General features: G+C 40.3%; 1 protein-coding gene across 1 annotated transcript; it reads left to right on the top strand.

The window, feature by feature from the left end:
- The first annotated feature begins 72,155 nt into the window (after positions 1–72,155).
- On the top strand, positions 72,156–143,674 carry rims4 (regulating synaptic membrane exocytosis 4). The gene is made up of 6 exons (XM_041783522.1): positions 72,156–72,303; positions 115,103–115,247; positions 128,954–129,066; positions 131,692–131,793; positions 136,927–137,066; positions 142,491–143,674. The coding sequence occupies exons 1-6, from the start codon at positions 72,207–72,209 to the stop codon at positions 142,707–142,709; spliced, it is 816 nt and encodes a 271-aa protein (XP_041639456.1). The 5' UTR covers positions 72,156–72,206; the 3' UTR covers positions 142,710–143,674.
- The last annotated feature ends 505 nt before the right edge of the window (positions 143,675–144,179 follow it).

Genomic DNA, 144,179 nt, shown 5'->3' with positions numbered 1-144,179 from the left:
ACGGACCAACAGACTTTCCACGACGAACCTACATGATATCGTCGTCAACTACGTGGTTTGCGTGTCTCTGTAGTTTACATTGATTTGTCATTTGGCTGGCAGGAGTCTGACATCAACACATTGAGTAACGCGAGTCTTGAATGTTGTAAACAATGAAGGAAATCGTCATTCCTACCATTATATTGTTGATTTTCTACTACCAAAAGCAACAACTTGAAGAGCTGTACATAAAGCTGGTCCGAGTTCATCTTATGAGTTTTAACATTAGACGACAACTTCATCGTTGTCGATGGGAAAGGAGAAGAAAGTATGCAATCCTGCGAGCCATTGCAGCACCGACTCGGGAGAGAAGGTATGTGTTCTAAAACTCTTAAAAAGGTGAGCTTTCAATAGTGAGGTATAACTTTATCTACAATTTTATGAAATTTTCCGTGCTTGGACAATCCCCATTCAACATAATAATGGACACTTCTACTCCTCGCGTGACGTAAAGCAGCTACAGCCCACCCTGTCCAGGCTGCTGGTTAATTTCGGTACCATGACATTGTTGTGGGCTCTTCCGCAGCTCATTTTGTTTTGGTGATGGATTTCATTTTTCCGGTAGTTATGTTGTAATTTCCTGTCATTGATACGAAGGTCCGAACTTTTCAAAATAATGCTTTCACACTAGGCATGAACCAGACTGTGGTTCCGTTTGGTCCGGACCGAGACCACCTCTTTGGTCGGACCAAGGTAAGGGTTTGATCCGGACCATGGTCCAGGGGAGGTTTCACACCTATCATTTTGGTTTGGACCAAACAGAAAAGTCCGAAATTCTGGACCAAACAACGTTGGTGTGAAAGCCCCCTCAAAGTAACGACTAAAATGTGAGGAATTTTTATGAGGTTCAGCTTTTTATTCCATCCACTGAAACTAGGCTAAAACTAAACAACGTAGAAATGACTAAAATGTGACTAAAACTAAACTATATTTCATTTAAAGACTAAAATTAAGACTAAAATTAAAAATAGCTGCCAAAATTAACACTGACTGGCAGTGGTTCTCAACTGGTCTAACATCAGGACCTACCAATATCTCCTTAACGACAATTCGCAACCTGAATTTCTTACATTTTGCAATCATAACCAGAGGTTTTTAAATACAAATGTGGCATTTTGACTTGAATTGGACCAAAATATATCATGGAGAAAGGGGATGGAGACATATCCTTCAAAATAAGAGCCCGTCATGGATTTTTCTCCACGTATTTTCTATCAGACCCACTCTTGGGTCCCGACCCACCAGTTGAGAACCAGTGTCTGGAGGGACCACACACTCACAGAAATATTTAGGCCTATTCTTAGGATTTATGTATTTCAATTGCATATAAAATTTTCATCCATTTGAATAATTTAGATTTAACATAAACAGACCAGTAAACTCTATGTGCTGCATATTTGTCACTCAAATGTAAATGAAACAATTAAGAATAAGATTTATGTAATAATAATACCAATAAACCCAATGTGTTTTAATTAAATAATGACAGATTTATGTACTCATTATTGATAAATCCAATTTGTTTCAAATACTTAAGAACGAGTGTATGTATTCAATATGCAGTACATAAAGTTTATTGGCTTGTTTATGTTAAATCTAAGTAAGTGAAAATTTTATACGTAACTGAAATACATAAATCTTAAGAATAGGCCTAAATAATAATAACAGTAATAATAATATCTTGAATTTATATAGCGCCTTTCAAGAAACCCAAGAATATTTCTGAGTGCCCCATAGTAATTCACACCACTATTCTAAGAGCTGAGTTTTTTCCTGAGAAAACAGCTGCTGTGCAACCCCAGGGCAAAAAAAAGGCTAGAAAAGTAAGTGGTACTAATGAATAAAAACAGCAGGAAGGCATTTTGCTTAATTTAATGAATTGGCAGCAGGTCAGTCATATGACTGGGTATAAAAAAACATTTTATAGTGTCAGAGTATCACAGAAGTAAAGATGGGCAGCAATCTGCAAAAAAATGGCATAAAAATTTTGAAACAATTTCAGAAAAATGTTCCTCAATGTAAAAAAGTTAAGACTTTGAATATCACACCATCTACAGTCCATAAAATCATCAGAAGATTCAGAGAATCTGGAAAAGTCTCTGTGAGCAATAAGGGGCCCTCAAGGCCTCAGGAATAGGCATGATTCTGTACTGGAAGTCACTGCATGGGTTCAGGAACACTTCCAGAAATCATTGTCTGTCAACACAGACGGCCGTGCCATCCACAAATGACAGTTAAAGCTGGATCATGGAGAGAAGAAGCCATATGCGAACAGGATCCAGAAATGCTGCCATATTCTCTGGACCAAAGCTCATTTAAAATGGACTGAGGCAACATGGAAAACTGTTCTGTGGTCAGAGGAATCAAGATTTAAAATTTTTTTTTGGAAACCGCAGACGCTGTTTCCTGCAGACTAAAGAGGAGAGGGACCATCCAGCTTGTTCTCCTGGCTCAGTTCTTAAGCCTGCATTTCTGATGGTATGGGGTTGCATTAGTGCCTATGACGTGGACAGCTTACACATCTGGAAAGGAACTATCAATGCTGAAAAGTAGAGAGGTTTTAGAGCAACATCTGCCCCCATCCAGACAACGTCTCTGTCATAGACGGCCTTGACTATTTCAGCAAGACGATACTAAACTACATACCACATCCATCACAACATCATGGCTTCACTGGAGAAGAGTCCGGGTCCTGAACTGGTCTGCCTGCAGTCCAGACCTCTCACCAATAGAAAATATTCGGCGCATCAGAAAAGGAAAAAGTCCAGCAAAGAAGATTCAGAACTAATGAGCAGCTAGAATCCTACATTGGACAAGAATGGGACAACATTCCTCAGAAGGTTTACAGACTGTTGTTAAAAGAAGAGGGGATGCTACACAATAATAAACATTTAACTCAAAAATGAGCCAATATTTTTAATGAAATGTTCTACTGGGCATAAATTATTGGTTTGAAAATCATTGGATTCTGAGCCCTAACTTTTTTGGTATAGAGGTTGTAGTTTCTGGTATCTAAAGCATAATCTCTAGTCTCATGGATGAGTCCCCACTGTCCTCATTTACTGATGCCACTGTTGCAGTAAATTATGAGACACACCAGAAGCAGCAGGGAAGGGAAAAGAGAGAAGAGGAGAGAAAAAGGAGGTGAAATCTGATGAGGAGAGGTGGAGGGGTGACTGCATGTGTTTGCTTTAGAGGGTTAAATAAAATAAGGAGAGCTGCAGAAACATCTGGATCAGAGTCCAGCCTCCTTCCTCTCTTTATTTCAACCCTAAAAACCTAAAATATCACAGTAGGCTGCAGTGTCACAGCAGGGGGCGCTGCAGTGCTGGTGTGTGTATGCAGGAGTGTAAACTGTGTCTCATTGTCTCAGTGTTTGAGGTGAAACCTGCTGTTGTTTGCAGCTGTAATCTCCCCCTGCAGAGGAAATGATTTATGTCTCAATATGCCTCTGCACCATGTGAGCGCCTCCTGCTGTCACATCCAAATTTAGCGTGTGAATTTGTCTCCCTGGATCCGTGGATTCAAGTCACGCCACCGCAACTGTGTGAGAGAGAGCGTGTAAGTGTGTGATGTGGAGTCTTCTCCGTCTGCGCATGCGCGTGCAAGTCATGCCTTCTCCTCGGCATGCGTGTGTGTCTGCCGAGTGTGACCTGCCTCGCTGTCACGCAATCTCTACGTGTGTGAGAAAGAGAGAGAAGGAGGGAGAGAGACCTTAATACAAGCTGATGAGTTTAGTCGCCAGGGAGTCTGGCCGTCTGCCAGAGAGAGAGGAGGAGTGAGGGATGGAGGAGTGATGGAAAGATAGTGAGAGAGACAATAAGAGAGGAGGAGAAACAAAGGAATAACCAGAAATGTGGTGACGTCAGATAAAGGTTTATACCAGATCATCTTGAGCTGCTGACAGACTGACAAAATGAATCCCTGCTCTGCTTCTTCGCCTCTCATCCCTTTCAACAAAAGGTACACAGCTTAGTGAGGTTTAAGAGAGTTAAAGCAAATTTACCCCTGTCCAAATTACTCGCACTTCTAAAGACATCGCTCTGATGATTCACACAAGGATGGAGGAACTTTGAAGAAAAATGAGCTTTTAATTCAAAGGAGCCGGAACAGATTTCTCTTCTTTCTGACAGCAGATTTTCAACATAAAACCACTACAATATAAATGATGTTTTCAGTGTTTTCACATGTTTACAGCAACCACATTCCAACTTATTTAGAGTGTTCAGAAAAAAGCTTTGGACTTCACCTTACAGGGTCTTAACTGTGTACGCTCCTTTTTTTCAGAGCCTGTGGTTCCTCAGAATTAAAATTCTCCTTAGCCATTCCGCAAAATCTATACTACCTAACCTTTAATACATGAACCAAGCTTACCTTTACCTGACACACCAGGTGGATTTGTTTCACATATTCATCTGGAAAACTTTCGATACACATCGTTTGGGAAAGGGCATAGCCTTGAAACAAACTCGGAGGGTGATTGGATGAATGTTCTGTCTGTCACATCTTAAGGGCCAAACAGAGCAACAAAACGTGACGTTGTCGCCACTACCGAAGAGTAAACTCCATAGAGAGCTGCAAAACAGGAACCGTGGCGTCTGTAGACATGTCAGTACACGACTTTTGTCATTTTTGAAAAGAAAATAACTCACTGCTGTTCTTTGTTCTTCTTTTAACAAAGAAATGTTGTCAAGTTCTGATAAAACTGCCTCTTTAGCAGCATCCAGGCTAGTGTCTTTTGCCATAATTGCACCGGCCTTTTGTTGCTGCTTGCTTACATCACAACTCTGCCGTGCCTGAAAGTACTGCCCCTCGTCGCTGATTGGTCCTGTCACTTTCTAACAGGGCCCAAACGGTTCGAATGGGAGCTTTGCAAGATGAATTCGCCAGTGAAAAACACTGAAACGGGCGTATCCATCTGCTTTGCAAGGTCAAGTTAACCTTGGGTCCCATGCAAAGTGCTGTATAAATTAAAGCCATTATTATTGTTTTTTTTGGGGGGGGGGATTGTCCCGATCAGCATTATTGGTCTCTGATCTCGATCTGATTTTTTAATATTGAATATCTACCGATACCAAGTCCTGATCCAATACTCATAATGACCTAGATTAGGGTTTCAGTTGTTTTTGTTTACCAAAAAAATGGGGTAAACAGAATAAATATCACTTTAATAATCGGTGAAAAAATGAAGTTACATATTCACTCAGTGCAGTGTTTAAATTAAATCAATCAAAAATCCACTTTAAGTGTTTTTTTTTTTGTTTTTTTGGGGGGCAGTCTTGTTCTCCCATCTCTTTAGGACAAAATAGTTGAAAAATAATCATTCTGTGACAAAACATTTTCACAATATTTTAATTTTCACAAAAAAAGTCCTTGAGCTGGAATTTTTACTCTCTTATGAGTCACTCAGACTCTCTTCTGCAGTTTCAACATCTGTGCACATGCGCCATTCAGCAACGCATGATGTGATGACGGAGCAGCCTGCCATTGGTTGTCAAAGCCCAGTTGCAATGCATTCTGGGATACAAACAGACAATATGGCGACAGGCTAACCAGCTAACTGAATGAACAATTGAAAAATTGATTATAATTGAGTAAAAATTCATTTAATATTGGAGTTACTGGTGTGGATTTTATCTTTACAGACCCTGAAAGCCAGCCAAGTTTCAGGCTCACTAGAAAATGTTCTATAAGAGCTACAAAGGCGTGGATAGCATCATTGGAATGGCACAATAGAGGGCTTTTAGAGGAAAAAACAAATAAGTGCCTACAATTTGTGGTTCAAAAGTAATTTAGCTTTAAATGACACGTGTCTTTTCTTGTTGTATACAACAATGCTGTCCTCAGAGGGTTAAGTTTTACTGTAAAAAAAACTGTTAAAAAAAGTTAATGTGGATAAATGTACTCACTAGAATAAAGTTATTTAGCTTTATTTCTTTTAGTGTAACTGAAACAATGTGATTGTATATTATTTAGAATAACAAAAAGCCTTCTCTTACAGCATTGCTTCCTGATGTTTCCGTGGTATGTCCTGAGCTCCTGTCAAAGATTAATCACTTCCCTCCTTTCACTGCTTTTCTGCTGTGTGATCTGGCCACATTCATCTTAAATTACCCATCAGCCACCACTAGTTTAAAGTCGTTTAAATCACCTTTTTGATGCTCAGTTTGAACTTCAGCACATCGTTTCAGGCATGCCTAAATGCATTAGTTGCTGCCCTTTGATTGGCCGATGTGATATTTGTTTTAATTAGTTCAACAGGTGTACCTAATGAATTGGTCAGTGCATGGAACAGGATCTTCGTGTGCTTTAGAGGTGATACTTTAACTGTAAGTAGAATAAAAGGTCACATGATGACATGATTCCAGTCGAGTGTCCAGCTGTACGGACTGACAGAGCAGGAGGAGTTTGGTCTCTGCGGTCGTCGATCAATCTGACAACAGCTTTAATCAATACGTTATGAAGTCCTATAACTGAGACAGAGCTGAGGGGCCGCTGGCAGGAGACACAAACACGGAAAATCAATCAGTTTATAAACACAAACACGGTCTGAAGGTGAGAGACGTTTGGAGGAGAACAGAAACAAGGACGAGAGGGAGGACTGGGGGGACTAGGGACAAAATATCACATGGAAGATCCAAACATAAAGACAGTAGGATTTTAATGTGTAAAAGAGGAGGAGAGAAAGGAAAACAAAGACTGCACTAATGAAAGGTCAAATGCAGCTTCTTCATTAGTGTTTTATCTAATTAGGAAAGCGTGATTTTCCTCTCTGCGTTTGAACATATGTGTGAGCATGTTAGGTAATGATCCCGGCCTCTGTGCTGCAGATTGGATCTCTCTAACGCCTGTCGGTAGAACCCCAGGAGAGAGCAGGTTCAATCCCTCATCGCCGTCTTTTGTCAGCACCATCAGTCACTCTGAGAGCGAGAGAGAGATTTATGTAGGTGTGATTTCATGTCCACATTTTATGCATGTGCTTTTCTGAGGGTTCTCATGATTCCAACACGGTGCTAGAAAATTCAGCCAAGGTTACGACAAAAACAATCTGCTGAAACATTTTCACTTTCACCCACACTTAATCTTCATGCAGGTGGACTGGAGCCTATCCCAGCATTCATTGAACAAGAGTAGAGGTATACCCGGGACAGGTCACCAGCCTATCACAGGGCTGACCAAACAAGCAGTCACGCTCACAGTCACACCTATGGGCAATTTAGTGTCACAAATTAACCAAACGATTATGTTTTTGGACTTTGGGAGTAAACCCTGGGAAAACCCATGCATGCACAGGGAGAACAAGCAAACCTTGTCCTGTCCAATCAGGATTCTCTCTATCCATTTTCTTCTGCTCATCCACGGCCAGCATGGTGGCAGCAGGCTAAACAAGTTGACCCAAGCTCAGCCTAACATTTGAATCATGAACAAACTGTATTTATAGCTCTGAATTGAATTGCTTGCAGTGAATAAAACTGATAAAACAGCGAGGTACAGTCATTGGAGGCGTTTTTGCACAGCAGGAGTCTGTACTGATGCAGGATTTGTCCTCTAAGCAGCCCGCCTCTTTTTTATTTCCCCTGTATGCTTCCTCAGATTAACAAGAACGCTACAGTTATTTATGGATAAATGAGAAACAGGGGATTATTGCTATTCCTGTCGGGTTTTAGATGCTTCTGTGATGAGTCAAAGTGTTTTTATTGAGTGTACTCCTGTGTGCACAATAAACCCTCTCTTGTTCCCTTTGTAAGCCCACTGTTAAAAACACTCTGTGTATCGATACACGTGTTTACACATGCATTTAAACACTTTATGTTGTGTGGGTGTTTGGACTGAATGCATGTGTTAAATGAGTAGAACAATAGGAGCTTAATTTTCCTGCAGTTTGCGTCATTAATGAAGCTTTTCTTTGTGGCGGCTGAGTCAAACGAGCAGCAGGTTCTGTTTATTTTGGGAGCGTCTGTGTGCAGAAATAGAACAGGATATTAAAGAAAACACAGGAGGATGACTGCGGTAGAGGAATGTGTGTGTCTGAGGATGTGTTTCATCTCCAAATAACATGGAAATAATGACACAGTCATATCAGTAAACACATAAATCCACGTGCTGCAGAACATTTTTCTGCAGACCAGTTTACCCGCCGTGTTTGTGCATCCACTCACCTTGAAACTACAAAGACGTTTTACTCTGAGGCTGCAGGACGAAGTCTTCTAACAGAGTTTGGGACATTTTATCAGAACATGACGCCTCTCTGATAACATTTGGAGACATTAAAGAGAGCTGTGCATGTGGAAAAAGGGATTAAATCATTTTTAACATCGATGTAAGGTGGTGCTTCAAACAGCAATGAAGATTTACCACATAGACACCAGACTTCACATCATCTGCAGAGTTCCTCTTCTGGATTAATATGGCATGGAAATCTCTGATAATTTTTCATTGTAATGCATCACAAATCAACCATGTCTGAAATTTGGGAAGTAAAAATTCAAATAACCGACCACGTTTCAGCACACACAGAGTCCCTGATTATATAATCATGTCAGAATCAGCAGCTTGATAATTGGAGGTGGTAAATTTGTTTCGTTTTGGCTGTCTGTGCAGCTTTCTCCATGGCTTTTCAGCCAAAAAGAATATCCACTTATACTACAACCTGAATTCCAAAAAAGCTGGTACACTGTGTAAGATGTAAATTAAAAAAAAAAAAAAAAAAAAAGCAGAATGCAATGGTTCGTAAATCTCAGAAACCTATATGTATTCACAAAAGAAGCTAAAAGCAATTTTAGAAAAATGTTCCTCAATGTAAAATTGTGAAGGCTTTGCATATCCCTCCATCTACAGTCCATAATATTATCAAAAAATTCAGAGAATCTGGAGAAATCTCTGTGATTAAGGGACAAAGCTGAAGGTCAAAATTGGATGCTCATGATCTTAGGGCCCTCAAGGGCCACTGTCTTGAAAACAGGCATGATTCTGTACTGGAAATCACTGCATGGGCTCAAGAACACTTCCAGAAATCATCATTTGTCAACACAGATGACCGTGCCATCCACAAATGACAGTTAAACCTGGATCATGGAGTGAGAACGCCATATGTGAACAGGATCCAGAAACGCCATCTCCTCTGGACCAAAGCTCATTTAAAATGGACTGAGGCAACAAAGAAAACTGTTCTGTGGTCACTTGAATCCAAATTTGAATATTTCTGTGGACAAAAGAGGAGAAGGACCATCCAGCTTGTTATCCTGGCTCAGTTCTAAAGCCTGCATCTCTGATGGTATGGGGTTGCATTAGTGGCTATGGCGTGGGCAGCTTACAGATCTGGAAAGACACTATCAATGCCGACAAGTAGATGGAAAATTTAGAACAACACGTGCTCCCATCCAGACAACATCTCTTTCAGGGAAGGCCTTGACTATTTCATCAAGACAATGCTAAACCACACCACATCCATCATAACATCAAGATTTCACAGGAGAACAGTCCGGGTCCTGAGCTGGTCTGCCTGCAGTCCAGACCAATAGAAAATATTTGGAGCATTGGGAAAAGAAGACCCAGGACTGTTGAGCAGCTAGACTCCTACATCAGACAAGAATGGGACAATATTCCTCTTCAACAACCAGTTCTGAGGTTAACCCTTGTGCCCTCCTCAAATTTACTTTTGAGCAAGTCTGAAATTGTTAAAGAGGTTTATGAAAAAAAAAAGTAGAAAAAATACTGATGTATGGTGATTTAATGGTAGTTTTTTTTTTAACATGCACATTTTTGCCTCGAAGGTGTCCAGAGGGTGCTCTATTAATTTCATGGAAAATAATTCACTTTTTGTATTTTTTGTAGTAAAATAAAATTTTTCAAATAATCAAACTGGCATTAAAGGGTTAAAATCTTGAAAGTTATTGAATGTTTAGTAGTTTTGAGCAGATCTGAAAAATGGCCAACGATGCCTGAGGAGGGCACAAGGGTTAAGGGGGCGCTGACTTTTCCACATAGGGCCAGGTGGATTTGGACAGCTTTTTTACCGTAATGCATTAGATCATCATTTAAAAACCTACTTTTTTATTACCTCTGCCAAGGAGGTTATGTGATTGGGTGGGTTTGTACGTTTGTTCTTTGTTAGCAACATAACTCAAAAAGTTGTGGACGGATTTTGATGAAATTTTCAGGAAATGTCAGAAATGGCATAAGGAAGAACTGATTAGATTTTGGGACTGATCTGGATCACCATCTGGATCCAGGAATTTTTTCAAGGATTCTTTACTATTGGGAGATAGGGCTAATGGCGGAGGTCTGTGCTGTTACCACTTTACACCAGGAGATGGTGGACATGAGTAACTTCAATCTCAGCAGTTTTTGGGTGTGTTTCTATTCAAAGTTTTGGGGTGTATAGAGTTTGAAAGAGGCACACCCGGTTGAGGAGACGAGTCGGAGCGTAACAGAGAGAAAGACAGTGAATTGTAGCGAGAATGCTCACAATGCTGGGAGGAATAGAGGAATTTTCACCCTCTGCCATGACTTCCAGTCATCCGGTGAGACCATGGGTGAGACTGTCAGTTCATCTGGTGGCACCAGCAGGATATGCTTCCACCATATCAGTCTACCTGTAGCAAAGCCAATACTTTGCCTCACTGTGTTCCCACCCCACTGGGGAGAGCGTAATGGGCGAATGCAGTGGTGGGGGGCACATGGAGACTGATCCAGGATTTGTTTGAAAGATTGTTCACTATTGGAAGATAGGGCTAATGGTGGAGGTCTGTGCTCTCTGAGTGCTTTTCTAGTTTACTAATGTAATGTTTGTCGAGTATTGAAATGTGTTTAACAATTAATAAAGATTTAATTGTTAAAAATATACAAAAATACAAGAAATCAGGAGGAGGTAAAAACATTTTTACAACACTGTAAGTTATTTAAGCAACAAATTAAAGTCATTTATGATCAAATACTGAAATAAGTTGCATAAGAAGAGAAAAACAGCACAGCATCCATATATTCCAGACCAGAAAGGAGCAGCAAAGCTGCACAGAACATTAAAAAAAAAAAATTAAACCACCCCACATTACTGAGATGTCAGTTTAGACTGGATTACTATTATCAGCGGAGCTCTGTGTGCTGAAATAGGGTCAGTTATTTGCTCTAGAGTTTTAACCTGACAAACATGAGCAAAAAGCACAGGATTAACAACACAAGTCCTCTGTAATTACTACAACTCATCCGAGGTCCGCAGGTGATACTAATCCCAACAGAGTAGGGCTTTAAAGGGCATTTAAGTATTCTGGGATGGACCATTTTTAGGTCAGAATACACAGAGGCTGCTGGGCAAAAACAGGGTTTGGCATCAGTGACTCCTCCAGTCTTTGAGTCTTTTTCAGCAAAGAAAGAACGCTGGGAAGCTTCAACTGTTTATATGTATTTACTGAATATGTAAAAATCAGAGCAGTTTGCCTTTAGCTTGCAGTGACAACCAGAATATGATACAACAAGGGTGAAAATTAAATGTTTTGGCCTCGAGTGCCCCCATAATAGACTCAAAGACTTAAAGAGAGGTTTGATAACTAGACAAAAGAAGTAAAATAAGAATTTAAGGATTAAATGTGGTCGTGTTGTTTAATTGTTCTTGTTGACGGTGTATAATCCCTCACAGCGTCTCTGATGGAAGAAAAAAGAAACTAATAATCGCTCCTGTTGCGCTCACGTCTCCCCGAGGAGAGCCACAGCTCCGTCGGTGGGGCCTTTTTAATCTCAGAACGGAGCCAGCAGCCTTCTGGGAAATCTGCGAGGATGAGAGACGGCAGGATACAGAGCCGACGTCCCGCTGAGTCAGCAGATAACGAAATGAAGGAGCGAGAGGAGGAGAGGGACAATCATCAGACGATGGTGCATGCTTCACTGTTGTATTTCATGGCTGGGCAGCTGCAGACAATGTTTAATGTTAGCAACCAGAAAGGCTTTTAATCTGCTGTTTTTACAATCAGAAGAAAAGACAAATCATCAGTGAGCACAGAAGTCCTACACAGACAAACATCCATGCATTTTTACTCATTTTCTTCTGATAATTATCTCATCAGCTACTTATGGTATTCCTTTGTCACTATACTTATTTCTGGAGGACTTTAAAAAAGCAATTCAGCTCTGTTTCACAGGAAAACAGTGTACATTAGATGGATTTAATTCCTTTTGCCATTAGGGGACATTGGTTCAAGCATAGACCCTAAAACCGGGGCAGATATTGGCAATAATATCACTGAAATTCAATGGAAATGGTTGACTTGGGAACTGGTCCAATAGGCTTTTTTTGTATTCACGATGCACTTCTTTGCTTTAATTCATAGAGTAGGTGCAGGTAGAACATGCAACAAAGCAGGTCGTTTGCAGTATTGTTACCATTAAGCCACGCCCCCTCACCAAAATCATATTAATCAGGCTTTTCCCCTGGGCTTACAGAAGTTTCAGGCCCTTATGATAATGTTAAGAACCTTAAAAATCAACTTAATTAAAAGTTGCTGCCGTGGGACTAGCAGTCAAACAATGAGAAGATGGCTAGTTGTGATGTGGGCTCTCCATCTCTGATGTTTACTTCTTGTTTTGGATTGAAGACTCTGTTCAATAAATATTTCCACAGTGGCGTGCACAGACTTTTTCAAGGGCAGGGGCGAAAAGAAAGAAAAGGGCACATACAGCTCGTTCTCGCCACTGAAGAGGACACTAAGTTTCGCGTGTTTTCCAGGGCACTTTAGACATGTTTATGTGTTATACAAATGGCACATTATACAGCCTCAAAACAGACTAACTAGACAGACTACTTAAGTTTGTTTGTAGTTAGGATCAGCATCCACAAGAACTGTGTAGATTCAACGTTGGACTGTGAAGAACACGCAGACATAAATAAATAAATAAATCCCTAGGGGGTCTGGGGGTCTTCCCCAAGAACATTTTCAATAGTGCATTTTAACACCGTATTAGCACCAGATAATCCAAACTGGTTCTGTGAGATATAGTTCTGGCTCAATGTAGATCAAAAAATGGCCCAACATAAAAGTCATTGCAACAGTAATGTTTCATAGTATTTCTTGGTCCTAATGGCCAATGAGGAGGGTACTTTAACATGCCTTTTTGGCACCCAAGTGGGCAGTTTATCGTGTTTTAACCAGCCAAGGGGGCAGTTTAGTGTGGTATTTCCAACCAAGAGGGCAGTTTAGTGTGTTTTGCCAACCAGGAGGGCACTGTAGCACACACTTTGGCTCCAAAGAGGGCACTTTTGCATGTGTTTTGGCTCTTCAGGGCACTTTCGCATGTGTTTTGGCTCCCAAGAGGGCACCACCCTCCCGCCCCTCTCCTGTGTACACCACTGTATTATTTCCACGTGTGTTTCGTAGATTATTTCTTGGTTGTAACAATGCTTTTAGGCAATAAATTTTATACTGTTGTAAAGCCTCTTTATTCTCCTTTTAAATGGAGCCACATTTGAAAGGATCATGCATTTGTGGGATGGGCAGCAGAGCTGAGTATGAGGGTTGCACCCCTGAAAAACTTGCCAGATCTTCTCTGTCTATGCCAAGCCACTTATTCTGCTGTTGCTATTGTCTTGTTTTGAGCTTCTGGTACCCCCAGGTGTTCACAATCAGTTGTCTGATTGGAACTACATTGTCTGCACCTGTGAGCATGGGCCTGCTCCAAACTGAAGGCCAAGCTCTCAGAGTCAGGCTGCGAAGTGAAAAGGCTGTCTTCAATAGATTTTCAGATAAGGTTTGCAGGACGATATGGCAGACGGCTCTCTGCCCAGACAACCAGGAGCAGATTGCACGCAGCCAACACATCCACAGCACAACAAGGATTGTGTAGCAACCTTACTGCCCCCCCAGTCGGTACCCTTGGCGATGCTTACTTGCCACATCCACCCCTTTCTCTGCCCCAAAGGTGTAGACGTTATTCTTTCAACAGGTTATTTGTCCATGCCCTGGGTAGTGTGCAGAGACATCTAGAGCACGATCAGGGTTGTGTCAATCCTCCCAACACCTGCTGGTGCCCTCAGGTGGACTAACTTCCTGTCATTACACGCCTTACTTCAGCCTTAATTTTTGGTGCAAATATGCCATACAGTTCCACATAGTACTGTATATACAGAATTTCAAAGAAGCTTTCCTCTCGCCCTCCCTGGATGGTCCTTTGTCTCCTTCAAGCTGTGGTCCTCTACGATGGGCCTGGGAGCCTGATGGTTCTGTGCAGTATCTTAGCTGTTCCTTGCAGGTTGTTCTTCTGGACAGAGAACTCTGATGTTCATGGAATCTGCTGGAGCCACTCTCCCAGGCTGGGGAGTTACAGCTCTGAGCACTTCGACCACCACTGGTATCACATTGTCTTCTCTCCCCACATCTTCTCTAGCTGTTCTTTCAGCCCTCAAGCTTCTTGTGTTCCTTCTTCCTCATACTGTTGTCTCTTGGTTGGTTGGTTGGTTGGTTGGTCGGTTGGTTAGCCATCACCTGTTTGTCAGGTTGGGTCTGGATGTCCCATCTGACCTGTGCTCAGGTGTTGTGGACCTCCTTTAGGTGTGTGTTTTGTTTTGATTCAGAGACTTTCAGTCCATTATCATCTCTACCTGAGGATTTACATATCGTAGCATCAAAGCACTTTGAATTGCTCGGTGTATGAATGAATTAGATGTACGAGTCATATCTCACTTGTGAAGTTTGTTGATGATTGAAATAAGCATGTCAAAGTTAGTAATGACTTTCATTTTTGGCACATTGCCAAAAATCCTCCAACTTTGACCCCCAGTCACAGCTACACCCTTAGATACAAAGTCAAGGTTTTCATAGATTTTAATCATCAACAAGTCTAGAATGAGTGGAAAGAATCAAGAGTCAATCACATAAAACCCAAACAACAAGTTTGTTTAAATGTGGACACTGTCAATCAGCAAATATAACCAAAGTTTGACAAAGACCTAAATAGCTGACTTCCTGCACACTTTTCACAACAATGATAAGAGACTATTTTGTAGGGATGGACATGACACATACACTACATTGTCAAAAGTATTCACTCACCCATCCAAATAATCGAAATCAGGTGTTCCAATGACCTCAACCTGATAGAACACCTTTGGGATGAATTAGAGCGGAGACTGAGAGCCAGGCCTTCTCGTCCAACATCAGTGTGTGACTTCACAAATGTGCTTCTGGGGGAATGGTCAAAAATCCCCATAAACACACTCCTAAACCTTGTGGAAAGCCTTCCTAGAAGAGTTGAAGCTGTTACAGCTGCAAAGGGTGGACCAATGTCATATTAAACCCTATGGATTAAGAATGGGATGCCACTGAAGTTCCTATGCGAGTCAAGGCAGGTGAGCGAATACTTTTGGCAATATGGTGTATGCGGACTCATTTTCATGCATTATATTGAAGGGCTATATTTTAGGGGAAGCTGTGGAGCTAATTTGTGACGCATATGCATGAAAGCTCAATTAAACAAAATTTCCTCCACCCCTGATTTTTGTGCAAATTCTGGGAATTTCAGCACATATTACAACCCCCAAATAAGCAAACCTTTCCATATAATGAGGAAAAATTCTTTACATCCTCTTGGGGCTCATGCATTTTTTTCATATTCTCCTACATTTGTACAGTACAATGAAATATACGGACCACAATAATTAGGTCAAAGTTGGTTCATAGCAACACTCAGGTATGTAGGCAGAAGTAAAAGTTTGTGAAGTATGAATTCTCAGATGTAGAAGACAGAGAGAGAGACTCAAAGTGAGGAAGAGGTGATAATTGTGAGTCTGAGCTCTAGTTTCTGTTTCTATATCAGCTCCTGTCTGAGGCCGCGCCCCACTTTTTCTCTAAACTAGGCTGAAACACCGTAAAAAGGCAGTGATGATACACTTCAGACAGAGCTGACGAGTCCTCCAGGTAACTCAGGAAAGTCTGGTAAAGACTAACAGATGCAAACACATGATTGTACTTATATAAATGAAGACTCCTGGACCTGATGATTCATTCAGTCTAATTTCTAGCCAAGTACCCAATTCAAGCACTTCACATGATACAGAGCTTGAGGATGAAGATTACTGATGAACCTGCTAAAGTTTAGCTTTACATCTTACTTGTTGGTTTTGATTTGTAGTCACCTTTACAGAGGATCATCCTTTTTTAATGTTTTTGGCAGCAGCTCCCTGTCAGGACAGCTCCCAACAGCAGGCAGAGATTTAGTGGGACAAACGGGCTCATCCAATATTAGAAACATCTCAAACTATTAAAGCAGCACATTCATGGACTGCTGCTTTAGTTTGTTTATAGCACACACTTGACAAAGAATTTAGTCTTGTTGCTGGAGAGTTTGCTCCATCTTACCAACACAAAACTCCAAACACTCCAAACAAAGAACTAAAAATAATAACAAAGGCAACTTTTCCCACAAGTAGCCCAGTCCACCTGTGGACAAACACGATGCCAATGTGAACAATGTAACACACCACTATTAACCTGACACGCCAGATGGATTCGTTTCACACATCCATCTGAAAAACCTCCCATAGACAGCGTTTGGGAAAGGGCAGAGCCTTTGAAAAAAACTCAGATTGTGACTGGATGAACGTTCTGTCTGTCACATCTTTACCGGCCAATCAGAGCAACAAAACACGTATTGTAGCCGCTATTGAGGTGCGCGTTTGCAGCTACCAAGGAATAACACGAACCACGGCAACCGTATACATGTAAGTACTCGACTTTGTCATTTTTTAAAAGAAAACAACTCACTGCTGTTTTTTGTTCTCCTTTTAACAAAGAAATGTCATCAAGTTCTGATAAAACTGGCCCTTTAGCAGCATCCACGCTAAGCTCTTCCGCCATAATTGCACCGGCCTCTTGTTGCTGCTTGCATACGTCACAACTCTGTCACGCCTGAGAGTACTGCCCCTCGTCGCTGATTGGTCCTGTCACTTTCTAACCAGGCCCAAATGGTTCATCCTTGCAAGATGGATTCGCCAGTGAGAAACAAGGAAATGGGTAAATCCATCTGCTTTGCAAGGTTACACCACTATGGAATGTACTATATAACGCAGAAAAATGCAACCCAATACAAGACACTGAATAAATCACAACACAATATCAACAAACATAATTCAGTAACACATTGTTACAAAGTAGAAATATGGTTTTATTGTTTGTTTATAGTATTTTTTGCATGCTTTTATACTTGGTTTGTATACAGATCTTTATTTTATCGTGATTGTGGTTTTATCTGATGGGATTTCTGACTTAATCTAGTCTAGTATTCCATCAGCTGAGGATCGGTACTGACCGCAGTTAACATGATAAAGATGCTAATTGTTTTAAAAGCACTTTCAGCTGAAATAAAGCTGTTTACTGCTTGTTCCCTACTGATTTCTGTCACTCATCCTTTCTATACCTTTGCAGCAGGACCAGCAGACTCACACTGCATGTGACTTCACATTCATAGCCTTTACAGCCAACCCACCAAGTGAGGCTATGGGTGTCTGTGGAAATACAAACTATTTTGGGGTTAAGCGTACCGAAACATACCAAACCATACTGAATTAAACCGGACCCCCCAATGGAAACATGGCATTTGTAACATGATGCACGATGTGGCCATGCATGACATAGCGATGCATGACGTAGCGATGCATGACATAGCCATGCACGACATAGCCATGCACGACATAGCCATGCAAGGTGTAGGGATGCATGACATAGCCATGCATGACATAGCCATGCACGTCGTAGCCATGCACAACTTAGCCATGCAAGACGTAGAGATGAATGACGTAGCGATGCACAACGTGAGGCACAACATGACACTTCACAACATGACGATTCACAACATTACCATGCACAACACTACATTACACAACCTGACGATGCACAATGTAACAATGCACAATGCAACAATTTAAAATGTAGCAATGCATAACGAAGCGATGCACAACGTAACAATGCACAACATAACCATGTAAAATGTAGTCATGAACAGCATGACAATGTACAATGTGACAATGCACAGCAAAGCAATGCTGAATGTAGCCATTTAGAATGTAGCCATGCACAATGTAGCGATGCACAATCTAGAAATGCAGAAGGTAGCGATGCACAAGGTAGTGATGAAACGTAGGGATGCACAACATGACAATGCACACGGTGAAACAGCACAATATAAGGATGCACAAAGTCACAAAGTACAACTTAATGATGCCCAACGTAATGTGGCAAAATGAAATAAGACTCAATGCAACTCAGTGCAACTTAAAAATCCAATCTTTTGGCCTATTAATTTGTTCAGTCACTTTTCTTCTCCATTCTCTCCTGCAGACACACACTTAAAGTCTTTTCAACCTAAAATGGTCTGATCCAAACAGTCTGGAGGACTTCCAGTGAAAACATTAAGAACAATATAAAATATGAAGATCTAAATGTGGTCGAGATAATGCAGGCACCATTTCACACAAATATTCCCAGCAGCCAATATTTCCAGTCCAAGTGTAGACATAAAGAGGGGACGATTAAATCAAGTCCGACATTCTCAATCAGATCTCACAAATCACGCAGAAATAACAAACGTAACCGCAGGCGGTGACACACCACAGCAGAGTCTCAGCAATGAGAAGAATGCATCCTCCAACATCTGCAACATCTAACCTTTACGGAGAAAATGTCACACCAACAAATGACAATGGCCTGCGAGCTATTTATGGTGCTGAGCCGAGCCACCTGCATTGTTTCAGAACCACAGGGACGCTGCTTATCAGAGGAGGAGGTATTTATGTATTCACTGAGAAACACTCACATTACAGAGATGAGCAGACAATAGATGTTCTAATGACGGGGTTAAATAAGGTTCTCATCTGGCCATAAAGGCATGATTATAGACAGCAGGTCCTGATATTTAAACAGCTTTTAATAATCTACAAAGATTGTATGAGGACAAAGTAGACACAAGAAGTCACCTCACTAACAGAGGAGAAAGGGAGACTGAAAATTAATGTTTATGGTCTTCTCTGGATCAGTTTTTTGGTTTGACTTAGCATTTCTAATTCAACCCAACAAATACAATGAAGATCAGTCTAATTTTAAGTTTTAGTAATTCTAGACCCAACCTCCTGAGACCGGAGCTTGTGTTTGGAATGTAATTTTATTTTCTTCCACTTATTTGGGATCAGTAGGGCCTGATAAGTTTAATAGCTAAGCCTTGTCTTCAGACAGGAAGTAGTTTTGACTCAAAAATCACGTCTGCTGAAGGTCCTGTTTCTGCAGAAAACACAGAACTGGAGAGGTGATTAAGCAGATGTTTGGCCATGTGTTGGTCAGTTGTTGGGGGTCTTCAAGTCAGTAACAGGGAGTCACATTTTCTTGTTTTTTTGATGATGGGCAAGTATAAAAAAAAATTCCCGCTAAAAGTTCTGAATTTTCTTTGAAATTGTCCTTTCTAAAACCAACAGAAATTCCCTCTATTAAAAACTATTTTTTCTGTGAAAATTTGTAAAGATATTTTAAAATATCCCATAAAAGGTACATAAGAATTTCTTCAAATATTCCCCAGAATCGTCAGTGAAATGTTACCATAAAGCCTAAACATGTCATAACAACTCCCCAAAACCTCCAGGTAAATACCTGAAAATCTTCCAACAAAGTCCCGAAAATTTAAAAGTAAATTCCCCCTAAATTTGTTTCAATCCCTAAGAATTTACAAAAAAAAATCTCCAAAACTTGAGCTTGGTCCGCATTGCCGGTAGTAAGTCAGACTCGTTCCTGGTACGGGTTGGACTCTGCCAGGGCTACCCTTTATCACCGGTTCTGTTCATAACTTTTATGGACAGAATTTCTAGGCGCAGCCAGGGTGTTGAGGGTGTCCGGTTTGGCGGCCACAGAATTAGGTCTCTGCTTTTTGCAGATGATGTGGGTTTGTTGGCTTCATCAGGCCGCGACCTACAGCTCTCACTGGAATGGTTCGCAACCAAGTGTGAAGCGGATGAGATGAAATCAGCACCTCCAAATCTGAGGCTATGGTCCACAGTCAGAAAAGGGTGGAATGCCCTCTCCACGTTGGGAATGAGATCCTGCCCCAAGTGGAGGAGTTCAAGTATCTCGGGGTCTTGTTCACGAGTGAGGGAAGAATGGAACAGGAAAATGACAGGCGCATCAGTGCAGTGTCGGCAGTGATGCAGTCTCTGCATCGGTCTGTTGTGGTGAAGAGAGAGCTGAGTCGAAAGGTGAAGCTCTCGATTTACTGGTCAATCTATGTTCCTACCCTCACCTATGGTCAAGAACTGTGGGTAGCGACCGAAAGAACAAGATTGTGGATTCGTGGATACAGGCAGCTAAAATGAGTTTCCTCCGCAGGGTGTCTGGGCTCTTCCTTAGAGATAGGGTGACAATCTCGGCCACCTGGGAGAGACTCGGAGTAGAGCCGCTGCTTCTCCGCGTTGAGAGGACCCAGATGAGGTGGCTTGGGCATCTTGGGAATTTAGCCTGTTAAGATGTTTTTGATTGAAAACAGCTTTGATTTCAGTAAATATGACCTCCGAATGCTGCAAATTCAATGAACGACCATTTTCAGTTCTTTACAACCTATAAAATCTTTTAAACTCTGTTTTGCATAATCATGTGGAACAGTGCATTTTGAGGTTTTTATTTTTTAAAAATAACGGTTATCATTATGAAATTTGTTCAAAAACATTTGAATTATGCCTTTAATGGCTGATGACTAGACAAATAATCTGACTGTCATTTGCATTTATATTTAGGAAAATAAGAGAAAAATGTCATTTGCGTAATAATGTGGAAAGCGATGTACATCACAGTGGCTGCAGGGAGACACTGATGGTTTAGCTAAAGTTGGCTGAGAAGGACAATAAAGCATGCAATTAATGCAATTAAACAGATAATGTTCCAAATACTGACTTTAAACCTGTATCTGATGGATTCAACCTGGCAGCCCTGTCATTATGAATTACTAAAACAACTGTCAATCAAATAAGAGCAAGATCATCTACTCCTAGAGTGTTTTTGGTTGTTTCCATAATTGAAAATACCCACAAAAATTTTAAAAATGAGCTCTGGATCATCATCATTTAAGTAAGCACTAAAACATATTCCAAATGTTTACACAGCGTCTGAGACTCTTCAGTATTCAGCAGCAGTCAGGCATTATTGCATAACAGCAGAGCCGCTCTGTTTATTGAGTCTGCCATGAAAATGCTGCAGTGTGTGTGAGATTTAAACCTGCCATTTGAAGCTGAACACACCTCGAGATGGCATCCAAAGAGGTAAATGTCGAGTGGTGATACACAACATCAAACACAGCCTCGCCGTGGTTGGGATGTGGAAATGTTTTTTTAATCTGTCTCCCATTTATGTTTTTGGAAAGTCTTCAAGATAAGGTGTTTGAACTTGCCTAAAGTGTGATGTGTGTTTTTATGAGTTCCTGTTTTACTTTGGTGATTTTGGAAACTACAGAACTTTTTTCCCATATTATTTCCCTGAAGTCTTAAGTCTTTTTTGTTGAAATTGTTGTGGTTTAGCCATAAAAGGCATTAAGTTTTAAATCAAAGCTCGATCAAGTGTCTAAAAGACTTTCAGCATTTGACGTCACAGTCTATCCTGCTCAGCCCTGCACTGTCGACAGCTAAAGGTGCTCATTACTCACTAAATACATAATAATGTCCACAAACTCCACATTGCTGTCCCTATCTTGCAGAAACATGTGCAGATGGCATGCAGATGGAAAGTATGACGTGACAAGAGTGACACAGCATCTGTCTTTGCCGACTTTACATTCTGAACCTTCCCCTTCACTCCACTCTGTTCAAATACTTTGGTGATTTCATCATCTGGGAAAAAGAAGACTTAAAAAAACTATCACATCAATCCATCCAATCGCTGCTGAGGTATTTGAGTCTGGACCAGAGTGTTGGACCAGCTGGCACCTCCATCCCAAGAGCTGAGCACTGGCATCACTAAACTCAGACAGGAGGTATTAATCCTCAAATCAAAGAAGAAACAAAGCTGGACTGGATTTTTGCAACAACTGGCAATCTGGCAGGAAATCAGTGTTTATGAGCAGGTACAAAAAGGAAGCTGCTGATCTGGGAGGCCAATGAATGTATGGTAGAAACCACGGACTATCTAGAAAAATCAACAACCAATCTACACCTTTTGTTGCACAGAAATCAAGCCAAAACAATGCAACGTTATTAGTTTGGGAGGTCATAAAGGAAGTAAAACTACATCTATCCCCAGGCGTTTACCAGTAGGTAAAATATAGTGGGGCATTTGTGTGGGACATCTGTGCTAACATTTCTTTAACAAGATAAAGGGTAAACTGGTCTTGAGATATCACAATGACAAAAAGGGATGTGCACGCAGCTTCATGTCCTTGACATTTGACCTTTGACCTTACATTGTTAGCAGACACTTTTGTCCAAAGCAACACACATCTCAGGCCCCATTTACACATTTTCCAGTGATATTGCAAACGTTTTGTGGCATTGTGGCTGTCCATCTACACGGCTACGGTGTTTTGGTGCCTGAAAACGGAACTTTTTGGAAACAGGCTCCAGAGTGGAAGTTTTTCAAAACGCCCCCGACTCCGTCTCCATTTAAACAGGGAAACCGGCACTTTCTGAAAACGGACATGCACACTGTGGCTGCAGTAAATATCCATGCGTGAGAAGGCTTATAACACATGCGCGGATGAAAAGCCCAAAACAAAACAAAGATGGCCAACACCAGTGTACAGTTTGGGCTCCTCACTCTTTTGAATTTAACTGTACTTTTCCAGCAAAGTGTTGATTTACTTCACCATCACTTGGATCATTGGAGACATTTCGTACCTCCACCAGATTCTGACTCAACCCATACGCCATCAAAGGGCAGCCTGAGGGCGATATTAGACATTGCAAAATCACAACGCCATCTACTGGCCTGGTATACATACTACATCATTTTGGTGTTTCTCGTGTGAACGGAGATCGTTTTAAAAACTTGGCCGTCTGAACGTGGAACTTTTTGGAAACGAAAACGGAAAAGGAAGCAAAACGTTGTCATGTAAACAGGGCCTCAGACAGCTTTTCCTGGCATTAAGGACCTCACCCAGGGGCCCACACTAGATAATCACTATGCTCTGCCCTTAAATCAAAGCTAGTATTATTGCAAATTAAAGATAATCTCTAAACACTTTCTTGAGATATTACATTCACAGGAGAAGAATGAATGAGGCCTTTCAAATGTATTTATAGCTATACCTGTGATATTAAGAGATGAAATTTGACCAGAGTTTGAAGTATATCCATGAAAGCATTATCAAGATATCAGGGTCACTAGCAAGGTATGAATGTGGGTTACAATAAGCTCTACCTTTAACCTATGACCTTCAAAAAATCAGTTCATTTGTGAGTCAGAGAGGCCACTCTAATTCATCCCAAAGGTGTGTTGAGGTCAGGACTTTATGCAGGCCAGTCAAGTTCATCCACACCAAACTCTCTCATCCATGTCTTTATGGACCTTGCTTTGTGCACTGGTGCACAGTCATGTTGGAACAGGAAGGGGCCATCCCCAAACTGTTCCCACAAAGTTGGGAGCATGGAATTGTCCAAAATCCGCCAAACTTTACACTTGGCACAGTGCAGTCAGACAAGTACTGTTCTCTTGGCAACCGCCAAACCCAGACTCGTCCATCAGATTGCCAGATGGAGATGCGCAATTTGCCACTCCAGAGAACGCATCTCCACTGCTCTAGAGTCCAGTAGCGGCGTGCTTTACACCACTGCATCCGACGCTTTGCATTGCACTTGGTGATATATAGCTTGGATGCAGCTGCTCGGCCATGGAAACCCATTCCATGAAGCTCTTTACGCACTGTTCTTGAGCTAATCTGAGGGCCACATGAAGTTTGGAGGTCTGTAGCGATTGACTCTGACACAAGCAAAGGATAAACATGAGACCCAAAAAGTCTTGACACATGACCTGTAATATATATCTAGCTTATCCTTAAGTTGGAGTGGACTTAAGTAAGAATGAGCGCTAGGACTTTTGAGCTAACATCACCAAAATCAATCCAGATAATCCTTAAACTGAAGAATACATTTGGGTAAAATTTCAAGAGGGCTTAAGGCTTACTTGATATAGTTCATTCACAATCAAGGGATGAACTTGAGGCCAAATAAACTTAAAATTTGCATTTTAACAGCAAAAAATCAGTCAGTTCATCCTTGAATCAGAGTAGACATAGTTTCAAAGTTAAAAGAGAATTCTTGAAATATTGCCCTCATAAGAAAGGGGTGAACATGAGACGCAATGACTTTTACTCCAAAATTGAATACATTAATTCATGACTCAAGAGTGGACATTTTTGTGAAGGTTGTAGAAAATCCCTCATAATGTCTTTAAGATATGTTCACAAGCTAATGATGAACTTAAGACCCATAGACCTTAACTGTAAGCTGACAACCTCAAAATTCTAATAAGCACATCCTTAAATCTGAGTGGATGTCAGTGCAGAGTGTAAAGAAGAAGCCAAAAACATTCTTGTGATATTAAGAGATGAACATGAGGCCCAATGACCTTGATCTTTGTATTTTAAAGGTTTCATGAAAATCCCTCCAAGCATTCTTAAGATATCACCTCCACACTAATGGCCTGGAAGGACGACCCGAAACCCCCTGGCACAGAGGCGTTACGACAGCAAAATAAACCAGCCCCCAAAAGTGAAGAAAAGTCACGTCAAAGGCACAGCCGGGACACTCCGTCACTGAAATGTTCAGGTGTCCTCAGCTCACCCTTTTGTTGCTCACCTCCACTTCCTGTATTGCTCATAAAATAATAACCACAGTGTGTTTGTGAGTCTGTGTAAGCTCCCAGGGATCATCAGTCATCTGCTGCCCGACCTGCACACTTCATACCTCGTCCAGCCTTAGCCTCAGCTCTCCTGTGTCACTATGTTTGTGGTTGGAAATACACAGAGCTGGATCCAATGCTAGATTTACGGTGGCTTTGGGGCATTTGATCACAGTAATGCTTCTCACACACAGAAATGTTCTAGATCTCTGTGTGCCTTATGCCCTCTGTTTATTATTTGTTATTTGTCCACTTAACCTTTATACTTTCACTCCATGGCGCCTCTATTCATAAGAAAGGATGGAAAAGCTCTCTAGTACGTTTATTCTGGCCAAAGCTCTGAAAGAGAAAGGTGAAGCCAATGAAATGTCTCTAACTGCATACCGTCTAATAAACAAAACAATGGTGTTTTCTAGCTGAATTATCCTCTTAGGAAGCTTTTTCTTTTTATGTTCTCGAGTTTCAAATGTTCAAATCTGAAGATCTACCTCCCCTGACTCCCTCAACTTCATGAACTTCAGGTCATTTTATTCCTCCTCATCCAAATCCAGACTGGCCTGAACTACTCCATCTGACATGTCCTTCAACAAACTGTGTCCCTGCACTCCCAGCTGACCTCACTATAACCCTCTACATCCCATTTCTACTGGACCATGTACGTCCTGAACATAGTTACAACTTCAGCTTTTAGAATTTCTTAGATAATTGTCCAGAATGTCCATTAAAGTTTTAGAAATTTGCTTGAAATGTTGGGAGAATTTTCAAGAATTTTTATGGAAATCAAGGGGCCATGTTTGCATCTTTTGGAGAGATTCTTTTTTGAAGTTTTGGGGGAAATTTGCTTGGAAAACAGTTTTCTGGGAATTGAGAATGGCCGTAACCTGACAAGCCAGATGGATTTGTTTCACACAGCCATCTGGTAAAGCTTCAATAGAAAATGTTTGAGAAAAGGCAGAGGCTTTGAAAAATCCTCAGAGTATGACTGGGTTAAGGTTCTGTCTGTCCAATCTCTACAGGCCAATCAGAGCAACAAAGCACGTGACGTAGCCACTAGCAAGCTGCGCGTGCGCAGCTACTGAGGAATAACACGAAACATGGCGACTACAGACATGTACTCGACTTTTTTCATTTTTGAAATAAAAACAACTCAATGTTGTTCTTTGTTCTTCTTTAACAAAGAAATGTCGTCAAGTTCTGATAAAACTTGCACTTTAGCAGGATCCACGCTAATTTCTTCCTCCACAACTGCACCAGCTCTTGCTGCTGCTTGTTTACGTCCCGACTCCACCGCGTCTGAAAGTACTGGCCCTCGTCACTTTAAGTCCTGCCACTTTCTAACCAGACCTAAATGGTTCAGATTGGAGCTTTGCAAGATGGATTCGCCAGTGAAAAACAAGGAAACAGGTGTGTCCATTTGCTTTGCAAGGTTAGAATGTTTGGGGGAATATGGGAATTTGCCAAGTTTGAATGTTGGAGGGAATTGTGAAGTTTTCATTCCCATTTCATTTTCATGGAAATTTGGGAAAATTATTTGTAACTTTTGGCAATTTGAATTGAATTTTGGGGGGAATTGCTTGGAAAGTTTTAGGGCAGGGGTCATCAACTAGATTTTACAAGGGCCAGCTTATGTCTATGCAGACCTGGGGCTGGACCATAAAATAGAATTTTAAAAAAAAGGAAAAAACATCTACATAAACTATAATTGTGTAAATAGTTTTATTTCCTTTGAAATGCATCATATTATTAGCCTTTAGCAGAGAACTTAGAGATATTTAAGCCACATATTTCTGTGGTTGCCATGAGGATTTGATGTGAATATGCTGGGTCCTGATTGGTGAAAAACACATGAAGGGGTTAATTCTGTGAAAAGTACACTCTCAACAGGGATGAACAATCTGTGAAAATCATTGTGATATTTTTTCCCAATATTGCACTTGTGATATAAAAAATATTTTAGGTTCCTCATCGTTACTACGGTGTTTTACTGCGAGGTACACAAAGACACCGTGTTAGTGAGAGTCCACGTGTTTGTGTGGTCTGGTCTAAGAGGAACAGTTGGGCAGCATCTGTGTCCTTGACTCTATGATATGTTCCTCTGCTCCTACAGGACCCACTGTCCCGGTGTACCTGCAGAACAGAACATAGACTCATTAAGAGGACAAGAGGGCACACACCAACCGCTAATACACACTAACACACACACACACAGTGATGGTGGGCTGAAGGGGTTTAGTTCATACAGGCATTACACTTCTGTTAAAATGAAGATTGTCCGTTGTCTGTAGGTTTTTTTTTTTTACAACTCTTATGGATATTTTTTATTTTTCTAATATGTCTGGACAGTTAACAGCTATAAATTTAAATGAAGTGGCAATGCAAAAATGGCTGCCAGAATTTTAGTCTGCAGGTAGCCATTTAAATTCGGTCCCAAAACTTCAATATCTGCACAACTTTTAAACCAGAAAACTAAGAAATGGGGGGAAAAAGCTGGAAGTATAAACCAAATACTCCTGCAGCTGGGTCCACAGTGACAGTTTGGTTGATTGTTTGTCACAAACAAATTGTACCTGAGTAGTGAAAACAGGTGCTAAAGACAGACAGAGATCAGGACTAAAGGTGGACAGAGATCTGGACTGAAAGAGGCTTGAGACTGATGGAGACCCAAGCTGGAAAGTGCAAGAGATGGGCAGAGATCTGGGACTTATGTGGATAAAGACCGAACTGAAAGGTGTTAAAAGTGGAAAGAGACCTGGGCCTAAAGAAAGACAGAGACCTGGAGTGGGAGGCCTCATAGCCAGACAAAGACATGGACCTGAAAGCAGACAGAAACCTGGGCTGATACAAAAGATGAACAGAGACCGAGGCCAAGAGGCTGAGAGAGACCAGGACTGAAAAGTGCCAAAGGTGGAATGAGACCTGGATCTAAAGGCAGACAAAACCCCGGGCCTAAATGTTTAAGGAGACCTGGCCCTGAAGACAGACAGAACCCTGGTCCTAAAGGTGTAAAGGGACCTGGCCCTGAAGATAGACAGTAAACTGGACTGAGAGGCGCTAAAAGAGGGAAGAGACCCTGGCTGAAAGAATAGAGACCCAGACTAGAGGTGGACAGACACCTGGATTGGGAGACATTACAGCCAGACAAAGACCAGGACCCAAAGGCAGACAGAAACCTGGGCTGAAAGGTACAAAAGATGGGCGGAGACCCAGGCCAAGAGGCTAAGAGAGACCAGGATTGAGAAGTGCTAAAGGTGGAATGAGACCTGGATCTAAAGGCAGACAGAGTCCCAGGCTGAGTGGTGCTACGGGTAGAAAGATACCAGGGCTCAGAGCTGCTAAAGGCAGACAGAAACCTGGACCAGGAGGCAGTCGAGGCTGATGAAAGACCCCAACAAAATGGTTTCTGAGGTAGACAGACCCAGACCAGGGCTGTCAAGTCAATGAGATGCAGAGAAGTGCTTGGGGCAGACAGACACCTGGACTGAGAGGCTGTTATGGCAGAAAGAGAGCCGGACCAAGAGGCAGGGGGCCTAAAGGGGAACTGAGGCACTAATGCTGGAGTTACATGGGCCAAGAGGGGCTAGAAGCAACAGGATCTGGCTAACGGTTGACAAAGAATTAGTCCAAGGGCTGACAGAGACTTAAGGGACCAAGGTTAAGTGGGACAAAGCCATAGATGAGGAGTCATGTGAAGCTGGTCAAGGTTCTGGACAGAGGCCGACATTGGAGGTTACATATTATGCAAAATCCCTTTATTAGGCTTTCTTAACAAAAATATGTGCCCCTGGCCTGTCCACAATCCCCCAAGAATCAGAAAAATCCATCCCCTTCCCCACTCTCTTTCTCCACCTGTCTGAAAATATGTGCTGAAACAAGCCATTCTCAGATTTTCCCCTCATGATGTCATGTTAGCCCCACCCCCAGGTTAGGTTGGCCCTCCCCACTTGGAAAAAAGTTCGGACCCCCCTCCCTATCCTCCTCTCAGATGTCAGCTAAGAGGAGGATCAGGAGAGCCACATCCATTTCCTGAGAGGGGTGGAGTCAGACAGCTCGTTAACATTTAAAACCACAGACACAGAAACAGCTCGTTCTGAGCAGGGCTAAAACAGAGGGGGTTGACACAGACAAAACTCCAATACTGGAGTGTTTTTTCAGCAACAAACTTCACAGGCATGTTTTGGGGACCTCTAAGATCAATATAAACTTGTCTTAAAGGGGTCAAATATGTGACCTTTAATGCAGTCAAGCACATACAAAGACAGTCAGAGCTTAACCACATTACATTTAAAATCACATTAGATGACTGCATGTCCTAATTAAAAGAAATAAATCTATATAAAGTAAATATGTTTACCATGTTTAATATGAACTGTGAAGAGAAGAGACCAGTATTATCTAACAGCTCTCCATCAGGTAACATGAGATGTAGAGTCATTTCTCTACTGTCATGCTTGCTGCTGTACTCTTGGCTCTCTGGGATGAATCTGCAGCTCTGATGGAGTCTGTCGGGGTTTAACGCCTGCCAAAATAAAAAAAAAGGCTTCTGGCACAAACAAACAAAGCAAACAAACAGTGCTCCATCTGTGCCTGCGTCTCTACCTTCTCCCTCCTGGCTGAAACAGAAACCATGGTCTCTCTGTGTCCCTTTAAATCCCTCTCTCACGTTAACCGGCTCGGCTGTACATTGATGGCGTCTCTCTGATGTCATATACTCGGTGTGTGGGCTGTGACAGGCAGCTATTTTTGTGACATGGCATTCATGTGTTTCATTTCTTTTCCCCTGTGACAACAGAATGACCTTAGAGTTAAAAAAAAATCTCCAGAGGGACATTTTTCAAGTCTGACCTGACTTCCAAAAAAGCCTCAGGGTTGTTTCCTCACACCACCAAATATACCAACCTTTCAAGGATACGGCAGTTCCATTGTTCAGGAGGTCAAGGACTCGCGAATTATCTAGACAAGAGAATAAAAACATATTTGCTTTATTATTCGTAGAAATATTTAAGTGTGAGCAACATGTAGCTGCTGACCTATGACGTCTATGTTTGAATGTTAGTAAAAATTCTAGAGTGATCATTTTCATTAGTACAGATGTTATCTAACAACACGTACTGTATGTTGTATGATGAGAGCAGCATTCTTAATAATGCACTTTCCCTGTATATGGGGGAGACCAGAGAATGGCTGCCTGTATATGTGTGCCCCATGTGCAGACAGTAGCTGGGTTTCCATTACAGTTTTTCGAAAAATAAAAGCAAATTTCTTTTTGATTAAGTACAATTGCACTTTGAATGCATTTCCTTTTTTTTTTTTTTTTATTAAAGATTTTTCGGGGCTTCTTCGTGCCTTTATCAGAGAGAGAGGACAGTGGATAGAGTTGGAAATGGGGAAGAAAGCGGGGAGACACATGCAGGAAATAGTGCCACAGGCCAGTTTCGAACCCGGGTCACCTGCGCACATGGTGCATGTCTTAACCACTTGACTACCGGCACGCCTCAAATGTGTTTCCATTGAAGGGAGTTTTGGGCATAGGCTTTGCAATTCTCCTAAAATCTCATCTCATGTAAATCCGCTGCAGGGAAGCTTGACGCTCAAAACCTGTTGCGTGCTGGTACGGTTTTGGTTACATCTACGGTGGTTGCCTTGATAATTTTGAACAAAAGACGAAGGCAACGGATGATAGTTCAGAGGTAAAGTTCGTATGTATGGCAAAAGCCACTTATAAGGGTTTAAGTATGATGTTAAGAAAAGTCTTATCTCTCCTTCTGTCTACACGTATCGTGCCATTTTGTCTCGGAGTGACTGGTCATGTGACACCGTACGTCACGTCCCGTGACTTGTAAATGCGGAAAAAGTGTTTCCATTGCACTTTTGCGATATATTTCTATATCCAAACGCCTGAAAAACCTCTTCATGAAAACGTAAAAACTTTATAGCGATATTTTCGTTTTTTTTTTTAATTCAGGTGTTTCCATTACCAGTTTTTTTATTGCGCTTTTTCGATTTTGCGCATTTCCAAGTGTAATGGAAACTAGGGCTTTGCAATTAATCACAAATTAGATTAAGTGGCAGTATGACCTGCTGCAATTTTCAAATCGCAGAAGGCGTAATATTTCTTTAACCTGAAATTTGTGTCAAAATACCAGTTTAGAACTTTTCCTGCAGCATACATGTTATGCATTACATATCATGAAATTATTCTTGTGCCATATTTTTAGAATAGTGTACAAAAAAAATCCTACTTTCTTAATTTTTATATGTTTTTCTTATTAAATATGAGAATTATATAGAAATACCATTCCCTTTAATGTAAAAGTTCATATCAAATTTACAAAATGAGTAAAAAAATCATCACAATTAGATATTTTTTTTAAAAATTGTTCTGCCCTACTTTAATATTTTGTTGGTTATAGTGTAGAATGAATTATTGCTTGTTTTTGTTGTAAAATGCATGAGATGAGAAACTAAAGAAATAATCGCATATTACATCGCAATCGCAATACTGGTTAAAAAAAAAACGCAATTAGATTATTTTCCCAAATCATTCGGCCCTAATGGAAACCCAGCCTCTGTTACCCTCAGGTGGGTGGCCTGGGTTCAGATCCAGCCTGTGGCTGTCCTTCCCCACTCTCTCCCCAGTTTCCAACTCTTTGAATCTGTGGTTGTGAAGGCAAAACATACAGTCCACCAGCTGCTCTTCTTTCCAGCCCCCACCAATAATCATGAGTTTGTTAGTGACTAAAAGCATGAGATGCAGATACAAGGGCGTGAGATCAGATTCCTTAGGAGGGCATCTGGGCTCAGAAAGGGAGCTCAGAGTAGAGCTACTGCTCCCTAAAGACCCTGGAAAGTGAAATCCAAATTTGTGTCTTAACACTCTAGATATGTTGGAATATGGCTGCTGTAAACATGGGAAAACACTGAGATCTACACATGACTAAATTTTGGATTTACAACATTTGAAAGTTTTTCACGTCTTTCCTGCCTCAGTTTAATTTGGGCGGGACCAATATGTGGGCTGGTGATGTCATTGACCCACAGTAGGAATGACCCCACCCCCCTAAAACTACATAATAAAATCACAGAGCAGTTCATCTTAGTCCAGTCTGTTGTTAGCTGATGTCAGTGCCTTTATTGAAAGTTAACAGTCAGTTAAATGCTGTTTTTCAGTTCACTGTGAGGTAAATTTGCCAAATCTATCAGCCACAGTGGCCTAGGGATCGTTTAAAGCTCAATAACAGAGATTTGAGACAGAAAATGGACTTTGTCTCTTCTCTGGCAGAGCCACGCAGCTGTGCTCTCATCATAATTGTAAGGTCAAGGGGCAGGATAATGGTGTGACAGCTTTACTTCATTCAGATTGTAGCAATTTTTTTATTTCTTATTTTCTCCTCAATGGGCGTGGCTTCAGCTCATCCAACAGACACGCCCACACCACCCTGGAGCAGATTTTACTGCCTTTGTGATTTTGAAGCTGAATTTTATAATCTTCGAGTTGCTTTATTTGACTGAAATTTGACCCAGGGGTTCATGACACAGTGACCTATCATACAACAAACCTAAATACAGATTTATTTTCACTTTACAGGGTCTTTAACATCAAAAGAGTAAGTTGTGGTGGTTCAGGCATCTGAACAGGATGTCTCTTTATGATCCTCTTTGGAGGTCTTCCTGGCATGTCTGACTGGAAGGAGACCTCAAGGCAGATCCAGAACCAGTTGGAGAGATTAGATCCTTTTTCTTGCCTTGGAACCAAGTGGCAACCTCCAGTCCTGAAAAATGAAGCCAATGCAGAAGTATAAAGTGTCCAGTTGAGGCTGGCGGCAGGGACACCAGAAATCCTGTACAAAACACACGTTAAAAAGCCATTTTTTACCCTAATAAACTGGTTTACAGCCTGGTTCAAAAAAATGAAACATATCTAATTAGCTAATGTCTCCATGTGCCCTTAATGTACGGGGGAGTGAAGTTTTTTTGTACCATAACCGTTTCAGTAATATTTAGGAAAAACCTAACTGTGCACCAATTGCTGCGTCTCTTTTGATTGACAGGCAGACGCTACCTACAGAAGGCTGGCTTTAGTGCTAGCTTAGCTGACAGGAAGTTGAGCTCAGTGGGCGGGTTGTTCCAAAGTTTGGTTGAGACAGTGATTTAAATATGGAAGCTACCACGGATTGGCGTAAAAAGCTGTTTGAGTCTGCCTATTGTAAGCAGACAGTTGACGTCACACTGGCTTTGTCCAATTCTTTCTACAGTCTATGGTTGGTGCATGTCAAGATCCCCCACAGGGGAGAGTGACGTCAGGGTTGACTTGCCTAGCCTGCACAGGCTGGCCTCGGATAAGTGGAAGAAGATGGAAGGAAGAAGGATTTCACAAAAGGAAACAGATTTAGGCATTTGTTGAAAGCCTCCTAATAGCTCTAAAAATGTTTCTTTAAATCTGATGAAACGCTCACAAAGACCATAAAAACACACTTTAAGCCCTCTCCACTACTCCATACGTCAAAGTGTGATTTTCCTTCACAGAAACAATAGCTGAGATTTAGAGTAGTGCAGTACAAATGGTCACTACAGCTCTCATTGAATTTGTAGCTTCAATCAGCATGATTTACTAAAAGAGAAGTTTATTAAGCTGTCAGCTACAGAGGGGAAGGAGTGTTCATAGTTAGAGCTCAGCTCTGTTACAGCACAATACTCAGGCAGGACGTTATAGAAACATCACCTTTTTTTTGACTCAGACCTGAAATATTAACGTTTTTGATCTTCTTTTCTGTTTTCTTTCATTTTTATGATAAACATGCCTCTGCCAGTGATAGAGGATAGTAGATCCTTCATGTCAGAGCAGAGCAGACGTGTTTGAGATGGTTTGTTATTACAGATGTTTAAGTGTGCATCTGATACACACAGACGATAAAACAACAGGATCTAATGTCTGTGACTTGAAGGTTATGACTTGAGACTTGCTTGTGACTTGCACATGAGTGACTTACTCCCACCTCTGCTGTGAAATATAAATGATTTAAGTACATTCAATCTATATTGAGTTATTTTTCCAATTTTCTCATGAAAAACCTGAAAGCATTTTAAGTCATTACAACAAATTGTAAAAATCCTCATCTTCAGATTGCATACAGGACCACATATTTTATAATACACTATATACTTTTTATTTATATACTATACATACAATTTGAATAAATTTTTGTTAATAAATTAATTCTGTTGAATTTCATATTAACTTAAAATTGCGTAGTTGTTTATATACAGTGCTTAACAAATTTATTAGACCACCACCCAAAGTGAGGTTTATGCCACAGCTGCCCTAAATTAACAGCATTGGTAATTACCAAAATCACATGTTTCTGCAATGGTTAATACACCAATATGTAGAAGCTCTTTAACCCAAATGATATTTTTAATGCTAAAATATTATTATTATTGTTATCCATGAATTTTCACATTTACTGATTTATAAAAAAAAAAAGGAAAAATAGTAAAGCACATTATTATTTCTTGATTAATACATCAAATTATAGTTATTTACTTGCATTCCTGAAGAGAAAAATGAGTTTTAGTGGTTGAATGTTATGCTTGATTCATTTCTGACTTCTCAGAGAAGCCCAGTGAGCCGGCTCAAATTTGGGTATAAAAAGGTGAACTCAGTTTGAAATTCCTCATTCCTGTTCAAAAAGGTAAAACGTGGAGAGCTGACTGAAAATGAAAGAGTCCGCATTAAAGCACTTCATGATGCTGGATGGTCTCTGAGACAAATATGACAGGTGGTCTAATAAATTTGTTAAGCACTGTATATAAAAATATCGCAATATATCGATATCAGCACCCTGTATCAGGATACGTATCGTATCGCCAGATTCTTGCCAGCACCCCTAGTCTTTGTAACCTGACACGCCAGATGGATTTGTTGCACACATCCATGTGGGAAAGCTTTAATAGGAAATGTTTGAGAAAAGGCAGAAGCTTTGAAAAAAACTCGGAGTATGATTGGATGAATGTTCTGTCTGTTACATCTCTACGGGCCAATCAGAGCAACAAAGCACATGACATAGCCACTAGCAAGCTGCTCGTGCGCAGTTACTGAGGAATAACGTGAAGCATGGTGACTATAGACATGTAAGTACTCAACTTTTGTAATTTTTGACAAGAAAACAACTCACTGCTGTTCTTTGTTCTTCTTTTAATAAAGAAATGTCATCAAGTTCTGATAAAACTGGCGCTTTAGCAGCATCCGCGTGAATCTCTCCCTCCACAACTGCTCCGGCCTCTTGATGCTGCTTGTTTACGTCACGACTCTGCTGCGCCTGAAAGTACTGCCCCTTGTCACTGATTGGTCCTGTCACTTTCTAACTGGGCCCAAACCGTTCAGATGGGAGCTTTGCAAGATAGATTTGCCAGTGAATAACAAGGGAGCGGGTGTATCCATCTGCTTTGCAAGGTTATAGTCTTTGCCCTGTCGAAGAAAACTGGAGTACCTGGAAAGAAACATGCACATGGAGATCATTCAAACTCCACACAGGAAGGTGCTCTGAGCCAACGACCTTCCTGCTGCCTGCTCTACTCCCTGCATCACCATGCATCCCCTGATCTCAGAGATTAATGAATTAAATCATAATATATTTAAAGAGTGAGTCACCTGCCTGAGAGGTAAGCAGATGGTTAGCTTCCTGTGTTGTGCCTCGTCATCGTGGAGCAGCATATTTGATTTCTCTAAATCTGTTTTTTGTTTTGATTTTCACCGTCTGCCTCCGGCTCTCCACATTTTCACACTCAAACTGATGCTCCTGAAGAGTAACAGTTTGTTTTGATGATTTTCCTCCAGCTTTCTATCGCCGCAGTGAAACGCTTCACTTCCACATGCAGTCCTGGTGTTTTCTCTTCTTTCACATCCCTCTCTTCCTCTTCCTTTCTTTCCTGCTAAAGACTCAGTCGCCGAGCTGCGAAATCGTTATTTACATGCACAGTGACACACACTAAAGCATGCACACACACACTCAGAGTGAGTGATAAAGAAGCTGAAAAGCTGGAATTAGGAATTGAACCTGCAGCCTCCTGGGACTCTCCAACATGTGATTGGGATTCAGTCTGCAGCAGTTGGCCCATTGACTAACATGCTCTGCTACAACCACACACAACCAAACAACATACTCACACAGACTCTTATTGATTATGTACATCCTGAGTTTCTGGGTCAGAGTTAAGGAGAGAAATAATGACTATGGTCCTTATGCAAAGATGTAAACATTCTAATATGATGAATTCAAACAGATGTGACCTTTTCTTGATAATTTGACAATAATCTCTGGAATAAATGACCTTCTCTGCAGATTTGCTCTCCAATCAACTCAGTTACAATCATCTGCCTCCACTTATCTGACTTCTCTATCTGTAATAGAGAAACCTGATCTCAGTAATCAGGAGTAAAGGATTAAAGAAACATGATTTCCCCTGAGAGACTCTTCCTAAAAATGCCAATATTTTTAATCCCGTCACAAAAGTTTAGAGCAGCGTTACTCAGCCCTGCTCAACCAAAGAGTCAAATTGTTGAAAAATGTCTTTATAAGATCCACAAAGTAAGTGGTGTAGAGTGGCAAAAACTGAGTAAAGTGGCAATAAAAATAAGTTAAATGGGGCAAAAAAGCATCAAACAGCAGCAAAAAGGGGCAAAGTTGGCATAAAATGGCAAAAGGTGGGTGAAAAGTGGAATACGAGGAGAAAAAGTGGCAAAAAAGTTTGAGAAGTTACCAAAAAATGAGTTACAGGTGGCAAAACAGGCCAAAGAACAGCAAAAACATTGCAAATAGAAATTAGGGCAAAAGTGACTACATGGGCAAACAATTTGGGAAAATCGTTAAAAAACAGAAAAGAGTGGCAAGAAAGCTGAAAACAGTGACATTTAACGGCAAAATGTAACTTAAATGGGCAAATAAATGGCAAAAGAAAAAAATGCAAAATGGCAAAAAGCAGGATAAAAGAGGCAAAAAACTGGTGGCAAAAATTGGATAGATTAGGAAAAATGGGCAGAAAGTGGGCTTAAAGCAGTAAAAATGGATTAAAAGTGGCAAAAAAATAGAAAAAAATGGCAAAAAATTGCAAATAGGGACAATGGAAATATACAGACACAAAAATAAAGACTGAAAATTAAAGCCAACTGTATTAATGTGGGGAGTCAAACTGATTAATTTGACTTGCAATGGATAATTTTTGAGATCACAGTTTCCCTTTAAAAAAGTTTTCTGGGGAATAATATTTCAAATTAAGTCATAAAAGAGCCACAAATCATCACAAAAGAGCCACATGTGGCTCTAGAGCTCCGTGTTGAATATCACTGGTTTAGAGTGTTTTTTTTAAATGGTTTGCAAGAGACTTTTCAATTAGTGCTCTTTCCTCTCTTCTGTTCTTTGGTTTCTAATGTTAGCATTTGTGGATAGGTTGATTTTGTTGAGTGTACATGCAAATGAACCACACCAGGGCACTGCGCAGCTTGGCAAGGTGATCTAGGAAGCGACTGTTTGGATGAGATGTGAATGCAACCGCGCCCAGACACGGGACTGTAATGGGAAATTGTGCCTTAACCTTGTAAGCTTGCATTTACCCAACCTAAACATCTGCCTTATCTTGAAAGTAATGAAAACAATGTCTGACCAGGTTTTCCCCCTTTGGGGAAGTTTTAGGGGCAATCAAGTGTGGTAAAAGAAAAAAAGAAAAAGGACCTTTATCTGAGGGAGGGGTTAAGCATGGAGATACGTGTTTGCCCAGGAGGGGTTAAGTCCGGGAACAGGATTTTAACAACATATTTTAACTTGAATTGTAGATATGCAAGTGAGTGTTGTAAATTGGAATATAAAAGAGCACTGGACGAAAGGTTCGGGGCACATTCTGCCATGGCCACTCTGTGGTCATGGTTGGTGCGTCCACCTGCAGGTGTCAAAATAAATCCAGAAAGTTTTCTCCTGCTGATAGTTGTTGATGTCTGATTTTCCTGTCTTTTTAGAAATTCCCACCACAAGGAAAGAGTGTCGTATCACCTATGACATCATCGTAAAAACTAAACTTCTTCTCATGGTGCAGCAGTTCGTTCACATTTTTCCTCTTTTGCAGGCTGGATGGAGGTCCTGATGTGGCCCCTGGGCCTCCAGATGATGATCAGTGCTGTAGACTCTTCTGTCTCCTCCATCGGCTGCACATCAGTGCTCAGCTGATGGAGACAGGACTGAAGCTTCTGTGTTGAGGTTAAAAAGATAGTTGTAATCCCCTCCAAGACGCAAATATATATGACAAAGGGAAATTGAAATATCATTCTGAGAAGGCTCTCCTTTGTCCAGCTGCACTTGTAAGCAGGAAGCGCTGTGTTTATGAGAAAACACATGAGAAATTAAAGGCATTAGTTATCCCCAGTGGATATCTATGTTATAACAAGACTAAGCTAGCAAAGCATTTTCATGTTTCTATGTCCCATTAATGATAAAGGTGTATGATAAAGATGATGACAGCAAAACCACATGAAAAAACAGTGAATATTCAGTACTGTTCTTATTATATTTGTTGTGGAGTAAATCACATAGCAGAGTTTTTGTGTTTCCTGTACAGAGATTGTTTCCGTTACATTGCTGTCTGCACGTGGAACTATCAGAAGACTCTAAGCCAGCTGTTTACTTGTAAAAGTAAAAAAGATGTGGGTCTGAATTAGAAGCCTGTGACTGTTAATCTGATCAGATATTGACAAACTGAGGGTAAGGGACAAAGTTTTGTTTTTACACATAGAGTGGCCTCATAAAGGGACGGTGGATGGAGAGAGATGCTGAATTAGGAAATTACAACCAGTGCATCTAAGGAGGCACTGAACAGTGTCTCTGTTTATCTGCAGATAGCTGTGGGTAGATAGCAAGGGGAAACCAGTTTTAATGCTCCTTAATGGTGATTGTGTACAGATAAAACTGTAAGCATGGGTGCTGTCAAACAGCCGACCATGGGTGGTCCTTATAGGGCTGATCAACCCTAACAGGAGCTCTGTCATCACTTTAAACATTCTAATGTTTTAAAACTTCTCCTCATACAGCAGAATGTCCTCATGGTGGTAATTAAAGGAATACTCCAGCTATTTTTAGACACACCAGGTTACTGTATTACAGTGATCATCAAGAGGACCAGGGCCACATCAGGCCCCCAATGACTTCCCATCCAGCCCTTGGAGGGTTAAAAAATTCAGAAAATTTGTAAGGGAAAAATAAGGCATGCTATTGTGAAATTTTTTCTTAGAGGTCAAATAAAACCTTCAACCTAACTATTTATCAAACAAGAAGCACACTAGTATTTTTGTGATTCCGCATGGTAAATGCATAACTTATTGGTCTTATCTTGATAAAAGCTGTAATTTTTCACAGCAATTTTCCTCATAAGGCCCTTTGAGAGTGAAATTATCTTCCTGAGAATCTTCACAGAGGATCTGTTTCTTGCATGTGTTTTTGGCAAAAATATCTCAATCGCCCCCTTGTGGCTGCCTGCAGTATAGGTGATAGGGAAGGATCTCAGTGTTAGAGGCTTTAAAGTTCATTCATTTTGATTTTGTTTTTTTTTTTGCAAAATTTGTTAACTAGACCAAAATATTGATTTTATTTTAGTCCGGCCCCCACGGCGTCCATCTAGAAAAAGCTTTTGATGGATTTATTTTCTTGTTAAACATGCGTCTAACGAAATACACTATATTGCCAAAAGTATTCTCTCGCCCATCCAAATAATTGAAATCAGGTGTTCCAATCACTTCCATGGCCACAGGTGTATAAAATCAAGCACCTAGGCATGCAGACTGTTTCTACTAACATTTGTGAAAGAATGGGTCACTCTCAGGAGCTCAGTGAATTCCAGCGTGGTATTGTGATAGGATGCTACCTGTGCAACAAGTCCAGTGGTGAAATTACCTCGCTCCTAAATATTCCACAGTCAACTGTCAGTGGTATTATAACAAAGTGGAAGTGATTGGGAACGACAGCAACTCAGCCACCAAGTGGTAGGCCATGTAAAATGACAGAGCGGGGTCAGCGGATGCTGAGGTGCATAGTGCGCAGAGGTCACCACCTTTCTGCAGAGTCAATCACTACAGACCTCCAAACTTCATGTGGCCTTCAGATTAGCTCAAGAACAGTGCGTAGAGAGCTTCATGGAATGGGTTTACATGGTCGAGCAGCTGCATTCAAGCCATTCATCACCAAGTGCAATGCAAAGCGTCGGATGCAGTGGTGTAAAGCACGCCGCCACTGGACTCAAGAGCAGTGGAGACGCGTTCTCTGGAGTGACGAATCACGCTTCTCCATCTGGCAATCTGATTTTGTTTGGCGGTTGCCAGGAGAACAGTACTTGTCTGACTGCATTGTGCCAAGTGTAAAGTTTGGTGGAGGGGGGATTATGGTGTGGGATTGTTTTTCAGGAGCTGGGCCTGGTCCCTTAGTTCCAGTGAAAGGAACTCTGAATGCTTCAGCATACCAAGAGATTTTGGACAATTCCATGATCCCAATTTTGTGGGATGTAGATGAACTTGACTGGTCTGCACAGTGTCCTGACCTCAACCCCATAGAACACCTTTGGGATGAATTAGAGTGGAGACTGAGAGCCAGGTCTTCTCGTCCAACATCAGTGTGTGACCTTACAAATGTGCTTCTGGAGGAATGGTCAAAAATTCCCATAAACACACTCCTAAACCTTGTGGAAAGCCTTGCCAGAAGAGTTGAAGCTGTTATAGCTGCAAAAGGTGGACCGACATCAAATTAAACCCTATGGATTAAGAATGGGATGTGAGTCAAGGCAGGTGAGCAAATACTTTGGCAATATAGTGTAGATGTATTTTATCTTTCAATATTCTTGGTACAATCAATCATTTAGCCTAAATGACATAGTAATGTTTTAAAAAATAAGATATCTAAAGCAGCATATTGATGTTACAACACTTTATTTTTCCTTTCATACCAACAGGTCAATATAATAATCATACATTCCTCCAATCTTCGTTTTTCCAGGGAGTATCTGGATGAGGGAGGGCTGATTTATTAAGACTTAAATTGCACTTTTTACAGTGAGGAGAGATTAAACACATTCCTCTTCATTATAGTTAGAGATAAGAAGAAATGAAGGTGAAAGGAAAGGATGAAAAATGGAGGAAAGGTTGAGGATGAAAGGATAAAGGGAAAACAGGTTAGAAAAGAGGAGGCTAGACGTCTGCAATGGAAGGATGAGAAATGAAGACACAGAGACACGAGGGAGCGAGCGTCTCAGCCTCAAAGACAAATCAATGTCACCTCTATATCTGCTCATCCACCGGGACACAGACACGGGCGCTCGCAGACAAACAGCTGCACTCATCACGTGCTGCAGAGTGCCTCACCTCCCACTGCTCCACACTGCAGCGCACAGAAACACACAGAGTTTATCAATCACTCCGTCACTTTCTCACTCCTCTCTGTTTATCAGATGTCGTTCTCTCTGTATTTGTGATCAGGATTATATAATCGTGCTCATGTGGCGATGTTCCTGCCCGCTGTGTGCCCTCCTTTATGTCTGTACGAAACCATAGGTGTGTCAGAGAGCTGGCGAATAACCAGTAGAGCTCATAGGAAGGATGAGTCTATTTTAAGCAGGTGTGTTGGGGTAAAAACAGGGGCAACGAGAGGATGAGATACAGCCGTTATGATGAAGCTAACTCTCTAAGAACAGACTGAATTTCTAAGGATGCTGGTTGTGTTTGGAGAGGTTGATCTGAAAAGAAGGGCAATTTTTTTTAGCCTGCAATATGTGTGCATTTGCAGCAATTATGCAATCAACTCAGCAATTTTTCAAATTCATTTCAGACTAAGAAATTGTTTATTTTAGGTCAGTTCAGGTTTCAGGTCAGGCTGACATGTTTGTTTTTCTCATAAGGCCAGCCGCACACTACAGGATTTTAAGCCACATTTTAGCTAAGATTTGACTTCCCCGATGATCGTGGGGACGTATACCTACAGCCTGTTGTGGAAAGCAGCAGGATGGTATCGACAGACATCCGTGTTTTGTTTTTTTTCTGAAGTCATGTGATCACGGGAGGTCGTAGGCAGGTCGGCAGGTGTGTGGTCTCCAGTGATCTGACAGTCTGGCTGAGTCATCTAGTGTGTGTATTCAGAGGATTAAAAATGAAAAATCTTCGGAAATTGTCCTGAAGTCTGTGGTCTCTCACGCTTTTAAAATCGTATCAGATTAAAAAATCGTCTAGTGTGTGGTCAGCCTAAGTCGTGTTTGAACACGAGATCTTGACTTTCTAGAATTTCTATTGGGAAATCATTACTACCAGAGATGCAATAGTATTTGTATTTGTCCCAAATTATCACAGTTTAGAAATCATGGTTCGCTGCCTGCAGTCGTTCATTGAAGAAGTCTGATGCTACTAAACAACAAACAACAAAAATTTACATGCAACAGCAACTAGGAGGTAGACATAGAGGAACTACAAGACACGACAGACACCTGTGTGTTGTCACACCTGTGTCTCATTGACACACTTGTGTCACATTGGCACACCTGTATCTTGTCGTCACACCTGTGTCTCGTTGTCACACCTGTCTCATTGTCACACCTGTGTCTGATCACTCCCAGTATATTTAATACGGAAGTGAATTAGGGCCTTTTCTGGTGGAGAAAGTAATTTTGTGCAAGTCGAGAATAAAGTCGAAATTTTGAGAATAAAGTTGAAGTTTCAAGAATAAAGTGGAAGTTTCGAGAATAAAGCTGAAACATAATTTTGAGATTAAAGTTGAATGACGAGAGAAAAGTCGAAACTTTTTTTTACTAACGGCAGATTGAAGATGCTGTGTGTTTATGTGGCAAAGAGAGAATCTCTTTGTTGTTATATCCAATAATGAGGTATAATTTCATTGATATGAGGCATAAGGCAAATTGTAGAGACAGGCACGATTCCCTGTTATTGACTTAAATACTCGTACATTAACAGGAGAGACAGAACAGCTCTCGTCTTCCTCTCCATCTGATCACCTGTAGAGATGCACAGGTGTCAGACTCAACCTCGGTAACGGGAGAAGGGAGATTCATCAGTCATTTATTGATCACTGTTTGTTGTGTTGGGAAGCAATGTAAACAAATCTACTGACATATCTGAAGGGAAGCATGGAGGCGCAGCATGAAAGCAGCAATGAAAACATATGAGGATTTTTATTTCTAAATCCCAAAAATATAATGTACATCGTGTACATGGCATTTTGCAGGTAACATTTTCTTAAAGACTCTGTAAAGTGAAAATAAATTTGTATTTAGGTTTGTTGTGTGACAGGTCACTGTGTTATGGACCCCCAGGTCAAATTTCAGTCAACTACAACATCTCTACATTTATGAATGTAAGCTTCAAAATCATGAAAAATGAGGAAGTAAAATCTGCTCAGGATGGTGTGGGCGTGTATGTTGAATTTGCTGAAGCCACGCCCACTCAGGAGAAATATGATCCTCTCAAATGAAAAAGATGCCATAATCTGAATTCAGGAAAGCACTCATGCCATTAGCCTTCCTCTTGACCTTTTGTTGACCTCAGAAGAAGAGACAAAGTCCATTCTCTGGTTCAAATCTCTGTTATGATGCTTTAAATGATCCATAGACCACTGTGGCTGATTTGACAAATTTACCTCACAATGAACAAAAAAAACAGCATTTAACTGACTGTTAACTTTCAATAAAGGCAGTGACATCAGCTAACAACAGACTGGACTGAGATGAACTGCTCTGTGATTTTATGACTGAGTGTTAGAGGGTGGAGTCATTCCCCACTGTAGACTCGTGACATCATGAACCTACAAATTTGCCCCGCCCACATGAAACTTTTTGTATTTGAAAACTTTTTATTTTGCTTTTTTCTGTTGTTTTAATTTATAAATCCTGGATTTTATTTGCATGCTGCTTTTTGTTTTGCATCGTTTTGTTTTTACCTTTTTAGTTTAATGTTCAGTCCATTACGGATCCTAGCAACTATGAGGAGTAGTTTGAAACAACACAAGATGGATAAAACTGGGCATAAGAGAAACCTAGAAATATGCATATGTTGCATATTGTCTCCTTGTTTCCTGTTGAACTGAACGTGTACAATCCCTAAACCATCACCTCTCATGGTGAATCAATGGTGTACATGTTTGATTGATTATAATGTTAAAAATCAGCTCACACTGTCACTGGTTCTAAAATCAATTAGATTTGCCGTCATCTCATGTGCAGCCAGCCTAAAGGAACTATTGATCATTTAAAGTGAAATGATTGATACTGAGCTTTCTAGTGTAATGGAGATGAGGTTTGATCTTTGACTTATTGTTCCTGTGTAGATAGATATGCTCTAAATGAGGCTGTACCATAGCTGCTGCACTCAGAGTCCAGGCTTACCTGGTGATCCATCATGTCTCTGTTATATAACTCCTTTATCTGTCGCCTCCCCACGTCTGCACACGAACACGCAGCATGTGGTCACAGAGAGAGGAGCGTAAACACAGAAGATCTCAGTGTGTCTTCAGAACACTCACACAGACACTGTGGAGGTCTCTACCTCTGGCTGCTCGGCCGTCTGTCTCCTCCTGGATGGACCCCAGAGACGCAGGGAGACTGACACCATGACGTCAGCCTGTGTCTGTGTGGGTTATGGACTGTTTACATGAGAAGCAAAGCATGATCTGGAGAATGCTCAGCTGTCTGCTAGTCTTAAAATATCAAGACTTTGTGCCTTCTTCTGTGGAAGTAAGAAAGCATTTTATGACACTGTAGCTTTGTTTACGTCATACTTTTAAAAGAAATAAAGACAGGAAGCATCATCAGCAGAAATTATTCACTGCAAGTCACATCACTCATGCCTGCAATCCTCAGCTTGAACCAACCAATCAAAGTGGTTTCTCAGTCTCAAGATCTAATTCTGACCTGCATTTTAAAAATGCAGTAGAAACTGAGCTCATGGATACGAGAGATGTGAATCTTTTAATATCTTACAGTTCAATTTGATTCTGGCATCAGGGTTCAAAATCTGTTTTCCATTCAAACTAAATCTTGATTCACAAGACAATCGGCACATCTTCACCTACTTCTGGTACTTACTTCCTGTTTGCATTGAGGATTCTGTTCAATAAAATCTACTCTCCATAAGGTATTCCCTAAAGTAAAGTAGCATTTAGATTTCATGGATAAGTTTAACAGAATGAGGGAGAAAGGCATAGTAATCTTATTGACCTATACCTGTAAAGCATTCTAGGATTTCTCGCAGCAGGAAGGAGACTTTTAACAGCTTTTCTCCCTCATAATTCATCCATGAAAATGCTAATTACCAGTGATGCCTATATTAGATTTTTGCTGATATCAAAAAAGCTGATATTTACATATTAATTTTTGCAGGTACTGATATATAAATGCATGTTTGACCTATAACTCTAAAAAAAACAGTAAAGGAAATGGAATGAGGTTGAACAATGAAAACGTCTTCAGCTGACCTAGGCCTGTTGGTCAAGCTTAAAAGTTCACAAACGTATTCATACATATGATGGATATTTTCATATAAAGTTTACTGCAGGTACACAGTAAATTTACCTGAGTACATTTTACTCAAATTGAATAAAATTCAATATAAAATTAAAATGTTCTCCAATTATTATAGAACAATTTCTTCTCCATATAGAATTGGGTAACACTTATGTAGAGCTTTATCTTACTCTAAATAGATTGATGTTCCTCTTTATATAGAGCTACATTTTACTCTTACAGGGGACATGTTATGCAAAAAACACTTTTTAGGCTTTTCTAACAAAATAATGTGCCCCTGGGCTGTCCAGAATCATTTCAAGTACCAGAAACACACTGGTACTGTCTGCTGAAACAAGCCATTCCCAGATTTTCCCCCCACAATGTCATGTGGGGAGTTAACCCCGCCCCCAGGTTTGATTGGCCCTCCCTGCTTGGAAGAAAGTTTCACCCTCCTCACCTGGCAGTTGAGAGGAGGATCAAGAGGGCCACATCCATTTCCTGAGAGGGTGTGGTTGGGGGCGGAGTCAGACAGCTCAGTAGCATTTAAAGCCACAGATGCAGAAACAGCTCGTTCTGAGCAGGGCTGAAACAGAGGGGGTTTTAGACATGCAAAAATCCAACACTGAATTATTTTTTTCAGCAACAAACTTTACAGGCATGTTTTGGGGACCCTTGAGACCAATATATACTTGTCATAAAAGGGTAAAATATGTACCCTTTAATAGATAATTCTGCTACCTTTCTACCTAGAAATGGAGGAACAACAAAAGATGAGTCTATATGACTATATATATCAGGATTAGAAATAGTGTCATAATAATAAAGAACCAATTGGATAAATATATGACAAAAAAAAAAAACAGGAGTAGAGCACGAGATGAGGCAGTGAGGTTAAACAAGTTTATTTGATGACAATAGTACAAATTATGAAATCCTGGCTGTGGTTAGCAGAATCACTCACAGAGAGATGGGGATACTGTAAAAAATGGATAAATGGAGTTAGACAAGGCAACAAAACAGACCAAAAAATTATGAGATTTAAAGGTTAAAGAGGAGCCAGATTACCTGATAAAAAGCTGTAGTACTCAGGTGTCTGAAAGTCCATCACCAGGTGAGGAGATCCTGATTGTCAGTGATTATCTGCAGCTGGGACAGCTAACGAGCTGCAGCCGTGACGTCCATAAGTGATGGAAGCTGAGTTAAAATTTAAGTGGGTACGGTTAAAGTTTTACCCCAGCAGAATTTCATCTGTGTTTTTACTCCAACTCTGGCAGTGGCTGGTAATAAATACACAAAAAAAGAGTAAATTTGACTATTTTTGAGTAATTTTTTTACTCAGGAAAAATGATCCCCCAGATTTTCCTGTGTACCACACCCTTTAAGCAAATATCTGCTGATAATTTGGTGCATCCTTAATAAATGCACCTGATGGATTGCAGAGTCTGCGCTCAGGCTCAGGCCCCATCTCTCCAGGTATCCTTCCAGCTGACCCCTCCACATTGTGTGCAGCCACCCTGGATGACTAGTCCAACCCACTAGGTACTGGGATCCAGTATGTAGTGAGCTGCATCAGGCCCAAAGAAAGTGCAGCAGGTGCCCGTAAAAGAGCAGCTGGCACTCCTGTATCTAGCAGCTGAATCTTCCCATCACCGCCCTACCAAGCATGTCAACATGCCCATGGCCCAGATCTGGGCATCACCAAATGACACTCCTCAGTTTGCTACTCTGTTACCCGCCCCATCACCCAGTCCATACAGGTCCTGAACAGTGTAGGAGCTAAGACACACCCCTGCCTCACCCCAGAATCCACTGGGAAGAGTCTCAATTCAAAACTAGAACAGCACTCGGATAGCACAGACCTCCACCATTAGCCCTATCTCCCAATAGTACAGAATCCTTTAAAAAATTCCTGGATCCAGACGGTGATCCGGATCACTCCCAAAACCTAATCAGTTCTTCCTTATGCCATTTCTGACATTTCCTGAAAATTTCATCAAAATCTGTCCATAACTTTTTGAGTTATGTTGCTAAAAAACTAACTAACAAACTAACAAACCCACCTGATCACATAACCTCCTTGGTGGAGGTAATGAGAAGAATTTATTAGAGGTGGTCCATCACAAGTAAAAAGCAATAACATAAATGATAGAGCAACAGAATGACATCTTCCAGTAGAAGTTCATGTCTCTATATATAATAGAGCAACAATTCTACATATTGATGCTTTAATTATTGAGTATTTAAAGAGCACAGATTTTGAGTGCAGCATGGTTTCCTTTAGAAATAATACAACTTTAACATTTCTTGGTACAGGTATATTTATTGTCCCCCTGCTTCCATCAACAATCATACAAAGTAAAAAATCTGAGACACTGAATTTGTGGAAATGCTAATAATAAACTACAGGATGGGAAAATGTGAGTGATGGAATGAAGATGCTGACAGTTCAACAGTCTCAGTCTGCGGGGTGGAGCTGATGGAGGATCAGGTGCTGAGGTACCGTCTGTCACACGACAGCAGGTGGAGCGGTGTGAGGTGATTCAGGTCGATGATGATCCTGTTGGCTCTTTTCCTCTTCTTCTGTGTGTCATACAGAGTCCAAGCCTCTTATTAATGCCCATAATACATACTTAGTCTTCATTAAGTCCCACATAAATACAAAACAAGGGGAGAAATACTCTCTGTCTCTTATTTTATTATGACAAATAAAGTGTTAAAGCACTGTGTGTGGTAGAAAGGGCACAATGTTATGTGGTGAAGTACAACCAGGCCTGAGCCTTATACTGTACATGTCATCACATCATAACATGACACATGCATGGCTTTGTTTTAAAGAGGAATGGTCTCAGTGAGCACAACAGGGAACAAAAGGGAGAACATGACCATGACTTTTTCTGATGGATGTTGCTTCTCTAACCCCTAAATTCCACATACTCTGGCCTGTGCTGAATTCTGGACACACAGGCTGTGTCTGAATCCATTCACTCACTCCCTACTCCCTATCCACTATATAGTGAGCAGCATATAGTGGACCCAACTGCAAAACGCAAAAATGATTTCAGACACTACTCCGGGCGTGGGCGATGACATCACCGTCATCTCACAATTATAACATTTAGCAACAACGGCTTGTAGATTTCCACGACAACGGCTGAGGATCGAAATTAACAGTAGAATTTCACTGAAAACTGGCACTAAACTTAACAGATTTTCACAAAAAATAAAAAAACTACAAGATAAAAATAAGTTTTGTAACATTAGTGGAAAAATAGTATGCATTGTTGTGTGTGTATAGCACTTATTGATTGATTTGATTCCTTAGCATTTTCTTGCAGATTAAATACTTTGGTTAAACCCAACCAAACATAAAAGCCTAAAAATTGTTTTGATACGTGTTCCTGTGCTCCTCTCGTTCGCCCATCATGTTTGAGAGCAGCAACCGCGATGCATGATGGTAAATATTGCTGGGCTGGAGACCATCGGCTGTTCACTACGTTTCACAATGCATTGTGGGATAGAATGAGTGCACCATATAATGCTCACCATGTGGTGCACTATATAATGAATAGGGAGTGATTTCTGACACAGCCACAGTGTTTTGCTCTGACTGATAATGCGCACCAGTGTCCACTGGAAGCATTCTTGTACCTAAGCAGCTGGAGACTCAAGATCACAGGATTGCTTTAATTTAACTAATTTCAGTTTTATTCCATGACTTTTCTTCTACCATGGATGAGTACATTAAGATCTTTAAAGGTTTATTTTTTCCTTAAAGTGGGTTGTAGTCAACAGGATTTTTGCACACTGTTCTTAATGTTTGTATCAATATTTTCTATGTGGATTGATGCAGATTGGCAGTAGCCTTATAGACTTATCTCTAGCAGGATGGCGCATCTGGCACACGCTAGAGGCATACAGGAGTGTGTGGCGTGAAATTGCAAAGATGGAACAGAAAATGAGAAATGCTGCAAAATTGCTGCACAGCAGGAGTATCTGGAAAATCCTGGAATTCTCGGTTATCTAAATTAATGATTTTGCTGCTTTTTATGACTGGGTTTTACACTAACCCTTGTGCGAGTACAGGGGCACTGTTTGATTTTACGTGAAACAATTCTCAGTATTACCGGTCGAATTTGGTCTCAATAACAGTAAAGAATTCAGTACCCATCCCTACCAGGAGTCCACAGGTAATACTAGTCCACGGTGTCAATCTCAAGGGCCCGGGGGCCAAATCCAGCCAGTGGAACGATTATATCCACAAGATCATATCATATTTGTATTATTACTGGCCCACCAGTATGAGGTCTGCTGATTTACTCCAGTATATAAATGTAAACTTCAACTTGATTATTTAAGATATCCTTGTTAAGCCCAAAAAAATCTGAAAAAGTAAATTGTAGGAAAGATTTCATACAAAGCCAAGAATGTGGGGGAAGAAATTAATTTGTGTTTTATTTCATATTTTCAATTTTGCATCTCAAGATTACGACTCAAACTTATGATTTTGACTTTTCATTTCATGCTTTGACCTTTTCAACTCATAATTTGACCTTATGTGTCATTCCCAATTTAAAATTTTAAGTCATATTTTTAACTTTTCAACTCCTTACTTTGGCTTTTTAATCCCAAATTTTGACTTTTAAAAATATTATATCAATTTTTTTCTCATATTTTGAAATTTTAAATGATTAATTTTTACTTTTTATATCATATTTTGACCTTTTACGCTCCTGATTTTGAATTTAACTTATATTTTTAACTATTTAAGTCATCATTTTGAATTCTAGCTAATATTCTGACATTTTCAACTCCTAATTTTTGGCTTTTTAATCCCATATTTTGAAAGGTCAGACTCACAATTTAAAATTTCAAGTCATATTTTGACTCTTAAACTCATGATTTCAAAATTTATCTCATATTTTGACCTTTCAAACTTATGATTTCAACTTTCTCCCCATATATTTGCTCTTTGAAAACATTTTTTTTCTGTTTTCAATATCGTATTCTGATCTTTTAAACTAATGAATTGGAATTTTCATCTCAGATTTGAGCCTTTAAACTTATTATTTTAACTTTTTTGAATTTCCAAATGATTCATTATCAGTGCTGGGTTTATTTTTTTCATATTGTATTACCGGTGAAAATGAGGTTGACAGTTATGGTTAAATGTTGACCCTGTTAGGCTGTCAGGTTACACCTGAATCCCAAATCTGGCCCCTGCTGTTATTGAGTTTGACACCTGTACTAGTCCATTGGGAATTTTTGTTTATCGTTGAGCGAAGTCTGAAAACACTAAATCTGATGGTTTTTTAAGGATCTGCTCTCCTTGTGCTGTTATAACTACGTGTGTGATTGTAATAATACTCGCCTTTACCTTCATCTATCGATGTCCACCCATGGACACAGAAGCACATGGCTGAGAAACACAATAGGTAAGTGTGGTGAAAAAGGCTGTTTAGAACTGGTTTACACAGGGTCAAAACTCTCCTCTGGTGCTTGATCCGTGTTATATGTTGACATGTTAATTCAGACCACAGGAGACTGTGTTTAAAGATGGAAATGGTTATGTTATGTTCTCTTTGATGAATGATGACGTTCTCATTCCCTCTATCGTCACATTGTGTATTATCGCTCTCAGACACCTTAGATCACAGAAGAGCACAAATTTAATATATGCCATAATCCATCTGAACCCTGACCTGCACAGAGATCACCAGGGCTCAAGCAGGTCACATCAACGCTGATCGCCTGTTTGGCTTTCTGCCCGCCTAAACGGAGGTGTTGCCAAGGCAACTGCAAGCAACGTCAGGACCGGCTGACACTGATGTGAGATGACAAGACCACCCATAGAGGAGAGGAGAGAGCGAATGGAAGAGGACAGAGAATAATTAATGGACAGACGGGGGACATAAAGAGGTTTGTGAATGTGGAGTGTTTAAGGAGACAAAAACAGAATGAAATGACATAATATGACAGAGAAGAGATGGAGGATAACTGGGAGCTTTTATTTTGAAATCACTCTGACTCTAAGCTCACACACACAGAGCCATGTAGTCCGCTGAGATTATGCAATTGAATTTGTGTTTTCCATCATAATCCCGACTCACTGGGTATTAACATTCAAACTTTCAGATGTGGAGCAGAGCAGGTTTAGAGAACATTCATGTTTGTTTCCTGTTTTTGATTCCTTTATTTACCTATAAAAACTTTCAAGGTATCCTTTTTTTTTTTTTTTTTCTTTTTTTTTTTTTGTCCTGCTTTGTTGGTGCCAAAAAAGACGACACTAATATTTTAGTTCTTTGGCGGGCCTCAGGGTTTGTGGTTTGGTTATTTTTTTATATTATATCATGTTAATTTGAATAAGAGAAAAGCATGAAGCAAGTTAAACATTGCCACATAATAAAGGATTTACCTGGGCTAGTTTGCATCCATAAATTTGCAGCAGAGTGCAGAAGTGTTAAAGGGATACTACAACATTTTGGCAAATTCGCCCATTGCCATAATTCCTATAGTTTTAGTAATAGGTTCGTTACCTTCAAATGTCGGTGCAAGTTATTTTTAGATCGCCGTTGCCGAGTTCAGACCTGCCGTGCCAACTCAATTCAAGCAGACAGTATTCCGGCTTTCCCTCATCAAACTCATCAAATACACAATCCAACAACTCCAAAACACTCTCTTGGACAAGTTGTGACCTGCACATTCACCAGGCTATGACAAGGACAACGCGCAAGGATTGTGGGAAATGTAGGATTTCACGGAAATTTCACAGGAAACTGCTACGCAGCAGTGCGCTCGACTATGGAAGCTCTGATGACTGCGGACATTCCACGCGGAGTCCGCTCCGCTCACAGTACGCTCGAGTATGTCCAGGCCTTTTGGGTTAAGGGGAGAGTTGAGATTCAGCCATTATCTCACCTTCAGAGGTAGTGAGAGCATCTCCCTGTGTGTTTTTTGTTCAAGGCCATAATCCAGCCATCGTGGCTACGTTCACACTGCCGTTAAAAGTGACTTAAATCTGATTTTTTTTTCTGACAGTGTTAACAGCGCAAGTCTCATCTAATCTGACCTTGTCAAATCACATTCAGGCCACTTTGTTATGTGGTTCTGAATCAGGTATGTGTAAAATCTTTTGGAAGTTGACTGCAGTGTGAACAGGCAAACAAAAAAATCAGATCTGAGAAAAGATCAGAATTGAGCATGAAGGCCTGCAGTGTGAACATAGCCTTTGCTTCTCTTTTACACCGGTCTGGAGATTTTTGTGTTTCATATGAGGATAGTTTTCTCAGTCTTCCTAACAGCCATGTCAGACTGGCAGTGTGGGATGCAGCACAGCTGGGACATGGCTAAGATGTACATTTTCATTTTGTTTACATGTTACTGAGTCAGAGCTTTAAGACCGCCTGTGTGAACCGGCGTCTTACACTCCTAATATTCATGACTCAAGTGTTGAGAATTTAGAAAACCCACATCTCTCTTATCTTTTCTCCAAACCACAAATGATGAATGGAGTAACATGTTTACCTATTGCTGTAACAAATATTCAGGTGCACATCAGTAGAATATGTTTGTAATCTGTTGCTTGATGACCCTCATGAAGGCTATGAACTGAAACGTTTAATGAAGTTGTTCTCTAAACTTCTATTTTTGATGCTGTTTGCACACGAGTACAATATGTGACAACAAAGATAAATAAAATGCAAGTACACTTCTAGTTTGTGCTTTTCTAAGTAAAAGCCTGGTTTAGAATTTTTTTGGAGAAACTCCCTTCATTTGTGGAAAATGCTTTTATTTAAAATATTTCCTGGCACAGTTCCACTATGCACTGATCAAGTCACTTGCATGTAGGTTTGCTGAGGAAAAATATATTAAAAACAAGGTCTTTGACTGCAGGGAGACGCCGCCAACACGCTGCACCATTGCACCTATGAAAGCCGTGCCAGAACGGACACACATGGAGACTGCAAGCAACAAAACACACTGTCAGTCTGAAACGGACAGACGAGTTGATGTTTCTAATCAGCTGCATGGCAGCAGTGGTTAATCCATCTTTTTTCTATACTGCTTATCACATTTGGGGTCATGGGGGGCTGAAGCCTATCCCAGCTGCCATCAGGCAGAGACAAACAACCAGGCACACTCACACCTACAGCCAATTGAGTCACCAATTAACCTAACAAGTATGTTTTTGGTCTGTGGAAAGAAGCCAGAGTGCCAGTGGGAGCCCATGCATGCACAGGGAGAACATGCAAACTGAGATTTGAACCAGAAACCTTCTTGCTGTGAGGAATCTGAACTGCTGTGCAGCCAGCAGTGGTTTATTTCCCCCTTTTCTTAGTATTAGTATTATTAGCTCATTGAGTGCCACTGACGTATATATACATCATTTGAAAACCAAAGCTTCTATATATATATATATATATATATATATATATATATATATATATATACGTCAAAGTGTTTTGTCGGCGGTTGGCACAAGGGGGCGCTCTCACGCTCCCTGTGAGTAATTTTGGAGCTTCTGGGATACATAATCGGATGTCTTTGGTCAGAACACGGAAGAGACGGTAGATCAGAGCCACAGAGATCAGAGGTGGAGACCCTGGGGTCAAAGAGCAGAGTGATCGGAGGTAATCTAAGCTAAGCATTCTAAAATAGACACTGGAAGAAACTTTAAACTTTTGCCTGAGAAATCGTTTACTCACTGAAACCAACCCTGAACTTCACTACAGCGAATCCAGGGATCAGCGCGGCCATTCATCTGCCTTGGCTGGCCAAGAGACTAAAGAATTCCGCAAAGTCTTCCCTGTACGTCAGAGGAAAAAGGCAGCCGCTCGCCAGCTGGATGCATACAGCGACGTCACTTCAGAGACGGACTTTTCTGACTTTTCTGATTGGCTGCCGAGTGAGCGAAGCGGATCTTGTTCTCCGTCCCAGAGTGATGGAGGTAAGTTAACGTTAGGAACCCACTGATTATTCAGCCAAATTTATCGATTGAAACCATCACTCATGCTCCTGTGCTTTCAGAAGCAGACTTGAGAGAAGAGCAAGCCCCATGCAGTTCTACAGCACCGTCTGTTGGCAGAAAAAGAGGTAAGAACAAAAAAATCTATATTAGCTTTCTAGAAAAAAAGTGGTCTTTTTGGTGAAACTAGCCTCTATTCAACCACAGATAAATCAAGAATGGAACAAGGTGCAAACAAACGGTCTTTTACATGATGAATTAGAGAGTTTCTTCTTTCATTTGAGCTATTTGGTGTTTTCAGGGTCATTGTACAAAATATCCTGTGGGTCTTGAAAGATGACCCAAAATGGCCAAAAATGCTGGCACAAGCCACTTTCCATTTTAAAAAAGGGCTGGCACTCAATGAGTTAAGAATGGGAGTGTATTAGTGTTGGCTTGGCTCTAACACCACTGAGGTTCGCAATTCCTTCACACTTTCCACACTTTCTAACAGCATGTTTTGAGCAGAGTGGAGCCTCTAGCCTGGGCCAGGAGCAGGGCATGTGCTTTGGAATTGCAAAGAATGACCTGAAAAGAAGGGGTCTGGAGGGGTTTCATGGGCAAATTACGGTGCAGACAGAATATGTGGAATTTGAGGGTTGGAGATAGGGTGAGAAGCTTAGAGTAGAGCAGCTGCTGTTTTGCATAAAAATTGAGTCAGTTAAGGTGATCCAGGCTTCTTTTAAGATACCGCTTGGTCGCCTACCTTTGGGAGTCTTTGGGCACTTCAGGGATAGAGAGGAGACCTCGAGCATACCCAGAACTCACTGGAGGGATTGTTTATCCCCTCTGACCTGGGAACACCTCAGAATCCCCTAGGAGAAGTTAGAACATGTCACTGGGGAGAGAGATGTTGGATTTCCAGCCTGCTGCACAGCAACATGAACTCAGATAAGCAGAAGTGGATGGATGGATAGATAACTTGAAATGCCTGACCCTAGATTTGCCTTTAAATTAACATAATGATAATACAACACAATGCAACAGGAAGTTTTTCCAGATTTCTTGCTTTGTAAATTGCTCATGTCAGACTATGTCATCACAGTTCTTTACATGTCTCGTTTAGGCAGATACTGCTTGATTGGGACAATTCTATTGGCTGTGTGGAAACATGTTTCCCATTTATGTTCATGGAGAGCAATGCAAGATAGGAAGACTTATTATGCATCCAAAAAGACCAGATTTATATTCTTTTCTGGTTTCTGTTTCTCAGCGAATGCATGACACAAAACTGCAGCTATGTTTGTTGTGGTGGCAAACAAAGCAATTCAATATCAATTGGACTTTGTGATAGAATGGAATAGACTGTTTTCGACACAGAATTGAATGAAACATTTGGTCAGACGTGCAGGAAAATGATCAACAAATCAAACTGAGGCAACAAACAGAGAAATAGAAACAAAGATGAGCATGATGGAGGGAGCGAAGGTTGACAGACGAGATCAAACTGAAAGGAAAAACAGAAGAAGCTATGACAGGTAGATGAATAAAAAAGCACACAAATAGACAGGCCGCTGACAAGAGCAGGAAAACAAACAGAAATGTAGAAAGCAAAACAGGCCGGCAGAGGAGCAGATGGAGGGAAAAGGCAGAGAGGCAGTGACACGAAAAAGGCGGAGACAGAGACCAAGGCGGGTAGTCGTAGTAAAAGGTCACTGCGTCTGTGATAAGGTGTGCTTGGACAGCGTGCTCACAGCGAGCGGCCGGCCGGGTGCTTGTCAACACGATAGCGGTGCACTTCACTGACCATGGTGCACTCAGCAGGGCACATGGGGACCGAGGCATCGCCCTGTAAAGAGGCTTTTAAAACATCACCAGGTAGCAGATGGAGAGGAACACAAACAGGAGGAGAAGCTTCAGATCAGACCATGTGATGAAGACGAGTTAAAAAGTTAGTCTGCAAGTACAAGAGAAGAAGATAGCGTCTGCAAAGAATGATCAAGTATTTAATTACAATAACACATTTATATGGTTTACATTGTTCTTTAATACTGTGTTGTGAAAGGTATTCTTCTGATAATTCTGCAATTTTGTCAAACTTAAATAATTAAGTCTTTTATGATGATTTCATGGATAAAAGCAATTACTTGCCTTCCCTATGTGATTAACTGCAAAGAAGGGTTTGTGATAACTGGAAATGACTTTTTCACATCACTGTTGAGAAATTTTGTCCCTCTCTTCTTTGCAGAATTGTTTTAATCCAGCCACTTTGGACGTGGGGAGGCTCACCACTCTTCCAAGTTTTCTCCATTTGTGGATAATGGCTCTCACTGTGTTTTTTTCTTTAAGTGTCCCAAAGCCTTGTGTAACTTAGGTTATATTCTGCGGTTGAAAACAAAATAATTACAGATTTACGGATGTTCCCTAAATGCAACTTAGATTTACGAGCGTCCTTGAAAGCACCACCCGCAGAAACGTGAGGAGAGTGAAACTTTACTGCAAGATGATTACAGAGCCTGAATTCAGGATAAAAACTGCAGCTAGACTTTGAAAACCATTTTGATAAGTTCATGCTTCATTTAGAGGTTATAGTCACTCAAGTGGAGCTGGCAGTAAAGCTGGTTACCTTGTGGGAGGCTGTCAGTGGCAGAAATTCGCGGGTGTTTTCTCACGTTCGCTTTAGCAGCTAACTCACGTTTCCAGGTGAGTTAGCTGCTAAAGCTAGCTTATGTGTTTGTATATTTCAAAGTCAGACATGTTATGCTGTGTTTTATTTCATTTTAAAGGGTAAAAAGTTAAAAACCAGCTGGGGAATTGTGTTAAAATTGAGTGTTGAATATGTTCATGTTTTATGATGCGGCATGATATCATGCGGCTATGTGCTAAGCTAATCTCTATGCAATTTTCTTTCCCAGTAGCTGCGGTTAAAGCTGATAGGGGTGTATTAAAAATGTAATTTAATATGTTAATGTGTGTAATATTTGAGTTTTTCTGTGTAAAAAACTAATATAAAGGAGTTGCTTCATATATTCATATATCTTCATATATCATATATTCATATTGCTTCATATATCTGACTCATTGAGTCAGAGTAAAATATAAGGACTTTTGAACTGTGAAATAATTACTCTGCACTCTTGTGTGCAGGCTATTTTCTTTTTTTTTGTCTTTTTTTTTTTTTTAGGGACAACTCAGTCACCGTCTGGTGTAGCTAGGAGGTGCAGTTGTCTCATCTGGATGCTGATCTTTGGATACTGTGCCGTTCCGAGAGGCGGTAGGTTGCACATCACATGCAAACTTATTGAGGGGCTCCCCATAGACCAATCCGGAGAAACACCGGAAGTTGCCATTAGCCGCCATTACTGTGGTGGACTCTTGCCATGCATTCTAATGAAAGTTGACTTGTAAAGTGAACGTTTCTGATTTTGCCATGACTTTAAATTCAACTTGATTTTACTCAACAGGTTAGAGGACATGGTACACAACATATGGATTTCACAGCTGATTTAAAAATCGTCACAAACTTAAGATATGTACGTAATGTGCACCTATTTGATAAACTATGTTTTTGCTAGTACATGTTTACATACAGTTTTATATTATTACGCTAACTAATTTGAATATAATGTCATTAAGTCTCGTTCACGTACGCTGGGTTTATGTTAGATGACATTGTTTTTCGGACGTTATGAAACGTAACTGCTGAGCAAATAAAGATATGATCATCCAATCTGTCCAGCTGGGAAATGAGCCAGTTGCAAAATAAATGGCTAATAATTACATATTTCATATTTTATTTCCTAAAGAAGCATTAGTTAAGGGTTGAATTATTCTAATACAAACTAGAAGTCATTTTTCTATGACCTGCATTTTGTGTGAGAGGTAGGCTACTCCTTCCTGCAGTGCTCAGCTGCACATGGCTAATTAAATATTCGTGAGATCAACAGAAGTAGTGGGGAGTTGACAGACAAAACTCTATGCAGGGTAATCGGCAGTATGGAAGGATTTTGAATCAGCCAAGGATGCAGGGAATAATGAAGCAGAAATAAGGAGGATTGAAGACAGCTTAGCGACACAAACATGGAGAAGTAGCAGCTGAGTGAAGAGCCTGGGTTAGACCCAGGATAAAGCTGGACTGAACTTCAAAGAGTAGGCAAATCTACCTGTGGTCAGTTCTTAAAAATGTGGGACTGTATTTAAAATGGATTCGAGTTAACAGGAAGGAACAGATGTTTTTGGCTGTGGAGGACAGCACTGACTTGTTTACATGAAGCTGGTTAGCATGATCAGAGCTAACAGGCTAACCACTCCAGGCTAACACCAGTGAACACATTTAACTTCAGCTGCTGAAGGGATAAACAAGGCAAAGACAGCACTAAACTATCAACAGTTGACGTTTTTTACTTCAACTATTCCAAGAACAAGGATAGCTGGATTTTAAAGTTGTAAGCTGACAGCGGTTGCAGCTGAATTCATCAGCTTATGAGGACCAATATCATCAATTAGGTAAGCAACAAAGTTAATTTAAAATGTAGAGTTTTAGCACAGTGTCTGACATTATTCTGCTGCTGGTTAGCAATTTGGTACAATGATTTGTTGGTGTTTTCTGTGGAGGATATGTGGCTGTTGTAAGCTGCTAATTGTGGCTAATGAGCTAAGGGCTGAGAGCTAACGTTAAGCTACGTCTTGTTTAATGTGTCAAACGTAACAAACGGCATATGTGAGGAACAGCTGGTCACACTTTATGTTTTCTATTTGACTTACATGCAATTACATGAAATAATGACTTTTTTCAGTCATTTTCAAGTTCCAATCATGTGTAATCTGCGTTAGACAGGCTATAATAACAGGACAGAAAGCTCAGATTAAGGTTCGGTTCGGTTTTTACTCGTTTGTACTCAGGTTGGGTTTTGTACAGAAATATGTGGCTCTTGTCATGACACGATACTGGATCATTATGGAGGTCGCTCAGCTATGAGAGTCTGGCATGAACTCTGGGTCTAAATTCACCTTTTTACTGTATTTTCTGAAATGGATAATAGACATGAGTAAAATATATTTAATCTGTAAAATATAATTGAAGTCATAGCCCTCTGATTACAGTTCCTGTGTGCTTCTGCAACGTTTTATTCTGAACATAGCTGCTGCTGTCACAGCCAGCAGGTGGGAGTGGACACCGCAGTTCCACTGCAGTAATGGCAGTCGCTCAAGATGGTGGCGCCCACAAAACAGCCGTAGGTTTGGTCTATAGAGTGGTGCAGTCGTGATGTAATTTTGTTGACAAACTCGGAAGTTCGCGTAGCATGGGTTCCCTCGGCGTCAATGGGTTTTTGGATTATTGCAGAAAATAAGCTCTGTGTCCAATAAAAGTTTATAAAACTTACATGTTTTGTTCATAGAGATAATCTTCATAAACTGATAATATAAGCATCATATCTGGTTCATTAATCTAACTGGTGAAAGTAAAACGCTAACGTCATGCTGTATTGAACTACAACACGGTCGACTAAATTTAACGTCATCACACGCGGATACAACTAAACGGCAGGCTCAGTTGCCGTGCTTCAGATGATGACGCATGTAGTCCTTGTTAGCTATCTTTTAGCAACTGCCTTATTAAGGCGTGAAAAGACCACAATTCAAAGGTTGGGCACGTTCACATTAGGGCTAAGCAATTAATCCAAAATTAGATTAAATCACAATATGGGTTGCTGCAATTTTCCAATCACAGAACTTGCAATATTTTTTAAACTGAAATTTGTGTCAAAATACCACTTTAAAACTTCTTTTTTGCAGCAGAGATATTATGCATTGCATATCATGCTTAATTTTTATACGTTTTTCTTATCATATATGAGAATGACATAAAAAAATTATCACTCCCTTCAATGCAACAATTCATATCCAATTTGCTATACAAGTCAAAATCATCATGATTATGTAGTTTTTTTCAAAATACTTAAGCCCTAATTTAGACTAATATTGTATTGGTTACAATCTAGAATCATTTATTGCGTGTGTTGGTTGGAAAATATTTAAGACGAGGAACTTAAGAAATAATCGCATATCAAATTGCAATTGCAATATTGGGAAAAAATATCGCAATTAGATTATTTTCCCAAATCGTTCAGCCCTGTTTCAGATGTATTTTATGTTGTAGGATAAAACGTGAAACTCTCTTTAACTTGTGTTCACCACAGACCTCATTTCAGGCATTTAACCGAAAACTCATTCAGAATTCCCATAGACTTTCAGACGAGGGCCCCTGGCTCCAACAGGTCTAGCGTAATCAGGTCTGGGTGTGGATTGTAATATTAAGTTAAGTTTTCCAAAAATGTGGTTAATCACAGTTAATTCATGATTTAACAAGGGGGTAGAGACTTTCTCACATTGGGCCAGATAGGTTTGAATGGCTTTTTTCCCCTTAACAAATGAAATCATAATTTTAAACTGCACTGCATGTTAATTCAGGTTATCTTTGTCTAATATTAACACTGAGTATTTTTCATTTTTCACAGCACTGTTTATTTGTAAAGGAAAGTTTGAGAACAAAACAAAGAAACCAACACAATTGAATGACCATCCCTTATTTAACTGTAAATTCCAGTGTTTTCTGTCCCGTATCTGCCACACAAACAAATACGGAAACCATGTTAAAAATACAGGAAAATCTCTGGTATATGTCAGTGAATGATGTAAGATACTTCAGCAGGATTCTGTCATCTGCGTCATCGTTTCTAAAGGAAAAATAATGAAAGAAAAAATCTGACAAAGCAGGATTATTGTGAGCAGGCAGAGGCTGCAGGCAGGGGACAGAGAGGTAAATCTTTTTATATAAAATATCCTCTCAGCTGGAACAAGTGAGTCATGGCCAAGATAAAAACACAAATCTGTTTAAAATCCAGGTAAAGACTCAACAAGACCTGATGAAGTGGGTGTAAGCTAGAGTACTAAAGTCCACATGTTGATATGCCTTTAAAAGTTACAGTAGACGCTAACAAGTCATTTAATTTTATAAACAAACTGAAGGTCTGGCTAAAATTCAACGTCTTTCTGTTACTCCCAGGACCAGAGTGTAGGTCAAATAAATGTAGATTAATGTAGGGGATTGTCAGGTTTAATTTTAGCAGCTTTGTCCAAAACTTTTGCTGAGTTGTCTCAAACTATTGCCTGAATTTTCATAGAAATGTGTACAAATATGCAGAAATCCTACCATATGACTCCAAATAGATTTGCCAAACCGAGGACCCTCATACAACAGTCTGGTAAGGACCCCCTCTTTCACAAAATCTGGTAATTGGCTTGTTCATTATGATCACAAAAATCAGTCCAATAGAGTCTTAACATACCTCCCTATTTTCAAAATTTATAATTAGTGATGGTTCAATACAGTTTTTCCCTTTGGACACCAATGACCACATTTCTTTTTAAAACAGGAGCAAAGAGCTAGTGTTGTAGTATTCGAGAACGGTCTTGGTCTTGAGACCGTCTCCATACCACATTTTGAATGTCTTGGTCTTGTCTCGGACTCTGGAGAATTTTTTACTCGGTCTTGTCTCCGTCTCAAACTTGCCAGACTGGGGATTTTCCATTAAGACCAATCAAGACCAGCGCTGATCTGCTATTCTTCAACTCCATTAATGTGATAATAAGGAGAAGCACTTGCTAAAACAAGTAGCTACACCTGCAAAACTCAGACATCAGTCCATCTAAATTCTGGTCAGAAATATCTCTGAACGCTTTCTTTAGGCCTCATTCACCTTACAAATCTAAATAAACATCTCATTTTCAGATATTTCAAATAATTCAGGACTTGTCAGTGGTTTGTTGTATGACAGGTCACTGTGTTATGAACCCCAAGATCAAATTCTAGTCAAATAAACATCTCGAAGTTTATAAAATTAAGCTTCAAAATCTTGAAAAATGAGGCAGTAAAATCTGCTCCAGGATGGCGTGGGTGTGTCGGTTGAATGAGCTGAAGCCACGCCCACTCAGGAGAAATATGATCCTCTCAGATTAAAAAAAATTCTACTGTCTGAATTGGGGGAAGCAGTCACGCCATTAGCCTGCCTTTTGACCTTTTGTTGAGCATAGAAGAAGAGACAAAGTCCTTTTTCTGGACTGAATCTCTGTTATGATGCTTTAAATGACCCATAGACCTCTGTGGCTTTTAGATTTGACAAATTTACCACAACATGAAAAAAACAGCATTTAACTGACTATTAACTTTCAATAAAGGCAGTGACATCAGCTAACAACAGACTGGACTGAGATGAACTGCTCTGTGATTTTATATTGTAGTGTTAGAGGGGTGGAGCCCACATATTGGCCCCGCCCACATTAGCCAGGAAAGAGGTGACAAACTTTCTCAAGGTCTCGATCCAGAGTTCAGTCACATGTAGATCTCAGTGTTTTCAAATGTTTACAGCAACCATATTCCAGCATATCTAGAGTGTTAAGACAGAAACTTTGGATTTCACTTTACAGGGTATTTAAATACATACAAGGATTTATTTTTTACTAGAAGTTAGTTGAACAAATTGTTAGGATTTGAGATTTTTGCATGTTGTGCTTTGAAACAGTTGCAGACACCTTGTTTTTATCTGTCAAATTTATTAAAAAGAAAACTGAAATTAAAGAGAGACTGCTCTTTAATTGTTCAACACTGTCATAGTTTTTTAAAATAGATTTTTATAGTCTTGGTCATGACTCGGTCTCGACTCCCAAAAGTCTTGGTCTTGTCTTTGCCCCTGGTGCACTTTGGTCTTGGGCAAGTCTGGGTGTTGGATAGTGCAGTCTTGAGTACAGCATTACAACGACCCAGGTTGAAAGCTTGTCTTGGGAGGGAAGATGTTTTTGGACATCTCTCGACCGGCCTTGGCATGAATGTTCCTCCAGTCACCTTCCAAGAAGTTCTTGAAAAGTCCAGCCCTTTCCAAATGTTTTCTATGGGAGCTCTCACAGATGAATGTGAAATATATCCACAGATGTATGGAACAGTCTATCTGGTGTGTCTGGAGAAACTGACTTTATTTGTAGAATTTTTTTCAAAGCTCACAATGAATCAAGCCACTTGTAGCGAGAATTATTGAGGTAAAACAGATGAGGAAAGGGCTGTGACAGCAGAGAGACACAGTCAGCATGCAGCCCACATGAATCCAGTCTAAGAGATGTAATGGATTACTCTGTAATGCACTAGTCCTAACAAATACTAGTAAACATAACCTTAACATGGGAGAATCAACCATCATTTTCAGATGCTCAAAATGCTTTTGTCATCTAAATGAAACTCCAAAAGCTAGAAAGCTATAATCTGGTGCAGAGCATCTCTACTCTGATGAGTTTAATGGGGTTTTTTTCTGTATATGGTCCCTGACAAATAAAAGTAAAAATAAATAAATAAAATAAATAAACAAAACACAACAGAAGAATGGAGTACACTTTACTTATATCCACACCACCAGAAACCTATTCTCCTTTTTAAATCTACAGTAGAATCTGTGAATAGACTGTGCCATGACTCAGACCAGATTTCTGTTGGACAGTGGCCTCAAGACAGCAATGCATCAACCACACTCTTATTGGAAAAACAATACACACACACAGGAGCAGAAGCACATACATGTGGCAGTCAAATGTTTAACACCTGGCATGAAGAAACAAGCATGTTGGTCAAAACTAGGAGGGAGAGTAGTGAATAGCTTGGTGCCCAGTCTAAGTTTGGTCCCTTTTATTTTATCATCCAACACCGCTGACACTGCTCCTCACTCCACATTTCTGTTCACTCCGCATGTGTGTGTCTGTATTCTTCAAACTGCTCAGTGTGTTTGTTTTGATTATGTGTGTGAGTGTGTATTAGTGTTTATGCGTGTGTTTCTGTCCCCTATGGCTTCTATCTATAGCAGCAGAGATGAATGGAGCCCTGTGAAGAAGCGCTGATTACACAGCTCTCCTCCTCCTCCTCCCGTCTCTGCATCACAGCAAGAAACGACAACAGACGGAGCCTGAGCAACAATATGGAGACAAAAACAGGACAAGACACAGGAAAGATGGAGGGAAGAAATGAGTGGGACATGGAATTAATAATAAATTGGAGACTGAAGATGATTCTGGGCCCACTTTGACCCCTGCATGATCAGGAGGGCGTGGCCTAATGCAAAGGCTGACACAACTGATTATTTGTCCACATTTAAGGTCTTTGCACACTGAGTCTGTTTATTTAATCTGAAATTTCCACACATTAAAGAAAATAAAACTTGCAAATCATGTTTGTACACCACCTAGTGTTGTACTCAAGACCACACTACCCGAGACTAATACAAGACCAAGACTTTTGGGGGTCGAGACCAAGTCAAGACCAAGACCATATCACAAATCAATTTAAAAACATGACAAAGGTGAACAGTTAAAGAGCAGTCTCTCTCTCTTTTTTTTTTCTTTTTAACAATTTTAACAGATAAAAACAAGGTGTCTGCAACTCTTTCAAAGCACAACGTGCAAAAATCTCAGATCTTATCAAATTTGTTCAACTAACTTCTTGTAAAAAATGAATCCTTGTATGTTTTTAAAAGCTAAAGACAAGTCTGGAATTATTTTAAATATCTGAAAAAGAGATGTTTATTTAGATTTGTTAGGTGAATGAGACCTAAAGTAGGCGTTCAGAGGTATTTCTGACTAGAAATAAGATAGACTGATGTCCGAGTTTTTTCCGGGTTTTGCTATTTGTTGTTTTGGCGAGTGCTTCTCTATATTATCACATTAATGAAGTCAAAGAATAGCAGATTACTGCTGGTCTTGACTAACCTGGCACGCCAGATGGATTTGTTTCACACATTCATCTGGGAAACCGCTCAGACCCAGTGTTTGGGAAAGGGCAGAGCCTTTGAAAAAAAAACACTCAGAGGGTCATTAGATAAACGCTCTGTCTGTCACATCTTTACGGGCCAATCAGAGCAACTAAACACGTGACGTCGTAGCTACTACAGAGGTGTAAACTCCATGCAGAGCTGTATAACGCAAACCATGGTGACTGTAGACATGTCAGTACACGACTTTTGTCGCTTTTAACAACTCAATACTGTTCATCGTTGTTCTTTTAATGAAGAGATGTCTGATAAAACTGGCTCTTTATAGTAGCATCCACACTAATCTCTTCCGCCATAATTGCACTGGCCTCTTATTGCTGCTTGCTTATGTCACGACTATGCCATGCCAGAAAGTACTGCCGCTCGACACTGATTGGTCCTGTCACTTTCTAAATGGGCCCAAACGGTTCAGACTGGAGCTTTGCAAGATGGATTCACCAGTGAGATACACAGAAACGGACGTATCCATCTGCGTCGCAAGGTTAGGTCTTGACCGGTCTTGATGGAAAATCCTGAGTCCAGCCAGTCCGAGACCAAGACAGAGTGAAAATGCTCTAGAGTCAGAGACAAGACCAAGACATTCAAAATGTGGTCTTGAGACCAGTCTCAAGACCAAGACTGTTCCTGAGTACCGCAACACAAACACTGACAACTAAAACTTTCAGACGTCATTATTTTTTCCAAAGCAGGTTCAATTTTTTTTACAGCTGTCCATTTAAATAATCTTGCAAAGCAGATGAATACACCAGTTTCCTTGTTTTTCACTGGTGAATCCATCTTGCAAAGCTCCCATCTGAACCGTTAGAAAGGGACAGGACCAATCAGCTACAAGGTGCAGTACTTTCAGGCACAGCAGAGTCGTGACATAAACAAGCAGCAGCAAGAGCTGGTGCAGTTATGGAGGAAGAGATTAGCGTGGATGCTGCTGAAGCGCCAGTTTTATCAGAACTCAACGACATTTCTTCGTTAAAAGAAGAACAAAGAACAGCAGTGAGTTGTTTTCTTTTCAAAAACATCAAAAGATGAGTACTTACATGTTTATAGTCGCCATGGTTCACGTTATTCCTCAGTAGCTGCGCACGAGCAGCTTACCAGCGGCTACGTCATGTGCTTTGTTGCTCTGATTGGCCCGTAGAGATGTGACAGACAGAACATTCACCCAATCATACTATTCAGAGCTGCGGCTGCAGCTCCTTTCTCACTCTCTCTCCTTCAAACCTTATTTTAAACATCCCGATGCGCCCAAGTATAATATGGATATCAACAATCAAACAGAGATGAAAGAAATTTGTACACACAGCCATGTATCAGAGACTAAAAAGAAGTTGCACCCTCTTGCTCAAACTTGGCACACAAGCTCATGCAAATAACCCAAACTACAGATCTCTGTCAGAAAAGACTGGACCCAGTGCTTTGTTTATAAGAGCCACAGAATCATACTTGTTCCTTTTTTTTTCTTGCATTTTGAGACTCTTTTGCCTTGTACTGTGCCTTTGTGCAGTGAATAGAAAAAATGTCCTCAGTGTGCAAGGACTGAGTGTGTGACGCTCTGTAGAAACAATGCGTTTTCTCCTTTAACATCCATTGCTGTCATTACTGTTACGGTCTTTTCATCTAGACCAGATTTGTTATGATTATGACTCTTTTTTTCCTGTTTTTTAACCTTAAATATGCTGTGAGCATTTAAACAGTTATGAAAATTGCTGAGTTAAATATTGATGCCTCAATCTGACCTACATAAGCAAACCATAACACAATATTGACTCCATCCACGGAGTTATTCTGAACGCCTGTCATCACTGACATAAAGTCAGATATGGACTCATTGATTTACAGCGTTCATGCAGAAAGAGGTCTTGTTTACATTGTCCCTGGAAAGGTTACTACAAGTCAAGAGGAAACTGAATGATGTTCTAGAAGTTAAGAGAAGATGTGAGGCACTTTGACTAAGTGTGCCTCCATTAGACTCTGGATTTACATCTAAACCATGTCTCTAAGAGCCTGCTCTAATGTCACTTCTGTTTGTTAAGTTAGATTTAAGTTTTCATTGCAGAAAAAAGGATGAATTGTTCCTCCAGAATTCACTTGTAGTTGGGTACAAAAGGGAACTAATCCCCATCAGGTTTTATATTGAAATGTCGTTTTTACAGCAAACATTAAGTGTTTTTTTGTTTTGTTTTGTTTTGTTTTGTTTTTGCCTGGTATAAAATGGTTTTGGTCCCTATAACTGAATTTTATTTTACTTAACAGAGATTTAATTTTCACCAGTATAGGAATTAACCCGTTAAAAAATAATCTGTCAGAGCACTCAGAGTAGGGTTCCCAATCATTCCTTAAAATAAGGACTTGTTCCTTATTTGAAATGCATGTTCCTTACTGAATTATTTTTGTCTGGTTTGAAAAATCAATGTCTTTATAGTTTTTATTCTAGTCATCACAGCTGCTGCTGTCTCATGCAGTGCTTTTCATTGGCCAGTGAGAAGCATCAAGTCTTCACTATGCCTGTTCTCACTGTCCAATGAAAAATGTTTTTAGTGCTGTTGCCCCATGGATGCTAAGATACTGCAGAGATATAACTTTTGAAAAACATGGCTGACATGGAAACCAATCCAGCTGTAGCCAAGAAGAGAATGCTGCTAAAGTACTGCAGTGATCAGGACAGAACGACGTCAAGCAGCTACAAATATAAGAGAGACTGTTTATGAAGAGCAATTCAAGTAATCTGTTATAAGTTACCTTTACATAAAAGTTATCTGTTACTTCCAGTAAAAAACAAATTTTCTTCATCTTGTAGCCTCAAGAAAGAAAAGAAGAAACTTCATGAAGCCTCTGCACAGTTTGTTCATCTTTGTTTCCTGAACGCACGTAGCAGCGTGTCAGTGTAAGGTAAACACTGCTGTGTCAGTGTGCACGTGTCACTAGCTTATTAAGCAAATGAGATAGCAGAGAGGACAGTATTACACTGTGGAATTGGATGAAAGGGACATCATGGTGAAAAGTAAGTTCAAGAGCTCCTGTTTTGTTTTCATTGAATCAGCTGTGCAGCTCGTCCAGTGACACACAGATCTGACACAGCGTTGGTGTGATTCTGTGTGCATCTGCTCACTGTGTCAGACTGTGAGCCTATTAAATAGCTGTAAAGGTTTTAATCTCTGCTAGTGTTGAGTGGTAAAGCTGCAGAGATACTGAATATGTCATAAATTAGGCTGAACAGTGACAGCAGAGTCCACAAATTTAAAGACGCGCTTTTATGTGTGGTTTTTACAGCCAACAAGAGGAACAAAGGGTCAAAGGGTTTTAGTATTTAGAAGTAGGGCTGGGTTCAAAAAATGGTTTTCTGTTCCCAAAGTAGGGGTTGGGACCCCCAGGGGGGTTGCGGGATACTCTCCATAAAACAAAGAGAAAATTCATATGATTTAAAATCATAAATTGCATCTACAATTTTAGAAAATATTGTTAAAATAAGTTCAAATTAAAATCAAAACATAGTTATTTAGTGATATTTGTGATTAAATCCAAGTAAAAGTTAGAAGTTTTGTACATGATGCTTTATGCAAATTTTTGTGCTTTATCCCCCCTCAAAGGAAGATGGGGGTCCCCGATTCCTGTCACTGTTTTTGGGGGTGCTGAAAAGCATGGAACACCTGATCTAAGGAGTTAGTGTCAAAGGTAACGCTACCCATCACTGGTGACAGGAGTTAAGTCTGTTGGAGGGGCACAGTTCAGGTCTTTGCACATGGAGCCTGTTATTTTCAAATGCAGCTTTTTCGGTACCTAATCCAAAAGAAAAAAAGTCATGCATCCAAACTGTGCACGCTGAGTTCGTGTAATTCCCTCTCAGTTAGGTGGCTTTGAGGACAAACATCTGTCCTTATCTGTTATATTTCCATGTCACATTAAACAGGGGCAAACAATAGTTTAAAGATCACATATTTTACCCTTTTAAGACAAGTATGTATTGGTCTCAGAGGTCCCAAAAACATGCCTGTGAAGTTTGTTGCTGTAAAAACACTCCAGTATAGGATTTTTGCATGTCTAAAAACCCCTCCGTTTCAGCCCTGCTCAGAATGAGCTGTTTCTGTGCCTTTAAATGTTAATGAGCTGCCTGACTCCACCCCTCTCAGAAAATGCATGTGGCTTAATGGATATGGCTCTCCTGATCTGAACCAAACCTGAGGCCCGGGGCTAATTCCCCACATGACATCATGAAGGGAAAATCTGAGAATGACGTGTTTCAGCACACATTTTCTGGAAAGGTGAAGGAAGAGATGGGGGAGGGAATGGATTTTTCTGATCCTTCGGGGGATTGTGGACAGGCCAGGGGCACATATTTTTGTTAGAAATGCCTGGAAATGTGTATTTTGCATAATATGTGACCTTTAAAGTGAGGTTTTAGTGCAAGGGAGGGAGAGAATGAAGGGTTTGGGCAGAGGTGAGTGAGTGAAAAGAAAGCAGCAGGTGCTGATCCGAATCAAACACTCATTTAAAGGGGACATATTTTACCCTTTTAAGACAAGTTTATGTTGGTCTCAGAGGTCCTGAAAACATGCCTGTGAAGTTTGTTGCTGAAAAAATACTCCAGGATTGGATTTTTGCAAGTCTAAAAACCCCTCTGTTCCGCCTTTCTCAGAATGAGCTGTTTCTCTCTGTGGCTTTAAATGGTAATTAGCTGTCTGACTCCACCCCTGACCACACCCCTCTCAGGAAATGGATGCTGCAATCATGATATTACAGGCAGTTTTTTTTCCAAAGTTCAGACTGGGATTTGAACCATGAATCTCTCAGACTGTAGTCAGCAGGGTAACCCACTGAGCTATCCAGCATCCCAGCTGGTATATGAGAGGATCGGTAGAGGAGGGCTGAACTTTCCTCCGAGTGGGGAGGGCCAACCACATCTGGGGGTGGGTGCTAAGGCTCCTGGTGAGGACACTAGATGTAAAATCTGAGAACGGCTTGTTTCAGCACACATTTTCTGAAAGGTGGAGAAAGAGAGGGGTAGAGGGAATGGATTTTTCTGGTATTTGATGGGATTGTGGACAGGCCAGGGCACATGTTTGTGTTAGAAAAGCCTGAAAAATTGATTTTTGCAGAATACGTCCCCTTTAAATGACTCAACTTATGTGAAATTTGCATAAAATCAAATTTGTTCCAAAAAATAATGACAGAAGAAAATTTCTGTAACAGTGTGCAAACATGATTAGAACGACATGAGCTTGATTTCTATTTTAGCATGCGAAAAATTCAGATGAAAGAGTGTGCAAAGGCCATTAGCCTTGTAGACTCCTCTAGACTCTCGTCTCCCTTTATCTGTCTAGATGTGTAATGCAGGACAGGACAGCTCCAAACAAGCTTACTCAGTTAGTCTCACTTTTATGTGAAGTGTTGTGATCGTACTCAGTGTGTAGAAGTTTTCCAATGATACCTGCAGCATTCAGGCTCATTCAGAGCTTTAACAGACCAACTTTCCCCCTTTCTCACTGATTCCTAACCAGTGCTCTCCACTTCCTGATTCCTGTCTGACCTTAGAAGATGTTAGCCGTGTTAAAAGGGTCAGTGTTCATATATATTAAAGGTCCTCTGAGCTGATTTTTAAAGTGTGATGACATTTCTATCTGTGTATAAATATTCAGCATCAAAGTGTTTATTTCTGATATAACTTAGGGATTTGTCTCGGTCTCTGATGTTCTCATTGAGACACGGTTAAAGGGCATCGATATTAAAGACATAAGGAGAAGAAGAAACACAGAAACACGTTGTAAACTCATCCTGCCCTAATTTGCCTCTACATCCTTTAAAGCCACACCCATATTCCCTCATCCACTCTCTGATTGGTCGAGCTGGCAGCAACAGTGTGCTTTTCATCCTCTCTGTGCCCCCACCCACCCACCCACCCTCTCTCCTTCTCTCTCTCTCTCTATAGCTCACCGCTGAATGAGTCCACTCAGACACAAGCTGTTACACAGAGCAGCCTCTCTCGCCTCGCTCGCTCGCCCTCATCTCTCAGGAGCAGACAGTCAGCGGAGCAACGGCAACCGAGCGACACCGGACGAAGACACAACACTGACAGCATCCACAGAGGAGCATCACCTTTGAGACATCGGAGCAGGAGCAACAGATTGCCCTCAATTGTTGCTGCAGCTGACGCTCCCCCAGTTGACCCAGGTCTGGATTTTCAGCGTGTCCTCCAGCCGCCGTCTCCTGGGCTCTGAAAGTGAGTTTACATGTGGGAAAGAGATGCTTCTGTGATGTCAAGGCACAAGGAAATGACAGTGCTGAGCAATAGGAGCAGAAAGCTTTGATTCAGTCACCAGCAGCGTCTCCTCCCTTCTTGCTCCCTCCAGCAGGATCTGAGGAAGAGCAGACATCCGAGCGGTGAATGCACAAGCAGGAGGAGGGGGTCAGATTGACATGCAGAGAGCAGAGTTCAGGGAGTTTAGCTGAGAAACAAAAAGAGCAAGAGCAGGTTTTGTAGCTGTGTGAGAGGAAGAGTTTGAGAGCCTTTCCCAGAAAAAATCAAGAGGATCATCAGAAGACCGGCCGGACTTTTGAGGATGAAGAAGAGGATGTGTACGAACGTCTGCAGAAGAGAAGATAAACAAGACTGAAATAAAGAGAAATGCCAGGAATAGAGAGACTGAACTCTGCTCTTCACTGTCACAGATAGATTAAAACACAAAGACATCTGTTAATCATCAAAAGAGAGGAACTGAAGGAGAGATTTCTCATTCCTTGAGGATGATTCTGCACCAAATCCTGGATTAACTCAAACTTACACAGCAAGAAGTCCACGATCAGAATCAACAAAGTTTCAGCACCGCTCTGATTCGGTGTAAGCGTCTTTGGGGGTTCTTGTTCAACTCTTCTCGAGGTTGATCTGCCGTGGGGGGCAGCTGACAGCCATCCAAGACGCCGCGCGCCGTACTCCGCGTGAAGAATGCCCAGCCGCGCCTGGCCAAGCCGGCCGACCCGGGCCCGACGGCGGGCCTCTACATGGAGAGATCGCAGAGCCGCATCAGCCTGTCGGCATCCTTCGAGGCCCTGGCCATCTACTTCCCCTGCATGAACTCCTTCGATGAGGATGATGGGGGTGAGTTTTAGAGAGCACCACACAAACATGCTGCAGGTTAAGAGCACACAGAGATTGATGGAGTCATGCATAAAACATGGGACGGCATGCACATGCTATCTGTCACCTGTCGGCTGGAGGAGTGATGATTTTGTTCAGGCAGTGTGATATGTAAATCTGTCCTCTTCTAGGGGATGCACAATTCAGTAAATCACCTCAAACATGAGTGGGTTTTTACAGTCTCCTAATTTTAACAAAGAGATGGCATTAAGGAATTAATTTTACTCTTTCAGTTCTCACTATAAGTTATAACGTGAAACATTAATTGTTGGCTCTTTAGTACAAGTAATCTATTTAAAAAATGCCAGATTTCCCTTTAAACTAAGTCACCTTAAAGCAACATTTAGGCTAGATTCACATTTGGGACTAGGACTGGATCTAAGTACATGTGACCCCAAAGTCTGGTATATTAAATCAGTGTAATTTGAAGCATACCGTACTTTGGCACTGTGCATGAGTCCCACATGTAATTGGGCATAAATGTGACCATGCTCAAGTATGGGGCACTGGTCACTGCCTAGAACTGTGAAGGGGGTCTGTAATGTCTCTTCGAAAACCGTTGTATCTGCTCAGTATGGACCAGTTTCATCCTCCCGTCTGCATGGTAGATGTGGAAGTAGGAAGAGGGTTGTTGTTTGCATCTTGAAAATAATAACAGGCTGACTGCAGGGTCTTGCAAAGTATCAGAAGTTTAAAGATCAATTTAATAAAAAATAAAGGCTTATAAAAAAGAATGTCAGAGTCTTCAGTGCAATACAATAAATCCTGAAATTTGTAGCCGTTTTCAATTCTTATCTTTGTCAAAAGAGGTTGCTGGCTTTTTTCTTTGCTTCTGTTTTTGCCTTCATTTATAACACAAGTGAGATTCTGATAGAGCTCCACCAGATCTGACATCAGCCTGCACGCTTGTTTATGTTCTGTCCAGTTGCGCTATCAGTGCATCCTTAGAGCTACGCTGTGTCCTTAGCTAGCAGGTTGAAGATGTGGTCCAGTGGTGTAAGCATGTAAATGATAGTCAAATACAAGCCTAACCCTTCTGGGAAATGTTGGAGGAGAAAGTGTTGATGCTGAGGCTGATCAATACTTAACATCTGACAAAATTTTGCAAATAAAAAGCAGTTTTGCAGTAACCTGCAATTTCCATATACGATGTCTGCACCACACTCCACAGTGCCGTGGTTTTGCCCCAACTGAAGGGGAGCGACCTCACCCCCCGCAAGCGTATCCAGAGTGCAGAGTGATTAGCAGGCAGAGATCATGGGAGATCTGCGAGTTTACGCAGGATTAGTGTTTCAGCACCAGAATACTTTACCTTTTTGGGGTTAATTTATCATCCATTCCAGTTTGAGTCCATGATTTTGTTGCTTACTCCATGGGTGAGTACATTAAGAAGTTAAAAGCTTAATATTAAATTAAGGATATGTGGTTTCGTGTAAAATTCTTTGGCTGCCTTTTCCTTGTCGATAGCGCCATTGTTGCTCTGTGACCCACTGACCTCTCATGACCCTTTGCTCTTATTGCAGGATGAGATGTAATGTTGATATAGTGGTTATTTATGATCGGGAGTCCATGTATTGTGTCGTATCTTGAAAGTAGTGGATGCTCTATGTTTTTGACTTCCTGTTTGGAGATTTCTGATGGATGGGAATTGCCGGGATTTGGCAACGGCGGGTGCTGAAATAGACCTGCAGTGTATCTTCAGCGACCGGAGTGGAGGCAGTGGAACTGGTCTGATCCACTAGAGAGGGAGTGATTTGCTGTGCAGTATGTGGAAATTGCGGGTAAAGCCTTTGCTGAGTGTAAGGGCCTGTGTCCATAGCTAGTGTTGGCAGTACTTATTAAATTTGAAACTAATGTAGTCCAGCATTCTAAGCGCTTAATGCACCGGACAGAAAAAAACACCCTCAGCACTCTGGGTCGGAAAAAAAACATTCTCAGTGCCCCAGGTCGAAATAAACGCCTGAAATGCGCCAGATTGGAAAAAACACCATCATCACCCTGGGTCAAAAAAAACACCCTCAGTGCCCTGGATCGCAAAACACTCATTGCCGTGGGTTGGAAGAAACAGCTTCAACGCCCTGGGTTGAACCAAAAAAGAACAAACACCCTCAGTGCCCCAAGTAGAAAAAAATGCCCCCATTGCAGTGGGCCAGGAAAAAAAACACCCTCAGCTCCTTGAACAGAAAGAAACACTCTCAGCGCTGTTGCCACAAAAAACACCATCAGTGCCCTGGGCATAAAAAAGCGACCCTTTGCCGGGGACCGACAAAAATGACAGTAAATACGTCCTCAGCATCAGCTGTTTTTGGTGGTGTTTTTAAAGTCTTTCTCGTTGAACACCGTTCAATTTTTGGACAAAACTTCTCGTCTTTCTTTTGTCTTTTTTTGAGGGTGGTTTTCAGGTCTGCAGCTGCTGCCTGTGTCAGGACAGGATTCCTAACCATTGTCTGCCTGTCTTCTGTGTGACATTTCCTTCAAAAATTAAAATTAAAAGCACCCAGAGATATTTCAAAACGTTACAGATTTGAACAAGGAAAGTGAGATTCACTTTTTTTAATTTAGCAACAAAGAACGCTCATGAGAAACGCTCTGAAAATGAGGTTATAGGCGTGTAGCACCACATTATGTAATAACGCCGCATTGTGTAATAATGTAATACATTTTTTAATTCATTATGTAATAACGCCGCATTTTGTAAGCCACTAAGCGGTTAGGGTTAGAGCAAGCTAGTAGGGTATACCCTGGAGCCCACCTTAAGTCCTAGGGTTAAGGTTAGGTGTTTAGTCTAGAGCACTGAAGGGGGGTTAGGTTTAGGCATAAGTCACTAAGCAGTTAGAGTTAGTGCAAGGTAGATGAGTAGGGCATACCTTGGAGCCCACACTAAGTCCTGTGGTTAGGGTTATTACATCATGCGGCTCTACAAGGCGTTCTCAGTGCTAGCAAAGCTGGCTATGGATACGGCCCCTCACACGAACAGAGTCCATTGATGTTAGCACTGCTAGCTCTTCAATGAAAGCTTTTTTGCATCACAGCAATCTCCACAAAACATGCACGTAACTGTCACCATTGCGAGTGGTTAGAAATGAAAAATGCAACAGAGTCTTAAAATAAATTGAGATGGTATTTAAAAAATCTTGAATAAAAATGTCCCTGAAAGAAAACATTCATGGTAGCTGGATGGGCTCTACTCTCCACATAGAGCATCAGCAGATAGCATCTCAAGTGGGTGCCTCTTCTTCTTGGTAGATTTGCAAACTGTCTACATGCATACTGCCTACTGTATTGAAATGTTTACAGGAACAAAACAAATGCTACTAATGTGAAAGCAGACCAGTTGGGGAGGGGGAGCAATCATGCCTCAGCATGGCATGAAACAATTGTGCCAAAAATGCTCTTACTTTTCCCCCATGAAGTTGAATTTCTGGGAATTATAAACAATAAAAACATGATAAAATGTGGGTTCACATGTAAAAATGCACCTACCCGTTCACTCTAGGTTAATGGAAGGAGAATGACTGAACTGCAGATGTGATCATAGATGAACATGTTGGCAAACTTAAACACGTCAGTGTTTATAGAGCTTTTGTGTGGTGTCACAAAACAAGTTATAAAAATCCTCTCTTTCAGTCGAACGGTCTATAAAAACCACAGTAAATTTGATGCCATCATGTATTGATAATAGCTATTTCTATAACCATCAGTGGAGTTCATGAAGACAGCTGAACGAGAGCACGCATTAACATGACCTGCTGGCTGAAATGTCAGGAGCTCGGAGGAAAAATGGCCGCTTTCCCTCACAAAATTTTCTGGTCTCTCAAATTAGCTGAAAGCTGTAAAATCAGGCTAAATTAAAACCATGTTAGAACGTTTTTTTCTGCATGTGTTTGTGAGACCGAGCTCTGTGCAGACCTGTGCAGTTATGTCAGTATTTTGTGATGAGATTGTGAGCAGGATAAAGAAATCAGATGATGTAATTCATTTTGCTCTGAACGGCTTTTATTGCTGGGTTACTCCTGATTTCCCCTCATATAATCCTTTCTGGAACATTTCAGAGCAGGATTGTCTGTCTGATAAAGACTGCAGCAGATCTCCTCACAGGTTTTTGATGAAAATGTGTTTGTGGGTTTGAGGTGTTAATGCATTTAGAAGTGTATGTAACACGTCTGAAGTGGGTCACCGTGTTCTTAACTAACAGAGAAACAAAGACGAGGGCAGAAAGCACATGTGACAAAGTGTCATGACGGCCTTTTAGAGCACCTTTAATGCCTGTATTTTACATGCAGTGAGTTGGCTGTGACTAACAGTAGGTACCAGAATGAGGAGCCAAAGCTTAAAAAGCCGTAACTGCAAGTGCCTTCAGCTGCCACCATCACATGCTGCACAAGACTTAACAAAATTCAGCTCACTTATTGTGTATTGCAAGCGACCACTTTGGATTCACTGCTCTCTACGTGCTGGACAACAGGGGTTTGCACCACTTTTTAACCACTTTTCTCCCTTGTTAGGTCATAGCTGTGTATTAAAAGAAAAATAGGAACATACCATCATGTTAATAACCCTTGTTTGACTGAAAACACTTCTCAGTTATGGAAGCATGACATGCGGCGGAAGGCAGGGCGACTCATTAATTAAGTCTCATTAATCACCACAGGCTCAGAGCTCAACTATTGCTATATAGCTAGTAGATGCACAAACTCCATACAGCAAAAACCGATGGTACTAATAATGACACACAACTGCACAGTTGGGACTTTACAAAACAAAATGGAAATTATCACACAGGAAGATGGTTTTCCCTTTGGGAGACTCCAAAAAATGGCTCATATGCTTATATTTAGGATTTAACCACTAGAGAACTGGGCACTCCTGAAAACTCTGCAGTCCCTGAGCAGCCTCCAGTATTCCACCTACGAGTGCATGGTCAATCTCTTTTCTTCATGACGCCATCATTGGAATACCTTGTCTAGTTCAGATCTGTGGAACCACCAAGGCATCACCCCTGGGGACCGAATCTACCACCAAATTGTCTGGTGTAGAACACTTCCTCTGGATCATAAACTGCAATTAAAAAGACCAAGCCCAATGAATGGTTCAGTCTTATAATAAATGCTAAATACCTCTAAAATAAAAAGGCCAGTGCCACTTCCTCAGTGTAGCGTCCATCATCACAAATAGACCAGTAGTAGGTGAATCCACCCACACTAGTCTTGCCAGTGCTAGGGCACCTCACCTCGGACAAAGCAGCGACAGCCGGCTCCCTGGACATCATAGGTACATGAAAGTCCTCCTGGAGAGATGTCACAGTCCAGGCGCCAACCCAGAGAGACCACTTCAGGATGAGCCGAAACAGCTGAGACCAAGTGGACAACACCTCAGCACTACCACCAAGGTTCTACCTTCCTGATTGACGCTTGTTGGTTTCTTTGTCCCCAAGCAGCAAGGGTCCCAAGGGCTTTGCCCCGCTGCTTTCGTGTAACGTGCAGTTTTTCTAGGAGCCCGGAGTACTACCCCTGCGTGGATCTTTCATTCGTAGGTGTTTATGTGTGATAGCGTTTAAGGGCATGAGGGTGCAAACTCCACAACCTGAGGCTCTGGGGGCTAGGGACACCGGCCCCCATAAATTGGAAAGCATTTGACTCGGTGAGTAGAGATGCCCTCTGGAGGATTCTGGAGCTCTGCAGGATCCCACGTTTTCTCATCCAGCTGATGTCTGCCCTATATTCTGGTCCATAATGTTCTGTTAAGTGTGGTGGCTCCACCTCTGACTTCTTCCCAGTTGATCCCAGGGTGACGCAAGGATGTGCCTTAGCCCCTATATGCTCTTCAGTACCTGTATGGACTCGATATTGGGGCGGGAAACGGGGGCAGCAAACAGTGGAGTATCATTTGGGATTGTCAAGATTACTTATATAAGCTTTGCTGATGATGTGGTGATCCTTGTGGAGACTGTAGATGTCCTTGTTAGAGTTCTTAACTTGCTGATGAAGAGGCTGAATGTTAAGAATACACGTCTCACGAGCCATCTGATCTGAGCATGCTGATGAGTCCTTCGGTCTTTTATCCTCTCGGTCCTGCTATACTCTTGTGAGGCCTGAACCTAGACTGATGGCCAGAGGCGCCGACTGGACTCCTTAGTGACAATTTCTCTTTTGTCATTTGGCCATCATTGGAAGGACTGTGTGTCAAATCCTGATGTGCTCAGGAGAGGGAAGATGGGACGGGTCAGCTGCCTGATACGGTAGCTGCTCTTTTACCATCCCCTGGGGTGCTTTTCCAGGCCTGATCTAGCCCACCGCATACTTGATACCCAGGACCCAGAGGGGGCAGCTAGGAGGGGCATAGGCCTGGAGCAGGCCTGGAGAATGGCCATCAGGCCAGAGCAGTACAGGACCAAGTTTGATGTGGCAAAGTGCCAAACCGGCATATGCTCACATACCTGACCTAAAAAAAAGAAAAAGTGAAGATTCCCAGACGCAAAGACTGGAGAAGAAATGCCATATTGATTAGTTTTAACAGATTATTCATTAGGTCGCCTGCAGTGATTACTGATAACCCTTTCACCTTCAGCCACCCCACTGGGAGTTGATACACCTGGAAAGTTGATCCTGAAACACAGTGAATGTTTTGTCCTCAGGGTCAATAAACCAACAGCTGCACAATCTTTAGATTTCAATGAGTTTTACTCACGCTGTGCTCTCCCTGCTCTCATTTCTCATCAGTAAAAATGCCAACAATAAAATACCAATCTCCGTTTAACATCTGAGTGGGGACCTTTGTTTTATGTCTTTCCCAATCTTTCTTTCCTGTAGTCTTTACTGTGCTCACATAAAAAGGTCCTGACACTTTAAAGGGGAATTCTTTCGATGTAAAGCCTTTCTCTTTCTATCCAGGTTAGGTATGATGTTTGAAAAATGCTTGCAGTGGTTGCAGATGTTTTGTGTCTTTAGTGTATGCACTACAACAGGTGATTTGTCCAATACTGACAGTTTCCAGCCCAGTCATCTTTGGAGGATTATGATCAACATGTTGTCACTGTCTTTATCTCTCTGGTCTTCTGTGTTTCCAAAATTGGTTAAATCCTGTAGTGTGTAGCTGGCCTTCCTTTGACATCTTGCAAACCTCTCTGAGCACTCGTGCATTCACAAAAACTAGTCTTTCTACACCCAGACACCCACATTTACACACTTAAATGATTTTGGAAACACATGTACTCACAAAATTACTCCTCACACACTCAGAGACACACAGATATGACAGCAGAGCGTGTGGTAATCAGAGCGGAGCGGCAGGCCGTGGTTTGTGGCTCTCAGTCTAATTAAATGTTAATATGGCTGCTGATTGTGGCTGACTGCGGCTAAATAGAGGCCTGATTGCAGGTTAATTCTCTCTCTCTCCTGTTCTGACTCAGTGTCTGTCTCTCACTCCTTCTTTTACTCGACCGCTTGAAAATATTGTTTGCTGGTTAACTCTGTCTTTCCCGCTTTAATTGTCTTTTTAATGCTCTCCAGCCCATTTTCTCTGTCATTTTACTTTTTTAAAATTCTCCTCAGCTCAGTCTGATTGTGAAATGTCTTATGGGCGGGAGTGAAAGGAAGTTGTTTGGCATCAAACAAGGTTATAGAAGTTGAACACTTCGTAGATCTTAAGATTGACAGCACGTGCTATTTTTTGTATTCAGATGATCTCTACTTCTCTTTAAGAGGCTTATTTTAGATGACAGATTTCCATGACATGGTTCTGACTTATCTAAATGCTAGAAGATCAATAAAAGGTGTTCTAGTTTGGCCATGTTTCTAAAGGTGCAGGTGAGATGATAAATTATTATCCATTATGGCATTATGGTGGTTATAACAGACACTTGGACGCTTACCAATTAGTAATTCAAAAAACATCTAAATCTAAACTAGCTATGTTTGGTGGGGTTTTACTGAATTAACTACCTGGTCAATACCATACCAGTAGAAACAATGTTGGTATTACCAGACAAATATTTCAATTGATAAAGGCTGATATTTACAGATGATTTAAGCCAATATTTACAGCTGATTTAAGACAAAAATCTGTACAAATGTTGAAAATATTTACTGGAGATAAGAGGCGATATGTACAGCTGGTATAGGCCAATATTTATGGCTGATATAGGCTAATTTTAACGGCTGATATATGTTGATTTTTACAGCTGATATTGACAGCCAAGAGGCTGGTATTTATAGCCTGTAAAGGCCAATATTTAAGCTGATAATACTGATGTATACAGCCGATATATTGTAATTTGATATTAACAGCTGGTATATAACAGCTGGATATTTTTAATAATAAAATATAATTTTTATTGTTATTGTTAGCCAATAAAGACCACCTGTCATATTTGTCTCAAAGATCCAGCATCATGAAGTGCTTTAATGCGGACTCTTTCATTTTCAGTCAGCTCTCCACGTTTTACCATTTTCAACAGGAATGAGGGATTTCAAACTGAATTCACCCAAATTTGAGCCGGCTCACTGGGCTTCTCTGAGAAGTCAGAAATGAATCAAGCATAACATTCAACCACTAAAACTCATTTATCTCTTCAGGAATGCAAGTAAATAACTATAATTTGACATATTAATCAAGAAATAATAATGTGCTTTACTATTTTTATTCCGTTTTTTTGTAAATCAGTAAATGTGAAAATTCATGGATAACAATAAAAATTATATTTTATTATTAAAAATATCATTTCGTTTAAAGAGCTTCTACATATTTGTGTATTAACCATTGCAGAAACATAAAGAATGATTTTGGTAATTACCAGTGCTGTTAATTTAGGGCAGCTGTGTCATAAACCTTACTTTGGTTAGTGATAGGGTGGTCTAATAAATTTTTTAAGCACTGTATATTTGCTAAATAGTATGGTACCGTGTCCTTTAAAAGCATAATTATGACAAAAAGAGGTAGAAAAGCTGCTCAGCTCACTTCAACACATGGCATGTTTAGTGTTTGTCCATTATTGCCACTGTTGCACAGAAAGTGGAGATTATTTCAGCCAATAAACAGACTATAGCGATTCTAGCTCCATCCATGAGGGTCAGATCGGTAAGGAACCCAAACAGAGGGGTGTCACGACATAGATCAGTTAAGATCAGTTATTTTGGTATCCTTCCCAAAATGTGTGCTGTAATGACTAGAAGTGAAACACAGCTTAATTGGTTTAACTTTAGAGGTAGCAGTATTAATATTTTTAATGATTCTGCACTGCTGTAAGGAATAAGAGCCAGGTCTGCGTTCAATCTTAAAAGTAAAGGACTATCTCCTCAGATCAACCAAGCAAACATAAATCCCAAAGTGTCCTTAGATTTCTATCTGACCTGAATTTTTCTGTTTTCCCTCTCTGTTCTCCCACGATGATCAGCAGACAGAAAACACACACCTACATACACACCAGTGTTATCCTGCAGCACAGGCGTCTTATCGCTCTACATTTGGTGACAGACTGAGGGCTGAGACTCCTACCAGGAGGAAAACATGAAAATTATTCAGTGATCTGATCACTTGTGACAAAAACCAACATCCATCTTCAATCAAAACTCATAAAGCATCACTGCAGAGCTTTAAACCTTTCTTCCTACCTTCCTTAGGCATCAAGTTCAACATTTTAATCTGGCAGTATGTCGTCTGATCATTTTAATTTCAGCAGGAGTTTGGTAATAAAGTTCTGTCGATGTGAATGATGATGACACCAGAAAAACAACCACAGAGCACTGAGACGAAATGGCACGAGGAAACAAAGCAACATTACCAAAACCTGTCGTGATCAGGGGTTTTAGAGGTGATTTTTTTCCGTCTTAGTCCTGCTCCTGTTCATTCTGAGCTTCACATTAATCAGATTGTGGAAATATAGAAACAGAGCGGGTGCTGCGCCTGCTGCTGCTGTTCGGGGAGACTAATTGAGTTCATATTTCTTTGTGCTGCTGTAATTCTCCGCCACAACCTCGTGTTCTCACAAGGAGAGAAAAATGAGGAAAACTTCCGCTGGAGGTTTTTCTTTTCCTCTGACCCTTCATCTTAAAAAAAACAAAACAAGGCTGTATGTTTAAGATAGGAGCTAGGATTACATCAGTTAGATTCATGCATGCATGATGCTGGATCCTTCACTGTTTAAATGTTTCCTTTGTAAAACTGATTTCACCTCAGTTAAAAATATATAAGACTGACAGAAAAATATTTTGAGGTATGGGACACTGTCTTGGCCCCATGCCTAAAATCAGACTGCTGAGGTCTCAGTTTTAACTTTTATATTTGTGAAACCGATACTAGCTTGTGGCAAGGAAGAATACTTTTAGAAAATGCCTGAGCTTTTTCAGGAAAGATTGTTTGGGTTGGTTTGAAACTACAAACATAAATACGGTGTAATCCCCAGATTCCAGGCTTTCCACCTGCACCACTTTTTGGGTGTGCAGCACTTTTTCTCCGACTGATGGAAGGCTACTTCAGCCAGGATGCAATTCTGGAGCGATGCCGTGTGGAGTACAGCCATGAGCAGCTGGAGACTCAAGATCACAAGAACACAGGAGAACTACCAGTTTACATGGGAATTGTATGCAAACAACAGATTATTTTGCCTTTTTGAGTTGATTTGCTATTCCCATTGATATCATTCCATATCAATCTTGTGAGATTGATAGATGTGCAGCATCAGCCTTTCTACGGGTGTTGTGCTGGTCATTTTGGTGAAGTCTTCAGTCTTCCTCTCAACCCTCAGCTATGGTCATGAACTCTGAGTAATAACCTAAAGCAGCTGTTTTCAAAGTGTGAGGCAGGCCTCCCTTGGGGGGGCGCCACACAACCTCAGGGGAGGTGCGGAACCATAAACCAGAAAAAAAACAAAAAGGTGATTTGCTTTGCTAACTTCTGCAGGGCATGGAGCTAAATGAATAGACTTATAGTTACTTTAAGGCAGTGATACCCAACGTGTGATTTGTGATTATTAGTGGATCTTTTATGTCTTAATTTTAAATATTATTCCCCCAGAAAACCTTAAAAAAGAGAAACATTTTTGCCCCTTAAACCATTTTTTGACCATTTTCATCCATTTAAGCTACCTTTGTTTATTAAATACCACTTTTTTCTCTCTTTTTTCCAATTTTTGTCCTTTTTCACCATTTTTTTTGCCACTTTTAGCCCATTAAAGCATCCTTTTGTCATTAAATACCATTTTTCCTACTCTTTGCACATTTTTGCCACTCTTGACTGCTTTTTAACCATTTTTTTTACTCAGTTTTTTTTTTTATTGCTACTTCAAGCTGTTTTTTTCCTCTTTTCATCTCTTAGATTGTGGCTCTAGCAAAGGTATTTTTCAACAGTTTGGCTCTTTGGTTGAGTAACACAGCTTTAAGGATTATCAGAGCAGAATAAACAGGTAGCATTGGCAATAAATTCATTACTATCACCAAATAACTGATTACTTGGTAAAGACAGATGTTTAAGAACATTTGCAGAGCAAAATATCAAAGATATAAAAATGTTAAAAGTATTTAAAATTAGACATAAATGTTTGAAAATATGGTTAAGTTTTTATTCAATCTGAATCTTTATGTGGATGGGGGTACACCGAATGAATAATTTTCTCTTAGGGGAGGCTCACTCTCGCACACTTTGAAAACCCCTAACCTAAAGAGTGGGATGGCGGATACAAGCGACTGAAATGAGATTTCTCAGGAGGGTGGGTCAGCCTTAGAGATAGGGTGAGAGTATCGAAAGGAGCCATCTGAGGTGGTTCGGGCATCTGATCAGGATGCCTCCTGGACGCCTCCCTTTGGAGGTATCCTGAGCACACCCGGCTGGGAGGAGACCTCAGGGAAGACCCAGAATGTGCTGAAGGATTATTTATCCTGTCTGGTCTGAGAACACCTCGAAATCCCCCAGCAGGATTTTGTCGTTGGAAAGTGTCGCTGGGGAGAAGGATGTCTGGGTTGACTTGCTCAACTTGCTACAACCGCAACCGGGCCCTTTATAAGCGAAATAAGAAGATGAGACATCATTCTTTTTTTTTTTTTTTTTTTTTTTTTTTTTTTGCTTCCATCATGGGTGAAAACATTAGGAAGTGAAAAGGTTTATGTTTCTTGCAAAGGATGTGTAGTCTCATGTAAAATTCTGTGGTTTCCACCTAAAAAAAAGCAGTCTGCACTGAGAAAGACTCAGCACATATCTTGAGTGGAGCAGAGTGGAGCAGAGTGGAACAGCACTTCTGGCACTTGCTGGAGACGGACCAGAGCTTGTGCTGTGGAACTGCAGATCGTTTATAGTGTATGCTCTTCATGCCTGGACTGCTATGCAGATGCAGTCTGCAGGGCAAGACTTGCCTCAGTTCCCCTTCTTCGTCTGTTTCTAGATCGATCTGAGGCTATTTTTGGACAGCATTTATTGTGTGATGAACATCACCGTTTGACTTCAAAACTTGTCTTCTGACATTCACTGAGACCATGTCCATGTTTTATGTTTTCTGTTTTTCAGTAGGGCAGCTAACCCTTACCCATTTCATTCTTATCATCTCGACTCTCCGCTTCATTTCCCATCCTTCTTTAATTGTAAAAATGGAAATAATCCTTTTAGGCATTTGGCCACAGACCAAACTGAGATGTTAAACTGGTTGGGAGGTGAAACAGGCTGGAAGTATGAGCATGCATCAAGTATTATGGCATCATGACAGCAGCAGAGATAATGAGATGTCACTTATTGAGGGAGGATCCAGGACATTAGCCTTCAACGAATCAGAGCAGGGATGGAGAGAGAGTGAAGTATGAGAGGAGAACGAGAGAAACGGCGGTAGAGAGGAGGGAAAGAGGCATCAATCATACATCAACCAGGGGTCGAACGGACGGAGGAAGGAGAGCAGAGTGATAGATTGATAGAGCAGCAGGAGGAGGGAGGAAGGAGGTGAGAATTGACAAATTAAAATGGCTCAGTAGGTCCCTTTTCCCCTCCTCGCTCGTTAACCTTGTCTTCTACCCTCTTCTTCTGTCCTCTTGCATCCCCTGTTTTTCCATTAACTGCTTCACTTTATTGTCTCATCCTTTCTCTGTTTTCATCCCTGCTGTCATGTTATATTGAAGAGGAGAGATGTGTTTTAGAGTGTAAGTTTGACTTTTGTTTTTTAAGGAAAAAAACAGTAAGACTTATAGATTTAGAGCGGTAAGAATGGAGTAGAAGCAGAGGAAGAGGTCTCCTGTGTGCTTCTGAGCTGGAGAGATGACCCAGAAAAGTCAGGAGGACTAAATGGACTGCCAGGAAAGGAGGTCTGCTCTACAGGGAGGAGGAGGAGGAGTCTGCAGGTGTTCATTTGTTACATGGAGCATTATGGGAGCAGAGAAGGTGTTTTTTAGTGTGAAGAAGGAAAAATGGCTGCCATAGTTTTAGTGTTGGAGAAGATGCTGCTGCAAGACACAGCAGTGCGATGCAATGTACTGAAATATGGTGTAAGACTGAGGAAGTTTGGTTCTTCTTTTTAAGAAGGTGTGCATTCAGATGATGATAATCTGAACTAAACAACCACAATGCTTCTTCAAAAACCTCCTTGGGTGTTTTCAGAGGAAGGGATCCTAGCCTGGATCTGAGTATACTTAACCCCAAAGTATAGTTCATTTGATTGGTGTAAACACAGAGGTACTAGATTCAGTCTGGGAGCAAGCTGGGGCACTAAGTGGAGGGTTGTTCCTAGAATCTTAAAAACATTAAAATATCCATAGTAGCACAACAGACTCCACTGTCTGCATGGAACATAAATGCTGATCCAAATGGTTGCAATGGTTGCCTCTTCTTTCTTTCTCTTGGCGGATTTGCAGACCAAGTGGGCACATATGCTACCTACTAAATCGGACAGAATTCATACAAATGTGTGTTCTGACATGGAGCAATCATACTAATGTGAAAGCGGATCAGCGAGGGAGTGGGGAGCAATCACACTTTGACACCATGCAAAACGCAACATGAAAACACCCTGTGATTTTAAGGAAGCAATAGAGAACCCCCAAACTCTTGCAAATGTTTGGTTCAACACATAGACTGTATATTACAAGGGACGAAGCTTTTTGGACTCCTTCCATTCCATTCAATTCATAATACCCCTAACCTGACACGCCAGATGGATTTGTTTTACACATCCATCTGGAAAACCTTCAATACTAAGCGTTTGTGGAAAGGGCAGAGGCTTTGAAAAAACTCGGGGTCTGATTGGATGAATGTTCTGTCTGTCACAACTTTATGGGCCAATCAGAGAAACAAAACACGTGACGTGGCCACGACCAAGGTGCGTGTGCGCAGCCACTGAGGAATAACACGAAACAGGGCAACTGTAGTGCATGACTTTTTTGTTTTTGAAAAGAAAACAACTCACTGCTGTTCCTAGTTCTTCTTTTAACAAAGAAATGTCGTCAAGTTTTGATAAAACTGGTGCTTTAGCAGCATACACTCTAATGTCTTCTGCCATAATGCACCGGCCTGTTGTTGCTGCTTGCTTACGTCACGACTCTGCCACGCCTGAAAATACTGCACCTCGTTGCAGATTGGTCCTGCCACGTTCTAACCTGGCCCAAACGGTTCAGATGGGAGTTTTGCAACATGGATTCGCATCTGAGAAACAAGGAAACAGGCGTATCCATCTGCTTTACAAGGTTATAATGCCCCCCTAACATGAGGTATTGCTACTTATGTTATCTGAAGCCAAATGTGCAGACACAAGCTAGCTTGTTAAACTACAAAAGTGATGCCGCGCTACTTTGGTTAACCTCAGTACATCTGTATGTTTTCCTCTGTCGTTTATGAAGCCCAGCGTTAGTTCACTCAGGACACGGTATTCGTACGTCCAGCTAAGATCAGCTGACAAGCTCCAAGGTCCCCAGCCAATCACAGCTCTTTCCCTCTACACAGTGATGTATTTAAATATGATGTACTTCTCACTAATGCTGATTCATTACGCTGCTGCTGCTGCTGCTGCTGGAAAAGCTCAACCTCCTCCACCCCAGCCTCCTCCTTTATAGCATAAAGCTTGTTGTAACTTCATATTCAGATTCATGCAATTATGGATTAATTGCTTCTGAATTTTGTTGTTTTCAATATGCATTGAAATAAATGTGCAAGATAACAGATTTCTAGAAATGCTCTCCCTGGAAAGTCAAAGCACGATGCTCGACTAACCCAGGAGCTTCTTTGGAGCAGAGTCTTCTCCACCAAAGATAATCTGTAGATCCATTTTGCAATAAAGTGTTTAAATGCATGACGGTAGTGTTTCTGACTGAATTTTGAATATCTCAAGAAAGTGTTGACAGCTTTCTTTTAAATGTTGCACAAATATTCAGCCTGACTCAGTGAGGAAATTGTAATGTTTTGGAAGTCACTGGTAGATTAATGTCATTGGGCCTCATGTTCATAAATATTACTATATTTCTATGTAGATATGTCTTCATGTGTAATAGTTTTTTTCTAAGATTTTTGGGGGGGGCTTTTCATGCCTTTATTTGAAAGAGGAGGACAGTGGATAGATTCGGAAGTTGGACGAGAATGGGGAGGGACATGCTGCAAAGGGCTACAGGCCAGATTCGATTATGAACCCATACATGGGTTATGCCTTAGACCACTGAGCCAACTGCACACCCCTTCATGTTTAGTAGTCTAAACTGTCTATTGGACAGAATGATTGAAGTGGTCTCCTAACTCTAAGTCAATGTTTCTCATCTTAATCACTGGTCCCCAACCTGAGGTCCAGGACCCCCTTGGGAGGTGGGCAAGGTACTTTTTGCTGTCATGAAATTAATTTGTAGGGCTGTTTTGTTTGGATCTAAAAGATAAAAACAAGACAATTTGATTTTAATCACAATTCTTTTGGGTTTTTTGTGTAGGTTCAATGGGAACAAGGGCGCATATTTTATTAAATACTGGTAGAGAAAGCTCAAAAAGGAAAAATGGGGTTGGGAACCAAGTCCCTATAAAGTGAAATCTGAAAGTTGTGTCTTAACACACTAGATATGTTGGAATATGGTTTCTGTAAACATGTGAAAACACTGAGATCTGTGTGTGCCTCAGTTTTGGATTTAGAGTGTTAGAAAGTTGTTCACCTCTTTTCTGGCTTGTATTCATTTGAGCAGGGCAAATATAGGGGCCCACCATGTCACCGGTCCCTATCGGGAATAAAGCCAATTTGAAGGCCTTTATTGGAAATTAACAGCCAGCTACGTGCTAGTTTTTTTTTTTCACTGTGAGGTAAATTTCCTAGATCTATCAGCCACAGTGGCCCAGGGGTCATTAAAAGCATCATAATGGAGAGGTTTGTGCCAGAAAACAGTAAGTTTGCTTCCCAACGTCTGTCTCGTTTCTCTAGCACAGAGCCCTGTGTCCTGCCATAGTTCATCAGTGGCCGGGGTAATAGCTGGAATATTGGTCTATTTTTCACTTCAACCAGATGCAGCAGGAACAAACATTAAGGTGTGTTTTAAGCTATATTTCACTGGATGAGTAAAAGAAAGCGGGCTGTGGCTGTCATGGTAACATGTCAACGTGTTATTGAAGATGCAGTAAATGGTGATTAACTATCAAAAGTAAGTGATTAACCATGGTTTTAGAAAGTGATCCTGCACTAGTCCTAGAACCAGTGTTAATATTGAGCTGCAAAGACAGCAGAATGATGTCCTTCCTATTTAGGAGCAGAACAATTGTCCACAGTCTCCCTCTGCTTCAAATAAAACACTCTTCTCCAGGATGAAAACGCTTCCTAAAAAAGAGGAGACAAAGGAGCAAAGCAGAAAAGAATATGAGAAAGGAAGGAAGAATATGAGAAAGGAGCCAATAAGACAGAAATGAATCAGAATAGGAGAAATTGAGGTCTGGATGAAGTATCTCTACCTCTCATATCAGGCTACTACAGACGGAGAGCAGCAAGTCCACGACGTCTCTTTAAACAAACGTTACATAATGAATGAGAGTGAGATTTCATTCTTAATGCCCACTCTGTGTTTTGTTTTGTATTGACAGGAAATCACTGAGAGGCTTTTCTTTTGCCAAGCTCTGACAGCCACCTCCTATTGTCTCTGATGACAGGTTAAATCCTCCCATCCCGTCTGAGGAAGCGTGTAAATTTGTCAGATACAAGAATCTCTTAGTTATGAAAGAAATATTATTCAAGAGGAGGAAAATGACCTCAGAAGACCTGTCTTTCACTTAAGTGTTCCTCCTTTTTCTCCCATCATCCTCTGCTTCACAAGCCCATCTTTTTCACGCCGGTTCTCTCCTCATATTTCTCCTCTTCTGTCACATTTGTCTTTTCTTCACCTTCTCCTGCTGAGTCTCTCCTCGTCTGTCTTCACCCCTCATCGCCTCTCATTTTCAGCTATCACCTCCTGTTTTTTCCTCTCTTCATCTCTTCTACTTATTCACATTTAAATGGTTCTCCTTCACCTTCTTTCTCCACTCTTGTCCTTTCAGCATCAGTTTCTTAAACTTTATTAGAAAACATTTCACTCTTTGTTAAGCCCTCTTTGGGCATGTTCCCTTTTTCAAAGCATTGAATTATCTGGCAATATAGAGAATTCTTTATCCATCATCAATCCATCCATCCACCATCCACCCAACCATCCCATCATCTATCCATCATCCATCCATCCATCCAACCATCCATCATCCATCCATTCATCCATTATCCATCCATCCATTCATCCATCATCAATCCAATCATCCATCAATCATCAATCATCCATCCATCATCCATCCAACCATCCATCATCAATCCATCCATCATCATCCATCCAACCATCTTTAATCCATCCATCGTCAACCCATCCAGCCATCCATCCAACCATCCATTCATTATCAATCCATCCATCCATCATCCATCCAACCATCCATCCATCATCAATCCATCCATCATTAATCAATCCAACCATCCATCCATCCATCAACCATCATTAATCCATCCATCGTCAATCCATCCAACCATCCATCATCCATCCATTCATCCATCATCAATCCATCCATCCATCCATCATTAATCCATCCATCCATTCATCCATCATCAATCCATCCACCCATCATCCATCCAACCATCCATCCATGCAGAAAGAGGAAAGTAGAGAAGAAAAAGGTGGAAACGGGGGTTTAAATGTTGCAAAAAAGTGGCCTTTATAGGTTAAAAGAGACAATAAAGTGACAAACATGTATTATAGGTGGTGAAAAGGGTCAAAGTTGATAAAAACGAGTGGCAGAATGGATATAAGGTTGAGAAAAGATGTCAAAGGGGAAATTCTGTGCTGAAAATTAGTCACAAGGCCCTAAAAATTGGTGATAAAATTGGCAAAAAAATGAGTAATTAAGTGGCAGAAAAAGTGTTAAGAGTGTAAATAAAGTGCTAGAAATTGGTAAGAAGGCAAAAAAAAGGGGTTAAAATTGATTTAAAGTGACTGAGAATGGGTAAAACAGGTTATAAGTGCAGAAAAATGCAAAGAACAAAGGGGGATAAAAGATGAAAAAAGTGGCAGAAATGGGTAAAAAGAATCTGAGAAAAAAACTTACAAAAAGATGAAAAGAGAGATAAGGGGGTATTTAAAAGTTGCAAAAAAAGTGACTTTATAGGTTAAAAGAAGCAATAATTGTAGGTGGCATAAAGGGGTTAAAGGTGACAAAAATGAGTGACAACATGGATATAAAGAAAAAAAGGAGAAAGTTGTTAAATGGGAAATTATGTGCTGAAAAAGAGTCAGAAGGCCCCAAAAATGGGCAGAAATTGGTTGAAAATGGCAAAAAATTAGTTACCAAATTAAGTGACGGAAGAAATTGGGTTACAAGTGGAAAAAAAATCACTGAAAATTGGTAAGGAGGCAAAGAATATTACAAAAAATGGTTTCTAAGTGGCAAAATTAGTTTAAAGTAACAAAATTAAGTGGCAGAATGGGTTAAAAGTTGTTAAAAAAAGGGGGGGGGGTTAAAATGTGTAAATAAAGAGCTGTAAACTGGTTAAAAGGCCCAAAAAATTGGCAAAATCATTATAACAGTAAAAAAATGTTTAAAAAAATGGATAAAACTCCTTACAGCCGATTGGATCATATTTGATACAGATATGCTCATATTTGACCCCTAAATCAATGAGTTATTTCAAAACATTCTGAATATAATCTGGTAAATGACACCTAAAAATGCCCTCCAGTGTAATGCAGTAAATGCAAAACAAAACACAAAAGTGATTTCAGTAGAAGGTTACCAGTACATCTTGGTCCCAAAAATTAGAATTATCTGGCTATTATTTGATATATTAGGCTTAAAAGAGTTAAAGTGTCAAACTGTATTCAAATGGGTTATGAGTTGAAAAAAGGGTGGAAAAATGGTGAAAAGATGTTAAAAAGTGGCAAAATGAAATATTTTCAACATCATATCCAATTATAGCTTGATATACTTTTCAGCTCCAAACTGAGGTAACTGTTAGCCTGGATGCTAGCACCGATGCTACTGATCCAATACACATACACTGATATCATAGACAGATCACAAGTGGGGGGGGGTCCATTCTCTGGTTATCAGGGGCCTAACCGAGTCTGTAGGCAGGGCTGCAGGCAGCAGGAGCAGTGCACCTGACTGATGATTACTCCTGCAGGTGGTGGGTCCAAAGGTCGGCAGGTCTGTGCTATAGCTGTAGACTAACTGGGTCCCATGGACAGAAGAAAAAAGGCATTTTTCATAATCACATTTTTAAACAAATAATGAGTGCCTCTAATGCAGGTCAGCAGAACTCCCCTTCATGCCCCTCTCTCTGGAGTCTTTGTTAATATGATCAAGTTACATAAAGGTGTTAATGTAATGAAGTTTGTGTAATTATCTGCAGTGATCATCAGGTTGTTACTGAATCTAATACGGTTATAAAAGGCTTACAGCACCTCTCTGACACCTTTAGATCAGCTTTAGAAGAGTCTGATGTTTCTGCACATCAGCTCTAATTTAATTTTCTCTGTGATGTTTGGATGGAAGAGTCATTTAGAAAAGCATGCTTACTGTTGATAAATCTCCCTCATGGCAAGTCCTGAACCTTTATGGTGTTTATTAAGGGTATAACATGAAAAAAAACTCCTCTCTGCAAAACAAACACACGTTTTTAGGTACGTATAAAGAACGTTGAAATTACCCATTGTAAAGCCTCAAATAATGTTTAAAAATGTCAAAACCTATGTTGTATGTATTTTAGTTGAGGCCTTTACCTCAAATATTTCCGTCAGTTTTCAAAGCCAGATAATTGATAAGGCAGGACATGTTTATCATTCCCTTTTAAACAGCGATACACCACTCAGCTTTGCTCACCTCGTTTCTAATGAAGGAGAAAAGCTGCTCAAAAGTGGCCTTTCTGTTTTTGTGCTGTGAGCATTCCCACTGTGCATTGCAAACCAGGAGGGCCACTTTTAACAGCTTTTCTTCTTCAAAGTGTGACATTCATCAATAAAACCATGATGGTGGTTGCTTTCATGGACAAATTAACATGTTACTAAGAGATTTCCTGATCACTCCAGCTAACCACACCAGATTCCATGTCTGGCTCCAATCTGAAACGATTGTACCACATCTGAGAACAGACCCAACCAATCAGCATCATGTAAGGAGGTCGAGGCTGTAGCTACAGGCAGCTGAAAGCTTGTAGCAACAGCTGTGACCAATATCAGAATCAGAACCAGCATTATTGCTTATGAAACACAGAGTTTGACCCTGGTTAGCTTTAGTTTCTATGCATATATATTCTATGCATTGATAATATGGTTACAAGATGTGCAAAGGGAGCAAGAATGCTGACTAGACATGATCAGAGGTATAAAGGATGTGGGCAGATTTACATGAGTCTGATTGTAGAGCTGCAGCTTTATCAGAACTGGATTACATTTCTTTAAAAGAAGAGCATGAATGCACCTACAGCTATGCATGGTTAATGAGATATTTTTGTTTGTCTCCCTACCTGCTTTGGCATGAGTTTGTAGTAAGTAAGGGTGGGATATAGTGGCACTGTAAGCAAGTTTAAACATGGCTGCTGGTGGAACGATTGTCTTTGATGTAGCTTTACTGACAGTTTTGATCAGATTTGGAGGGCATTTATCTACCAAAGAAAAGCAAAGAAAAAGAAAAGGGTTTTTGCACCTCTCCTGACCAGCACTGGCATGAGTTTTATCCACCAACTAGCTCCACTGTTTGTAAACTACTACAGCACCTGCCCACTACCTCTTTTTGTCTTGTCGCTCTGATTGGTGATGAATGTGACAGAATGTAAACTCTGAGTGCTACATAGTGCTAAAAGCAGGCAGCCCAGGCACTTTGTGGGAATGAGATAGACACCTTTGTCCCTGTTGGAAGTTATTTTACTGTTGGATTGGCTCCACAACTAATACTTTGAAATGGAAAAGTTATCTTTTGTCATTTTAAAATGGAAAAAGGTTACCTAGTGGTGGGTGGTAAACTGGTATTAATACCGTCACCAGTAAAATTTCTGCCATGAAATGGATTTTTGCAACACCGTCATCACCATTTTAAACACCTATGTTGTGCTGTGATGCACGTACGAGGTATATCCACTCCCACAGCTGGCAGAGTGAGGGATTTGCGATGGACAACTCAGGCTGAGTCCAGTCAATAGCACGTTTAGCTCTAGTATTACATGTAGCCAGGTAACTAACTGAACGTCACCCACTCTTGCCATTACAACTAAGCACGGTTAGCAGGGAAAACGCGTGTTCTTTCCTCTCAAGGCTTGATCACTGTGCAGCTACAAAGCCAGTGTGCCGTGTCTGTCAGCCTGCCTGGGGCTTTAACACAAGCTAAGTGCTGCTTTGGCTGGTCTCGGTTTGTGTAGAGCCCAGCACTGCAGCTGTTCATCTTACAGCAGCTTAAACAACCATTTAAACGTGTGTGTTTAACTTAAGACTTTCTTTTCTAAGCCCACGGTGAGTCAAAGATCCAGGTTGCAATGTTAAATGAGGTCAGAAAAGCAGCTGTAAACTAGCTGCAAACACTTGCCGGTACGGCTACATAAGCTAAGCTAACTCAATGCTAAACACAGTACTTTTGTCAAGCTCTTCACAATAAAAGTCTTTTTCTGAAACTATTATTGTGAATGCCTTCACCAGGAAATGTGCTCAAGTCATTAGCAGCTTAACACACCTCATCAGGATAAAAATGAAATGTGAAACTTGGTGGGCAGTTAGACAGAAGTAAACCTAGAGAGACTTTAAAAAAAATTAATTCTGTGTTCCTATGCTTAGACATAAATTGAGTATGCTATCAGCGGTCTGTTTTAAGGGGAGAAGGGGGTTAATAACACTTGAATTTGGATTGAAAAGCATTATCTCTTTTTAATTTGGTAATACTGCAATATAGGGCTGGGCGATATAGCCTAAAATTGATATCCCAATATATTTTTGCTATATCCCGATACATGATATATATGGCAATATTTAAAAATGGACTCTCAGCAGCTGTATGTTTAATTTAGCCCCAAATGACACTAGTTTGGTGATAAAAATAGACTGTTCTATTGGATTTTTCATAAAATTGTTTGCAGAAAGTAAAAAACAATATAAAGTCAAATATAGCAGTTTTATTTTGAAAAGTACTTCATTCAATCTTTTACTAATAAATCAAAAATAGATAAATCATGAAAAACTCAGTATTTTACAGTGTATGGAAAGTCCTGAAATGTTTTCTATGTTATGTTTACTATTGCAGACTATAAAATGATTATTTCCTTCATTAAGGATGAAGCAAACTCATTGTGCATACGGTAAATGGCCAAAATCCTGCAGTCTTGTCCTCCATTCAGGCTCACAGCTGTAATATTAGTCCATTATCTGTGCTGATGAACGCTGGACCAGTTTCTGACTAGTTCATAACATGAGAGCGTCTTTAGACCTTATTCAAGAAACTGCCCTGTGTGATCATGGGGGAAAACAAGCTTGTCTGGCGGCGGAAACATTTTAACTTCTCACTGTCGATGTTTTGAACTGTAAGGCTGGGATAAGGCTCCGTAGTTGAGGAGAAGTGGATCACATTTTTCCGCTGCTGGGCTGTTTTCTCTCTGACCTGTACAACTCTGGCAGGGAGTTTTCAGCAAAATGCACGCGCCCAGGTAAATCTCGTATTCTGGGTTAAGTGTCTTCAACAACACTGTGCTCATGTCTTTAGCGGCGTGTTGTGTTATTGCCACTGTTGTCTCGGAGTCATCTTGTGGTGTATTTTAACGAAAACCACGAGTTCGACCTCTACCTTTTCAAAGTTGAACAACTGCTCAGATCCAGCATTGTTTCTTGCTGTCTTGCTGCTTGAAAAATATTTCTGAGTCCAACAATGCATAAACTTTAAAACAAGCTATTCTCTGTCAGAGACTTATTTAAAAGAAAAAAGAAATATGAACACTCAGTAAACCATCAGAAATCCCAGTAAAATTAGAATGACAGTTCTCATCCGGTAGAATAAAAATGTGAAGTCTTCGCAGCTCTTCAATGTGCTGTGTATTGAGAGAGTGGGTAATTTGACTCAACATAACAGTTTGACTAGATGTGCAGTGATGGATATTTCCTCTGAAAGAGTAAAATGGGCTTTTTAAGGACATGTCTTCACTAAAATATTGAGCGTTATGTAACCCAGTCTTGAAATGCTGCGTCTAAAATGACTTCCAGTGCAGTTTTAATTTGATTTTAGGAGCCTTTTTGGAGCTCCTTTCTAAGTTTGTAGAGTTATTTTTTATAGTTGAGTTTTTTTCATTACCAAAAGTCCTTGCTCAGACATTTTCCTCATTTTGAAAAGTCCTTGTTGGAGCGTATTCTTCCATTTTGGACCGGTTAGTGTCAATACAGAGCTTGGCGGAGAGGAGTCAGCCCAATGCCAGCGATAGCAGAGAGTAGATGACTCTGTTGTGGGAGTGTTGGAGCGCTTTTTGTGCGTGTGTGTTGAGCCAAAATCAAGTTAAATTTGTTTGACAGTAAACACAAAGACTTGGTCTCTGTTAAAGTGATTTGTTCTCCTGCAGCATCATGAAAAATCGTCCTGTCATTTCTGCAGAGGAGAGGAGGAAAACGGGGACAAACAGTTAAAAGAGTTAAATAGATTCCCTGCTGCTCCTTTCAGGCGCAGCTTCCTTGCAGTTAATGCAATAAAAGGATGAATTTGTTGAGTTGATTTACTGATTGAATGAAGCATTAGTCTGATAGGAAAACTCTGCACTATGTCAGGAATTCTTTGTGCATTCACAGCAGGTCGCTACATGATGGGTCTGTATTAGAAATTGGACCAAATGTTGAAGAAGAGAATGTCTTGGTCATAAACACCCTCCTAATGATATTATATTCTTATTTAGATCTCATAAAATGTCATCCATCAATTCTAACTCATCATTTTGTGATTTTCTTTGTTTTATTGAAGCTAATACATGTCCTGTGCAGTATAAAAGCCATAACCCTCCATATAACAGATATAATAACATTATTTTGATTTGTTTTAGTGCTCTGAGTGTCTTTGTGTCCAAGCTACAGCAGGTCAACCTCAGTGCAGCAGGTTAAAAGTTCATTAATGAACCGAGGATGAATGAAGATTTTTATTTTGACAGAAATGTGTAATCAATACCGAGGTTTAACCAGAGTATTGGCAGCTGCAGAGACGATCAATAACTCTCCCACAGGTCACCGTGAGACTCCATTTACTCTGAGTGAAGACGATAAAAACATCCACTCCAATCTGTGGTGGAAATATTCGGTGACATATTGGAAGAAAAATATACTTTACAAGGCAGCGTAAAAGAACGGAATAGATTTTTCTACCATATTCATTCACCTGGGTTCTCATGAATGCAGGCTGCAGCCCCCACTTTACAACATATATCTCTGTATACCTCATTTATTCATTTAAATCCAGAAAAACTTAGTTTTCCTTCTCATATGCACATATCTACAGATTAAGGCTGAGTAATTAATCCAAGTTTAGATTAAAATGCAGACTTGAAATGTGTGTCAAAATACCAGTTCAACTCATTTTTTGCTGTAGAGATATTATGCACATCATGCAAACACTGAATCATCATTTATTTTCTAGACTAGTGTGCAAAAAATCCTACTTTTCTTATTTTTGTGTTTTTAATTAAAACATTAAAAATTATAAATAAATGATGATTTTCTTCACTACAAAAGTCCCATTGCATCTGCATCTCCCCAGGACCCCAAAGAGATGAAAAAGTGACACACTGAGGCCAAAACTCAAAATAGATTAGGGCTGTCAATATTTATCTACAGTCCTATTTGATTTTCATGTATTATTTTTTACAGATTTCAAATTATATTCAAATATTTATGCACCTTTTTATTAATATATAAAACGTCCAGTTGCTTTCACCACCCTGTAGTTACACATTTGTCCACTAGAGGATGCTCCAATGTTTATGGAATGATATTTGAATCAAAAAGATTCAAACAAAACTTTTTCAGTAGTAAAACAAAAATTAGCATTTGAGAACAAAAAACATGTTATCCAAGCAAAAAAATTTCACATCAAGAGAGCAAATTTAAAATAGCAACCGATTATTGGTCTTTGAATTTTAAACATCTTTTTGTTTACAGTTCCTGTTTTTCTCTCTCAGTGATCAGACTTTTGCTCTCACTTCTCAGTTTTGCATTTGGGCTGCCTGATCCTTTGTGTGTCTTGAGTTTTTGGTCTCAGTTCTGACACAAATGTCACATGTGGGCGGGCTTTTCTGGGGCGTATTCCTATTGGCCAACGAGTTTTTGAGTGATGGCTCAGTCACTCTGGATGCTCTGGAAGTTGTTGTTCAGCTCACGCTTGGGAAATTTAAGGAAACGAGCGGACTATTGTTTAGAAATCAGTTTGACTAAATCATTGATGCTTTATTAAATCTAACTATTGATTAAATAGGTTTATTTTCAGTGCAGTAGTAGATGTTGTGTTGTTTCATACACATACGTGTTTTATCGATTTTTCTGGCCACTTCAGGTGTCGTCTTCGCTTTGTACGTAAACTACACCTATGTCATCAGCTTATCAAGTAGCTCGGCGATAATATAGATGTCTATCATTCAGGAGGCCGGGGTTCGCGGCTCTGCTGTTTTATAATTATTGATGTCTGTCATTTCAGACAACTGATATGCACATCCAACACTCCAACACCCAATACAGACTTATGGCGAACTGATAAATTATTTTATTTTAAATATGCAAAACTACAGCTGATGGGGACTGACTAAAATAAAGAAGCAACATTGTTTGATAGCTCTAGTTTATACCCACTACTTTTTGACTGGTTTGTCATGCTACTGTACACCAGTGCTGTCAAATACAGCATAAATGACTGCACAGAGAGCCAAACCAACAACATTTTTGTTCACGCAGTTTTGTGGTAACCTCCCAGTTGTCCTATTACCCATGCCATCCAAAATATAAAGCTTTTACCTGTGTCCATCCTCCCTCTCTCACTGTACCAGTCTGCACGCGTGGCTGCAGCTCTCCTGTGTTTAAAAATAGCTCTCAGCAGCAGCCTTCATTTGGAGAAAGGTTTAAAAAATGCTTATCTACCTGTAAAGTAATTAGCTTTGACTCTGTCTTCAGGCTCGCAACGCTGATTTTGGTGCCAAGAGGTTTAACAAAGCAGCTTCTTTCTCATCGCAGGCCTTAGTCATCGCTCGTCATCGGCTCCCACACCTCCACAGAAAGTCGTTTTTCAAATCAGTGTAACTCTTTCAAGGCCTCCCAGGATCCTCTCTCTCCTTTATCCTGCTCGGACAAGTTTCCTCTGCCAGATTTTCCTCCCTTCCAGCAATAACATGACGAACGATGATGGAGCAGTTTCTCCATCAGATTGAACCGTTTTGAATCTGTTTTATTGATTTTGACTGGACAGTTTCAGACTCTGGTGATTCAAAGAGGCAGTAATGACTTGGCATGGATTAAATGAATTAAATATCATGTGATGGTAGCTGATGCATTGCAGGTTTGGATAAGTTCTGTGGGCTGAGTTTAGGTGGGGTTTTCCTAGAAATATTACAATAAATTAATAAATCAGTGTCTTATACTTACTCAGCAATAATTCCCAAAGAAGGACAGGATGCTGGAGACAATTCTCAAACACATGAAGCTTTTTTTTTTAACCTCATTGTCTCGTCTCTCCTTCAGTCTCTCAGATGGTCGCTCACAGAGGACGTTATTAGACTTTCTGTGCCTGAAGTCGTCGTGACAACGGTGTGAGTCACAGACTGATTGATGCAAACATCACAGATAGTTGAAGTAGCCCAGACACCAAATAAATCAGGATGTTAATGACCAGAGGAGTCAGAGGTTCATTAGATTTTTGTTCATGCTGTCCTAGAAACACAGCTGTTTGTTGGCATGAGATCATTACTAAAAACTGAAATAAATGTTTAAAAACAGAAATTGCATGGCTTTTATGCCTGAGGCATTATCAGGTTTTCAGTTTATACAGTGCCTATAAAAAGATTGATTTGATCAATCAGTCACAACAAATACAACTGGGCTTTTTTGATTTTTTTTTTTACATAAAACCTCATTAATGTCAAAAGAAAAATAGATTTTCATAAAGTAATTTCAATTAAATGAAAATATGTAACATAAATTAAGTGACTACATAAATATTCACCCCCTTCTGGTCGGTATTTAGTTGACTCAGCTTTGCTTGCAGTCACAGCACTGAGTCTGTGTGGATAGGTCTCAATCAGGCTCAAACTTCGGGACTCTGCTTTTTTAAGGCCCAAACATACTCGGGTGAAACGTACATGGAACGGACTCTGCGGAGGTCCACAAGGCCAGTGCGCACAAAGCTCAAATTTTACAACCCCGCGGACTCCGCTCCGCCTACTAGTGTCACACTAAACACTGCTCGGAATGTATTTTTCACACTGACCCGCATTAAATGTGACACCGACCTGCAGAGCGAGAACTCTCAGAGCGACTGCCGTCCTCTGTGCAGCATTGACAGGTGAGTGGTGACTCCCAGAGTGGAGGAGGAATGGGGCTATAGGTGCCCAACTGTATCATAAAACTTTTCACGTGTCATTCAGAAGTATTGAAAATGTTTTTCCACGTCAATACTTGGCATGTCCTTCACCAACATGGCATACTCATACTCATGGCATTTAATTGCCGTATCATTGTCTCTTAATTTTATTGCTTTGCAAAGCCAGCAGGCAGAGCAGCTCCTCTTCCTCGTCATCCATATAGGACACCATGACAGAAAAATGTAAACAACGCACATGGATTGTGGGAAATGTAGGATTTCACAGAAATTTCACAGGAAACTGTTACGCAGCAGTGCGCTCGACTATGGAAGCTCTGATGACTGCGGACATTTCTTGGAGAGTCCACTTCACTCACAGAACGCTCTAGTACGTTTAGGCCTTTACTCCATTCTTCTTTGCTGAACTGCTCAAGATCTGTTAGGTTGCAAAGGAACCCCAGCGTGAACAGCCCTTTTCAAGTCCAGTGACAAATCCTCTACTGGCCTTAGGTCTTGGCTTTGACTTGACCACTCCAGAACATTCCCCTTATCTTTAAACCATTTCTGTGTAGCTTTCTCTGTATGCTTCAGCTCATTCTCTTACTAGAAAAGAAATCTTCTCCCAAGCCGTAGTTTTCTTACGGACTGAATTAAGACTGTCTTCCTCTATTTGGCCGCATTCATTTTACCCTCTTCCTTTACAAGCCTTCAAGGGCTTGAGCAGCCTCCAACTGCTTCTCCAACATGCTATGGGGAGAAGCATCCCCATAGCATGATGCTGCCACCGCGGTGCTTCACAGTGGAGATGGTGTGTGTCATCAGACCAAAGAATTTTCTTCCTCTTGACCATGGAGTCTTCCACATGACTGTTGGCAAACTCTAGTCCAGATTTAATCTGAGTTTTCTCCAACAGTGTCTTTCTCTTTGCCACTCTCCCATAAAGCTTTGAGTGAGGAAGAACCTGGCCAACAGTTGTTGTCTGCAGAGTCTCACCCATCTCAGCTGCTGAAGCTTGGAACTCCTTCAGAGTAGTCATAGGTGTCTTGGTGGCCCCTCTCAGTAGTCTCCTTGCACGCTCACTCAGTTTGTGAGGACGGTCTGATCTAGGCAGATTTACATGTGATGGATTTAATTGAACTCTAGGAGATGTTCAGAACCTTTTTGCATCCATCCCCTGGATTATACTTTCTAGTAACCTTTTCTCTGTGTTGCTTGGAGTGTTCTTTTGTCTTCATGGTGTAACGGTAGCCAGGAATACTGGTTAACCAGTGACTGGACCTTCCAGACACAGGTGTCTTTACACTTCGATCCCTGAGACATTTTCAATGCACTCAGGCGATCACTAACTGTGAGACTAGAAGCACCAATTGGCTGAGTTTCTAGAGACCTCCTGGGAGTCCTTACCCTTTCTTTGGGAGCCACTGATGTAAAAGGTTTGGAGAAAAACAAGTTTGTTTTTTTTCCATCCGTGTTGAGGGATGATGTTTCTAGAGGGTCAAACTACTTAGTCATCAAGCCTTTCCTGTACATGAATTTCTGTATTTATGAGTTCTATCTGAGGGATGAAATATGGAGCAGCATATTCAGATTCTCTTTGTCGTCCCACAAGAGGAAACAAAAGACAGCATACACCAGGACAACAGCAGCAATAGACCTTAAAAGTCTAAAAGTCAGACACAAAAAACAGCACAATATAAGAAACAGCATCCACAAAATCAGCAATAACATCAATCCAGAGCTCATTTTAAGAGAAATTTCTTCCAAATAATGCAAAGTGTTATGTCAAGATGTGCAAATGAGCAATATCAATGTAAGAAGAAGATACTAAGGGCCAGTTGTCATTAGGTAAATGAAGGGGTGACCTCTTAGTCTTCCTCACAGGAGCTCTAAAAGGATGACCTTAACCATCCGAGACCTAAGGATATTTCCTTGATTTTCAGATTACTTTTCATTCACCTTTTTAAGGTACCCAAGTGTTTTATATCAAAATTTTCAGGACAGTCTCAGCTTTATGTAGACCAAGGTCTATTTTTTTCCTAGAAGGCTGTGTAAAGAGTTGTTTTAGCCCAAATGCTGAATTTTGAAATCTGATTTTTTTAAATATTTACATCTCCTGTGGAGGAATTGTTTTGGTGCTTGAAATAGGTTTACCAAAATATAAGCTTCACAAAGGTAGTGGAAAATATGAATCTGATCCTTTTTGTAGTATAAATGTTGTCTGTCATTCTATTTTCACCAAAATGAAGCTGTGCCATCTTCATCACTGGCTTCTCAATATTTGGTCCAAGGCCTCTGCAACGTTCAAATGCTTTGCCATCATTGGAGATCAACAGGTCTAATTCTCTCCGCTTCTCTCACCTTACCTCTCCTCGGCTGTGATAGAGATGGCCTTAGGGATTCTAGAGTGTCAATAGGTTGGCAAAGAAGAATTCAACCAATTCTGTATTCAAAAGTTGACGGACAAAGGATTCATCCAGGGTTGCACAGTGAGCAGTGACGACATGCGTTCATTGCTCTCTTATTGGCCGTGTTCTCGGAAGTGTTTGAATCACATTTCTACAGTGTAAAATTACAAAGACATTGATAGAAACATAGCTAACATGCACTGCTGAGTGTGCCGAGCACAGAGGGTTACGCCAAAAGCTCAAACTTTCTCTGTAGCACAAGGTAAAAGTCCATTAGCCCCCTTTGCTGACTTCCTTAGAGCTTGTTATCAAGACAATTCTCCAATTATTGCAAACAAAATAGAGGAGACGTTGGCGATGGAGCTCATAGGTTTCATGTTCAAACCAGATATGGACCGAAAGGAGCAATGGCAAGTTTTAATCTAGATTGTTTTCTTGTTATCTATTCCTCCGTTTGAAGTTTAAACACAAAAGCATGATGTATTGTTAGTATTTCTATATAGAAGGCCAGGAGATCATGCATGTTGCTGTTGACTTTCTGTTGTTTTCATAGACTGCCACAGCTTGACAGTTCATGTTTGCATTCAACAGTTCCGATCATCCTTTCTTGCTGCATTGCAAAAATACGAAAACAGAGAGAGGGTGTGTGATTATGAATGTGCTCTGCACTGAGTTAGTTCTGTTTTTTTTGCACATTGACATTGAATGCAATCATTTTTGCATGTAAAAGATGCAGCATCAAAGAGCTCCAAAATGCTCATGCTGGTCTTTGAGACATACAAAGCTTTTAAAAAACAACAAAACAATCTTGTACTAAATCTATACCTAATGCATTTGCATTAGCTTCAGGGTGTGTTTTATGGGGAAGATTTTAAACATTTTGTTCTTCTAAATGCTGGAAATTGTTGAGGAAATATTCATGGCAGAGCAGCTTGAGCCCGGGCGTCTCCATATCTGTTGCATAGCTGCTTGGAAGTTCTTTCGCATTCTGCCTCATGTGGATGACGAGGTATGACCGACCTCCTCCATCAGTCTGCCGTCCCTCCGTCCGTCTGTCTGTGACGTTTTGTCAGAATGGGGAGCAGCTATTTCTGTGTCTGCTCTGCTTTCATTTCTGCCTCTCTGCTGGGAGACAAACTAATGAGTCCTGCCTCTCTGATTGCTACATCACAACTTTTGTGCGTCATTTCAGACGCTTTTTTGTGCTACATCACAGTGGGCGCTCCACATCGCACGCTGTGAGCCACATTTTCCACAAACACAGACGGATATTTTCAAGTGGAGTTCCATCTTTTTGGAGAGAGAGAGCAGAATGTTGATCAGCTTTAATCACAAAGAGTCAGGGGTAGAAATGATGGAGTTGTGTGTGCAGATGTTCCTCGTGGCTTAAGCGACGTTAGCAGGAGTAACCAGGTCGACAGAAGCAAACTTTCCTAGTCCTCTGGAGCGCCGAGTGACTACTTTTTATGAAACTGGACCAGACTTAAGATCCTAAACATCTGCAAACCAGTAAACAACAACAGCTGGTCAGACAGATGCTTCCTGTCCCTAAACAGCTGCCTGCGTTCACCGGTAAGCGTTTGTGTGTCAGGGTCAGTACCTGTAGCAGGTGGGGACTGTTCGCTGTGAAAGCAGCACTGACTGATTATTTTAATTCTCTCCTTCAGATTTTTTATCGTACATTATGGATTTTCATCGTTGTTCCTATTGTTTTTATATACTGAAATTATTGTAAACAACAGACGAAAGTTTGCAGTGCATGTAAAGGTTAAAACTGTGTCTTGTACCTTTAAGACTGCTGTGCTGCCAAGTTACTAGGGAAGCAGTACCACTAGGAGGCGCTTCGTCATCAAAAATTCAGATGTTAAATGGAATCTTATTTTTTTTTAACTTAATTAAACAATATAAGAATTGCTAACTTCTGAGACACCCCAGGAACGGCTCGGCCCCAGAAAGGCCCACTAAATACGAACGCCTGAATGTAGACCTGCAGGTTAGGGCTAGCTAGTTAGGGCTAACATTCACCTCCTGGGCAAAAATATTCAAATAAAATGTCTTACCATTTAAAAATAAAGAGGAATTTACATGTTTTAACAGACAACAGTAAATAGTTGTGTATTTCTGTTGCTTTAACAGGTCATAATGGGGATTTAGTTTTAAAATTATAGCTTCCTTTCAGGAGGGACTACTAGTATGTCTTTGCCCCCTTTTTCCCCTCCTATGGGCATCCTTTAACCCCAAGTGGAAAGTAACTAATTACATCTACTCAGGTTACTGTAATTGAGTAGTTGTTTTGCGGTACTTGTACTTTGGGTGAAAAGTAGCCAAAATTGGTTTAAAAGAGGCATAAATGATCAAAAATGGGTTCAGAGTGGCAAAAATGTTGCAGAATTGACCAAATGAAGTAGTAAAAAGGGGTTAAAAAGTGTTTAAAATGGGATGTTCAGGGGCCCAGCCAATTCTGTGGGCTGGCCTGTCTCCTTGTGGCCTGCTGCATTATAGATAATAGGGATAGATCTCACTGGTAATGCCTAAAATGTTCCTGCATTTTAAAAGAAAATACAAATACTAATAGAATAATTTGTTAATCAGACCAAAATATTAATTTAACTTTTGTCTATTTGAAAGTCCGGCCCCCAGAGTCTCTGTGAAGACTAAAATCTGGCCCTCATGCAAATGTACTTGATGACCCCTAAAGAGAGAGAATGATCCATCACATCCATAAACAGCAATAACTGGAGTGTTCATATCTCAGAGGTAAACTACTCAGAGTTGATTAAAACTCCTAAAGTTTGACCTTAACTCCATTCTAAGTGAAATGGTCCTTGATGTTGGAGTTTCTTGGCATGTAGATCCACCATTGTTGGTTCAAGTCTATAAAGAGTCCACTGATCAACGCTCCACCAACTGTGATCTCTAATGAAGGATGTGTGTGGACTAGAGTTTCCCATCATGCACTTGGGCAGAGTGTTTAGTTGTGTTTGATGTTGTCTGTTGTGAAGTGATCTCTGCTGGGGTTCTGTTGGTCAGGTTTTGGCAGATTCATGTTTTTGATGTGAGACAGTTTTGCACCATGAGTGAAGTTGTCCACTGAGTTTAAGGTTGTTTTTAGGTGCTCTTATAGGAAACATAGTATTCCTGATTAGTATACATTACCTTGCTATGAGGTAGACTCTCTGCTTTGTCCTTGTGTGTCTCAATTTATGTGTTAAGTTTAACTCGATTTCAATTAAAACTGTTAAATTTGCTGTGTGGCTTTTCCTGTAAAACCAGTTTGTAGATTGTATCCTTGTTGTTTCTGCTAAAAAAGAAGGATCAGATTTTACGGTACAACTTCTCAGAATCTACTCTGTACTCAGTACCTAAAGTCAAATAAAAAAAATGCTTTTTACTTTTACTTTGGTAGATTTATAAGCCAATACTTTTACTTTTATTAAAAGGTCACATATTTTACACCTTTAAACAAGTTTATATAGGTCTCAGAGGTCCCCAAAACATGCCTGTGAACTTTTTTGCTGAAAAAACACAATAGTTTAAGATTTTTGCATGTCTATAAACCCCTCTGTTTCAGCCCTTCTCAGAACAAGCTGTTTCTGTGGCTTTAAAGTTACTGAGCTGTCTGACTCCATTTATTGATCTATTGAATGAACATCAATATGCTTTTAAATTAATTTAAATGTTTATTTTGCTTTTTTTCTTAGTTTTCCTCCTCATTTTCATGCAGACCCTTTAATGCAATAATGTGAATCGATGCTTTTATTATTCACATTTGCCTCACTTTTCTAACTTAGGCAGTGTTCCCACTTTGTCAATCCAGTCCATGCTTTTCACCAAAAAATTAAAAATAGTCTCTTTCATTTTTTTTAGGGTTTATCAACTAGCAAAGTTACAGATATAAGAAACTGACTCATGCAGAAAGCACTGAAATTAAAGGAGATTAAACAAAAAAACATCACCTGTCAGATGTTTTGTGAAAAATATTTTAGACCAAGTAAATCAGAGCAGAAATGTTGTAAATAAGAAAAACTGTCAACCCTCTTAAATGTTAATCTTTAAGGTGATTGCCTGTGAAGATTGCCCTCCACTCCGCGGCAGAGCGAGCGTGTTGAGTCGGATTGAATTGAACTGAGATAATAACCCATCAGCGCCTTGAAAGGGTCACCGCCAAGCAGAGAGCTGGCTGTGTCTGCAGCCATTATCCACCTGCTGCATCAGTTATGTAATGCCACGCCGCCTCAATACAACAGCGGTGACAGGAGGTGACACTGTTTTACTCACATATACACACTCGGACGCACTGATGATGAATAAAATAACACTCTTCTGTGTTCAAATGCCAGCAGAGCACTCCCTCTGCATGCTTAAATTCTTACACAGTCATATTAAACACAAGCTCAAAGTCAACATGCATCCATTCAATAAAATAAAATTAAAGGAGTCATTTCATGTTGTTCTTAAAATCTCCACTTTATTTCATATCTGTAGAGATGAAAAAGGACAAAATACAAAAAGCTTTGTTTTTCTAGATCTCCAGATAATTACACTATTTTCATTAGAAGGGATAAAGAAAGCTTTATTTTGCACAATTTAAATAATATTACATAAACATCAATATTAGATGATATATCTAAACACAAAACCAACTTTTTGTTTTCTTTTATAAATGTCTCATCACTTTGGAGAAATGCAACTCTGCATTCATGCTAGAAATTGTCCCAAAATGCGCATGTGCTGTGGGATCCACAGGTACACATGCAATCAGTCAATTTTGAACATGTTGAATATCTAATATTTTAAGATAGAGTGACTACAGTCATTTTCCAGGCAGATTTGAGATGGAGACATCACTCTTAGCACACCTCACACATCAGAGGAATCTGGTAAGATAATCTTAAGAACCATCCAATACTCTTGCTTTTGCTGACTTTGAAAGGGGAGAGCTGATCTAAAATCAGCACGGTTATCTTATTGTGATGGGCCACTCTGCAACATTAGAAAAGCCAGGACTGAAGGAGACCATGCATCATTTCAAAAGAGATTTATTTCTGATGTTACTTTACATTAAATTTGTCTCCTCAAGAAGGAGAGTACTGCACATTCATAGTTTATTTCCTTCATCATTTTCATCAGCACTGAAGCGAGGCAGCAAAAGTTCCCGGTACATATAAAAACAAAAATGCTTCACTCAGTTTGGTCATATTTGAATAAACAAATTTAGCCTTGAATTTCCCATTTATTGGTCAGTATAGAATTGTGCATCCTGCTCACCTCCACTTTACACATACTCTGTTTGTGCTGCGACCCAACATGCAGCAGTTTTGCTCCAACAGTCTGGAGTAGCGAGATCACTAGATCACAGTAGGAACAGAAAAAGCAGATAATTCAGCCTTTCTGGAGTTGATTTGCTATTCATTTCTACATGATTCAGTGCCGGGTTTTTTTGCTTCCACCATGGGACGATAACAGGTTTGTTTTCTACAAAGGATGTGTGCTTTCACGTGAATTTCCATTTCAAAAGTAAACCTTTCTTCATAAATGGCGCTGTAGTAGCTCTGTGACACTCTGACCTCCCAATGACCTGTTGCTTATACCACAGTAGGAGACGTTATGCTGATATTGTGATTTGCAGTTAGAGTCTGCGCATTCTGTTGTATTTTAAAGCTGGCCAGATGTTTTGCACGTTCTTCCAGCTGTTTAGATCAATCTGCTCTATGAAGATAGACATGGTACTAGTGGCAGGTGCTGAAAAATAGACCTAATGCATACCTATAGTGAAGTGGAGAGTAGCAGTGCTTCTGCCGGAGACAGACAGGAGCTGGACGGTGGATTTGAAGGGAAGATAATTGCTCCACAGTGCGCTTCACAAGCAGATCATGACACAGGTGAAGTATGTGGAAATTGGAGGTTATGTGTGCAGCTGATGGAGTGTTTACGGGCAGTGAAGTTTCTGTGTGAAAAGTAAAAATAAAAAAAAAAAAAAAAAATGATGTAGTGATTTCAAAACTTACAGCATGATTTTATCGAAGAAAATGTTCTTATTTATTTATTTACTTAGTTGGTGTAGGGGACAGTACACATTAAAGACCCTGTAAAATGAAAGAAAAACTGTATTTAGATTTGTTGTACGACAGGTCACTGTGTCATGAACCCCCAGGTCAAATTTTAGCCAAATCAAACATCTCTAGGTTTATAAAATTAAGCTTTAAAATCATGAAAATGAGGCAGTAAAATCTGCTCCAGGATGGTGTGGGTGTGTCTGTTGAATAAGTTGAAGCCACGCCCACTTAAGAGAAATATGATCCTCTCAATTTAAAAAAATGCTACAATCTGAATGGAGGAAAGTAGTCACACCATTAGCCTTCCTCTTGACCTTTTTTGACCTCAAAAGAAGAGACAAAGTCTGTTTTCTGGCTCTAATCTGTGTTATGATGCTTTGAATGATCCATAGACCACTGTGGCTGATAGACTTGACAAATTTACAGTGCTTGACAAATTTGTTAGACCACCACCCAAAGTAAGGTTTATGCCACAGCTGCATCATGAAGTGCTTTAATGCGGACTCTTTCATTTTCAGTCAGCTCTCCACACTTTACCATTTTGAACAGGAATGAGGAATGTCAAACTGAATTCACCTTTTTATACCCAAATTTGAGCCGGCTCACTGGATTTCTCTGAGAAGTCAGAAATGAATCAAGCATAACATTCAACCACTGAAACTAATTTTTCTGTTCAGGAATGCAAGTAAATAACTATAATTTGACATATTAATCCAGAAATAATAATGTGCTTTACTATTTTTTCAGTTTTTTTGTAAATCAGTAAATTTATAAAATTCATGGATAACATAATAATTCTATTTTAGCATTAAAAATATCATTTGGGTTAAAGAGCTTCTACATATTGGTGTATTAACCATTGCAGAAACATAAAAAATGATCTTGGTAATTACCAATGCTGTTAATTTAGGGCAGCTGTGGCATAAACCTTACTTTGGGTGGTGGTCTAATAAATTTGTTAAGCACCGTACCTCACAATGAAAAAAAAAAAAAAAAAAAAGCATTTAACTGACTGTTAACTTCTAATAAAGGCAGTGACATCAGCTAACAACAGACTGTACTGAGATGAACTGCTCTGTAATTTTATATTGTAGTGTTAGAGGGGCGGGGTCATTCCCTACTGTGGGCTGATGACATCACCAGCCCACATACTTGCCCCGCCAAAATTAAACCCAGCCAGGAATGAGGTGAAAAACTTTCTAACGGTCTAAATCCAGAATTCAGTCACATGTAGATCTCAGTGTTTTACAGCAACCACATTCCAACATATCGACTGTGTCAAGACAAAAACTTTGGATTTCACTTCACAGGGTCTTTAATGAACATGGACATGTAGAAAATGAAAATAAAAACATTCATAAAATCAGACCAGAACTTTGCTAAAGGCTGACCAGGACTAAAATGACCGTTACAGTTAAAGAGCATAAGGGAGATGTTAAAGTGCTATAGAGCTGAAGTGCTGAGGTGTTGCACATGATCATGAATGTGCTAGAGGAAACTGCCAATTTGCCCTTGGCTTGTTTATTTAAAGTGCCAGTATGGCTGCATGTAGCCCTATTCCACATGTTTATGCACAGGGCAAGCGTACTGTTTTTCAAATTAAGATTTCTGTTTCTCTTTCTACATTTATCTGCTCACATCATCAAACCAACCAGCTGTCTGTGACAAACACTCTGAATGTCAGGCAACATCAACGTAGCCTGATTCAAGCTGCAACCAGTGATGTTCTTGTGGCTTTGCAAATATCTAGTCTGAACTGGGCTTAATAAGGATCAGATAAACGGTTAAATCTAACATTATTAATCATCATGTGTGGAATCCTCCACATTTAAAAAAAGCCTTTCAATGTGTACCAAGCAGAAAGGAAGTACGGTACTGTTAGTGTTAAGACAGAGCTGTGAATAATAAACCCAGAGGAGACGCTTTACTCAACACTATATACAGTGAGGATATCTGCTGTACATCCTCAAAGCCAGCCGTGCAAAGTGAGAGTGACTGTGTTGTTTTGATCTCTGTCTGATAGCAGTCAGACAAACTTGACATGTTTGATCCTCTCTGTGGTAATTGTTCAGACTTTTCCAGTCGCCCACTGTCTGCAGAGTGTGAAGCATGTCATTCTGTTAGATACACCACCGTCATTTATTTTCCATTGTGAGCTCTGCAGACTGAAGTGTCATCCAGTTTCTTTTCAGTCCAAACAAAAACACGTTTGTTCATTTCTGTGTTTGTTTGTCTCGGTGGCTTTGGGAGTTATTTATCATCAATGATGAGAATTTTCCTTACATACAGACCCTCAAATGTCAGTGGCTGCTACAGATGAACATGACTCACTCCTGTCCACGCCACAAAGGTTCACATTGTGCTGCCAGGCTGAGAGAAAAGCAGATTTGGTTTCATGTTAATCCAGACACAGGATAAGATTAGGATTAGGGTTTTTTTTGTTTTATGACTACCAATGTTTTCTGTGTTGCTGTTCAGGTTTTCTCCATGTGTTTCATAAGCATAAAAATGCATCATGACCCAGTTGTGTCTTTATATCCTGGGCTTTTCGGCTCACACTGGCCTCAAACTTTGTCAGAGTAAAACTATGAATGACTACTCATGAAAACTACCAGGAATAAAGGGAAAGGACAAGCAAAACTGGAAGAATTAAACTACTTAACCCGTTCACTGATGTTTGAAGAGTTACTCTGACCTTCATCCTGCTCTGTGCCGACTCCAGTGTCCATGCATGAAATGTGTCCTTTCTTGGACCATCACAGGAGCTAAACTGATCATATGAAACCAGTCAGGAAGCAGAAGCTCTAACCTGAATCTGCCAGAGCTCTGTCCCACATGGACGATAGAAATAGCTCCGTTCTAGGTCGCTCCTTAATAACTGCACAGCTAACTTCAAGGCACTGTAAGCATGTGTGTGAGCATGTGACGGCTAACAGGCATGTTCCTGTCACTTAAACTGACGTGGGCTGTGTTTGTAGAAAGACAGAGCTCACACAGGACTAGATCTGGTCAGAAAAAGGTGAAAAAAGTTTTCACCTTAGTACACAAATAATATAATTTTTATATATTTATACATTTTATACAGTTTGGCGTTATTGGGGTGGTTTCTTGAACCTGTTAGTTTGGTTTGTTTGTTCTGGTATGAAAACTGTCGATAAGTTCTGGTGCAGACCAAACAACCGAGCTGAGACAGCCTGACCTGAAAAGGTGGGCCTCAGTCAAACTCTGATGTGGAGCATGCTCAGTAGGCCTCTCCTGTAGACAAACAGATTGAATAGTATGTAATCAACAGATTATTTTGCTTTTTTCCCTTCTACAACAGGTGAGCATATTGGGAAGTTAAAGGTTTATGTTTTCTACAAAGTCTTAGTCTTCCACCTCAATAGTTCCCATTTCTTCTGGTGCAGTATTACCTCTGTGACCGACGGACTGACAGTGACCTGGTATGTTGACATAGTGCTGATTTACTCTGTGTTTTTGCATTGTATTTTAAAGTTGACAGTATGCTTTGCACCTTCTCCTGGCTGCTTGGATCGATCTGCTCTGTGTGGATTGATGCCATTTGGTTTGGAATGGCTAGAAGGAGGTGATTTGCTCTGCAGTGTGCTTTGTGAGATTGCAGCGTAAGTGGAGTATGTGGAAATTGAAGGTTACCTCCAAAGTTCACACACAGTGACCACGCCACAATCTGCTGGCGAGTCGTACTGCAGCTCCCATGGCTCCCTCTCCTGTCTATCAGAGCATTTCCACAGCCAGCGCTCCAGACCAGCGGCAGCGGCATGTCCCTGGAGCGCCACTCCACTCCACTCCATTGGAGTTATGCTGCAGGTCTATTTTCAGCGCCAGCCACTGCCAATCTGCATCAATACCCATCAATCAGAAAGCTCCAAAAAAGGAAGCTGCGTAGAATATCCAGTTCTTTCAAAACACAACACAATGCACGGACTCAAAAATCATCACAGTATCAACATTATGTCTAATCCTGCAGCCAGAGCAAAGGGTCACCAAGAGGTCAGTGGGTTACAGAGCTACAACGGCGCCATTGACGAGGAAAGGTCAACTTTAGGGGATATTTAGCCAAAGAATTTTATATAAAACCACTGATCTTTTAAGCAAACATTAACCTTTTAACTTCTTAATGAACTCACCCAATGGTGGAAGCAATAATCTCATCGACTTATGCCGGAAAGTATGATAGATTAACCCCAAAAGGTAGAATAGTCTGCTGTTGACATACTATTCCTGCATGAACTCGCAGTTCTCCTGTAATCTCTACCTGCTGATCAGGGCACTCGCTTCCAGCGGGCGAGGTCGCTCGCCTTCGGTCAAAGCAAACCCACAGCGCTTTGGTGCACCGTGCAGTCGTCCTAAGTGGAAATTGCAGGTTAGTGTCAGCTCATTCGGTGCTTCTGTTGCTGTTGAGATTTTCCAAGGGAAATGTTCTTTAATGTAGCATAAAAATGATAAAATGATTTTGTACACTTAAACCATATCAGGGCATCCTCCCAAAAGCTTCTGGAAGCTTATCAGGGATGTCCTGTCCATGCATCTTGTTTTGCTGTGGCTGTTTTCTTGGATTCTTTTAGGGTTTTTTTGGCAAATGAATGAAATAAATAAAATGTGCAGTACATATTAGGTAGGTTGTTGTCAGGAGTATTTTTAGAGAATGAAGTCAGATGTAAAAGGTCCAGAGGTGTGAACCCACCTTTAGAGTCATGTGGAGTTAATTCACTTCCAGGTGTGTGTGCTCGTTTGTGCATTGACCTCAGTCTCCTCACATAAAAGGAAAACAACTTCCTGTCCCGTCCTAAAAAACAAGGTCGCAGACCTGGTTCAGAGCACTTCATTATAAACCCGACCTCTATAAACACACTCAGGACACCTTCAGCTTCAGACCGCTCCCATAAAGAGAGCGAGGCATCGATTTGGTTGTCTTTTACGCCATGATGTATGTTTGTGCTCTGAGGAGGAATCGAGTGTTTTTGTCCTCCTTGTTAAAGTGATTTTTTATCACTGAGGTCGTTCTTCCTCCTCAACTGATCAGGTTAAAAATCGGACAAACACACAAACCAAGCAGACTATGTACACAAGTGTTGATTTTTTTTTTTTATGCATTTTTACATGAGGTGGCATGTACATGAAGCCTGATAGAGCTGTTAGCATTAATGTATTAACTGTGATGTGATAAGGGTCCATAATTAACACATTATTTTTTTGATAAAAGTACTAACAGTTACTCACATTGAAGTTGATCTGGAAGAAGTCTTATCTATGAAGTGAAAAAATCAACTTGTTTCCTCCAACTTTAGTTTTTTTTTTTGGTTCTGGAAGGGTAGTCTTCCAAGGAACACACCGATCAAGTGTTTGCAGCTGCAAACAGAATGACATTGATGAAGTCAGATAAAGCATAGTGGAGGAGCTGGGGTGGAGAAGGGTTGCAAAAAGCAGTTTGCAGAAAAGCATAGCCAGGCAAGAGCAGTTTATATATGGCAGCATGAGTGCAATTAGCCAATAGCTTGCTTAGAGAGAATCAGCTGACTGTCAGCTGATAAGGGCTTGCATGAGATCAGCTGATCTCAAATATATGGTGGTGCTCTGCTCCATGGCCTGTCTTAACTTTTAACACTATATATAACATTGTTTTGCGGGGAATGGGTTCACTTTTGCTGTGTGGCTCAAATATCACATTAAACCTTTGCTTACTGGAAGATTAATTTTCTGAGTTGTTTTTTCAAATAAGAAACCACTCCACCTTTACAAAACACAAATTACCAAGTAAAATCCTAACAAAGGACAGTTTGTTTAGAAAATCTCTGAGGGAATCTGAATAATTCCTGCATTCACACATCAGCTCACCCAACATTGTGCAAGAAAAAATTTGCATAAAGTTGAGGCGAAAAGAAAAGCCTATGTGCAGGTACTCATTCAACTCACCCTGAACATTTGTGGACATTTTCAGGAGTTTTGCATGAAATTCAGCATTTGTCCGAGTCACCCCAAGTCTTGCAGTTTTGTCCACATGTTCTATTTCTTATTTAATTTTTGAAGGCTTTTGTATTTTAGCTTTGACTGAGACATGACCAGACATCGACATCCCTGATGCTGCAGCGGAATAGGAATGCTGATTGTTACACCTTGCAAACAGAACATCCGAATCCAACAGAAGAAGGGGGTGGACTAAGCTTGTTTGTATCAGACAGAGTCTGTTGTCCTGAAGTGGGCAGATGGGGTTTAAATCTCCCCAACATTGGTTTAAAAACCAATAGCTGAATGACGTTATGTTTTTGTCCATGTTTTTTCTTGCAGTGGATACAGAGGGCAGGAAGATGAAGGGGGGCATCCAGAGGAGCACAGAGACCGGTCTGGCCGTGGAGATGCCGAGTCGGACAATCCGACAGGCGAGTCATGAGTCGATAGAGGACAGCATGAACAGCTACGGCTCCGAGGGAAAGTGAGTAACTCTTTCTGCAAAATGCACAACTCCACTACCTCCACAGAGAAGTACTTTGTGTCATTTTTTTTATCAAATGTAAAGATCACTTTGTAGAAATCTACAGCAAGATAAAAAAACGTAAACAAAATCATCCACATGCAAAGTCGTGAGGCGTCACAGATGTGATCTCGACTGCCGCTAAGTAGGACATGTGGTAGGGAACTCTGGATGGGGAGTGATGCAGGCTGCAGGCGTCTATGAGCTGCTATCATCTGATCAGAAATGTCCTGAAGAAGTGTTGATTTCCTTTCATGACAGCAGTAGCTCTGTGAGGATTGGTAGTGTTGTAGTACTTGAAAACGGTCTTGGTCTTGGGACCGGCCTCAAGACCAAATTTTGAATGTCTCAGACTGGCCAAACTCAGGATTTTCCATCAAGATTGGTCAAATCCAGCACCGATCTGCTATTCTTCGACTTCATTAATGTGATAAGAAGGAGAAACACTTTCTAAAACAACAAATAGCTACACCTGCAAAAACTCAGACATCAGTCCATCTTATTTCCAGTCAGAAATGCCTCTGAACACTTTCTTTAGGCCTCATTCAGCTGACAAATCTAAATAAACATCCAATTTTCAGATATTTAAAATATTTCCAGACTTCTAATTAGCTTTTAAAAACATACAAGGATTTATTTTTTACAAGAAGTTAGTTGAACAAATTTGTTAAAATTTGAGATTTGCATATTGCATATGCAATATGCATATTGTGCTTTGAAAGAGTTGCAGACGCCTTGTTTTTATCTGTCAAATTTATTAAAAAGAAAATCAAAATTAAAGAGACACTGCTCTTTAACTGTTCAACCTTGTCCTGTTTTTGTAGTTGGTTTTTATTGGTCTTGGTGTAGACAACAAAAGTTTTGGTCTTGGTGCATTCTGGTCTCGGGCAAGTCTTCGTCTTGAATACTGTGGTCTTGAGTACAACACTATCTTTACCATGAAGGAGCTTTAGTTTCTAGTGATACGCCGTCACTTCTTATATCTTAACACCATGAATGTCCTTAAATCAGTGCAACTTTACAGGTTATGTAAGTTGAAGTATTATGGTTTCATATTAGATCAATTCAGACAAGATTATGCCAACAGAACGGTCTCCAGCCATAGGTTGCACCAGCCTTTATTCCCCTTTTTCATACGCTGCTGGAGACCTTATGTAATGATATCACTGGTATATAATACAAGACAGGAGCATTAACTTTCAATTTGAAAATGACTGAATTCTTTCTCTAATATGCTTTTCGTTTTACATCAATTTAAACAGGATTAAACAGACGAAAATCTCCCATAGAGTCCCATTAAATTCTGAAGGGTTTTTCAGCATTTGCAGAGGTTTTTACTTGGAAAGTTCCTTCGAGCTTTTGTGTTTCCATTTAATTTTTCCTCCTTTAGCTCCGGTGTGCTCCTCTAATCCCTCAAACAGAAACCGTCTGCAGGGATGAGCTCACTGAGAGTAAACAGAAAAGCCTGGGGGAAAAGCACCTCTGACATCAGCCGTACAAGTGTAGTACTACTGCACACTGCACACGGCCACATGCAGATCAGTGCCAACCTGGCTACCAGCTTGAATTCCTGCAGTTACATAACAAAGAGGGACAGACAGAGCGACTGATGGAGGGGCGGAGAGGGTTTAAAGACAAACCGACGAAACATGGAGCGACTCAGAGGGGATGATTGCATCATTGAGCAGCATATTAATACTCCATTTATATTTGGAAATCATACATTCTCTGAGCTGCTGTTTTGAAATGCTGTCCAGCTTGTAGCTCAGATGAAGCAGTCTCACATATGTTCACTGAAAAATGATGATACACGCCATTTAGGTGGTTTACTGGTGAACAAGCAGCAAACAGTTGTGTTGTTAAATTATAGAATAGGCTTTATTGATCTGATCTATCAGCACCAGTGGGGACTTCAACCAGGGTTAAACTCACAGGCAATTTTACTGTCCGGCAAAGGCAGGCCTTGTGCGCCAAGGCCCTCCAGATGTAGTCATCGTAGATGTGCATCAAATGAAGTATAGAAATACCTTCAGTAATTGGACAATAAGTGAACAAAAAAACATCAACATAGAGTTTTATTATCCAAAGAGTCCTTAGGACGCCCTCAAAAAGCCCAAGTGTAGTTGAAACAAATAGGCTGAATTGGTTGACTTTAAGATAACAGGCTACACTGTAAAAGGGATCTCTGGTAAAGCTCTAATTTTAGCTAGCAATCATCGCAACAGCTGATTCCAGATTCCTCAGTAACAAATCAATATCATTGTTCAAATCCATCCATCCACCTGTCTTCTTCCTCCTATCCTGGGCAGGGTTGCAGTGTTAGCAGGCTTCGTAAGTACCCAGACGTCTCTCTCCCCAGCAACACTTTCCAACTCCTTCTTGGGGTTCCCGAGGCGTTCCCAGACCAGACAGGATATATAATCCCTCCAGTGCATTCTGGGTCAGCTGGATGTGCCTGGAAGACTTCCGAAGAGAGGCGCCCATCCTGGTCAGATGCCCCAACCCATCAACTGGCCTCTTGTGATGTGAAAGATCTTTTTCTAGTTCCTCCTGGATGTCTGAACCATTTATCACAGACCGAGCCCACCCACCCTCATTTCAGCTGCTTGTATGCCTGATCTCATTCTTTCAGTCATTACCCAGGGTTCATTGCCATAGGTGAGAGCTATGAGGTACATCAACCGGTAAATCAAAAGTTTTACTTTCATCTTATCAAAACTAGGACCAGGACGGCGCCCTCAGTGCTGCTGACACTGCACCAATCTGCCTGTCGACCTCACGTTCCCTTTACCAACAGTGAGTTTGTGCCACCTTTGCATGCCACACGGTGCAGCTAGCCACCATCACTGTCCCTGCAGGTGATGAGTCCACGAGGGGCAGCTCCATGTGACTTTTTTGGGTTCAATCCAGACAGGCCCCAACAGTCACTGGTGACTGCTGGTTGCACCAATATTCCTTTAAATATTACTGTTATTATCAATAAAGAGTTTGATCATTAATGCACTTTGATAAGAGTACCATTTTGAAAAAGAGTCAATGATTCACATCACAACATTACGTTATCAACTGTATATTAGTATGTTCATCGGTTTATTTCAGATTACTACACGTCGGCTATTTGTTGTAAAAATGAGTGTTTCTTTTTCTTTTACAATTTTTTAAAGAGAAAAAATATAATATGACTATAAATACAGACTAAAATGTTAAGACTTTTTATCGACTCAAACTATGAAGGGTGGCCAGACTAAAATGGGACTGAAACTAAAACTTTGTCTAAAGACTGAAACTATGACTAAATTTAAAAATGGATGCCAAAATTAACACTGATCCACAGCAAGTGCTGAGCGCTCTTTCAGCTGTTTATGTTGGCTAAAAATAAATATCTAATACATATAAAAAATATATAAAAATCTAAAAATTAGTGCTGTTACTCAATTAAAGAAAATAATCAAGTTAATTACATCACTATGCAATGATTAATCACGATTAATCAAAGCTTTTTTTACAGTTTAAGTATATTTTTATGTTTTAAGATTTTAAAGGTTGTTATCGTCAAGTGTTTCATTTTTATTCTTTTAATTCTATGTACAGCACATTGAGTGCTTATCGATTCCTCTATCAATACTTTCTATAGTGTGGTGGAAAGACAAAATAAGGGCAAATATTTAAACTACAAGTGGTCTTAGCTGAGCACTGCTTGGGTTAAAAAGCTATGATTCAGTCCGTCACATCTATTGTCACACACTGTATTTATTGGAACTTCTCATCAAGAACTAAATTTTCACCTGAACGCATCATATTTTCTGTCTTCAGCTCATAAAGTTTGTTATTTCACTTCAATTTTGCCAATTCCACAGATTTATACGATGGATTAATATTGTTAACAAACAGGACTGTCTCAAAGTTTTGGAGCACTTTTCAGCATTTATCTGAGCAGCTGAAGAAAATGTCCTGAAGCAGCTGAAGAGAGTGGTATGACCATGGCTTGATCCCGTGTTGTTGTTAGCGTCTTTGCTAACATTAGCAATGATGCATTTCACCTGAAGGTGGAACTTAAGATTCATGCTTCAGTGTAAAGACAGTTCATCACTGCAGCATGTAACCAATGATTTTGGTTTTATCTTAACTAACATTCTACAGCTTTTTAAAAAGAAAACTACCATTAAGCAGACCTGGGTCTGTCTCCTCACTCATGCTGGCTGTGTCCGACCCTCTCACCACTTTAACCCCAGGCACGTAAACATCCGCGCTGGAGGACTATGGAAGCAAGCTGTGGTCAAACTTAGTCATATGATTAGATTGCATTATTATTTTTTTTAACACGTTAAAGTTTCAAGATTAATCACAAGTGTTAATGTTAACAGCCCTAATAAAAATATGTCAAACATCTGAGTTGACTGTCACTGATGAATTTTCATAAGGATAGTGACATAGATACGGAAGCTGTTCTTAGAGAGTTTGGTGCAACAGGGAGATGATTCACTTCTTTTAGGTAGGAAAGCTGTTCAATTTTTAATCTTCTGGATTTTCATTGCTTATATTGACAGATAAGTTTGTTATATCTGATGCTATTTTCATTCTAACTCTATCTGGTCTTTTCTTTGCTCCTCTAAAGATAAATTAATAATTGCCTGCTTGTTTTACTTCACATTCTCCTGGAGTAGCATTATAACAGGTCCAGTACATTGTTTCAACATTAGAAGCTCTCTGTTGTTTTAAGGGGCAGTTTTCTGGCTGCAGCAGTCAATCTGAGTTCTGGTTCAGTACTTGCAGCGTCATTTTCTCCCTCCCTCTCTCTCTGTTTGGAGGTGTGCTCTTGTGAGTGCTGTGGGAACCTAGATTTGTCATTCACGCGCTGGAATGGTCATTGTGCGTATGTTGATTTGTCATCCTGGTGGCGCCGCTGGTTGGCTTAGATATAAATGCAGGTCTGCATGAGCCTACAGTACTGTAGTGATGAGTGGAAAAGATGCTGAAATAGACCTGATAATATATGATCTAATTATTTTCCAGATGGTATTTGAAGACAGAATCAAAGGACTTTATTGATCGTCTCATGTAAATGTCACACTGAGGCTTTAATCAGACTGAGCTTCATCAGAATATTAATGGACAGACGGGAACACACTGGGAATAAAGAGTGAAGAAGTGTAAGAGACAGAGGGAACCTTGTTTTATGTTTTGATTTTTTAAAACAGAAACTATTTTTCATCTTCTGAGAGCAGAAAACAGCATCAGCAGTGTAAACTTTGTGGTTTAGATATAGTTGTAGTCATTTCTGAAGCACTTTAGATATTTCAGTGTGAAAAATCTACATATTGCACCTTTAAATTACACCCAAACATGACGTGAGCTCAATGAATTGACTTTCATATCAAACAGCTCTTGTCTGTTGACCTTGGAGGTGGTCTGAGCTCTTAGAGTGCCATTCTGGTTCGATTTTCTTCCTCTATCAAGTCCTCCACATCCAAGACTCTCCAGCCTGACCTTGATGTCTTCTTATAAAATTAATAAGGTCAGAGAACAAGGCGTGGGAAGGATCCTTCATAAAATAATTTGATGGCAGACACTCAAGGCTGTAGATCTGATATTGAAGCACTCGTTATGTTTGTCATTGAGGAGCTAAATCTGATGTCTGCCTGGTCATAAAGAGCACCCCGAAGTTACGTTTAACTCCCACCCTGTTAAATATTTCATGGTTTTATGCAAACTTAACTTTATTTAACGCTGATGTGAGCCTTAGGGAGATAAAATTCATGGGTGTTAGATAAAAAGTAGGTGAATTAGTTCGAGTAAAGCCAGCTGTGATCACCACAGCTTCGATCACTGCTTCCTCCTGATCCTCTCAGACAGAGACGTAAATCTTTACTGCTCTAAGTTAGACGAGCGTCTCCACACCGAGTCATTAAAGAGAGCAGCAGCGCATTATTAGAATTATTGAAATCGGCAAACGGCGGCTCGTCTTCCTGTCTGTCTGTGTTTCCGTCAGCTGTTTGGCTCACTGTGCTGATTGAAAAGCTCCAAGCTCGTCCACGCTCCACCATGAATAAGCACTTTGTTAGCTAACACCATCCAATCACACTTATGAGCTTATTGATTTATGTTTGGGGCAACTCAGGACCTGGCAAAACTGTGTGGGCTGATGATAGCGACGCAGCGCTAACTGAGAATGGTTTGCAATGTTTGTGTAAGAGATATCAGGATTCTGCATCACACTTTGTCCTCTCTGCTCAGTTTATATAACCCTATAATGATAAAGCATGATCACTGAGGGCTCTTTGACCTTTTAATAGCTGAGTTCAGGTCGAATTTACCATTTTCTCTGAGCATGCTGCAGATTAATACCAACAATATTGTGACATCAAAATGCTAGAGAAGAAAATTCATTACAGCAACATTTCCAGTTACATTTGACTAAATTCTCCCTTTTTAGATTATTTTCTGCCTTTATGGTGACAGGACAGCTGAGGAGAGTTGGGGAAGATGTGCACCAATCATATGCTAGGATGGGGATTTGATTCTGCAAGCTTAAGCTAGCGCGTTAATTTCACTGAGAAAATCAGCCAGACATGCATTTTATAGACAAAAGTATTCGGCAGTCAGACCATTCCACCAACAGGGCTGTAATCATATTGTATTCAAATGCATGTACTTTAATATGGAGTTTGTTCCCCTTTTGCAGCTCTAACACTCTTTTTGGAAGGCTTTCCACAAGATTTAAGAGTGTTTCTGTAGGAATTTGTGCCCATTCATTTATGAGGTCAGGCACTGATGTTGGACGAGAAGGCCTTGCTCACAGTCTCCATTCCAGTTCATCCCAAAGGTGCTGGATGGGGTTGGGGTCTGTGTGGGCCAGTCAAGTTCTTCCACACCAAACCCATCAAACCATGTCTTTATAGTCCTTGCTTTGTGCTCTGGGGCACAGTCATGCTGGAACAGAAAAGGGCCTTCCACAAACTGTTGCCATACAGTTGGAAGCATAGCATCATCCAAAATGTCTTGGTATGCTGAAGCATTAAAATGATAATGGGCCTATCCCAAAGCCTGAAAAACAGCCCCATTCACCCTCAAACGAACTCCACAGTTGGAGTTTCTCCCAAACCCAAACTTCTCCCAAACCCAGAATCGCTCTGGTTACTCCACAGAACACGTTTCTGCTCCACAGTCCAGCGTTGGTGTGCTTTACACCTCTCTATCTGGCGCATGTGATCGGACTTGGTGATGTGAGGCTTGTTTGCAGCTGCTCGGCCATGGAAATGGAGAAACAACATGCACATAAGCAGTCATTGACTCTGCTCTGTGATCTTATGCTGTCTTTCACTTTGTGGCTGAGTTGCTGTTGTTCCTAAATGCTTCCACTTTCTAATAACATCAATGACAGTTGACTGTGGAATATTGCAAAGGTGACATCCAGCCCAGTACACAGCTTGAAGTGGTACAGCTTGACTGATCTCTTTGTGGGGCCCTCCTTACTTAGCAGGAAAAGATGAGTTTGTGTGCAAAATGTGTCAAGGACAATCCTGTAAATCAGAGTTTTGATCTCAGTTGAAGTCAAATAAATTTGGATAGTTAAATAAATAAATAAAACTGCGGCTGAGCACATTTGGGATGCACTATAAAGTAAACACTTACTACAGCGGCCTGTATTATAAACATTAGTGCTCCGAGGAAAAAGCCCTTTAACCCTTTATGACCTACCATAGAACAAGTCTGCCAGAGCATATCCCTCTATGGTGCAGTGTTGCCTGTAGGCAACTTACCACTTTTTGGTCTTGTGCACTCACGTAATACATTCCCAAGTATGACTGAATACTTTTAGACTCATCATATGACGCTCTGGGTGCCATCTTGAACACTTTTTGGGCTGTCATTCTCACACAAAACAGCTCGGCCATTGTGCTGTAAAAGAACTGCAAGAAAATTTATTTTCCAGATATTTCTGAGGCTGGAAAAAAATGTGTACATAATTATTGGCAGGTAAAGTTTAATTTCTAGTAGTTAAATGTTGCATTTTTGATGAATAAATAATGGAAAATTGTTCAATTATACATGTTGCCTTGAGGCAACACCGCACCATTATGGAATACTGCAAACATTGTACTGTTATGGAGTGCACAATGATAGCATTACATTTTGGTATTGTGCACTTCGGTATAAATCTGTGATTACCGAAATAAAAACAAGGACAAGGACAGTGAGATTGATCAGGATGAGAATGAGGATGAGGAAAGTGAAAAGTGATGTGGATCAGGATGAGGACAGTGAGGGTAAATGTGCAGCAACAATATTACCAAAATACAGTAAAATAGATATTAAAGATAATTATTTTCATCATTAAATTTCAAATAACATGAATTGCATCCTGCTGCAGCTACTTTGCAATTCCAATAGGCTTTATAAAAAACTTTTTGTTCAAATTTTAAATCATGTTTTACTTGTTCATTCTATTCCATAATGGTGCAGTGTTGCCTTGAGGCAACATGCCCCAAAAAGGACTCTTCAAAAAAAATTTTTTTTTTTTTCTTAGATTATGTTTATTTTGTCTATTTTATGACAAAAAAACACCACAAATGGGTTTTTTTCCACTTGGCATCATATTGCTCACCATAGAGGGTTAACTTTACATTTTTACACCCTGTAGAGCCATCTTTTTGAGTATTTTAATTGGCTGTACGTCAATACAACCCTTAGAATCCAAATTTTAACTTAACTTATTTGAGTATGGTCATAACTTCATTTTAGAAATACACTCGTCTTTATAAACTGTGGCAAAAACTAAAATAAAATGAAATTGTACTCATTTTGCAAAAAGACAGCATCTTTATTAAAAAATGAACTATTTACAGTAGTGAAATCAAATCTCTAAGTGTGCCAGATACTTTTGAGCATACGAGTTTGCAGAAGACCATGTTAAAACAATAATAAGTGCGACTTATGACCTGCAAGAAAACAACACAATTAAAGCTCAGATTATATTATATTGTTTTTGATGTGTGTGCTTTATACTACATTTCTGCAAAAGAAGGAAGGATATTTCTACAAGGAAACAGAACTCTGTAACACAGTGAATGTGTGATGTGTTAGTGTTACTCCTCTGGTTTTATATGCAAAAAGAATTATTGCTCTATCTCATTTGGTTACAATTCTACCTGCGGTTAAAAATAGATATGCAAATGAGAGCGCCAACGATCCCATGGGTTTAGTTCATCACCTAGCTGATATAACCAATCAGGTGGTGATTAAAAATGTTTAAGGGTCAGCACTCTTTCCTCTGCAGAAACTTTAAAATCATTAATTGTCCGGCCGGTCCAGGGGCCCTTTCATTCACTGGGCCTCAAAGCTGCAGCCTCTTCAATTGAAGCTTCACAAAAACCACAAAAGAGATGCAGAGCCATGCAGTACTTAACAGAAAATAATCATAAAAACTGAATTATATCTGTTAAACTTTCCCTGCGTAATCCACGTTCAGCCCTCAGTTTACATCAGGCGTCACATTTCTGTGAATCTGCCGTGTAATCCCCAGATGTGCCTCATACACAGCGATATTATAATCCAAAGCTCAGGATTTTATCACCCAGTAATACCCACTCTGCTAATGTCCAGGACTGACTGCATGTCAGCGCTGTTTACTCACTCACACGCTGTTCTCATAATTTCATAATTAATTCTGTTTATCTGATGATAGTAATTACTCTCTGCAGCTCCCACGTGAAAGAACGGGCATCAGCAGAAAGGTTTAATACAGAAATACTAACCTGTGAAAATTCATTTAAACATGCACGGATCAAAAATAGGAGAGTTTAGGCATGACTCTGCTGAAGTGAGTCTGTCTAATGTAGATTAAGAGATTTCATGTGTTAATCATTCTGGAGAACCTCTCCTTGTAAATTATTTTGTGAGGATAAAATGTGTTCGGCTCCTTATTGTAAAATTAAAAATTCACAGTGCTCCTGTGTGCCTTTGTGTCAGCTCTTTGTTGGAATTATCTCATAAATATTTCTTCCTTCTGTTTCCTTCATTTAACAGCAAAGACAAAGCTGTGATTTAGGTCAGCCTTTTAGTGAAGAGCTGTTGGGTTTTTAAATAAAGACACCTGTTTCTTTAAATGTGTCTTAGCAGCACAGACCTACAAAGATGACCATGGTCTCAAAAGAAAAAAAGAGGAAAGATTACAGACACGTAGGACAGAATTCAACAGGAGGAGAAAACTTACCTGCCATATTGATATTGACTAGGTGTGACTAGTCCATGATTTTAGCATGGATGTTGTTTATTAAGTACATGGAAGAACACTGTAAAACCCAAATGCATCATAATTACAGCAAACTTTCCGTACTTTTGTGGACTTTCATCCTGGCAGTGGTGTAAGGAGAAGGATTCCCCTCTACTGTAGATTTACCTGTTTCACCTGTGCAGACCTGTACAATGGGGAAGTGGCGTGCATTACCCAAGCTGGAAACAGGATGACTAACTGAATGACGTGTATTTTCCCCTCACTGTCAGAGGTCACAGTAGGTGGCTATTTTTCACAACAGCAGAATTTTATGAATAAAAATGGCAAAGTTACTGAGGGGATCAATTTAACATACCCCAAACAAAGGACAACCCAAAGAGAGTCAGGTTTAGGCATCTGAACCCTAAAAATTAGGGTTAGGGTAAGGGGTGGGAATCCCAGGGTACCTCACGATACAATACTATTCGCGATACATGGTCCACAATACCGATATTATCACGATACTGTCATTATCGATATATTCCAAGAAAATTGTCTAACAATACATCACAAAACATGTCTAACTAGAGAATACAAAATAGTTGAAAAATGGCCAAGAGCAGGATTTCTCAATTTATTCACTGCAATTTAGTGTCAATTTCACATAATTTGACACAGAATGAGCTGAAGACTGCACAGAAAGTGCATAAAGTCTTACAGATTGTATATACGGTGCTTAACAAATTTATTAGACCACCACCCAAAGTAAGGTTTATGCCACAGCTGCCCTAAATTAACAGCATTGTTAATTACCAGAATCTTTTTTTATGTTTCTGCAACAGTTAATACACCAATATGTAGAAGCTCTTTAACCCAAATGATATTTTTAATGCTAAAATATAATTATTATTATCCATGAATTTCCAAATTTACTGATTTACAAAAAAAACTGAAAAAATAGTAAAGCACATTAATATTTCTTGATTAATATGTCAAATTATAGTTATTTACTTGCATTCCTGAACAGAAAAATGAGTTTTAGTGGTTGAATGATATGCTTGATTCATTTCTGACTTCTCAGAGAAGCCCATTGAGCCGGCTCAAATTTGGGTGAATTCAGTTTGAAATCCCTCATTCCTGTTCAAAATGGTAAAACGTGGAGAGCTCACTGAAAATGAAAGAGTCCGCATCAAAGCGTTTCATGATGCTGGATGGTCTTTGAGACAAATATGACAGGTGATCTAATAAATTTGCACTGTATGTATATAACTTACTATGTAATTTTAAGTTAAAGGGATACTTCAACATTCTGGCAAATTCGCCCATTCCCATAATCCCTATAGTCTTAGTAATAGGTTTGTTTCCTTTAGTTAATACAGTTGTCGGTGCAAGCTGTTTTTAGATCTGGGGGGCTGATAAATGACCGAAGCCAGATAAAGTTCCTGCAAGTCGGCATTCCAGTGGTTGAGAAAAATGGATACAAATTTGTTTCCTTCAAAATGATCATTTTTCATTCTTTCTCATTTTATGCAAGTCCGACATTTAAACTACTCATTTGATGAAAAAAGTAACACAAATGTGATATTTAAAAGCATTAATTTTGTGTTTTAAAATGCACTATTCTCGCAGTTGCTGCAAGGATATTGGGGGGAGGGGAAAGCGAAACTGCAGGGTGATAATTGGCCCCTCAGCCTGCTATTGTTCCCAGTTTCGCCCATTGAGATGGACAATAACAAACACCGCATGGCTCAAACGCCACCCCCCTCGGCACGTAACTACAGCTGTTTCTAGATATCACTTTTAACAACAAGCCTCAAGATGCACCCTGCAGGGAAGAAAAGTAGAAGAGACGATGAAGAAGCAGCAAGAATTATCAACAGACTACGGACAACTTCAAGATCACTGTACAGTTTGATGACGGCGGATTTCCTGTGGGAATATTTTGATGAGCGTCACCAGTCCGATTCAAAAGCTTGGTTTGGGTGGACTTTATGTAAATGTGGCCCTACTGTTCATGCCCATCACCCGGCCTGCCTGAACGTAGAAGTCCTGAAACTTTGAGCCCGTTTTTCTCAGAACAAACAGAAACTAGAAGTTAACATTCAAATGAGCATATCTTTGTAAAATATGATCAGATTACGGTTTATGATACACCATTTGAAAGCTTGGAATCTACGCATTCATAATGTGTAAAAAACTCAAAAATGACCTCGGACGACTCGCAGGACTTTTTACCAGCTTTGGTCACATATGCCAGCTGCTCAGCTAATGTTATGGAGACCTCTGGTCTTTCCGGCTTTCCCTCATCAAACTTATCAAATACACATTCACCAAGTTACTTTTTATGCAGTCTTTGGTGTGGCTTTTCTTTTTAAGAAGGGTTAGGGTTTACACATCCAGTAGAACTTACTGTAACAGTTAAATTTAAAAAACATCTTCTGTTTGCCAAAATATGTGTGTGTGTGTGTGGGGGGGGGTTGTTTTTTTTTCTGAAAAATCTTAAAATATGACTCACACATTTATGCTATGAGGCTAACGATATTTAATATCCTCATTTTGTCACAGAAATGTGTGTGGTTTTTTTTGTCTGAATATTTCACTACTTTCAGGTCACAAAAGCAGGCTAACCTCCTTCCTGACGTCTACCCTGCTACCACCAGTTGCACCAGTTAATGGCAGCTCTCCTCTATGAACCTTGGCTCTTGCAGAATGTGTTAGGAAATGCCTTAGAGATTTGTAAAGGAAATCCTAAGGGTCTATTAATTCTGTTGGCTAGAATAATCTATAGGAACATTTGATGTTGTAGCACTAAACTTATAGCTCAATGGTCTTAGAGAAGTTATGAAAAAGTTAGTTTCTCTACGCAGAAATCACTTCTTGCCCCCCAAGAGAGTTCTCCACAGCTGGGTGACGTCATCTGCAAAGAACCTATAAATGCTCAGTGCTGCAGCTCCACATAGTGGTCAGTGATGGCTGCCACTATCCTCACCTCTTTTTGCTCTCCACTGCTAATGACAAAAGCTCTGACTTAAACACAAATGATGTAAAACCTGACTGAAAAAATCAAATTTAACAGTGAAACGTTCCGGTTCCCATTCAGTGACATATCTGCGTTCAGCCCTGTACATCCTCATGATGACATGTTGGTCTGGATTTGTCCTTTAATGACTCAGAGACAGAGTTGTAGTGTAGCTGGCCGTCTGCCACCAAAGCACTCTGATCTGATTCCTTTACATAGGCGCTCACAGAGACGATAAGGTCACTGAGGATCAAACTGTAAATCCTACGTTTGATTTTACCTTCAGGGAAACAATTTGAATGTTTTTAGTTTTCTCTGTCCCCAGACATCCCCGCTCCTGTGTGTCTCTGTCTCTTTATTTAATAAATCGAAGCTCAGTGACGGCCGCCTGATGGCGTCTAACCATCCTCTGTGTGTGTGTCACTCTCTCTGCAGCCTGAACTACAGCGGCATGTGTTTGGCATCGGACACTCAGTTCAGCGACTTCCTGGACGGGATGGGGCCCGCCCAGTTTGTTGGGCGACAGACGCTGGCGACAACATCCATGGGTGAGATTAAAACATATGTTCATTTATTCACAGCCAAAGAGGCTTCCCCTGTGAGCTGCTGGATGCAGATCATTGAGTAACAGGGAGCAAATGCGAGAGAGAGCAATCAGTTATACTGACCATTTGACACTTTTTATTAATAAGTGCTGAATAAAATCTCTGGAACTATACTGATACTAGACATGATAAATAAAGGCCTGACATCAGAAGAAAGCTCCGCATTGTATCATATGAGAGTGGAGGTAAATCTGTACCTGCAAAGGAGTCAGGGACTTAAGGGACGGCTGCTCAAAGAGGTCAAAGTAGAAGAACGTAAAACAGCGTTGGATGTTCTTCAAAGACATGGGGGAAATTAATGAAACTAAAAATAGACAAGGCCAGACAATCCGATGCAAAAGATCTTTGGGGGTGTGTGGAGATTTGTCTGCTCTGAGGTTGTCAGAATCAGATTTGCACATAATACCTACTATCATGATAGAACACTTACTGTATTTAAAAGTCTATACAAAAGCCTCCTGGTAAGAGAAACATGCATAGTCCTGTTTTCTGAGGTTTTATCAATGAAAGAATTAAATCAGTGTTGGTTTTTGACAGCAAGAGACACTTAACCCCACTTTGCTCCAACTGCTTAGTTGTCGGCATATAAATGGGTATAGGTGGTGTGCAACGGGTGTGAATGGTTATGCAAATGTGTGAATGAGATTAGCTATAAAGCTCAAGTCCTTTTACCATGAGCAAAAACGCTTTTGATTTTAGGTGTTCAAAATAGAGAACCAGGTCCTGAAAGAACCAGATGATCCCTTATAGACTATGACATGCCACCACAGTCTAAGTAGTTTTAAGAAAAAAACTGCTCGAGGCCAGACAGTCCAGAATTTAAATGCCTTGTTTGGCCTCAACCCGGACGCTTATTTGTCCTCCTTTTTGGAGTCGCACCTCGCAGAGTTTTATAAAGTCTATCATGCAGTCGAGCATCAGCAGCCATACAGGAGTGTAGACTGTGGAGGGAAAGTTGACTGAGATCATCAGTGACTCAGACTACAACATGATATATCACAGATCAAATTGTCCTTCAATGAATAGAGTATCTAAGAATCACTGTATCATGATAACATTGGTGCCATGGACAAAATTGTGTTGTAGCAGGAAATAAACTAGAGCAGCAGTTCTCAAATGGTGGGTAGGGGCCCAAAGTGGTTCGTGAAGCTTTTTCCAGTGGGTCACGAATGGGTGCCAAGACAATAATGTGGCAAAAAGTCAAAAGCGTGTGGACATACAGTACATCCTTACATCTGTATTAGTTTTTCCAGTGACAATGATGAAATGTGGGTCTTTTTCTGAAGGTTTCAACTTAAATACAGTATATTCTTTCCCTCCAATTTAGAATTGTGTCTCCCAAGATGATGGGAAATTCCTTGAGAAATGACCAAATTTCCATGCCAACTGAGGAAAATTGATTAAAATATAACGTGCACGTATAATAATGCACTTTTCAAGCATTCTTGTTTTGTCCTTTCTCTTTTTTCATTCACATTTCCTTCCATTTAGGGTCCAAACTTCTGCATTTTTCATCAAAAACACTTGGTTATAATTGAATATTTTCAGAAATTGGTCACAATTGGTCAACAAGGAGGGGTGGTGGGTCCTGACTCTAGACCAGTTGAGAACCACTGCACTAGAGTCCTATTTGCTGAGATTATTCTTGCTTCACTAAGTGCTGCAAAGTGTCCTCCTTTTTGGTGCTGATGGCCACCCTACTCAGAGACTGGCTGGGTGTGCCATTGCAGTTTAACTTTACATTTTTCCAGAGGTGCATATCAACTATATATGTGGACCACTGTATTGGGTTTAGGGTTATACAGACCTGTAGTAAATACTCTGATGTTGAGTTGACACAGAGGCTTAAGTCAGGCTCTAATGTTATGTTTTTACTCTCCCTACGAACTAAAATTTTAAGCATCTCTTTGAAACCGGAGCTTTTCTGTGATCTGGAATCTAAAACTTTGTCTTCCCTCCAATCTCTCAAAGTCAAACTGGATATCAGCTCCAGATAAATGTCCCCAAAATGATAAATTCATCCCTCTGGAAGTGACAAAGAGCAGACTCAGGCCAAAGTTATTCTGAGTTCTCTGATGTTATATAACGCTGGACTGGACTGCAGGTTGGAGCCGAGCCGGTCCAGTCAGAGTCACTGTTGTCCGGCCAAGGACAGAGTCACAGTGCCAGAGAGGAAACTGACCCACTTACAGTAGATCACTGCTGTGGAGGGCGGACCGACGGCAGTATATCCTGTAATATATCCACTTTATATACCCAGTAATATATCCAGTTTATATACAGCCTGTAAGGGCTAAGTGCTGGAGACGATGAGGAAAAATCCGCAGTGGGGTCTGATTTATGAGGCACTTTATTTTGCCAGTATGAAACAGGCATTTGGTTTCATTTATGATGAAATAAGCTGTTTTTTCTTTTAAACTATTAAACCTTGTTTTAATGTGCACACTCCATTTCTGTCTCAGTGAAATATATGTGATAATTTGTCCTTCTTATGAAAGAGAGAGAAACTGAAGGGAAATTTCAACCTAGCTTTCTTTACACTTCAAATCTATGTTTTTATTTATGCAGGTGACATAGAGATTGGACTGTCAGAGAGGAACGGGGGTCTGGAGGTGGAGGTGGTCCAGGCCAGAGGGCTCACCATGAAGCCGGGTTCAAAGGGACCTCCAGGTGAGCGTGAAGCACTCCCACTTTAGTCGACTGATCTAGAATCAAAGCTGCTTTTTTCTACATGAAGCTCTGCTTGTTTTGAGCAGATGTCTGCTGTTTTTGCATCCTCATACCAATAATAACTCAGAATATCAGGTTATGAGCAGAGGAGAGCCTGCAGCGAACATTTTAAACCTGCTGTGCTCCAAATCCACATCCAGGGTTGAGGAAGTTATAAAAAATGAACGATGAAGAAGAGGAAATGTTGTTGTCATTGTACAGGGAGTTGGCAGATGGCTAAAGGAGGAGATGAATTAGTAAAATCAAAATAACCCTGCAGTAAAAACATCCTGCAGGTTGCTCTGATTTCTAAAAAAGCTCCATCACATCTGTGCACTGAGAACAGGGACGTCAACTCAGGGAACAAAAAAAGACAAACCCAAAAACCTGAAAAAGTTTGGAATCATGACCTAAAATAGGGGGTCAATGTTCAGGTCATCATTTCTAAACTGATTGAACGGTACCCTGCAGAGTTTGTCTGCTATCAGCTCTATGGATCAATAGTCATTTTTGGAACAAACAGTTCTGGGATCTCCCCGAGTGGACATGTCCATTTTGGATCTCCCTGGGGAAATACTAACCACCGGTGGCTTTATCTCTGTTTGTGTTTTCACCACATAAAAACTCAAAAAGTGTGGGTGTGAATGCAACAAACATCTACACCATGGAGGATATCATGGCCTTCAAGATAGGGATGTAAAAATACTTTACAATACACCTAAAAATCAGTACAAATAAGATATAACACTAACCCTAAGTGACTCCTAGGGAAAATTAAGCCCTATCTCCTCTTGAAGGAGACTGAAAGGTTTATTCACATGTCTGTAACATCTCACTAAGACTATTTGAATTGAAGGTATATTGGTACTGATTGGTCCTTAGTCATCAGCTGCAACTGGTCCAAGATGCAGCTGCACATCCTCTGATGATGGGATCATATCACACCAGTTTTTGCTTCCCTCCACTGGCTTCCTGTCAGTTTCAGAATCCAGTTTAACCCTTTGAGACCAGCATTGTCATAGAAGAGACACGCCATTAAAAATTAAATAACTTTTAAATCATAAATCATAGCCATAGCTTACATGTTTTTCCTCTGAAAGCCCTCTGTGTGCCTTTCTAACGATGCTATCAACACCTTCTTAGATCTTATAGAAGGTTTTCTAGGGAGCCTGGAACTCTGGTGACTTTCCAGGGACCTTAAAGATCAATTCCATACCAGTGACTTGGATATTGAGCATCTTTTTATCCATTTATAATCCATTTTCAATTGTTCCTGCAGCTAGCAGTTTAGGCCGTTACCACACTGTCTTTTATCCCAGAATGCATTGTGACTGGGCTTTGACAACCAATGGCAGGCTGTCCCATTGACATGTCATGCTTTGCTGAACATCACATATGCACAGACTTGTAATCTGAAGAAGAGAGTCTGAATGACTCATAGAGAGAAAGAGACACAGAGCGGCTGTGATGTGTCCCTCAGAGTCTCTGCAGACAAAAACTGTTTAAAATAATGTCTCAAATTCCAAAAAAAACAAGGACGTTTTCCATAAAAGTGTGAAAATTTTTGGGACTTTATGTCACAGAGTGATTTTTTTTAGTATTATTTGGTCCCAAAGAGATGGAGAAACAAGTTTGTGCACAAAAAAACCCCTGAAAAAAGTAATTGATGTTCACTGTGTTTAATGCATAAAAATCTATATAGTCCTATAACTTTTTTAAAATTCCAGTGACATTACTGCAGCACACATATTTTGAAATCCCAGGCTGTCCTGATTAAAAGGATGTTTAGAGCTTGAGTCTGCACCACAGGTTTCATGTTTTACAAGGTTTTTAAGACAAAAGTCCAAGAGAGACACAATGGTTAAAAAGGTAGCTGAGGGATCAGAGGGTTGAGATTCTTTTACTGGCTAGTAAAACATTGCATGGACTAGCCCCAGAATACTTGTCTGAGCTGTTGCACCATCATACTCCAGTAAGAGCACTGCACTGAAGGCTGAAAACCTGAGGTGACAGAGCGTTTGTGGTAGCTGCTCTGAGGATATGGAAAAGTTTACCATAAAATGTTAGAGCTCATCAGTCCAATGAAAACTTTAAGTCCTTTCTTAAGTCCCACCTGTTTGAATTGGCTTTAATACATGTTGAGCATTGAGATCTTGACATTTCCTGCTCTTATACTGTTTATTATTGTTCTTTAAATTCTTTTGTATTGTGTTTCCTTGCCTTCTATGTCCTAAGCCTGTGCAGCACTTTGGTCAACTGTGGTTGTTTGAACAGGCTTTAGAGATACATTTGGACATGACTTAAATATCCTAAAATGATTATTTAAGTGTTTAGTATAAACATGATTACTTTATTGCTCCAAATCACATCATAGCCTCCCCGACTTTGAATCCTAAATTTCAAGCATGTTTGATATGGATGAGCCTATGAATGGAGAAAAATTCATTTTCCCTACATAATTACACCAACAGTCAGACTTTTGCTGACTCACAAAAAAACTTGTTACACCTAAAGATCACTGAGCTCCAAAAACATGTAAAAGCATTCCCCTTTAACCATTGTTCTCTACCTTCTCAGGACTACACATGTTCCAGATTATTATGCAAATACGATATCAATCCAACAAACATTTGATTTTTAGCTTTTCAGTTAAAGTTTCTAGTGTTCTCCTTCTCCTATCAGCCTCTATCACTGACATCAGTCTCAGACAGGTGTGGTTGTTAGTTTACCAGGTGAGCCTCATTAAAGGGAAACTACTGAAAGAGGTTGTTTCACATTAGTAATAAAGTCATGGGTTTCATCAATATGGGGAAAAGAAAAATCTTCCTGCAGATGAAAAGCCTGAAATAGTGTGGTATCTTTCAGGAAAAATGAAGAGAGATCATTGTGCTGTGAGAAGTTTGTTTTGTGATTCAGAGATCAGACGGGTTCATTCAGATAAAAGAGTATTAAGGAAAGCTTCTGTAAGGAGAGAGCAGCTGTGGAAAATCCACTGATGAGTAGTAAACAGGTATTTGAAGCTGCTGGTGCCTCTGGAGTTCCAAGAACCTCTGGATCAGGATCCTCCAGAGGCTTCTTGATGTGCATACAGCTGTATTTCAGCCACCTTTAACCAACTCCCACAAGGCCACAGAAATATACAAAGACTAATTTTCAGTTTTATTCACGAATGAATGCTGTGCTGCATTGGAGTCCAGATGGATGGAGTTCTGGATGGTGTTGGTGGATGGCCATCATGTCCCAACAAGGGTGCAACATCAGCAAGAAGGTGGTGGAGTGATGCTTCAGGCTGGAATCATAGGAAGTGAGATGGTAGGCTCCTTTAAGGTGCCTGAAAGTGTCAAAATGAGCTCAGCTAAATATGAGGAGTTCCTAACTACCTTTTTCCTGCCATGGTATAAAAAGAAGAATCATGCCTTCTGGAGTAAAATAATTTTCATGCAAGACCAGCACCTTTCTAACCTTGCAAAGCAGATGGATATGCCTCTTTCCTTGTTTTTCACTGGGAAATCCATCTTGCAAAGCTCCCATCTGAACCGTTTGGGCCTGGTTAGAAAGTGGCAGGACCAATCAGCAATGAGGGGGCAGTACTTTCAGGCGCAGCAGAGTCATGACGTAAACATGCAGCAGCAAGAGCTGGTGCAGTTATGGTGGAAGAGATTAGCGTGGATGCTGCTAAAGCACCAGTTTTATCAGAAGTTTACAACATTTCTTTGTTAAAAGAATAACAAAGAACAGCAGTGAGTTGTTTTCTTTTCAAAAACGACAAAAGTCGAGTACTTACACGTCTGTAGTCGCCGTGTTTCGTGTTCTCAGTAGCTGGGCACGTGCAGCTTGATAGCAGCTATGTCACATGTTTTGTTGCTCTGATTGGCCCGTAGAGATGTGACAGACAGAACATTCACCCAATCATACTCTGAGTTTTTTTCAAATCCTCTGCCTTTTCTCAAACGTTTCCTATCAAACCTGGCATGTCAGGTTAGCACCTTTCCATGCTACAAAAACAACTCACTGAGGCCTTGGGTGATATAGGCATGAAAGGAGAGAAACTCATGGTGTGGCCACCATCATCCCCTGACCTTTAACCCTACTGAGAACCTGTGGAGCATCCTTAAAAGGAAATTCTGTGAAGGTGGCGGGGGGCAGTTCAGCTCTAAACAGCAGCTCTGGGAGGTTATTCTGGCATCCTCAAAGGAAATCCAGGCAGAAACTTTACATGGACTTACAAGTTTAAAGAATGAGAGAGTTGTTAAGGTGAGTCAAAGAAGGGCTCCTATGTTAATATGGAACTGGATCTGTAAATATGGTTTTGATTTAAACAGCTTTGATTTGAGAGAAATTACCCCCTAATGCAAAAATGACAACAGATTTCTGTTTTCAGTCCTTTAGAAACTATTGAGTGTTTGAAACTCTGTTTTAATAATTATTTAGAAAAGTGCATTTTAAGTTATCTTGCAAAAAAAAAAATAAATTTGTCATGAAGTTAATTTTGTAGAATAAAACCCAGATAACAATGTAATTGCTGAGGAATGAAAAATCCTTTGGACTGACAGTTATATACAACTATTCATGAAAAATGAACAAAAACAGTGCATGCATAATCATTCGGAACAGTATATCTCTCCAGTTTTCAGTCATTGAAACAGAGCGTGCCTGACTTTACCCCAACACGACTGTGCTCTTCTTTTTTATTAGATTTCAGGTTGGATTGTGTAATCATAAACTATTAACTCTGATTGTAATTCTCCCCTGTGGTTGCATAATACTAAAGCTGCAATTGATCCTAATTTCATAAGAACAAAGCTGAGCCAAATTCAAGGGGCAACTATAAATCTGATAAAAACAAGAGTACAGTAAATCAGTGGTAACATTGGCCTTGCAGGCTTCTTCTGCTCTCTAATTTGGCCTGTTGTAATCTGTCTTCCTCTCCTCTTCTCTCTTCTTCCTTCCTCCATTCTCCCTCCCTTATTGTCTGCCCAAACCATCTCTAAACCTTTTAGTCTCATCAGGCTGATATGACAGCTGTCTTGCCGTGCTCTCAGCAGGGAGTAACACCATGTTCAGGTTTAACTCTTCTCTCTGCTGTGGTTTCAGCGGCCTACATCAAAGTTTACCTACTGGAGAACGGGATCTGTGTGGCTAAGAAGAAGACCAAGTCGGTGAGGAAGTCTCTGGATCCGCTCTACAACCAGGTCCTGGTCTTCTCGGAGAGCCCGCAGGGGAAAGTCGTGCAGGTGAGATTCACAAACCTAAACCAGTAGCTGTTTTTATTCTCACAAGTCATTTTTCAGTACTTCAGAAAATAAGAAATTATGCAGTTAATCACATAATATTAAACAACAATCATATAAGACAAATATCTTTGTTTGGTTTAGTTTTTATTTGTTTGCATGTCAGAATTCAATGTTAATGCAAACAGAGCATGCGTGGTGCTGTGCTGATAATTTCATTGAAAGAAGTCAGTGCAAACTCAAGGCTACGTACTTTAAATCTTAGGCTTTAAGAAAAACCAATGTCCATAATATCAGAAATGTTGTTTTTGGCCTCAGTTGAAGGAGGATTTGAATGAATTGTCTGCATTAACTTCAGCTGAAAACTGCTTTGCTAAATCGGTAAGTGACAAATTGAGAAAACGCTGCTGATTTCAGCGTTTTTCATTATCCAGCGTGAATGGGTTTGATGAGAGTCGGAGGACAGCGACACAGACAGCAGATAATTAAGAGGGAGGCGTTTAGTGGCTAATTACAGAGCGAAGAGAGGAGTAGAGAGGAGCAGCCCCAGGCAAATCTGCATGACTCGGAACACGCCACTGTTTCCGCCTGATTACTGAGGAAACGTGACATGACAACAGGTTAAAACATACGTGTGCATGATGGGGATTCATGTTGAATAACTGGAACAGAAGGAAAGCAGCCAAAAAATATGTGTATTGTATCAAAAGATCAGTAAAAATAGTGACAATGGCAGTTTAAGACAATGGAGGTAAAAAGAAAGAACAGAGAGAGTAAATGCATCTGAAATACTGAAGGAGAAATTTACAATTCAGGATGTTTTATGACAATGGACAATGGTCCACTGAAAATGGGATCATTTTTCATTTTAAAGTTCAAAGGTTGAAAGTTCTGCACTCAGATGAAAATATTTTGACAACAACCCTGCACACAGATCTGCAAAAACAACTAAAGGGCTGTAGTGGACATAACAGACCAGTAGGGGGCAGTGTGACTGTTATATGAAACAACAGCACATGTGAATACAAACCTCCTGAAATGGATTTAATGAACAACAGTACACTCAGAAGGTTTTCAGACCTGTGTGCTTGTCTGTCAGTTCATTCCAGGCTAAAATGACAGAAGCAGTAAACCGTCACTGGGATTTTCAAAGTAAAAGCCCAATCAGTTTGTTTCTGTGGTGAGACAACTCACATTTTTATAGGTATTTTTATTCTGAAGAGTATCCGGGATAGTTCTTCTGTTGTTGCAGTATCATGCAAAGTAGTTTCACTGTAACTTTCCTTTAATTTTTATTCGATGTTATGTCCGATTATAAGAGATATTAACTCAAAAGCACATTACTTTTTGCTGTATATACCATCAACCTGCCAGGGACTACAGATGGAAATTAGCCTATGGCTACAATCTGGCACATTTACATGTTTATGTTCATTAATGTGTATTGTCCCTTGTTATAAATAAATAAATTGAAAATTTAAAAAAAAATGTGATCTCCATCTCCTTCTACATCGTGTTCTCTACTCAAAAATTGTTGTTATGAATCTCCACCAGATGCATGATGGGAAATAATATCAAAAGGAATTATATACTAGTCTTGTACTTAGTGACCCACAGTCTTTGTAAAATCTTTGTCTGAGACTAAAAACTCACAGCTTGCCGACAAATTGTCTTTAGATGTGAGAGGGTCTCAGATATGAGTCTTTTTAGAGTCTTTTAAGAGTTTTAGCAAAGTCTCTGGTGTAAGGCCAGCATGAAAAGACTAAAATGTGGCTTAAACGAAAAGGCATTTTGTCTAAAAACTAAGACTGTGACTAAAATTAAGAATATCCCTCAAAATTAACACTGGTGAAAAAGAATCTTAAGTATTTACCGCTAAACAGACATCAGAACTTTAAGACCAACTTTTAGACCAAAAGTATGTTACCCATGGGCATGCTGGGAAAAATATGCCCAAGTTTTGTCTATAATGCCAATTTCTGTCATTGTTGCAGCATCTATATTTGGAATAACTGAATGATAGAAAGTTTATTTCCATCTATTTTGACAAGTCAACCACTTGTGTTATTTTTAAAGTGAGTCTTCAAGCGTCCAGTGAAAGGAAGTCCTTGGAGAACTTTCAGCTTTTAAGTTACATCCATTAACAATGCACATGCCAATGCAATGTCTCTAACATCACACAAAACAGTGCCCTCTATCTGCAGTCCATGACTAGAGATAAGGTTGCATCCCTAGATACAGAGGATTACTGTGAACATGTCCTTGTTATTCTGCAGCATGCAGCAGAATTTTTGGTGTAGAACTCTGATCCCTGAGAATGATGCTAAAGTGTCACACCAATGAATCCAACAACAGCCTCGGAAAGAACAATGCATGTACTTCCTGCAGAATAAACCCAATGTTTTGGGTAGAATTTACTAAGCTTTTTTGTTGCAACAGTTGTCTTTTAAACAATCTTTTAATGATAGGATGCAAGGAGCAGCTAAACAAAGAAAATCATGCATGGAGTGCATGGAGGAATAAAAGGAGAAAGACCTGAAGGAGTAGAGGTGCAAAAAAATAAGGATGGACAGTAATGAGTTTGGACAATATAAAGGGAAAGCAGACGAGACAGTAAAAGAGTAGTTAATGATAACACAAGACAGAATGAAAGAGATAAATGTAAAAAGAACTCATAATAGAGAGGTCAAACCGTGATAATCTGTGATAGTCTTTTCCTCTTTTGTGACATTTTTGATCCTGGAGCAGCTGAAAGTCAAACACTAAGATTCAAATGAGCTCACTTCCTCTCAGGATCCTTAAGGTCTGATTTTTCAATGTAAATGTCAAACTGTCCTCAAAAACTTCTAACCTTTACCTCCAGAGTCACAGGAAGACCTTCAGCAAAAATCTCTGCATCCATTTGGTCTCATTAAAGTCCCTTTTTATCTCTGTGTAAGCTTTATGCATCTGTGCTTGGATCTGCATCTGCACGTGACATTACACAGTATGATTAGCTAAGGATGAGAGATCCACACGTCTCCTTATAATTCTGCTGTTTCCTGCCTTCTTGTAGAGGTTGTGATTAGAACTGGAGGGATGGATTCTCCTTGTTTAAAGAGAAAGGGAGCAGACTGAAGGAGGTTCAGCCTCTCCAAAGTCACATGCAGACCCTCGCTCACATACAGCGAACAAATCTGTATGCCAACATGCACAGAAACACACAAGACCACCACAGGAGCACACACACACTGACAGATATTGATTATTTTGTCCACCGCCTGACAAGACGTGGGGCTGTTTGAGATGAGCCCCGATGTTATCAGGATGTCAGGAGGCAGAGGACACCTGATGTACAACCACAATAAACAAACACGTCATATAGCACACACAAAGCCATGCACAGGCATCCTCATTACTTCAGCTGTAACCTCAGCCTGCTCACAGCTGCTGTAACGCAGAAAGAAAGCTTTAAAATGAAGCATTTCTTCAGGACAGATCTCTAAATCTTCTGGATTAATGCAAACTAACTCTGCCTTCTTCACCTCGTCACTTTGTCAGTAAATCTATCAAGTCCTCCGTTACCCATGGAGTCAAGTAGAGCCAGGCAAACAGCTGAAGCATCTAGAAAGAATTTTAAATAAGCCCAATTATATAACATTTCAGAGCAAGGCTTTAAGTCACAGATAATCTACTGATTACTCATTGAAATCTCCATATTGTATTTATAAAGTATATTTTATATCATATGGGTAAAGATTTATGTACATCTATATTTCAAAAGAGTGTTTTTATAATGTTTTCAGTCCATTTAAGATCTATTTTTCTCCTTCTGGAGAGAGTGATGCAGGGCATTGCCCTATAGTGCCCCCTATTGTCCAGCAGCCACTACAGGAAGTAGATTGCACAGAAACAATTACATGGACTATCCCGGTTATGTGTCATGTCCTGTTTTTGATCGTATACGGCAGGGGTGTCAAATTCAAGGCCCCAGGGGCCAAATCCAGCTGTGAAACAGTTAAATCCGGCCCACAAGATCATATGATATTTCTGTTATTATTGGTCCATCAGTATGTGGATTTCCTCAAGTATAAAAATGTGAACTTATCCTTGATGATTTAAGATATCCTTGTTAAGTCATAAAATCTGAAAAATAATGAGTGAAAATAATTAGATAAGAACTCAAGAATTTGGGAAGATAAATTGATTTGTGTTTTAATTTCATATTTTCAATTTTGCATCTCACAATAAGGACTCAAACTTTGGATTTTGACCTTTTTATTTTATACTTTGAGCATTTCAACTCATAATTTGGACTTCTTATGTAATATTTTGAGCCTAAAGATTCATAATTTAAAATTTTAAGTCATGTTTTTACCTTTTTAACTAATTATTTTGCATTTTTTCTCATACTGTATTTTCAATTCCTTACCTTGACTTCATAATCCCATAGTTTGACCTTTAGACTCAAAATTTAACATTTTGAATCATATTTTGACCTTTAATTTCATGATTACAAATTGTATTTAATATTTTGACCTTTTAAGATCATTATTTTGACTTCCTTTCTAATATATTTTCCTTTAAAAAAAAACATATTTTTTCAATTTCAATTTCATGTTTTGACCTTTCTGAACTAATAAATTTATTTTTATCAGATTATGAGACTTTAAATTTATCTTTTTTTAACTTTTTAACCTCAAAATCATATATCATCAGTGCAAAGTTTTGTTTTTTTTTTATTACTGATAATAATTAGTTGAATGTGGTTGACAGTTTATGGTTGAAAAGGTGAGCCTGTTAGACCTTCAGGTTAGACCTGAATCCAGAATCCAGCCCCTGCTGTGATTGAGTTTGACACCCCTGGTATACAGGATACTGTGTTTACATGCACACAGAGGAACCTGGTTATTCATGTCCCTGTATACATGAGAAATACACTCGTATCCTGGTTTATGATCACTGCATCTTATCTGAGCAGGCATCTGTGAAACCTCATCTGTGAATTTTGTTTTCTTGCAAAAGAAAAATCAACCTCATGAAATTGACATTACTCTTTACTTTTCAGGCTGTACCATAGGTTAAGGTTATTACAAGAGAATTGGCTTTTACGAATGATCTTTTATACATTAGATGTACAGTGTCTAATGAGTGTCCTATTAGACACTCCCTGTGCCTCTCTTGCAGTGTCTATTGGTCATAAACCAGATGATCACTTAACCAACCTATTGGTACTGCTACCCCATTGGCCGGTATACATATATGGCTTTTTCTGATTGGTTAGAATTATGTAATTTAGAAACACTTTAAATTTTTTCAATTTTTCTCTATTTTCACACTACCCTATTTAAATGTTGCTCACAACGTGGTTCTTGATGACCCTGATGAAGGCTACATGCCGAAACGCGTCGGTTTGATTAATTGGTTCCTGACCTTCCTCCTCCATAGGTAATCGTTTGGGGCAATTACGGACGCATGGACCGCAAATGCTTCATGGGCGTGGCTCGGATCCTATTGGAGGAGCTGGACCTCAGCACGATGGTGATTGGCTGGTACAAGCTCTTCCCTACCTCCTCCATGGTGGACCCAAAGATGGCGCCGCTCATCCGCCACTGCTCTCAGATGTCCCTGGAGAGCACCATCGGGCCGTGTTGTGAGCGGTCGTAAGACTCGCGCTTAAATGTGAAGGTTTGTTGATGTGACTTTGATTTCATTCAGTGTCTACAGAGTCTTTAGACACATTTCAGACCCTGTAGCTGCAGGGTCGGGTCACCCTGAGGTGAAGATATGTGCGAAGTATCTTACTCGAGGGCACTTGGGACTGAACCTCCCCTTGACTGAAAAGTGACCTCACTAATTGGGGGTCATTTCCGCAGCCATTAGAAAAGAACTGTAATTCTTTTGATATTTTATCCGACTGTTTCCTAACACTTGAGGGAAACCACTTCTTTTGTTGTTGCAACCGACCGCCCCTCTGACTCAGAGGGAAATTTAGCTCTCTTCACATCTCTTTGATGAAAAACAAAAACCCACCTAATGAGGATGCTTCAAAGGAGGGCTCGGCTACTGACATTGATCACATCCTTTTGGGACCACGATACACTGCAGGCTCAGCTTTGCTTCAGCTTTGCGCCTTCTTCAACTTTGGATTCTTATTACCAGGACTGCTTGTTGTCTCTCTGTGTTGACAGCTCAGTCCACAAGCCCTAAAAGGAAGTGACACTGCCCTCAGCCTGTTTAAGTGCGGCCCGGCGAGATAGCAGACGACTTTTTGAAGCCTATTTGTTGAAACAAACCAAGACATTTTGGTTCTGAACACTCTGACTTGAGCTATTTTTTGTTGTTTTCTTTTTGTGTCACACATCTGGTCCTTCAGTGTTCACTCCATTTTTTATTATCTTTATCAGATATGATAGGAAAGTATGAAATCTAATCTGGTCTTTTAGAAATATCTATATCTTTACATGATCTTGAGAATCCAGAGTGCTGCTTCTTCTCCATTTTACCAGATGTTTGGACCTTTTCTGAACTATCAAAAGTGGGCTTAAGGGTCTGAAATTGACTACTACCACTATTTAGTCTCCATTATCATCTATAAGGTGGCTTTTGGGAACAACAGCATCACACCACAGTCTGAGGAAAGTTATCCCCTGGGGAAAAAGAATAATTTCCCTCAGCGTACAAAGCTGCAAGAATGTAGGATTTAGATAATACAAATAGCTGCAAACAGAAACAGAAATACTCTTGCCATCTCTCTCATGAGTATCGCCAGCAAACACAACTAGCAGCTCAATAATAACAAATATCCAGTGTCAGTTGGAGGTCCACAGGTAGGTTCCTGCTCGTTTATTTCCTTTATTACGTCAGGGACGGCACATCAAGGCCTTCCTGCTGTTTCATGGTGATTGTAATAAAGGATCAACTGCCACATAGTTGGAGATTCTGCTCATGACTCTGCTCTCATAGTGGAGTGTGTGCAGAAATGCAACCAAAATTTTAAACACATCAGAAGTCCATTCCACTAGTTGACCAGAAGAGCTGAGGACGTAAGCAGTGCCCCCTCCATGATCCTATAAATGATGCACGATTACGCTGAAAGTCCAAGTGAGTTGTGAAACTCAAAATTCATGTCTGAAT

This window comes from Cheilinus undulatus, linkage group 3, assembly GCF_018320785.1.
Source record: "Cheilinus undulatus linkage group 3, ASM1832078v1, whole genome shotgun sequence".
Lineage (NCBI taxonomy): Eukaryota > Metazoa > Chordata > Actinopteri > Labriformes > Labridae > Cheilinus > Cheilinus undulatus.
Note: the sequence above shows the minus strand (reverse complement) of the source record. Positions and strands in the feature narration are given on the sequence as shown.

What these genes read in the sequence shown, in the direction of transcription:
- rims4 (XM_041783522.1), top strand. Translation starts at nt 72,207, where the DNA reads ATGGAGAGATCGCAGAGCCGCATCAGCCTGTCGGCATCCTTCGAGGCC. An exon ending in GCTGGCGACAACATCCATGG is followed by an intron (nt 129,067 to 131,691) that starts GTGAGATTAAAA and finishes TTATTTATGCAG; the next exon opens with GTGACATAGAGATTGGACTG. An exon ending in CGCAGGGGAAAGTCGTGCAG is followed by an intron (nt 137,067 to 142,490) that starts GTGAGATTCACA and finishes CCTCCTCCATAG; the next exon opens with GTAATCGTTTGGGGCAATTA.